Source organism: Canis lupus, chromosome 6 (assembly GCF_048164855.1).
Source record: "Canis lupus baileyi chromosome 6, mCanLup2.hap1, whole genome shotgun sequence".
Lineage (NCBI taxonomy): Eukaryota > Metazoa > Chordata > Mammalia > Carnivora > Canidae > Canis > Canis lupus.
Window position 1 is genome coordinate 75,523,240 of NC_132843.1, and position 140,823 is coordinate 75,664,062.

General features: G+C 50.9%; 3 protein-coding genes and 2 long non-coding RNA genes across 12 annotated transcripts; 2 read left to right on the forward strand and 3 right to left on the reverse strand.

Moving 5' to 3' along the window:
• Positions 1 to 4,877: 4,877 nt before the first annotated feature.
• LOC140635940 (uncharacterized) lies at positions 4,878 to 19,306 on the reverse strand. The gene is made up of 4 exons (XR_012033289.1): positions 18,613 to 19,306; positions 18,006 to 18,430; positions 10,419 to 10,702; positions 4,878 to 6,371 (listed from the first exon to the last, which is right to left on the reverse strand). It is a non-coding gene; the product is annotated as an uncharacterized lncRNA (long non-coding RNA).
• Positions 15,712 to 21,568, forward strand: IL10 (interleukin 10). Its single transcript, XM_072831270.1, has 5 exons — positions 15,712 to 17,453; positions 18,284 to 18,343; positions 18,607 to 18,759; positions 19,689 to 19,754; positions 20,763 to 21,568. The coding sequence occupies exons 1-5, from the start codon at positions 17,286 to 17,288 to the stop codon at positions 20,853 to 20,855; spliced, it is 540 nt and encodes a 179-aa protein (XP_072687371.1). The 5' UTR covers positions 15,712 to 17,285; the 3' UTR covers positions 20,856 to 21,568.
• Positions 21,569 to 50,808: 29,240 nt separating this feature from the next.
• Positions 50,809 to 96,280, reverse strand: MAPKAPK2 (MAPK activated protein kinase 2). 2 transcript variants are annotated; one of them, XM_072831271.1, is made up of 10 exons: positions 95,607 to 96,280; positions 55,934 to 56,073; positions 55,779 to 55,843; positions 55,527 to 55,606; positions 54,929 to 55,055; positions 54,227 to 54,302; positions 53,699 to 53,823; positions 53,252 to 53,337; positions 53,018 to 53,098; positions 50,809 to 52,458 (listed from the first exon to the last, which is right to left on the reverse strand). In XM_072831271.1, the coding sequence occupies exons 1-10, from the start codon at positions 95,943 to 95,945 to the stop codon at positions 52,315 to 52,317; spliced, it is 1,263 nt and encodes a 420-aa protein (XP_072687372.1). In that variant the 5' UTR covers positions 95,946 to 96,280; the 3' UTR covers positions 50,809 to 52,314. The 2 variants fall into 2 exon arrangements, with proteins under 2 accessions (XP_072687372.1, XP_072687373.1); XM_072831272.1 differs by lacking the exon at positions 95,607 to 96,280 and adding an exon at positions 80,542 to 80,655.
• On the forward strand, positions 80,678 to 108,102 carry LOC140635942 (uncharacterized). 4 transcript variants are annotated; one of them, XR_012033294.1, is made up of 5 exons: positions 80,678 to 81,218; positions 81,457 to 87,343; positions 88,203 to 88,393; positions 89,007 to 89,140; positions 107,462 to 108,102. It is a non-coding gene; the product is annotated as an uncharacterized lncRNA (long non-coding RNA). The 4 variants fall into 4 exon arrangements; XR_012033292.1 differs by lacking the exon at positions 107,462 to 108,102 and adding an exon at positions 89,830 to 92,480; XR_012033293.1 differs by lacking the exon at positions 107,462 to 108,102 and adding an exon at positions 90,561 to 92,480.
• Positions 108,103 to 127,579: 19,477 nt separating this feature from the next.
• Positions 127,580 to 136,863, reverse strand: DYRK3 (dual specificity tyrosine phosphorylation regulated kinase 3). Of its 4 annotated transcripts, none has more exons than XM_072831277.1 (4): positions 136,410 to 136,514; positions 134,960 to 135,039; positions 134,564 to 134,675; positions 127,580 to 129,390 (listed from the first exon to the last, which is right to left on the reverse strand). In XM_072831277.1, exons 3-4 carry the CDS (start codon positions 134,645 to 134,647, stop codon positions 127,816 to 127,818), a joined length of 1,659 nt encoding a protein of 552 aa, XP_072687378.1. In that variant the 5' UTR covers positions 134,648 to 134,675; positions 134,960 to 135,039; positions 136,410 to 136,514; the 3' UTR covers positions 127,580 to 127,815. The 4 variants fall into 4 exon arrangements, with proteins under 4 accessions (XP_072687378.1, XP_072687376.1, XP_072687374.1 ...); XM_072831275.1 differs by having other exon boundaries at positions 134,921 to 135,039; XM_072831273.1 differs by lacking the exons at positions 134,960 to 135,039; positions 136,410 to 136,514 and adding an exon at positions 136,705 to 136,863.
• Positions 136,864 to 140,823: the final 3,960 nt, after the last annotated feature.

Sequence of the window (140,823 nt, forward strand, 5' to 3'; positions counted from 1 at the left end):
AGTCTGGGGAGGCCCAGGGCCTGCCCCGACCCTGCCCTCGAGTGCACGCATGTACGCGCATGCAGGCAGGAGGGGAAGCAGCAATGCTCTGGTTTATGGAGACACCCTATCTGCAGCATTACCAGTGAAAACTCGAGACGCTTTCTTGAGAGGGTGGGAAATTGCAGTTATGACCTACTTTTGAGTATTCAGTTGGCCAATTGCCTTTAAGAAAGTGGTGTTTTCCAGGGGGTGGGGAAGAGAGCACCTGGTAAGGGTGAAGCTGTTGGTGAAGGAAACCACACTGAAGCTTTAAGAGCCAAACAGCTGATAACGGGGCCCTGGAGGACGGATCAACGGGTACAGGAAGAGATGGGGCTGGGCACGGTGTGCAGAGAGCCAGACTCAAATCCTTGGGGTCCCTCTGGGCTCAGCCAGGAGCAAGGCCTCTGGAACCTGTCCCAGCCTCATAATGTATGGATTGTGTTCACCGACTAGTTCTCTCTATCCAGTCCTACAGCCATCCCTGGAAACAACGTCCTTCCCGAAGAGGTCACCCTGGCCCTCTGATTGGAATCTGATTATTAGCGGATGTGACAGGCAGGCATCGTTCGTAGATGAGACCGTAGGTCCGACCAGCCCTGGGAAAGCCCTGCTGTCCACAAAACTCTCACCCACACATGAGCTGTATGAGAGAGAGCAGTTTAACAAGAAGGAATGAAGGAAGAACATATCAAATGTCATCTAGCAAGTCATCCTAAACTTTCTGGAATTTGTTCTGAGAAAAACCCCTATAAAATCCAAGTGCTTGCCTTGTGTCCTGCCTGCTTTCCCTTCAGGCTGCAGCGTGTGCTAAGGGGATTCTGAGGAGGGCAAACCCTAACTCCCTACCCACTCCTCCAACTGCTTCTGCCCAAGTTGGTCTGGTCATCTCAGGAGGGGAAGGGAGGGATGGGGGGCGAGGAGATGAGGTGTCAGAGGCCAGCGATGGGCTCGTAAACCCCCAGACACCTGCCAGAGCCATCAACCTGCGTCAGAGTCTGCACAATCAAAAGGAAAGAAAGCAAGTGTGCCACAACCAAATCATAGTAGCCAGAGTGGAAAATATAGCTCTGACACAGGCTCTGGGGAAATTTTTGCCAATGAACCATATTGAGAGTCAATATTGTTTATCTTCTATGATTTCCAGGCTTGGGGGGGGTGGTTCTCCTCTTTTTTTATCTGGGAAGTGACAGTATTTTCCTCTCTTTGCACGCCCTTGGGAAGGCTACAGGCAGGAAAAGGGGCTCAGTGTCTGCAATGATGGCATCTCAGGGGCCTCGGGTTTTCTTCTGGGACACTAAGAGGATGAGGGGAGGACCACAGCCTTGCAGTGCCTTTCTTTAAAATTGAGCTATAATTGACATATCACATTATAATTGACATGTTACATTTGATTGAGATACCATTGAGGTGTAACGCCACGTTTTGACGTCTTAAAAATTATCGAAGTCCCGTCGTTCGTCTTGGTATGGTGATACAGGTAAAGCGATGAACTGATTAGCGGGAGACCGAAGTTCTAACTCCTACTCTGACGCTCAGGCAAGTTCTTGAAAGGCTCAGGACTTTAGTCTCCTCGTGGGAAAAAAGGGAGGGTTAATATGGAAATTACCTGGGGAAAAAAATCCCTCCCAAATCCCTCCCAGCTCCAATGGCTGTAAGCACTTGGGGTTCACGTCTCACCCCACGCATCGCGGCCACTTGACTTTGGGCAGGTTGGCTAACCTCTCTCAGTTCCGTTTCTTCATCTGCAAAACCACAGTGAGGTGGACCCTGCTTACCTCCCAGGATGACTGGGAGAAGAACGACATGGTGTGCATCAGGGCTCCGGGTAAACCTTGACGCGCCAGACACGCGGAAACTATTTGTATAATTTCCCTTTACTGCCAAATGGTAATGGAAGAAGGTTTTGACCATCTGGAACTCTGGGTGCTCCCCGGAGCCAATAGAAGAATTAGAATAAAGCAGGACGGGGCTTTTGTTGAAGAAAACTTTGTGACCTGCCAAATCATTAGACGTCAGGGCCTTTTCTGAAAAGGCTTCAGGACAAAGCTTGGCGCCAGATGGTGTGGTCATGTCTGGAAAGCAAGGAAGGGAACCACGTTACTCCAACTTCTCTTCTAGGTTAGAAAGAAGTCTTTTAGGTCTCCCATGGAAGAGCTAGACTGGCAAGATGATCTGCATGGACGACAGCCCTTTGGATTTAGACTGGACCATTTCTGATCTCTAAGGCTTTCTGGAACCTGAGGGTGGCTTCTTGGAAGATGCTTGTAGAGGGTGAGTGCATGGCTCTGTGCTCCGAAGCACTGGATTGGAAGGATGGGTGGAATTTGAGTAAATGAAATGTAGAAGAATATTGAGGAATAGCTTAGTAGTTTCCAGGAAGGAAAGTCTGGTGAACAGGTATGGCTACTTTAGAAAAGTCTCGCGCTTATAGGAAGCTACATGGCATAGTCTTTTGAAGTGGTTAAGGTCGGAGGTTCAATGTGCCACATAATGAGAAATCAAAGGGGTGCCTGGATGGCTCAGCCAGTTGAAGTCTGCCTTCTGCTCAGGTCGTGATCCCGGGGTTCTGGGATAGAGCCTAGAGTTTGGTTCCCTGCCCGCCGCCCTTGCTCACCTTCTCTGTCTCTGTCTCTTGCTCAAATAAAGAAATAAGACCTTAAAAAAGAAATCAAAGAGTGATCGAAGTAAACCACCTAAGCCAACTAGCTGTCTAATGCGGGCATCAGCAAGGGTCTGTGGGCTCTCAGCCTTGGGCCAAGCTGTGTCGAGTCCACGGCACGCAGCAGGCACATGCCACGTGGTAGCAGACAGACAGCCTCAGTGACTCGAAGAAGAGCTTTAGGAGCTGCAGAGTCACATACCGTCGCGCGCACACAAGCACACCCTCACACACCAGAGCTGATTGCTTAAGCTCGCCAGCTCTGGATTGAGGGGATGTGTGTTTCCCCAGACATGTCACAGGAAGGAAGGTCTGCAGGCTCCCTGTGAACCCAGGGCAGAAGGGGATTTTAGAAGGAAGCTTTCTGAAAAGTTCAGATTCCCACGGCCGTAATACGGTTGGCAGGAAGAAAGGTGAGGCCCGCAGACTGGACCCCATGGAGCAGGGGAGGGGGGGAGGATGAGCCTAGGGAACGCTCCCGTGCCTCGGTGGTTCATGGCGTGGCGAGGCACGAGAAATTCCTAGAGCATCCTCCTGTGGTGGTTCTGGGAAAAACCACGAAGGCCTTCCTCCATGAGTCAAGGATAAGACCACAAGCGAGCTCTTTTATGTCCTTAGCGATTCTGGGGCCTCAAAGCGTTTCAACCTATTCGCAAGCCTCTAGGATCCTCTCCAAGGGAGGAAAAGCATTGAGGAGTCTCCCCCATTTCACAGAGACAGAAACCAGGGTTCACCGAAGTCGGCGGGCATCTCCACAGCCACACGGAAGAGAGACAAAACCACCACACGTGTCCTCTTCGGGGGGCATAGGCCTTTGCCATTTAAGGCTCTTGACCCCATCTAGTAGCCAAAATGAGCATGTTCACATTGGGCTACCTTGTGTCTCCTCCATCCCTGGCATACGTGGAGCATGGGCCCAGGTTCTGAAGACAAAATGCACACATGCACACATGGATGACGTGTGCGTGCGCACACATGTGGACAAACACAGAGGATGCCTCACAGCCCTGGGTGGTGTGCACCAAGTACTTAGGGCCATGTAGGGTCACAAGCGCTGGAACGTTTTGGAAAAAGCAAGAAAGCTCTGTGGGATGAGCTTGGTGAAGAAAGGCTCCCGGAGGTGGTGACACTGAAGGACTCTGCTGGATGGAAGGTGGGGGGTACGGCCACTGCGGGTCCCTAAACCATGAGCTACTGAGGCAAAGTTGTTGTGAGAGAACAGGTTGTGTTCTGAGCACAGGGGAGAGCCCTCTTGTTCAGGCCAAGACCCGGGGCCGAAAATCTGGGGGCCAGAAGGCTGCAAAGACATTCGGGAGTGTGCATACTGAGCTCGGATGGCTGGATTCTGCTCTGGACATTCGTACAAGTAGGAGTTGGGTGTTGACATGGCTGCACTAGGAAGATGGGCCTATGGTCTGGAAAAATCCAAAACGAATTAAGGAATGCAGTCTGTTCTCTGGTGGGCGGGGGTCCGAGGGAACAATGCTCATAAAGAGTTAACCTTGTTGTCTTTAGAAAAGTAATGACAGGAACCGGCAGCTCTAGCTGAACCTTCACGTGCCCTTTAGCTTGGCTGGAGGGGAAGTACAGGGGACCAAGGGTGGGGTCGACGCGAAGAACTCAGCCCCCCTCACACCATTTCTGCAACCCCAGATCTCAGCCGCACTGCCCCAGCACCTCAACCTCAACTTCCCCGCCACTGTGGCCAAGATAGGAGCAACCTTTTGGCCTATGTGGCCTCCAAGGTGCAACCCAGGCCCTCCCCCTCTCCTCCAGTTTTCTCAAAAGCCCTCTGATTTTACATGAAATGAAACAGAAGCCCCAGCTGTGGTTAGAGTGACCAGAAGCCCCTGTGCCCTGCTCCCCCCCATCTGCCTCCTCGGGGTCCCTGCCTCTTTCGTACCCTGCAGCCCCCTCCCATCCCCTGCAAGGTGCAGGATGGGCTCAGAGAGGAGACCAACTCTTCCTCCACTCGCACCATCCTTTGGGTGTTCAAAGTCATTGCAGGGGCCCCAGGAGGGAAAAGGAGATTGCAGTGGCATCAACAGTCAGAGCTGTGCTGACAACAGTGGCCCTGGTGGTTGTAGTAACTGTAGCGTAGTGACACAGTAGTTCCACTGGAAGCCACGGATGGCCAGGTAAGAGTCACTGCGTCCTCACGATGTGCCAGGCACTGAGACAAGCATTCAGCCTATTTTCTTTTCATATCCAGGAGGTGGCTATTATTTTTATTTTTATTAATAATAATATTATTATCTATGATAGGGTTCCCTTGGTGGAAGCATAGGTGGGGTCCTGGATGCCAATGACAGAGCTATGTCAAAGCCAGCTGGCCGGTGACATCCCACTAAGGATGTCCTGTTCTCCTCCTTCTTCCCCATCCCCAGGCCCAAGCCCCGTCAGCACCTCTCCCCAACACACAGGAGGACCTTGCAGCTCCCTTGACTGGGTACATGTTTGCTCACCTCAGTGCAGGCAGCTTTCGGCTTATATACAGATGCTTGAGTCATTTTTCGGAACCTGGAACAATGTCTTCCTAGATACTCATTTTATAAATGCGGCTTTGTTGGTAGCCTATGATGCAACTGGGGTATTCTATATAAATAGCACCAACTTCAGTTCAGGTTTTTGGGAGCTGGGGTCTACAAGATGTATCAACGATAGTTTCTTTTTTTCTTTTCTTTTTTTAGTTTCTTCTTTGTTAATCGAAACATAATTACATACAATATTATGTTAATTTCAAGTCTATTAACATGGGGAATCAACATTTGTATATGCTGAGAAATGGTCACCACAATAAACCTAATTACCATCTGTGACCATAAACGTTAATACAATATTAGTCACCATATGCCCCATGCTGTGTATTATGTGTGTGTGTGTGTGATTTATTTATTTTATAACTGGAAGCTTGTACATTTTGACTCCCTTCACCCATTTCACCTGCCTCCCCACCCCCCCATAATTGGCAATCACCAATCTGTTTTCTGTATCTACGAGCTTGGGTTTGGGGGGGCGGGTTGGTTTTGTTTTTATTCCACATATAAGTGAGATTGTAAGGTATTGGCTTTCTTTTCTTTTTCTCTTTCTTTTTCCTTTTTCTTTTTCTTTTTTTTGGTATTGGCTTTCTGTCTGACTTATTGCACTTAGCATAATGTCCCGAGAGTCCACCCATGTCGTCACAAATGGCGAGATTTCATTTTTTTAAGGCCTGAATAATACATATATAGCACCTTTTCTTTATCCGTTCAACGGACACTGGACACTTGGGTAGTTTCTGTATCTTGGCTCTTGCAAATAATGCTGCACTGAACATGGGGTGCACAGATCTTTTCAAGTTAGTTCTGTTTTCTTCAGATAAATACCCAGAAACAGGATCGCTGGATCATATGCTAGTCCTATTTTTAGTTTTTTGAGGAACTTCCACACTGCCTTCTATCGTGGCGGCACCCGTTTTGCATTCCCAGCAGCAGCGCACGGAGGGTCCTTTCTCTCCCCGGCCTCGCCAACCCTGGTTATTTCTTGTCTTTTCAGTACTAGCCGTGCTGACCGGTGTGAGGTGCTAGCTCGGGGTGGGTTTGATTTGCGTTTCCCTGATGATGATGCTCCCCGAATCTTCCTGTGCTTGTTGGCCGTCTAAGGAGGGTTCGGCTCTCTCGCTGCGCAGTTGACCAGCTTTGGGCAACATCTGAAATAGAGAAAGCGATCTCGGGTCACCCTCTATCGCCCGGTACTCCCTCTCCCTGGGATCTCTCTCAGGGAGGTGTCTGTCCACCTTCCCCTGCAAGGGGACCCTCGCCTGACACCCCAAATCGAAGCCCCTCTATTGAAACCTTCTGCCCAGCTTGGCCGAGAGCTCCCGATGACCCATGCACCTTCCTCCCTGCGCCAGGTCACCCCCGGCCCCATGCAGAACTCAGCCTCTGGGGTCAGCACACCTAAGGGATCCCAGCTTTTCTTAGATAGCTTCCTCCCGGCTTCTCTAAATCTGACCCCCCTCCTTGCTTGTCCCCTGTGAGACCCAGCCGAGGGCTGGAGGGCCTCGGCTCTTTGTCTCCAGGCCTGTGGTGGCTGAGCAGCACTGGGCCCACCGGCCCCGCCGGCCCCACTGTGCCTGGCCCGGCCTCAGCCCCAGGGTCACCTCCCCAGGTCCAGGAGCCAAGGTTCCCCCCCACACCCCGGGCAGGGGACAAGGATTGACAAGGATGGAGCATTCCCTCCCTCCTAGCGCCACCTGCCTCACAGCAGGTACCCAAATGGCACAGACATTTTAGTGCCGGGGAACGTGCAGGCCCTTCTGAAAGACCTGTGAAGTGACCTCGAGGGCTTTCCAGTAATATTCTTTCCTCCCAGACACAGTCAATGTGAAAATGCGCTTCCTGAAGGTGATCACCTCCCTCCCACGCCCCCGACGTCCCCCCGCCAACCGCGCTCTTGAGGAAAAGGCAGCATCACGTCCTCCCCGCCAGGCAGAGGCCCCTCGGCTTTCCACTGCTCTCAGCAGCCCTGACTCACAATGAAACTGCAACCTCAAGAAGGCTGGGGCCAGGATTGCGAGAAGGAAATACAGGTGAACACACACAGAGCCGCCCGGGGAAAGGGCTCGGGCTCTCTTACCGAAGGGCGCTCCCAGGCCTGCCTAGAGCTCGGACCCAGAGCCAGGGCCTGGCGCCCGCTGGCTCCCTCCAGGAAGGATGGGGGGGAGCACCACCCAAGTCTCCCACCGCCCAAGTCTCCTAGGAAAGCATCCTAGGAAAAGAACTCTGGGGCCCCTGGTGGGGGGCTCTGTCGGTTAAGTGTCTGCTTTGGGCTCAGGGCATGATCCTGGGGCCCTGGGATCGAGCCCCACGTCGGGTTCCCTGCTCAGCACTCCCTCTCCCTCTGCCCCTCCACCTGCTTGTTCTCTCTCTCTCTCTCATTCTGAAATAAATAAATAAATAAATAACCTTTAAAAGGAAAAATAGTTCTGTCTACCCCCCCCCCCCCACTTATGGATGCAGAAAGCAAGGCCAAAGGATGGAAGGGGACAGGTCCAGGATCTCACAGTGGAGGCCCAGGGCTGGTAGCCTTTCTCCTGGACACCGGAGCCAGAGCTCTTTCTACTTGGATTGACATTTCTGTACCATCCCCGGAATACTGGGACAGAGAACCTAGTCCTGTTCTGAGGCGCCAGGTCCCTGAAGAGATATCCCTGGCCCTAGCAGCTGAGCACGCCCACGGAAGAGCAGCAACAACCGCAACTCAGATGCACTGACTACTCGTTACATGCCAGGCACTCATGATGCCCTTGTGTACATGCACCATTTCATTCAACCCTTATGACAACCCTGCAGTGCCAGTTACCATCTCCAGCTGTGGATGCTGCGGCACGAGAGGTGCCATGGACAGGAAGGGGCAGAGCTGGGTGGCACCTCTAGTCTGACCTGGGACCCACACACTCAACCGATCACACCCCACTGCAAAGACCAGCCCAAAAGGCAGGGTGCATCGTGTCGTTTCCAGGAACCCACCACTTGGACCCACGGGTGTGGGGTGTGGCGAAGTGGGGAAGACGTGTGTTTTGCTGACAAAGACCCAACCTTTGCTGTATGAGGAAGTATGTGACAGCATGTACCGTGTAAGAGAAGCGTGAGTGCACAATCCCTGGCCAATCGGGGAACCCTGAAACCCATCAATCAACCACTTGATCCCGATTTATATCTAATCTCCTGCTTGAGACTCCTGACCTTACTCCCAGGAACAGTCTGAGATCACCCAAAAGCCAAGGCATAAACAGGTTCTCCTTAATTTTTTGAAAGAACAATATATATATATTTTTAAAGTGTTGATAGAATTGCAAAAGCATTGATACATCAAAAGTATCAGAACCTTGTAGGGCTTTCTTAAATACATTTTACAGTTCAGTGATATGTTATTTTAAAACTATTTTTGAAGGTTGAAGCATCTGAGAGGGCCTTGGGAGTTCTTAGTCTAGCTCTGTGAAAAAGAGAAATTCTTCTTCCACTCATTCTATAAAGAGTCTCCCACAGTCAGATGGGCGGCTAGTCATCGCGCTTTGATTTGAACCCACAACGTCTGACCCAGTTCCTAAGAGGGTGCCCACCTTGCTAAAGTGATTTCTAAATTAGCCAGATCAGAGAAAGCCCACTGATCATAGATGCCGCTCAACCCTGCAGGGAGTGAGAAGAGACTGGAAAGTAAAATCTATTGTTTTGATTGGATAAATCCCGACCAGCAGACTGGAAAACATCTGATGTTATTTTCAGTTGGTTCTGAAAACTGAGAAAGCACAAGCTAACCAAAGAGAAAGCAGAGAGAGGCAGAAAGAGAGAGAAGAACTAAAAGTGGAAGTGGAAAGTCGAACCCCAAATAAGCCCACAGTGGAGTCCCTCTACTAGCCCCGTGCCCCCTGACTGCACCCAGCCCCTATGAGCTGGTCCTAGACCTGGGGCCCCTTGGAGAAGGGGATTTACGGTAATCAGTAGGGCACTGCAGATCAGCCCCAAAACTCCCGTGAGTTCTGACTTGAAACCACAAACACTGCGTGTGAGGCACTTCAGCTTCCATGACATACATTGATGTTCACAGGAGCTGCTGCACTGGAGGACCACACTGGCTATTCGGAAACTCTGAATAAGAAAGACAACTATGAAGCAGTGGGCTTCTCCTTTCTCCGACCAGGGCAGGTGACCTGTTGGTATCCCCCACATCTTCCTCTGAGGCCAAACTTTGATCACCCTCCTCCCACTCATCCTCACCCAGAGATTTTAGTTAAAACACTTAAGCCAGTGATTCTCAAAAGGTGGTCCAAGGACCCCCTCAAGTACAAGGTACAAGAGGCTGGATTTTCTTCATACACTTCCAACTAAACAGCAGATTGCCACGGATTGAGTGTAGAAACAGTTGTAAGAAGACAAACTCTTCTTTTAAACCAGATATTTGAAAATATTTGGAACAAATGTCAAACGATGTCGCTCTTCTCACCAAATGCGTTCTGATTTGGAAAACATAGCTTTTTCTCACAGAATATGTTATTTATGTTAACATGTAGTCTTTATTATTACTTTAAAAGTCATAAATAGATATTTTTAATTTCTCCTTTGTCGTTACTAATACAAGAAATATCGATAGACGGAATCCACATAAGTAAAAGCTCTTTGGGATCTTCAACAATTTTGAAGAATGTTAAGGGGTCTTGAATCCAAACAGCTTGAGAACAGGGGACTTAGTGAAACTAGACCACACTGGACACGGTGGCACCCTCCTGCTCCCTTCCCCAAAGAGTTTATTACCTAAGGATTCATGTAAATGGCATAGTCACCGCAGAAGTGGCATGGAACCAGGATGGAGAAAGCATCTGGCTCTTCACACATGTGATACAGATGTGCATCTAAAGCACACATCAAAAATATGTGGAATGGGGCTGAGGCTTTAGAGTCAGGGACTTGTTTTGGAGATAAAAAAAAATCAGAGCCAGCAAGATGAAGGGAAATACTCAATTCTCTGCTCTCTTGAATCAGGTTTCTGGAGAGAGATGGTATTTGAGGGGTTCCTTGGTGGGAAGGAATGCCAAACTATGCCTTTGAACACTACTGCAGTCCCGTCTCAGAGGTAAAATACCATAGAAACCCTTTTCTGTCTGCAAATATTCTAAAGCTTCCAGTATTTCCCTGGGACAAAAGTACCTAAGCAACCCTTCTCCCCATCGCCACTTCGCCAGTGCAGGGCTACATACCTCACAGGCACGTAATAGATTCACGATAGCTTTGTAAATGGAAACTCATTTCCATGACTTTTGACTTCTCACCATTGCAACTCCACACAGGGCTCACGTCTTAGCGCCCTCTAGTCGTTGGTGCTGGCCCTGAGAGTTGAGAGTTATTAATGCTCATCTGAGTCAAGGAATTAGGTGCTGATTGGAGAAGAACAACCAGAAGAGAATTGACATCAGATTCCACCTTTGCCATTACTATTTCTTGTCCCTAGGAAAGTCTCTTCTTTGGTCCTCGGTTTGTGCATCTGTAAAATGAGAGAGACGGATTACGTGCTGGTTAAGGTTCTTCTTCTGACACCCTATGACAGAGGATATTTTAAACACTCCGGAACCGCGAGGGATTTGGTTAACACTTGCCTGGAAGAGTGTTGATTAGTGGCGAGATTGATTTTTCAAAACTGTAACAGCCAAATGGGAACAGGCATAATAGTTTGTGAGGGTAGTTGCTTCCCCAAGTGAATTCATCCTCTACTTCTATGAGATGGAAGACAAATGCAGCCAGTTATAGCTACCAAAAGTTTAGGAAGCACATACTCAGTCACTCAGTCCACAGATGTTTAGCATGGACCTTGGATGTGCCCAGAATTGTGCCAAGCACTAGGCAAATAATGATAACCAAAAACAGAGAGGGCCCTGCCCTGGGGAGGACAGTGTGATGGCAAGGATGGAGCTCAGTCAAATGGTCACAAAGCCACGTATAACTATAAACTGGTGTGAGTACTGTAAAGGAAAGGAGCAAGGTGTTATGAGAAGATATACCCAGAAAATCCAACTGGAAATAAAGAAGAACTCATTTGAGGAAGTAACATCTGAGCTGAGAACTGAAGGATAAAGAAAAGGGGAAGAACAATCCAGAAAGGGGGAACTATATGTGCAAAGGCTCTGTAGTAAGAGAGAAAGCATGGATTATTTGAAAATAAAAAAAAAAAAAGAGGAAAGCCAATGAGGCTAGAGGGCAGAGGGAAGTGAGGAGCGCTGAAATTTGAGGCAGAAGAAGGGTCAGATGATAAAGGAGTCGTAGACAGTGTGAATAATGTGAGTATTTTACCAAGAAAGAAAATGGGAAGCCAAAGAAGGGTTTAAATAGGAGAGTCATGATCAGATTGTTGCTTGCAAATAATCACTCTACCTACCAAGTAGAGAGCAATTTGGAAAATGGATATTAGAATATCAATTAGGCCTTTATTTTAAAGCCCAGGAGAGATTAGATTAGATTTGAATCAGACAGTTGTTGCTGCTGCTGATGGAATTGGAAAAAAGTCAGCAGATTAGGAAGATGTTTGTGAAGAAAAATCCGGAGCACCCAGGGGTGCCTGGGAGCTCAGATGGTTAAGCATTTGCCTTCGGCTCAGGTTGTGATCCCAGAGTCCCAGGATTGAACCCCATGTCGGGCTCCCTGCTCATCAGGGAGTCTGCTTCTTCCTCTCCCTCTGCTCCTCACCACCCACTTCACTGTCTCAAATAAATAAATAAAATCTGAGAAGAAGGAAGGAAGGGAGGAAGGAAGGAAGGAAGGAAGGAAGGAAGGAAGGAAGGAAGGAGAAGAAGAAGAAGAAGAAGAAGAAGAAGAAGAAGAAGAAGAAGAAGAAGAAGAAGAAGAAGAAGAAGAAAGAAAGAAAGAAAGAAAGAAAGAAAGAAAGAAAGAAGAAAGAAAGAAAGAAAGAAAGAAAGAAAGAAAGAAAGAAAGAAAGAAAGAAAGAAAGAAAGAAAGAAAGTCAGGAGCGCCTTCTAATACATTGGTCATGATTGGCAAGGGAGAGGAGGGAACCAGCAAGTTATTTCTAGGTTTCTAGCTTGTACGTTGGGTTAGATGGTGATGTCATCTACTACATTAGGGAACACAAGGTGAAGGTGAGACCAGGGAATGGACATGATTTCAGCCTCCTCTACAGAACCAGCTATATAAATTGGGGGCCACTCGTTCAACAATTACTAAGAATCTCAAGGCAGGAACAGCTGAGTAAGAGCCCTTCTAAGAATGGGACCCTGTGCGCCTGCACAGCTCTTCCACACTAGTAGTGATAATAACTACACTAGGACTCTAGTACCTACACTAGTTATCCCCGGTAGTCATGCAGACAGAGCAAAAACAGCTGTGTCCTCCGGGTGGCAAAGGCTCCAACACCTGGTGTCCTGGCCCCCGTACGCCAAATTTCTCATATGAGAAGTCACAGATCACAGTGTCTGTCCCCTAAGGAAAATCCGAATTGCTTGATTTGGTGCCCCAGTTGCACAAAGGGGAATTCCACGTTGGCTGTCCAAAGATCAGCCCTTCCGCTGTGGTTTGCAGTGTCTGCCGGCCACGATCCTAGGACAGGCGCCCAATCCAGTTTGCATAACCCTTGCTTGATTTGCCCTAGGGGTGGCCCCTACTTGGGCTCTTTGAAACTTCTAATCCACCTGGCTCATATTCTGAAGCACTCCAGCCACAAGGCCAAAGTCAGAGAAGCCCAGAGGAGGACAGTGCCACAGAGCCCTGTCACCCAAGACCCCTTGCCCAGCCACACTTGGGGTTTTGCTGTCAGCCTCTGTGCTGTTGAACAGGCCTATTGCGGCATAGTGGCTGAGGAAGTTTCTGTCCAGGATGCTAAGGAAGGTTATTCAAGGGAATACTAGAAATTTCGAGCTGAGAAAACCATTGTACATACTAGATGTCCCAAATGGGAAGAAAAGAAACTCCCATTATCAGCCCTAACCTAAGAACTATGAATGAGTGAGTAGAAGCCAAGTCCCAAGAAGACTCTTCATCAGGACCATTTGCCTATCCTGGGTGGGGGCCATCCCATCTTCTCTGCCTGTATCACCAACCCGTTGCTCCCTCCCGAGTGGCCCTGTTGCCAGGCAAGCTAGTTGAACCCTGGGTCTGGCAAGCCCCCATTCCTTAGCCTTCCATTTGTGGCTCCAGTGGACCCCCAGAGAGCAGCTCCTTCCTCATGGGTCTGAGCTGTAGAAGTTCAGCAACGTGCAGAGCAATGATGCCAGGAAGCCTGCCATTTTGCTGAGCACAGGGGTAGCTGGGAGAAGATTCCTTATGAGTTCTTGTGCCCTTAGATAGGACTCTCACAATGTATTTACACAGTGCACACACACACACACACACACACACACACACACATGCTTATAGTGCTCATCTGCCTGGACCCCTCTGCAGCTAAACTAGTGAAACTCACTGAGGAGAGTCTATTCTGGAAAGACTGTTAGGATCTCCTGGGTTGACATGCCTTAAGACTTTACCTACGTCCCTTCTCCCTGACATCTTGCAACAACAGAGAGGAGAGCAGGAAGACAAGAAAAAGCAGGTTCTAGATGACGAGTGCTCTACCGGCCTCAGACTGCCTGCCTCTGACTTCATGTTAAGTGAGGCCAAAAAATAATACCCTTTTCTTTTTTAAGCCACGATTAATCAGATTTTCTTTCATTTGCAGTTGAATGCAGAAATTCGGGAATATTCTGGAGCAGGGGTGGAAAGGCAAATTGATTTCCTATCCCACAACCTTCCTCTGATTCCCCAGAGATTCCTCACTGGAGAAAGTCATTTAAATTCAATTTCGTGATCATCTCATAGATCCCTGCTAAGCATCTGGACTTGAGGGAAGACTAGACTCAGGCCATTTACCCCCATGGAGCTCACAGTGATCAGCGGCAGTCGAGTCCTCTGGAAATCCACAGAACAAAATGGTGCCCAGACCGACACTCTACCATCCGTAGGTGCCCGGTCTCTCACTTCCTCCCCTACAAGGGCTCTTCCCTTGTACTAAAACCCAAACTCAAACTTCCTATGCCGGGCAGACTGCTGACATTTACGTCTCAGATGTGACTATGAGTTTGAGACTTTTCCTGATGGATCCTATGACCAGACTTTTCAAATGAATGAATATCGTCACAGCCTTGAGATATAGAATGATGCCCACGTTTACTATTCTCATGGTTTTGTCAATATAAAAGCAGAGGCTCTTAACTTTCCTCAAAATGTTCATCCCTGTTTTCTTCTATCAGCCTGATGTCAACCCTCTGTGCTGGTAGGAAAGATATTGGTATCTCCATTTGTTATGTAAGGAATTGCGTCAAAAAATTTGCCGTGGTTACCTTTGATCATTTAGATTCTGAAATTTTGAGATGGGAGAGGACCATGACTTCAAATCAGCGGGGGAAAGATCAACTATTCAACAAATGGTTTGAAGTAATTGGCTACATGCTCCTGTACCTCACCCTACCTAATGGCTTATGCATTAAAGAAAGGCAGAAATGGTTTTGGCCCGCCTCCCTTCCTCCTGCCATCTTGCACATGTGCATATTTGTGTGTGTGCATTTACACACTTATCTCAAGTTATAAGAAGACAGTGGAAAAGATGCTGGCCTGGCTCCCTGAGCTGCTTCCCTATCTATCCGAGTGCCTGCCTGTGCCCAGACCAGCCTCCTTCATGTTACTTCCTCCAGCCTGTACAGGCTCATCATGTACTCTGCTATGCTGTAGAGCAAAAAGAAAAGAGAAAGCTGTAGAGCTAGCACCTTCCTCCATCGACCAGACCCTATGCTTGGTATCAGGTACACAGAATAATAAAACAACATCCTACTTCAGGGAGCTCACAGCTGACTGGGGGGAGGCAAGGTGGGCACATAAGGTGACAGCAATGTCAGATGGTAGGTTTAGCAGTGGAGGCAAGAACAGGGCGTGGTGGCAGAGAAAGATAGGAGGGGTCTGTGCTGCATGGGTCAGGGAGAAGGGCCTCAGATCCTTGCCTGGGGTTTGATGCCTCTGGCCTGACTCCCTCCGTGCTAAGTCTGCACCCAGAACACCCAACTCAGAAAGGCAGTCAGCCCGATGGGCGAAAGCAGGCACAGCCCAGGAAACCCAGAAGACAAGAGGGAAGTACAAGGGTAGAGGGGTGAAAACTCAGCTCCTCACCTCTTTTCTCTGCATCCTGGCAGTAATATTCAATAAGCCCAGGGTAAATCAGCAAGAGCAAAAATTCCTGTGTTAGCTTCACTCTTGTTTCTAAAAGGTTCTTTTCTCCCTTCACAATTCTTAGGTTTTTGCACTGACATTCCCCAAAGTATTGGAAGGGGAGGCCATGGCCCCCCTGATCCTGACCCACAAGGTGTACCCACAGGTTGGAGCTGGACCCTGTCATTTCTTCCCCCAGGCCCATTCCAGGTTGGCCTGGCCCCAGTACGTCTGCCCCATTTGCTCTGGCACAGTGAGAGCAATGGGGCAGGCTCAGGATGCAGTACCATCTGAGGTGTCCTAGGGCTGACACAGGAGGGCAACGAAATAACAGAAACACTGGTGACAACCCTGTATCTGAGTCCACTTGTCACTTTCCCGAGCCCCTCCCCTGTGAAGCCCAAAGGACCCTGGCAGGCAGGAGGGCAGGTACTCTGTTGCCCTCTTGGGACAGATGGAAAGTCAAGCGACTTTCCCTGAGGTTTAAAGACTGACAGAGTCAGGACAGAGACCAGGTCAGTGCTCTTCCTAGTTACTGTCTTCACTGGGGAGGTAGGAAAAGCTCCTGTAGAAGGAGAAGGTCAAGGTACATCAAGGGACCCCCAGAGACTTTCCAGATATCTGAAGAGGGGGTGTCACTCCCCCTCTCCTTTCCTTATTAGAGGTAAAGCAACTTTCCTCACTGCACCTGCCTACCGTACCTGCCCACCCTCAAACACACACACATCACATGTGCAAATCCAAGACCAGATGGCTAAGACTTCTTCAGAAGGAGGGAAGGGACAGGTAAGAGAAAAAAAAAGCGGGGGGGTGGGGGGCCTGCAGTCCAGTCTTCATGGAATCCTGACTTAACTTCCTTATTATTCCTGTTTCCCTCACCCCCCATCTTTCAAGCTTAAGTGTCCAACCACAGAAGCTCACAACTAAAAGAAACCATGAGGACTCTTCAATCTAAACCTTATCATTCTACACCCTGGGGACCGTGTAGACAGAGTAAGGAGCATGGCCCTACTGTCAGGCAGGCCTGGGTGCAAAGTCTGACCCTCTCACTCAGCACCCATGTAACCTTGTGCAGGTTACTTAGCATCTCTGTACCTCAGTTTGCTCACTGTAAAATGGAGATGATAAGGGTCACAGTGACCGGCAGGTGCCAAGCTATCAAGAAGTATGGACCACTCTCACGAACTTTCCCAAAGTACTGGGACAGCCAGTGGGAAGCTGGCCTCTGCAAGGGACCACCTTGGAACATAAAATGCAAGAACCAGAGGGATCTATGAGGATATTTAACTCACCCCGGTTCTCACTTGGGGAAACTGAGGCTCTTCCCAGTTCAGCAAGGAAAAGCCTTGGGTATTCAATCCAGGTTGGGGAGGGGATCCAATTATTTCTCAATCTCAGTGCATTCTGGAACGGCCAATTTGTCCACGTCACTGTGACCTAGGAACACGCGCATAGAACCCACAACTGCTGGCCTCTATGCACAGAACAGCTGTTCACCCCAGGAAATCAACTTTTTTTTTTTTTTTTTTTTTGTTAAGAAAAGCTGGAAAGTTATTTTAAAACAGAGAGAGAGGTAGCTCATCCTAAAATAGCTGTAATGCAAAAGTTCATTGTTCAACAATCCCTTTTGCTTACAGTGCAAAAAAGCGAAGAACCTTAAAAAGTTAAATAATGCAAAGTTTGAGAAGGGAGGGGTTTAATGAGAAGAAAACAAGAAAACGTTTGCCAGGAAATTTGTGACTCTGTGGCTTTTTATGAATGGGGAGGCCTCACCGCACCCACACTATAAAAGGGGGACACAGTAGGTGAAGGTCTACACATCAGGGGCTTGCTCTTGCAAAACCAAACCACAAGGCCGACTCTTCAGAAGGCAGAGCTTCGCCATGCCCAGCCCAGCACTGCTCTGTTGCTGCCTGGTCCTCCTGGCCGGGGTGGGAGCCAGCCGACACCAGAGCACCCTACCTGAGGACGACTGCACCCACTTCCCAGCCAGCCTGCCCCACATGCTCCGAGAGCTCCGAGCTGCCTTCGGGAGGGTGAAGACTTTCTTTGTGAGTATGATGCCTTCCTGTCCTTCCTTCCTTGCTGGCACTGCCTCCACCAGGCATCCTGCTAGAGCTCTAAGAATCTTCCTTCTTGTCCACCTCCCTCTCCAGCATTCACTTCCTTCAAACTTAAATTCTTAAAAGAGTCCCAGGTCAAGCCATAGGTTCAGTGAGTTAAGCTAAGCCCGGGTGATGCAGCAAATGTGCAGAAAATGCCACCTCCCGGGGAGATGCACTAGGACTCCTATGCTTAGCAACTTTTTTTAAGATTTCTCTGGAGCTCAGTTGGCTGGGAGAAGTCATGAAGGGTCTGCCTGAAGGTGACAATGCACTCCCCATCCCTTGTGGCGGGGAAAACATATAGGGTCTCCAGGGAGTGCATTTCCAGAACCTGGAAGCCTGCTGGTTTGGGAAAGCGCCTTGCAGGGGGGAAGCCTGCATTAGGAGATGCTTCCCACCTCCAGACAGCTTTCAAAGCTGCAGCTGGGGGTCTGCAGCAGGGAGAAAGAAAAGCCAGGACCACTGAGGGGTGGGTGGGCCCGGGTGGACCCTTCCAACCTGATCGGGCTCTGCAGAGAGGACACCGGCACCCAGGCAAGCTTCTCGTGGTTCCAACGCCCGGCAGCCTTTTTTAAAAAAACAACTGGATCCTCGGGGAAATGACCCGATTGAACTAAGGGTTCCAGCGCTATTGAATGTCCTGTGTTGAAAATCTCCTTTCCATTTTTTGGGGCCAGGCTGCGCTGATGAAACATCAGAAGCTCTATAAATAAGAGGGCATCGGAAAAGACATTTCCTCCGTCCTCCGGCTCATTCTCCTTTTGTTCTTCTTGCAGCAAATGAAGGACAAGCTGGACAACATACTGCTGACTGGGTCCCTGCTGGAGGACTTTAAGGTGAGAGCCCGGCTGGGTGTGCGGGAGGGGAGGCAGCAGCGTGACTCAGAGCAGGGAGGCCGCTGGGAGCTGGGTCCGCTTCCTTTGCTTTGAAAAGGAGAAGTGGAAAGATCTTAACTCAGCACACAGCCAAAGGGCTGTCCTGGGGGGAGGTGGCTGGTTAAGAAAGGTCCCTGGGGACAAAGCTGTCCTCTCAAGCTAGGGCAGCAGCTCTTCCGCCCAGTCACCCCCCCTTCCCCCCCCCCCAACGCTCTTGCCTTTAGAGTTACCTGGGTTGCCAAGCCCTGTCGGAGATGATCCAGTTTTACTTGGAGGAGGTGATGCCCCGGGCTGAGAACCACGACCCAGACATCAAGAACCACGTGAACTCCCTGGGAGAGAAGCTCAAGACCCTCAGGCTGAGGCTGCGACGCTGTGTGAGTGCAGAGTTCTTCCCCTGCGGCTGGTGGCTCCCGGGCCTTCCAGAACCTCCGCTCAGGGCCAGGGCAGGCCGGCAGCGGCTGCAGCTCCATCGCTTGCTCATCGCTCTCTCTAAGCGAGGAGTGGGGGAGGCGGCGAGGCATTTACATGTTTGCAAACAGCTTTCCTGTTATTTGTGAGTCATTTGTGGGTTATTAGCTACTCCCCTCTCCCTCGGTGAAAGGGGCCCCACTCTTCATTCCCGGGGTTCCTCTGTCCCCTGTGGACCCTGCAAAAGGGGCCGCTGGCAGGCAGGGTCCCGTGGAGAAGAAACCCCACTTCCCCCTCGGCCTCCACCTTTTGAAGGCAGAGCTCTGGAGCGGGGCATTGTAGGGCCAGGGGGCCCCTCGCCCCCGGACTGCAGTGGGGTCTGCAAAGGATTCCCCACTGGACGAACCCCGGCCGCTCCCCCGCCTTCTCCAAGGGGGGAAGGAGCTGGTCTGGTTTTAGGACGGGCCCACCAAAGGCCTTGGTCTGCATGCCCACGCTGCACCTCTAGCGCTCAGGGACCCACAAAGGGTGCTGGTGGCTGGAGCCCACGAGGAGGAGGGACTGGAAAGCGGGAGGGGACAGCGCGCTGGCTCAGCACTTGTCACTGGGGAGGAGGCTCCAAGCTCCAGCTCCTGGGCTTTCATGCAAGCTTTGCAGAGCTCGCAGAGTGGCTTCTGGAGAAGCACTTGTCACCTCCCTGGGCTATTTCTTCTCTGTCTAGTGGGCAAGGGTGACACAGGGCTCAGGGCTCCCGAAGTTGCTGCCGGGGGGCCTGGGGAGGGTTAGGTATCCAAGATGAGTCTGGGCCCTTTTTCAGGTCCCCAGCTGTCCCCCAAGTGCCAGGGACACGGGAGCTGGGAGCCGTGGCATTAACACTTTCCCTTTCTCCCCACAGCACCGATTTCTGCCCTGTGAGAATAAGAGCAAGGCGGTGGAGCAGGTGAAGAGCGCATTTAGTAAGGTGAGTGGCCGCCCCAGGGACTGGCGCCGCCTTGTCCCGGCCCGGGCGCAGGTGCCCAGGGACGCTGTCCTCCCCCCAGGGGCTGTGGGAACCGGCGGCCGGTGTGAGCGAGGAGCTGCTGCCTCGCTTCTATTTGTTTTCTGTGAAGTGTCTTTGGGGCTTTCGAAATGACTGTTCCCCGCTTTGCAGGCCTGTGGGCTGAGCCAGATGCTGGCGAGAGTGACAAAGGAAACAGAAAGGAGCCTGTTGGGAATCTAGGCTAGAGCCACACGTGCCGGAAGGCAGCACGCAAGCGTGCACACACACCCAGGGCTTCGGCCTGGGCACCCCAAAACTCTGAGCAGGAGGCAGCCCCCCCGGCGATCGGGCTCGGGCCCTACTCCCTTTCCAGCTGCCGTTCACACCTGCCGGGCTGCCTCCGAACGTGGGCTCTCAGATCAAGTGGGGTTTCACGCGTCCCACTGTCCGCAACCCCCCGCACCCTCTTCCCAGAACAGGCGGCCTCCGCCCTCTGCGGGGCTGAGCCCCGGCTGCAGGCCTGGGCCCCGGGCAGGGCCTGCTCCCCCCGCCGATGGATGAGCATAACCATCAAAGGGTCCTTTCCTCCCCTCACTGTCCCACTTTCAACGTGGTTCCTCTACTGTCTTTTCTCCAAATTCTGAATAAGCGTCATGTGAGCACACGACCTTTAAAACTGTTAAGGCATCAATTTTAAATTGCTAAGGACTGCGCTCTACAAAGTGACGGTTCCTCTTGCCACTCGCTAGCCACGCTTTTTAGGCCAACCCCGCGTCGCCTCTCCCAAGGCGCTGGGTGCACCCTCGGGTTGCCTGGGTCCATCCTTCACCTCCCCATACACGAGAGCCAGTGTGGCGCCCGGGGCGCCGGGATCACACCCACCCAAGTCAGGGACCCATCTGGGCCCCAGGGTCACACCCACCCAAGCCAGGGACCCGTCTACTCACTCAGATGGGGCTTTCACGTCACGTTTCCTATCTCCCTACACAGCTCCAGGAGAAAGGTGTCTACAAAGCCATGAGTGAGTTTGACATCTTCATCAACTACATAGAAACCTACATGACAATGAGGATGAAAATCTGAAACGTGCTGGAGAACAAAACACCCAGGATGGCAACTCTTCTCGACTCTAGGACATGAATTGGAGATCTGCAAAATACCATCCCGGGATGTAGGAGAGCCGACCAACTGCTTGGAGAACCCCGTCATACCTCTCTCTTAGAATATTTATTACTCTGATACCTCAACTCCCATTTGTATTTATTTACTGAGCTTCTCTGTGAACTACTTAGAAAGAAGCCCAATATTATAATTTTTTTTTCAGTATTTATTTTTTTCACCTGAGTGTAAGCTGTTCTCATAGGGTGATACCCTATGGTATTTGAGTATTTTAAGAGAAATTATAAGAAAAAAAAGTGTTTCTTGGGGAGCCTACCGAAGCTTCCATTCCAAGCCTGACCATACTGTATAGCTGTGGAGCTATTTTCCCTGACCTCCCTATAATTTCTCTTGTCCCAGGGTCTGGGGCTCCTAGATTGTTATAAAGACTCTTATCCTCTCAGGAAGGGTAAGATAATTAATATTCCAGTGGCTCAGAGGGATTCCCTTGACCTCATTCCCCAACCACTTCATTCTTGAAAGCTGTGGCCTGCTTGTTATTTATAACAACTTAAAGTTGGTTCTAATAGAACTCAGTTTTAACTAGAAGCAATTTAATTCCTCTGGGAATGTTACATTGTTTGTCTGTTTTCATAGCAGATTTTAATTTTTAATAAATAAGTGAATCATTAAAATCATGTTATGGTGTCAGTTGACTTCTGTGTGACTAAAATTGCTCCATCAACATTTCCAAGATAGAAGAAAGCAGATAAATGAATTCTGCATTCCAGAGAAAGAAAGCCAGCTACCCTCTCCCCAAGAAGAGGTAAGCTCCAAATCTGATCAGAGGCAAAAACTGTATTTTCACTTCAAAAGCCTATAGTACAGACGCCATAGTCTTCCTATAAACTCAGTCCTTTAAGACATTATCCTTAAACTCTAAAAGATCATGCTGGTTTTCAAGACTAAGGTTGAGTTTCTTCGGATACCAGCATTAGAAAGACCGGGAGACGACTTTTCTAGTGTTTCTTGGTCTTTGTTTCTTTGAGGGTATGGCCTGGGTTTTAGGTGAATACTAATTTACCTGGGTTGTTGTGAAAATTCAGATGAGGAGCTAACATGGAGATGGTCCCTAGAAGTGTTTGGTGGTTATTGATACGCACACCCCAAAACTCCTACCAAATTCTCCTGGAGCTGAGATCAGAGGCCCACTCAATAGAGTAGAACACAAACAGATGAGCCCACTTGATAGAACACCCAAGGATCCAAGTGCTGTCATGCCCTCTGCTCCCTCCTTCAGCCACCAGACCAATACGAGATTGGCTTCTGACTGCGGTCTGTTGGGAGGGGCATAGTGGCTGGGGAAGCCCTACTCAGGGCCCCGTGACTTGGAGGAGAGAGAGGGAAACTGGTCTGAGTAAACACAGATCACCCTCACACTCTGCTCAGGCAGCCCTGGTCTGGGGGAGGCTGGGGGCTAACAGGCTGTGGTCAGTTTTTCAGTAAAACCTGACTCACTTCAGTTAAAGTAACCCTAGGAAGGAAGTGGGAAGCATCAAAGCTGAAATTCTGAGATGAAAGGTTAAGGTTAAGAAAGGAGGCAAGCAGAAGATCTGAGGCTCTCTACGCCAAGGCTGTCTATACTGGAGAAGCTGTGAGGTTTGAGGCCGTTAGGGTTCTCTGTTGGGCAATGCGTACTAACCTAAGGTTGAGGTTGGCACCTCAGGTAAAGGAAGTGGGCATCTGAAACCAAGACACAGAAGCTCACCTAGAGAAGCCACACAGCCGATGAGATGTTGACAACAGTCACAGTTTACTGAGCACTTATTTTGAGCCAGCCAGTGCTAGTTCTGTACATGTCAGCCATAGGGTATGGGATTATTATTGTGGTCTCCCGTAAGAGGCAGCAGATGCTCAGACATGAGGGTATGGCCTGGCCCCGTGGGTGGTAGGGAGAATGGAGAACTGAGAAAACTATAAAATGCCTCTCCTTTTTCCCCTCGGTATTAATTATCTGGTGATGTCCCCCAAGTTTAGCAGCTTAAAGCAACACACGTTCTTGTCTTCTTCTGTGGGTCAGGAATCAGAGTGACAACTGTGGGTTCTGGTTCAGGGTCTCTAATGAGGTTGCAGGCAAAATGACAGCCAGGGCTGCAGTCATCCGAAGCTTGGCTGGGGCTGGACAAGTCTCATCCAATATGGCACACCTACGTGGCTGTTGGCAAGATGCCTTGGCTTCTTGCTGCATGGGCCTTTCTGTAGGGCTTCTTGAATGTCTTCGCCACACAGCAGCTGTCTTCCCCAGGGCCAATGATCTGAGAGAGAGCAAGGAGGAAGTCACGGTATCTTTTTGACTTAATCTCAGAAATCTCACACTTCTGGCACATTCTGTTTGTTAGAAGAGAGTTGGCAAGTATAGCCCATATTGAAGGGGAGATAAAGTAGAATCCACCTTTTGAAGGGAGGAGTCTCAAAGAGTCGGTGGACATATTTTTTCAACTACTACACCCTTCTAAGAACTTAGAATAAAGAGCTCTGTGCTCAAATGGCACATGAGGCTCTTGGGCTGGTGGGGGTAAGGAAGAGTCAGGTAAGCATCAGGATGCATGGAGAAGCCATCATCGTGGACACTACCCTCCTCCAGTCCTCTCTCCTGTGGACTCAGACTAATATATGTACCTCTCTGAGCTTCAGTTTCTCATCTGGAAAATTATCAAAACATTTTTACCCAGGTGTTATCTACTAAATGCTTGTGTTCCCTCAAAATTCATATGTTGAGGCCCTAACCCTCACTCTGATGATATTTGGAGATGGGGCCTTTGGGAGATAATTTGGGTTGGATGAAGCCATGAGAGTGGGGCCATCATGATGGGATTAGTGCCTTTAGATGAAGAGACACCAAAGAGCTCTCTCTCTCTCTTTTTCCACATGTGCACAATAAAAAGATCCTTGTGATGCCTAGGTTGCTCAGTGATGGAGCATCTGCCTTCAACTCAGGGCGTGATCGTGGGGTCCTGAGATCGAGTCCTGCATCAGGCTCTGCAGAGGGAGCCTGCTTCTGCCTGTGTCTCTGCCTCTCTGTCTGTGTCTCTCATGAATAGATTAATAAAATCTATCAATAAATAAATAAATAAATAAATAAAATCCTTACTGAGCATGCATAGAAAGATGGCAGTCACTACAAGCCAAGAAAAGAGGCCTCAGAATGGCCTGTTGGCCATTGGCACCTTGATCTTGGACTTCTAGCTTCTAAACTAAGAAATAAATTTCTTTTGTTCAAGCCATGCAATTTACATATTTTATTATAGCAGCCTGAGCTGACTAATAGATCACACTTGATATAAAGGTCAAATAGAATGTCAGGTATGAAGATATATATGTGTTTTGGATTGGAAATATAGAGATAAGGTTTAGATGGGGATTTTTTTCTTTTCTTTTTTTTTTTTTTTTTTGGCAACAAGCCTTTATTCTCTAAGTAGAACAACCACCTTATCTCCTATGTCCCTCTTCTCCTCACACCAGAATTTGGATAGCAGTGGAGAATGAGAATCTCTGCTTGTGGTCCCAGCTGCTGAGGTGAGGAGGGTGGGACCAGTGAAAGAAGCTCCCAAAATCTGTGATGACAGTGTGGTTACCCTACCTAGCCACTGACGGAAATCAGACAGATCAAAAGGTTCTGGAAGGCACAATCTGGAAGGAAGGGGATGATATCAGAGGTATAAAGAAAGAGGAAAGAGAATTGCTTGATGCCAGAAGCTACCCTCTCTATGGCATCTTGACCCCTCCAAGCACTTGTAGGAATGGATTTAATTGTGAAACATAAGGACCAGCTTTAGGCCTCGAGTGATTTAGGGAGAAGCAGGAATAACACTCTAAGGAAATAGGAGCTGGATCATAAGAACAAACATGCGGAATTTAAAATGGCAGGAAGATCTTTGAACTTTCAGAAGTTACAGAACTGGCTACAGAATGAACCAGTCAACTCCACCTTTGATTGGTTAGTGGGTCCCAGGTGACATACGTGTTCCATTATTTAATTCTTCTTCTACACACTGACTCACTTGGTGACTTTGGAAATTTTGCTTTCCCTGTCTGGGGCTCAGTTTCCTCAATGATAAAACAAAGAAATAAGTCTGGACCAATGATTTCCAACTGGGACCACTAGACACAGGTACATTCCTGAAAGTACTCATGGTGGAGAGACTGTCTTTGAACAATTTCCAAAACTTGAAAAAGTCTAATGAAATTGTACGTTTGCCATTTCCACCTCCCCTAAGTCTGCACAGGCTCATTAAAAAGCACTTCTATGTGGTTGGCTAGAGTAATAGCCACTTTGTATGGAAAGATAAGTCACCTTATGCTGGCCAGAAGCTCTGTTTGCTAGTCACCTATTATATCTTTGATTAATAAAAACAGAGAATTGAATTATTTCTTTGAATTTTTTTAACCAGCCAAAATATTTTATTTATTTTTATTTTTTTTTGTAAATTTATTTTTTATTGGTGTTCAATTTGCCAACATATAGAATAACACCCAGTGCTCATCCCATCAAGTGCCCCCCTCAGTGCCCGTCACCCAGTCACACCCCCCCCCACTTCCCCTTCCCCCACCCCTAGTTTGTTTCCCAGAGTTAGGAGTCTCTCATGTTTTGTCTCCCTTTCTGATATTTCCCACTCATTTTTTCTCCTTTCCCCTTTATTCCCTGTCACTACAGCCAAAATATTTTAAAATAGAGAGTCTCTGAGGAAAATTAATATCAGCAGTCCTTTGTGGTCAAAAGCTTCCAAACCACTAAATTTGATGACCTCTAAATGCCCTTTGAGCCCAGAGCTCCTAATTCTAGCATCCAATTCCTTCAGCCAGCCAGGCCTATTCCCACTTAAGCCCTCTTCTGGGACACATTCCTATCCACAGAGTCTGCACTGGTAATTTTCCAGTTGTTAGGAACTACCAACAACCACCATCTCCCAGCAGGGTTGAGCAGTCACAGAGCCCTGAGCTTCCAGAAGCCTCCTTGACACTCTGTCTGGAGAGGATATGAAAGAGATAAAAGACCCAAGGAAAAGTAACGCAGCTTATTTCTTACTCCACAGTGCAGGGATGATGTGCACGGCCTCCGGAGTCTGCCAAACCTTGACTCCAAGCTGCATGACCTGGAGACAATACCCACCACAGTATCCTCCCCTGTAACATGGAGAGAATAATTGTCCCTTCACGGTGTTGTTGTCAGAAGAAATAAAGGCATGGATACGTGGAAAGCACAGAGGAAATGCTTAGTAAAAGCAGCTCTTTCCTTCAACACTTGGAAAATGCTCACCTGAGACCAGATGTTAAGATCAGTGCTAACACCATAAAAAAAACAGCTGGACATACTTAGTGATGTGCTCATCACTAAATCTGGACTTTTCGTTATACTATTTTCTTCCTTTCCACCTACCATTTCTGGATGGAAAGAGAAAATCGATAATCCCTATGCTTGGGAAAGACAGAAAGGAAATGATATTTTTTTGAGTGCCTGAGGAAATACTTGGCTATATTATAGCCACTAGAGTTGCATTAGTTCAGTGGACAGAGGCTAAACAGAGGTGCTTGACTATCATCCAGGGCAATAATAGTTACAAACACCATACATAAATACTAGGTTAACTGTGTTGGAAGTTTTTATTGATTACAACACTGAGCTCTGTTCATATGTGCTCGCTCACTGTCTGTCATTGTTACTTACCTATTAGCAACCTAAAAAATGAGACAGTCTACCACAGTGCTTCTTCCTTTACGTTATTCAAGAAAAACAACTTGAAGAAGTCATTATATAACAAAGCCTATAGTTCATCCAATATGCAACCCAGAATTTCATGTCTGTTTGAAGAAGTCTTTCTGGATTATTTACAAGAAGCAGATGTTATTTCCCCAGCTGAACCCTATCATACCTCTACCAGAGCCAAATCAGTAACTGTGGCTAGTATGCAGCATAAATAATTAACATGCCTCGTCACGGAAATCTCTACATTCATATCTAACAAGGACGAGACTCAAATCAAAACAGAGGCAAATCGGCTGCTCCCTGATCTCTGTCCCAAATTGGAGTTTTTATGAGATGCATGGTTATTCACTCAGAATCTATCATGCTCTAGGTACTACGTTGGGTGCTGGGGAGAAAACAGTGAATAAAGCAGACATAGTGCCTGCCTTCATGGATTTAACAACTAAATCCATCTGGGCAGAAAAAAGACATTACAAACTTAACTACACAATATTACTCTAATTATGAAACTACTAAATTAGAAGTGGGAAGTTTTAATGGAGCAACTAACCTAGACTCTGGGCGTTGGGGCTAGAGGGACTTCCACAAGAAGGTGACATTCAGTTGGGCATGAAGGATGAGTGGGAGTTGGCCAAATGAAGAAGAAGGTGATGAGAACCTCAAGCAGAAAGAGCCACATATTTAAAGACCTCTTAGAATGGCAAAGAACGAGAGGAGGGGATGTCTCTGAAGCAAGGGTAGATTTGTACTGCTGCTCAACATAGCTGTGCTCTGGGCCCTCTTCAGGGCCCCCTGGCTTCTCCATGTCCTCTCATATCCCAGTATCTGAAATAAGAAGGGACTTAAACTGTTAAAGGAACTAAAAGATGACACACAATAAATGAGGCATATTATACATAAGGGAGAGAGGTTGAACATAAACTGGGAGAAATGGGCAGAGGCAAAATGTTTAGACTTTCAAGGCTAAGAGAAGCCATTGAAAGGCTATTAAGTAGAAAGGAGAATATACATCTTCTGAATGAGACACTCTAGGGTCCATTTGCTTCCAATTCAGATAAGAGGAAATTGTAGTATGGACTAAGGTGGTAATAAATAGGAATTGAAAGAAGTGCAAGCTTTCAAATATTCAGCAACTACTTAGATGAGAATGGTGACAGTAGGTGATGGCCAAAAAGCCGTCTGATCTGGCCTGAACAACTGGGTAAACAAAAAGATGGTTTAGAGGAGAAGGTGATACATTCTCCCTTGGCCCCACTGAGTTGGAGGTGCCTCTGAAATTGGAGTGAGTTTTTCTAGAATGGCCAGTTGGACACAGAGATATAATCTGAAATAAAGATATAGGTGCCATTGCTGTAGATCTGGTGAGTGAAACCATGGGAGTGAAGAAAATCACCAAGGGTAAGAGTGTTGAATGAGAAAAGAGCCGAGAACCAAGCCCTGGCGAACCAAGGTGTTTATAAGTCAGAATAAGAGAGCCTGACAAAGGAACTTGTAAAGAATGTCCTGAGTGGTAAAAAGAAATACAAGGAGAGAGTGGTGTCCCCGAGAACAGGGAAAGCAACCATTTCAGGAAGGAGGGAATGGCCAACTAAATCAAACACTACTAGGAGGTCAAGTGAGATCAAGACAAAAGAGCTTCCACGGGATATAGCAAGTGGGAGCACTGGTGACTTAAAGGAGAAGAGTGCAGGGGGGAGAAGGAAGAGTGCAGGGGAATGGCAAGGGATGGGAGATTGATGGGATTGCATGGTAAATGGGAAGCGAAAAAGTGGATGACAAGTGTGGACGACAGGACCCTGGGTCCATAGAGGAGACAAAGAATTTGAAAATAGATGAATGAGATAGAACTGATGTCCTCAGAAGGCGGGAGGGGGTAAGATGCAGGATGACCTTTGAGATGAGAAGGAACACCTTCATTGAGTAGTAACAGGAAGGAAGGAAGGACAGTGGGTACAAAAGCAAGTTGGTTTGAAGATTTGTTGGCAGGAAGTTGAGGTTGTTTCATCAGATGGTTTCTATTTTCTCTGAAAAGAGTGAATAAGAAAGAGAGAATGCAAGAAGGTTTGAGGAGAGGAACAAAGATTTGAAATGATGCTTGCAGATATATGGAAAGCAAAAGACTCTAAAGAAACATAGCAGACTTCCAAGCCGTGTTGAGCCCAGTTGAGGTAGGTAATCACGAATTGAAGTCCGCCAGGTTGCACACTTTTTCTCAGGATTCTCCTGGCAGCCTGAAGTGAACATACAGTAGGTAGAATTGTTTTTGCCCCATGAATATGACAAAAGGACAAGGGGGAGAGGAAGTTGGAGTCTAAGTCAGAGCCTGACTAGAAAGATGGACCCAGGATTCAAAGTTGAATAATGAAGGAAGAGCAGACAAGAGAGAGCTGATGAAAAAGGGCAGTGAAGATAAGCCAACGGACTGACGGTCCTGATGCAGTCAAGGAACAGTTGTGGTGGCAAGAGCTGAATCACCAAGGAGAGGAGGTGGTGGCCAGGCAGGGAGAAGGCGGAATGAAGAGATTCTGGAGGTGAGCAGTTTTGAGGGACAATGCGTTCCAGGCTACAACCATCGGAGTAGATGGCTGAGTAAAGACAGAGGGAAAAGCCCTCAGCAGGGAGGTCATGGAATTGAAGAGCCACGTTTTGGAGAAGTCACCCACAAGGGCAGTGAAGTCCCTCGGGCTTGCGGCGGGAGAAGGAGGGCCCGTGGAAGGCAGCGCAAAAGAAGAGTATGACGTAGGTGCTCACATCATTTGTGAATGAAAGGCAGAGGTCGATGTTTGAGCATCCTGGAGCTTCTGCTGGATTCTAATTCCCACATATGGAGAGCTCTAGAAGTTTCATATACTTGACAGATTACCATTTTTAAGTTTCCTAAATCTTAGAGGAGTGCAGATCTGGATTTCTTAGAAGACTCCCTAATATAGACTGTTGGGAATTTCATAACAAATAGAGGGACCCATAGAGTCGTAAATATAACTTAGCAGATTGAAGTCATTTTTACGTCAGAAAACAACAAATGTCCAGGCATTAACCACATGCAACCCGAGTCACTCAAATCAAGACGTTTATAATTTTTGCCAAGATGATTCATCATCCAATGACACATCCCATTGGTAACCTCTAGCAAATGAACGAGCAGATCTTTCGGGGACGTGCAGGTTCTCTATCCCGAGCCTCTTCTATTCCACCCACAGCGGTTCCCTCTCATCCGCCCTTGGGCCCTCCCCGGCTGCAGTTGTGAACGGCCCACCTTGGCCTAGGAGTAGGTGATCCTCCTTCTGACACGCAGCAGCCCAGCGCACAGCAGTCACCTGCCTGTGTCATTCCTCTCGCTTCACCTCATCATGTAGGCATTTCATCATCTCACACCATCCCAAGAAGAACGGTACCGTAAGATATTTTGAGAAAGGCCGCATTCGTGTAACTTTTATCACAGCACATTGTTACAATTATTCTATTTTAGTATCAGTTACTGTGGTTAATCTTTTGCTCTGCCGAAGTTACAAATTACATTTCTTAGGATGCATGGGTGGCTCAGTCGGTTAAGGGTCCAACTCTTGATTTCAGCTCAGATCACGGTCTCGGGGTCCCTGGGATCGAGCCCCATGTCACACTGCACACTCAGCAGGGAGTCTGCTTGAGGATTCTCTCCCTCTCTCTCCACCCCTCGCCCTGCTCGCACACTCTCTTTCTTTCTCAAATAAGCACATAAATAATTTTTTTTAAATTGTGCTTTTTCATAGGTATGGATTTATAGGAGAAAGCATAGCATACATGGGGCTCAGTGTTAGAGTTTCAGGCACTCACTGGAGGTCTTGGAATGTAACCCCTGTAGGTAAGGGGTGACTACTGCATTACTGTTGTCCTCAATCCTTTTCTTACAAAGTGGGAGGAGAGAACATTACCATCAAGAGAGTATAAGAGACATCTGCTGATGACAATTAAAGTCCCCAAGGAAACAGCAGTGCCACCTAACCTTCTCCTGTGATAGCTGCCTCAATAATTATAATGAATAATTCTCTCCCCCTCCTCTCAGCTGAGCTATCCAAGCACCAAGTGTCCTGAATTATGGTCTAGGGAAGGGGATGGAGACAGAAAATCATCTAAATCAGTGCCACTCAGTGCAGCCTCAAGACCAGCCTAAAGACTGTTCTCAGTCTGTGGCAGGGGCAGCACAGGAACGAAGTTTAAAAAAACTTTACAGCAATTTGATAGAGTATTTTGTTGTTGTTGTTGTTAGATTGAATCATTGAAGACAAGGGGTTGTGTTCTGTATATTTTTCCTTTTTTAAAATTTTATTTGCCTAAAATTTTATTTCCTTATTTTATTTTTATTATATTTTATGAAAATGCTAATCCACAATGGATTGGATCTTTTTTTTTTTTTTTTTAAATCTGGTTCTTCACTAAAGATAGTTTGAAAAACACAGGTTTAAATCACACTGCCAGGCTTTATTCCCAGACTCACGTAAACCCTAAGCTGGAAGAAAGAGGTAATGAGATACCATTGGTAGAGACACGTAACCTTAGACTCACCTGATTTCAAACCCTCCCTCTACCTCTTACGATTAACCTTCGGTAACTTACTTAATTTGAATTCCTCATACGAAGATAGAAATAATAGTCCTGCGGTTGTAGGTTTGAGAGGAGGAGGACAGGAGACCCCATGCTACTGGCCCAGCACAGTATCAGGCCCATGAAGACTGTGAGTTGTGTTTAAAGACCATCTGGTTGAACCCACAACCTAGTGTTTCGGTGAGAATCTCAGGCCCCACCGAAGGACTAACCACAGCTACCCTAGCACAAGCCATGCATCCTGACAAGGACCCCAGCTCAGGCAGGGCAGGTGGGATGGGCCAGGTCATCTCTCCCCTGTCTCTATCATACTTACAGAATTTAGGATCCTCCCCAGGAAGGAAATGTTGCAACCACTTTTGGCTGTCATTCTCTCACAACAAAGAACCCTGATTTTCTTCAAGTATCCCGCATCTATGCACTTCAGGGGAGCTGGACCCTTCTCAAGGTAATCACATTTCCCCTGTCTAGCGACTAGTTTAGGAATGGGTTCACCATGTCACCTGGACAGTGGGATGCGAGGAGAGGTTGGCTGATGGGGGCTACCCAAGTAGTCTTTTTATTCTTAAAAGCAAGGAAACTGGGCTCTTCTTCTGCCTCTGGATGTTCTCCACGCTTGAAGCCTGGCATTACTGAAGCCTCCTTGAGACCATGAAGGGACTCGGCCGGAGAGGATAAATCAACAAATGGAAAATAGCAAGCAGAGTCATGGAGAGAAGAAAGTCCTTGATAACCTTGCCAAATCCATGCGTTAACCACTCCTAGAGGAGGACTATTTCAGAATCTCCAATATAAAAGATAATAATTTTCCTTTTGACTAAGTCACTGTTGATTGTGTTTCAGGTTCCTCGCAGCCAAAAGCATGCACAAAAAAATCTACCTGAGCCCTTGAGCCATAAATGGTTAAACAACTTCAATCCTGGGGCTTCCCCTACTCCCTTCCTCCTTCCGAGTGCCTGAGTCACTTCTGACTCATCCACTGAACCCCAAATATTTGAGGGAGCTCCGGATAGTCAAGGAGTTCACATCCCTTCACCACAGGACGTGACTCCACGAGTTTCAGCCAATTCTCAGGCCAGCCCCCATCCCGTCTTCCTCTTTGGTTTCATCTAAGGAAACCAGAGCTCTGTAGAGCTGCGTGCAAACTGATGTGCTGAATGAAATGTGTGAGGAACACTTGCTTATGCATCCAGCCCACATGTGCCTTCCTCACAGGGCTTACCTTCTCACCCCCTTCTCCTGAGGTGGACTTTCCTTTGCCTCTTCTACTTCCCTTTTCAAATGCCTCTTTTCCTACAAAGCCTTCCACCACAGTGGGAGACCAGTTATCTCCACTCAGTGACCAAACCCCGGGCCATGAATTTAGACAATTGATGATATTCTGGAAAGTTCTACCTTTTAATCATTTCCTATGAGTTGGACATTGCCCCTCGGACTGGAATGCATCCCTGAGCACAGGGAGGTGCCTTGCTGTCAAGTACAGAGAAGGCATACATAAATGCTTGAGTTCAATTAAAAAGAAAACTTTCCGGGACCCCTGAGTGGCTCAGTGGTTGAGCATCTGCCTTTAGCTCAGGTCATGATCCCGAGGTCTGGGGATAGAGTCCTGCATTGGGCTTCCTATGAGGAGCCTACTTCTCTCTCTGCCTATGTCTCTGCCTCTCTGTGTGCGTGTGTCTCTCATGAATAAATAAATAAAATCTTAAAAAAAGAAAAGAAAAGAAAACTTTCCTGGGACACCTGGGTAGCTTGGTCAGTTAAATGTCTGTCTTCTGTTCAGGTTATGATCTCAGAGTCCTGGGATCAAGCCTGCACTGGGCTCTCCACTCAGTAGGGAGTCTGCTTCTCCCTCTCCCTCTCCCTCTCCCTCTACACTCTCTCTCTGAAATAAACAAAACTCTTTAAAAGAAAAAGAAAAAAAACTTTCCTTATAGTTATAAAATCAGACACTTTGAGTCTGACACTCAACGGCTCTCTTATCCACATGCCATCTGCAATCATTCTAACAGATGGACAAGAACAGTGATGCTTACACTTCAATATTTGCAGTGAAACAGAACTCTACACGATGTGCCATCCGTTTCATTTCTGGATAGCTCTCATGATTGGAAAGTTCTTTTGATTTTCTTATCAGGCCCAAATTTTCTTTGCTTTCACTTGCCTTCAGTTCTTTTAGTTACTCTCTGGGACAAAATAGAATCACTATATTCCATTTTCATATAGATAGCCTTTCAAACACTGAAGGCAGCTATTATATCTATTCTAAGCCTTAATTTCTGCAAGCCAGCTACCTTCAGTTACTCAAATTATCATTTAAAATGTATGGTTTCCATAATCTTTTCCACTCCTGCATTTTTTTTTCTTGTATGTGCTTGCTAAGAGAGTCCTTTCTCTCTTAAACTTCACTTATTAATTTAATACTGATTGAGTCCCTACTGTGTTCCAGGTGTACAGCAGAGCATCAGCTGTGGCACTTGCAGCCCCAGAAAGGAAGACAATTAAACCAATGACAGTGAGGAACGAAGGGTGCCTGGTTACTGCATTGCACAATTTCAAGGGTACTATTCACACTCAATATGATACAAATGTCACCCCTTGGAGTTGCACAACAGGGTAAACCAGTAACTGATGGGAGCAAGAAAACTGGGTCAGGAGAGGCCTCTCTAGAAGAAAAGAACATTTAAACTGAGACCTAAAATATGAATATTCATAAATTAGGCAATGAGAGAAAGGAAGAGTGTGCTGGGCTGAGGGAACTGCAGGCCTAAAGATGCAGAGGAAAAGGGGGAAGGTATGAGAATAAGATGGAAGAGAGAGAATGAGACTTGAGAAGTAAGCAGAGGTCAGGTCATCCAGTTTCTATTAGCCATGTTAGGGAGGTTGACTCATATCCTAAAGAGGGTGGGAATCCATCGAAGGGTTTTAAACAGGGAAATAACATGATTATATTTGCGTTCTGGCTGCCACGTGAAAAGTGGATTAACGGAGAAGACCAGAGACTGGAAGACCAAGTCAGAAGCTGTTACAGTCATCCAGGCAAAAATAAAATAAAATAATCAAATAAAATGGAAATCAGAGAGTGGCCTGCACAAGGGTAGCAGCAGTGGAAATAAAAAGAAAACTATATAGATCTATTTGTGCAGTAGTTCACATGTCATGTCAAGTAGATGTGATGGCTGCCTAGACAAGGAGAGCGAGGCAAGGGAGAAATCAAGGATGTTAGATAAGAGAGCAGATGGTGGTGCGATGGACTGAGACTGGACCCTGGACGAGGCCCAGGTTTTAACAAAGGAGGAAGATGAAGAGCCCAATGTTGGAAGTATTCAGTGGAGATGTCTAATTAGATTTCAGGAGATGCCTCCGCCAGATTCTGGAGTCTTCTGTATATAAATGATAACTGAAGTCGTGAGGAAGGACACCAACTCACTCCGAAGAAGATATGGAGAAGAGAAAGTTTAAAGCACTGAGGAATACAATCATTTAATGGGTGAGGTATCCACAATGGAGAGCAAGGAGAAACTGCCAGAAAAAAAATAAAAGGGAAAATAGTGCGATGCAAGGAAGACCAGGGGAGCTAGGAGGAGCCAGGTACTGCTGAGAGTCCACTTGATGAGTCTCCCTGGGCAGGTTAGTACTTCTGCCCCTTTGCCCCGGATCATTCATCATGATGCAGCCCCACCACCGTCATGCAGATCCTTCACCACCAGCCATACCACACGCTGCTGGCCATACTAGGTGTTGCATGTGGAATTGTGTCTCTCAAAAAGCTACGTTCAAGTCTTAACCCTCTAGTACCTGTGAACGTGATCTTATTTGGAAAGAGAGTCTTTGCCAATGTAATCAGGTCAAGGTAAGGTTATATGGGAGTAGGGTAGGCCCTAAACCTGTGACAGGTGTCCTTATAAAAGAAGGGAAATTTGGATATAAGAACATAGACACACAGGGCAGATGGCCGTGTGAGCACAGAGGCAGAGTTGTAGCTACGCTGCCACCATCCAACGAACACCACAGACTGTTTACAACCACAGAAACTTGGAAAGGTGGGCGCCTGGGTGGCTCAGTGCTTGAGCGTCCGCCTTTGGCTCACGGCGTGATTCCGGAGTCCTGGGATCGTGTCCCACGCCAGGCTCCCTGCAGGGGCCTGCTTCTCCTCCCTCTGCCTATGTCTCTGCCTCTCTTTCTGGGTCTCTCATGAATAAATAAATAAAATCTTAAAAAAGAAAGAAAGAAAGAAAAAGAAACTTGGAAAAGCAAAGCGGGTTTTTTCCCTAGAGCCTTTGGAATGAGCATGACACTACTGATACCTTGATTTTGGATTTCAGAGAATACATTTCCATTGTTTCAAGTCCCCTAGTTTGGGGTAGTTTTTTACAGCAGTCGTAGGAAATTAAATACCCAGGGGTCAGCTACAATTCCAAGTCTTTTTTATTTTACTAATGATCCATTACTTCATTCTCACTCCGGGTTGTACATTGAAGTTTTTGTGTTTTGTTTGTTTGTTTTTACATTGAAGTTTTTGAAATTCAATGTATGACTCATGCTTATCTCTGTCTGCTTTACTTTTAGATATTTGGGGCAGTTGATCTAGCTTTCGATAAACTTCACTTCTTTATCTTTGTCCAAGATGATGGAATATTAAATACGGTGGGTCAAGGCCATAGCACCATAGATATCAGTCAAGGTCCTTCTCCTAGCTAGAAACAATGGATGGACAGCTATATCTTTTTTTTTTAAGGTTTTATTTATTTATTCATGAAAGACACACACACACACAGAGAGAGAGAGAGAGAGAGAGAGAGGCAGAGACACAGGCAGAGGGAGAAGCAAGCTCCATGCAAGGAGGCCGACGCGGGACTCGATCGCGGAACTCCAGGATCACACCCCGGGCCGAAGGCAGGTGCTAAACCGCTGAGCCACCCAGGGATCCCCTAGACAGCTATATCTTATCCACAGATCGATCACATAAGACTTTCTCAGATGCCTCAGGGAAATCCAGAACACACCAAGGCTACCAGATGTCCGAAGCCACCAGTGCAGCAACTGTACAAAACAAGCAGCTTGTCTAGATTAGAGCCACCTCTCCACTCAAGACAGGCGCCGTGTAAAAACTTTGGTTAATTCTTTTGAGTAAGTTGAATTCTCCAGCATCAGCGATCTGACCTACTGACTCTATGCTACTTGTTCTGTTCTGGCCTCGGCCTTCAGATTCAAGGCACTTTGTCTCCCAGGCATGACTTGGAGAGTCCCCTCAAATCTGACTCTGCACCCGCACCCACAGACTCTTCCTGACTCAAGTGTCTCCTTAAGCTCAATCCCGACAAGTGGCTTCCAGAGCCTCGTAGGTGGGACCTGAACACCTGGATCCTGGCAGCTGTTATTTTCTTTTCTACTTGTTCACACACCATAGGTTTCGTAATCTGCCATTCTTTCCACTCCTAAGGTGAAGAGAAGCAGTGGGGAGGCTCTCACAGAGAAACTGAGAATGAGAAAACAACTGAGAAAGCTCACGTGTTACAGGGTCCGCATGTGTCACAGAGGCTGAAGCTTGGTAAATAGGAGGCAAGACAAATGCAACTCCATGTTTATTGCCAGAAACCAAAGGCTTGGGTGAAATCTTGAATGCCTAGAAAGGGAAGAGGGTGGGGAAGTTCCCAACCTGCATCTCCCTTGAACTTTGGCAACCCCATGACTGGAATCATTTATTTGATGGTTGATTTTGCTGTACTAGGTTCTTTCCTCCCCTTCTCCTTTTGTTTCATAACACATGATAACACTCTCCTCCCTCCCCTCTTTTTTCTATGGAAAAATACTAAAGATGAATAAAGTCATATTAACATTATGAAATAAATAATCCATCATTCTAAAATCATAACATCTTTATCTTTATCCCTATACTCTGAATCAAATGGCCTTGTCACCCACAGGCTCTTTGCTAGATAAAGACTTGGCATCTTCTGTTTAGCCAGAAAGGAAAATAATCAGTCTTTTTTTTTTTTCTTTTTTTCTTTTTTTTAGCAGGGGGTGGGAAAATGAGAGGGGCAGAGGGAGAGGGTCCACGCCCAGCATAGAGCCCAATGCAGGCTCACTCTCACGGCCCTGTGATTATGACCCCAAATCAACAGTCAGATGCTTAACCGACTGAGACACCCAGGCACCCCGTCTTTTTATTTTTTAGATTTCCCCAAATCTACTTAGGATATTGGGATTAATTAGAATTATTGGAACTAGACAGCTTTATCCTTGGGTATATTAGTTAAGATACACTAGTTGCTGTAACAGATAAGTCCTGAAATCTCAGCGACTTAGAAGTTTATTCCTCACCCATGGAAAAATGTGTATGGAGAGACAGCAGTGAGAGACTACAGGCAAGAAGTCTGTTTTACAGCCATTGGTGCTGATGGAGGTTCTGTGTTCTAGTCCTGAGACAGGACGGATTCCCCTCACAAAAAAAAAAAAAAAAAAAAAATGTGGTTTGGATGTCAAGACTGATGACACCACGTGTACACACACCCACCAGGAAGGCATGGAGGAGGTTTATTACTCTCATAATGAGGCTTTCTTGGAAGGAAGAGGACTGGTTCCAAAAATGGCTTGAGAGAAAGCAGGGAGTGGTTACTGGCTTTGAGTCGGTGATAGGTAGGTGGTGGAGCTTGGGTAAGGATTCCCAGGCCCCGGCTGAGACTCTCATGGTTTGAACTTCCAGCCAGGGCCAAAGGAGGGAGGACTCAAGCTTTCCTGTCAGTTCTGAGGGGCAGAAAGGGAAAGGGCTTGAAAACTGTGAGCAAACATCAAAGGTGGAGCCAAACTCTTAATTACACTTTCCTGCCCTCCACACATGGCTTCTGTTGTCCTGGGTGCAGCCAGAAGGCAAGGGAAGGGGAAAAGGATTGTAGGTTTTAACAGGTTTTTATAGGTTTTAGCATGTTTAAAAGGTTTTAGGAGGTCGGGTCATATCCCTCCAGCCACAATCCACTGATTAGAACCAAGTGACCGAAGAACTGGAAGTGTTAGTCCCTGGCTGGTAGCCACTTCCCAGCAACAATGACGGAAGGTGCAAGAAACTCTACTGAATGGGGATCCCTGGGTGGCTCAGCGGTTTAGCACCTGCCTTCAGCCCAGGGCATGATGCTGGAGTCCCGGGATCAAGTCCCATGTCGGGTTCCCTGCATGGAGCCTGCTTCTCCCTCTGCCTGTGTCTCTGTCTCTCATCTCTCATGAATAAATAAAATAAAATCTTTAAAAAATATATAAAAAAATAAAAAGAACCTCTACGGAAGGTGCAAGCACCTCTAGCATAGAGCTTGCCTTTTCTGCCACGGTGGAACACAAGCAGCCATGGATCTAGGTGTGTGGGGCCCACAGCTTGAATAACTTAGAGGCTTTCAGAAAAGATAAATTAGAGCTTACAGACCCCAAATTAGAAAAGCAGTGCATGCAATCAGGACGCGGAGGCTGAAGCTTCACTAGCTTCACTATGTACAGGTCTCTCTTGCAAGTCATTCTGGTGCAGTTGTAGGGAGGCCCTCCAGGATCAGCTGGGACAAGCCAAAGGAAGGGGTGTAGTTTCTGGTGCACGGGGGCTGTGGTCACAGTGTCACACAGCTATGGAACTGCTTCCTGGGAGGGAGCACCTCCCTGGACTGGTGCCTTCAGCCACAGAGTTCATAGAACTCCAGTCCCTAGCGGGTGGAAACAAGGCACACGTGCTGTGAGAACCAGGGAAGAGCTTAATGTTATAAATTTGCAGTTAGTGAAAATGGGTAAAGTGTTACCCCTTTGGGACTGCGATACCTTAAGAAATTCCATCCCCTTGGGTTTTGCTCTATATGTAGCTATTAGGCGGTTTGGAGCAAGAATACTTTTTTAAAAAATGTTTTAAAAAATGTTTAAAAAAATTAAAAATTATTTATTTATTTATTTGAGAGACAGCGAGCACCAGCAGGGGGAGAGGATCTTAAGCAGGCTCTACCCCCAGCATGGAGCCAATGTGGGGCTGGATCTCACGACCCTGGGACCTGACCTGAGCTAAAATCAGGAGTCGGTCGTGCAACGGACTGAGCTGGCCAGGCCCCCCCGGGGCAGGCATAGTTTCAAAGCAAAACATTTATGGAGGTGAAACAGGAAAACTATAATTTGGTGTTCCCTGGGATTCCTGGGTGGCTCAGCAGTTTGGCGCCTGCCTTTGGCCCAGGGCATGATCCTGGAGACCCGGGATCAAGTCCCACATCAGGCTCCCTGAGTGGAGTTCGCTTCTCCCTCTGCTTCTGTCTCTCTCTCTCTCTCTCTCTGTGTGTCTCTCATGAATAAATAAATAAAATCTTTAAAAAAAAAATGTGGTGTTCCCTGATTCAGCAGGGTTGAGGAACAGCAGTATCCCTTTGCAGGCCTCCAGCCTGGAGATTCCACCTGAGGGATGCCGCCCAAACGTCCCTCACGCAGCCTGCTTTCTGGTTTGCCTGGGAGAGGGCCCGGGATATAAACCAGGGAAGAGCTAGGCCCCCCCAAATCATGACCCGTCCCTCCCCCTGGAGGCCCCATGCCTGTGAGAAGCCTGTGGCCCTGGGTGTCAGCTCCACTCGGGGCCACCGGGTAGGAGCCCGGGGGGCATCCACTCCTCTCCCTACTTTCTCATCTTTCTTTTCTCCTTTCTTTGATTTTCTCCCCGGGCCCGGGCCTGAGGTCGGAGGGGTCGGGGGTCGGGCGGCCGCGCAGGAGGCCACGGCTGAGGCGCCCGGGGGCATCGGGGGCATCAGGCGCAGAAGGAAGCCGCCCCCTTGTCAGGGAGGGGGAGAGTGTCGGCGGCAGGAGAGGCCACAGGAGTGGCCGTCCCCCCCCCTCCAGAGACCTTGCCCCCCAACCAGGCCTTCCTGGGCCTCAGCTCCTGGGGCTGCTCGGCTGCACCTGCCGCACCTGCCGCGGCCTCTGCTCTGCCTCCTCGGCACCCGCGGGGCTCCGCACCCCCACCGTCGGGGCACCGCTGGGTCTGCACATCCTCCTCGCCGGTGGGGAGCCCTGGGTGCTGCTGGGTCCCTGGGTGCTGCTGGGTCCCTGGGTGTCATGCACTGGCAGGGGGGGGGGCCCTGGGTGCTGCTGAGTCCCTGGGTGCCAGGCACAGGGAGGGGAGGAGCACTGGGTGCTGCTGGGTCCCTGGGTGCCAGGCACGGGGGGGTGCCCTGGGTGCTGCTGGGCCCCTGGGTGCCAGGCATGGGGGGGGCCCTGGGTGCTGCTGGGTCCCTGGGTGCCAGGCACGGGGTGGGGGGTGGGGTGGAGCCATAACAGAGCAGCCGCAAATGCCTGCCCTGGTGGAGTTTGTATCCCACTGGTGATCGGCTCGGTATCTAGATCTGTAGAAGGTGATCAGATCTTGGGGGAAAACATGAAGTCGGGTAGCTCTGCGGAGGGACATTGTATTTCAGTAAAAAAGGATGTTTAGAAATAAAGCCTTGGGGGCCACGTGGGGGGCTCAGCGGTCAAGCATCTGCCCTTGGCTCAGGGCGTGACCCCGAGGTCCCGGGATCGCGTCCCACGTCGGGCTCCCTGCATGGAGCCTGCTTCTCCCTCTGCCTGGGTCCCTGCCTCTCTCTCTGCGTCTCCCATGAATAAAGAAATAAAATCGTTTTATAAATAGATAAATAAATAAAATGAAAAATAAATAAAAATAAAGCCGTGGAAGGGAGTGGAGAGTGCCCAGAGGGAGGAGTCGGGGTGGGAGGCGGGGAGACTGCAGTTTTAATTGGAGCAGCGTAGGCTTGGCAGACGCGCAACACCCCGACAAAGGGGAGATGAGCTTAGCTGGTAGCTGCAGGAGCAGCGTTTCACCCGGGAGGGGGGCACTGGGCGGGGGGAGGAGACAGCCCATGCTGGGCCCTCCAGCCCTTCAGGTCCGTGAAGGCCGAGGCCTCTAATTTGGCCTGGGTGGCTTCCACTGCCCCCCCCTTTGCTCCAGGGGGACGTGTCCCGAAAGGCTATATCCGGGCCCTGTTCCACGAGACACTGTTCTCTAGGTGCCTAAGCTGAGCCTCAGTTTATCGATCTATAAAATGGGGATAACAATACGTCTACCTTACAGGGCTGCGGGAGGCCCGAATTCAAAAGAAAAGAGAAGGGATGATCCCAAAGGGGACCAGGCTCCCGGAACAGGGTTGGGCAGGAACGGGGCTGAGGGTGTACACAGGTTGGCTGTTTAATTCTCCCCAAAACGCTGCAGTGAAGATGCTCTCCTGTCACCGCTCACGAGGGGCAGATGGAGGCTTCGAGAAGTCCGAGGCCCCCAGGCGGCTCGCGCCAGAGGCAGAGGCGGGATAGACCTGCGGAGGCCAGGCCGGAGCCCGTCTTCTCTGCAGGTGCGAGCAGGTGGGTTCTGGAACCCACGCCGGAGACCAGAGCAGCTCTCACGTTTCCTCCCCATCAGCCCTGATCTCTGCGGCCGCCCGTGCGGGGATATAACCCAGTTTTCGTTGCCAAATTCTTCTAAGAGAAGAGAGCGATACTGCTGAAATCAGGGGCCTGATTAATTCTGACAGCTGTGGGAGGGGAGGCAAGAGACGCATTCTTAGAACCAAGGCGGGCCCCACGCTCAGCACATTCTAGATGCCATGGGCTTGGGGGTTTCGAGAGAAACCCTGTGACTCACCCTCGCTTCCCATGGCCCCTGTTTCACATGAAGGCACACAGTCTTCCCATCATTCTCCCCTGGCCCCCACTCTGCCGGGCACTGACACCCACCCCACCCCACCCCACCCCGCCCCACTTGCCCCCAGGAGGCACCCAGCTGCCCCCGCCCCGTCCCCACGTGAGTGGGGGTCCTCTCTGCTGGGCTACAGAGCCACCAGCCCAGGCCCAGGACACCCCTGCAGCAGACGCGCAGCGGCCTCCTCTCTCACCCAAAGCTATGCAGGGTTAACCCCCTTTCCTCTCCTTTTTCCTGGAATCGGTTTGCTCGCACAGCTGCAGTCGGGCTGCTGTGATACGTGGCGATGAGGAGTGCTGCCTGCGTGCCGGGCCTCATGCTCCAGCTTTACCTTGTGCGTGTGCCTCGCCAGCAAGCCCGTAGGGGAAGCCGTGTCATCATCGTGCAGCTGGGCCTTCTGAGAAGCAGATGCCGAAACGCAGTGGACAGGCAAGGGGCTTATTGAGGGGAAAGGTCTTTCCAGAGAGAAGGAAGGAGGCCCGTCAAGCCGGGGGGAGCCATCAGACTGTGGGGGCCCACCGAGGGGCACAGGCGAGAGGGTCGGGTGTGAGCGTGTCCTGCACTACTGTATGGTCTAAAGGAGCTTCTGCACAGTGGCCAGGGAATCCTCAAACCCAAATCAGCCGTCACTAGAGGCCTGGGCCCCCAGGAACTGGCTGGGGGCAGATGGAGGAAATGTGGGCCCGACGCAGATGCAGCAGTACGTTTGAGAGCACAGCGGTTGGGGTCCTAGCTGTGATTGCAGGTCTCTGCAGCACATTCCATAATTAATACTTATAATCCTAAATATTATTAGCAATTTTTGCATGTGTTGTGGGGATGCCTGGGTGGCTCAGTCAGTTGAGCCTCCAAGTCTTGATTTGGGCTCAGGCCAGGCTCTCTGGGTCCGGGGATGGAGCCCCATATCAGGCTCCCTGAAGTCTGCTTGTGTCACCCTTCATGTGCCCCTCTCCCTGCTTACATTCTTTCTCTCTCTCTGAAATAAATCAATCCTAAAAACATTTTGTGTGTGTGGAGTGCCACAATTATTCTCACTGAACTGGCTGATAAACCGAGGCTCCGTGAAGTCACCTGCACACACTTTGAACCCAGTTTACTATGTGACTCCAAGGCTTTCTCCGGGGCAGTGTGCATCTGAGCTATCGACCACCACACCTCAAGCCTGATTCCTCAGACTCCGTAATCAGCAGAGGGCTGGGCACACATTCAGTGTCCCATAAGGTGGTAGGGGTTGGGACCCCTGGGGGGCTCAGTGGGTGAGCATTGGCTTGGGGATTGAGTCCCACATTGGGCTCCCTGCATGGAGCCTGCTTCTCCCCCTGCCTGTGTCTCTGCCTCTCTCTGTGTGTCTGCCATGGATAAATAAATAAAATCTTTAAAAAAAAGGGGGGCGGGGTTGTAGGGGTTAGTGTGGCTGAGCTCCTGTACAATGAGAAAAAATGCTTGCAAGTCTCCTGTGTCGCCGGTAACGCCTAGAACCCCGAGGCAGAGTCAAGTCCTTCAGCACGAGCCTTCCTTTCAGGATCGCCCTAACCAGAGGGGAGCCCCTTTCTCAGCTCCCGTGGCCCTCTGGGCCTCTCTTCCAACACCTGCCAGTCTGCCTTATGTCAAAGTCCTTTGCACAACTGTCATCTCCCACGAGGCGCTTTGCAGTCCAGGAAGCCGATCAATAACATGCTCAAGACCAAATGCCAGCAGGAGGCTGAACAAGGCTGGAGCTCAGATTAGTCTTTGAGCCCTTCTGCATACACGCCCCAAAGATATGCAAATAACTGTAATTGAGTGAGCAGGGCCACCGACTCCGAGGGGAGGCTCAAGGAATCCCCCTTGCCCCTCCACATCTGATTCTTCCAGTCTCCCACTAGGCAACCAAGGGTACACATCTATGTTTTGGGAAGTGCTTCAAATGTCCTTTTATTCTCAGCTGACTTCGTCTATCCCCAGATTGCCCCACTGCTGACAGCGAATCCATTCATGGACCTGTCATTCAGAAAGCAATATGCAAAATGCATTCATTCATAAATCGATACTGTCTTCCTGGGAGTGCCGCCCAGAACATGAAATGCACGTGCCCCTTAATCTTACTTCCACTTCTAGGAACCTAGGCTACAGAAATCCGTACACATGTGCACAGAGATGTTGTACAAGATGTTTACATCATTGCAACATTAATACTAATATTTAAAAAAAAGGAGGAAATAAAACATCCATCAAAAGCAAATAATTAAATAAATTAGGGCTCATCTATGTTACAGAATTCTTGGCAGCTATTAAGAATATCATAGTTTTGGTGCACCCGGCAGGCTCAGTCAGTAGAGCCTATGCCTCTTGATCACGGAGTCGTGAGTTTGAGCCCCTCGCTGGGTGCAGAGATTACTAAAAACAACAACAACAAAACAAACAAACAAAAACAAAAATAAAACAAAAACAACTTTAAAATACGGTGCGGGGGGAATTTGATAATTCTGAGTTCAGTCATGGACACACACTAAGATAGGCTGAGTTAAACAAAAAAAGAAAGGCTGGGTTGTTTGTTTTTTTAAAAAGGCTGAGTTTAAAGAGCAAGCTGCACACTGATTGATGGGTATGGAAAAGTTCTGGAGAGGGGTTGTACGACTATGTGAAGATACTTCACACTATTTAACTCTGCACTTCAGAATTGTTAGGATGGGAAATTTTACGTACGGATGTTCGGCCACAATTTCTTTTAAGGAACAAGTTGTAGAACCATATGCCCAGTGATCCCATTAGTACCGGTTATTACCCTCAAAGAAATTTCTCACCTGTGTTTTAAGCATATATGTGTGTAGATACAGTAATAGAAATTTTTGTAGGGCTGGGTACTATCAAATTCACACCCGAGTGTTATGCAAAATTACTTGTGGAGAGGGGGGCTGGCATGGTTGGGTGAGGAGGAAGAGGTTGTGAAGAACTTGCCCATTTCATTCTGTGTGTATACACAAGTGTGCGTTTCTTTGCTGTTTGAATTACTAAAATTGCTTGTGTTAATTATCCTTGCGCTGCGCTCATCCATCCGACAGGTCCTCAGCAGCTACGCCGGCTCAGCTGCCCTTTTCAGAGCTTGGAATAAGCCTGATCAGCCTGGATTTCTCATCTCTTTCTCTTTCTTGCAGACTGGCTCAGGGGACGGCCTGCCCCTGTCCCCTTCCCTCCCGCCTTCTTCCCCGCTGCAGGGGGTGGGGGTGGGTGCGGTGAGTTGGGTCAGAGTCTCGCTATGAGGACCGTTACTTAGAACAGGCTTCTGACCAGAAAAGGAGACGGCCGAGTGCCAGAAAACCATCGGCCCTTCTAGGTCTTCCTGCAAATACCGGGGCTCCCTGGACCGCAGGCTCTAGGCACAGCTAACCGAGGTCTGGGGTTCAGACTTAGATGTGATCGTGGTTTCTTTGAAAAGTAAACCTCTGACTGGTGAATTTGGAACCACAGGTCTCCAAATCAGAGGGTAAGGCCTGGGAGCACTCCGCTCATTGTGAAACTCGAGGCCCCTGAGCCCCGGGAGGCTCTGCTTTTTGAGGAACAAGATGCCACGGCTGCCTGGACTGCCAGAGGGACTTTGGTCACGTTTCCCTTGGGCTCAGGCAGCAGCGGCCTGCGCGAGCCACCGGTTTGGACTGGGCCCAGGGACTCATTTGCATAGCCTTTGTAGGTCCTTGGCCTCTCAGGGCCCCAGCAACCGATCAGAAAGGTTAGGACCAGCACTTGGTCACACTGGGCCTGAGGGACAGAAACAAAACCCAGGGGGAGGGGAATGGCAAAGGGGGAAGGACAGTCCTGATATTTCACTTGCAAATCCTGCTGGCAGTGTCCCATGGAGTAGGAAACTTCGCTGTCCCATAGAGCAAGAAAGTTATGCAAACGAATGCATTTGCATGGCAGCCCTGGCCCCTAAAAATGACTTTACCACACACAGGTTCGTGCCTCTGCCTCTCGGCAGCTGCCGCTCAAGTCCCCCCCACCCCACATCTCGCCGCCTGCAAGCCACAGACGAGACTTCCTGGCCAGAGGCTCTGGGTAGTAATTTCCCCGCCACAGCAATAAGTATGCACCACCCCTCACCCGGGGTGGATGTCCATTCCGGTGTAACCCTAGGTTTGAGATGTTGGTTGGTTTGTGAAAAATAAAACAGGTGGAAGGTGAAGCATGTTAGAATTTGTATCTGCTCTGGGGCAGCTGTCAGGGGCCCTTGTCCCGGTGCCCGACGTGCGGTGTGAGGCCCACGAGGCTCCTGCAGAGAGGCCGGGCCTCTGGGTGGCCCTCGGAGGGGAGCAGGGCAGCCTTGTGACAGCCGTTCGGCCCACTGCTCCAGAGGAGCCCCCAGCTACAGGTAACGTTATCCTTTCTCGCCCTGACTTGTCAAATGTGTAACGAAAACTGACCTAAGTGGAAGGCGTCTTTCAAAATTGATGAACTGAAGTCGAGAGGGGAAATCCCTGTCAGGCTCTGTTCCCAAATCTCGGTATAGATGGGGGGCGGGGGGTGCAGGCCTCGTGAATGAGAGGAATCCAGGTGGGAGTGGCTGGAAAGACAGAGTGGAGAAGGGGGGCCCTCCTGCACTGGCCCAGCCGCTCTGGGAACCAGGGTGGAGGCTCCTCGAGGAGTCAGAAATCGAGCTACCCTAGGACCCAGCAATCGCACTACTGGGGATTTACCCCGAAGAGACAGATGTAGTGAAACGCCTGGGACCCCTGCACCCCGATGTTCACAGCAGCAATGTCCACGAGAGGCAAACTGTGGAAGGAGCCTCGATGTCCTTCGGCAGATGAATGGATGAAGAGGACGTGGCCTACAGATACGTGGAAGATTCCCCAGCCATCAGAAAGGACGATCCCCACCACCGACACTGACGTGGATGGACTGGAGGGTCTGATGCGGAGTGGAGCTGGTCCCCCGAGAGGGACGATCATCACAGGGTCTCACGCATACGGGGAATATAAGAAACCGTGAAGGGGATAAGGGAAAGGAGGGGAGCTGAATGGGGAAAATCAGAGAGGGAGACACACCTAACTCCTAACTGGGAACCGAACAAGGGGTGCTGGAAGGGGAGGAGGCGGGGGGGCGGGGGACTGGGTGATGGGGGGGCATGTGATGGGAGGAGCCCTGGGGGTTATGCTGCATGTTGGCAAATCGATAACAATAAAATAAATAAAAACAAAGGTAAGAAAAAAAGAAAGTGGGCAGAAACACACCCAGGACGCCCTCTTAGGGCGGTAAATCAGATTTCCCTCGGAGGACCTGCTGGGGGTCAAAGGTCAAGCTGAAGGGAGGGCGGAGGGGGCACGGACAGCAGTTCAGACAGAAAGACAGAAGGGGGAGCCTGTGCCCCAAGGGAGGAAGGGCTCTGCAGGGACAGGCGTGGAAGCTCGCCTGCGCCCTCCCCTCGTCGTCTCCGTCCAGACTGCCCGCGCAGGGGGCGCCCCGGGGTCCCAGCTCGCCTGCCCCTGGGGCCCGAGCACCGGGTGCCGCGGAGGAGCTGAACCTGAACGAGCCACTTCAACCTCTGCGGGCTCATCTCGGCCGGTGAGTCAAGGAGGCCGAAGCACTGACCCCCTCACGGGGTGGGGGCCTGCAGCTTGGGGGGGGAAGCGCCCCTTAGGCCCTGGACCGTGCCCCCTGCTTCTCAGAGTCCTGGTGAGGCCGCCTGGGGCGTAGAACTGGTATGAGCCCCAGAAAGGCAAGCATGTGAGGGCTTCGTCCAGAAGGATCCAGGCTGTGCAGCTCTGGACCCCACTCATCCCTCCGACGTCTAAGCTCCCTGGTCCCCAAAGGCAGCTCAGTAAGCGCCCGGGTGTCCCGTGATGTAGGATGCGGGGCGTCTCCTCACACCTGTCCCACAGCACAGGGAGGGGACAGCTGGGTGACTGGGTGAACTTGCCAAAAGGACTCTCGGAGCTGCAGCTTGGTGTCCCTTTCAAAGAGAAGCTACCTCCACACCTGCCCCCCCCCCCCCCAGGCTGACGGAGCACTTCCAAGAGCCGGGCAGAGGCTGCCCTCCGGGCCCCACTCAGGCCCCACCGGTTTGTTTACATCCCCGGGTGGCTAGGACACCCACTTTCCCCGGCCGCACCAGCGCCTTCCTCCTCCCTTGAATAACTGAATTTCCTTCACACCCCAGCAGGCACTACCCACTGTACCCACTCGTCACTCACAGCCCCCCACAGGCACTTCCTGTCTCCGACCAAGGCAAGGAAACCCCCAAATTTACTGTTATTGTTTATCTAACCAACGCCTCCCCAACCCAAAGCACAGACAGGCCCTCCAACTGAGGGCGAGACTGATCCGCCTAGGCCGCTGCCCCACTCCAATCCTAGGGCTCCCTGTGCCCTCTGGGCCGTGGGGCTCGCCACGGCACAAGGCCACCTGGCACCTTCCGGAGCAGGGACATTCATGAGCTCATGGAGCTCCTCACAGTAGCCACGGGGTGCAGGAATGTCACCCCCACTTCAGAGAAAAGGAAACAACTGCACTCAGTGGAGAGGAATCCATTCTGTCTCACCTTGGGTGCCCCTCGGCCCACTTCCTTATCTAGAAGACGTTAGCGATTTTTTGTGTTTTTTTTATTTCAAGAAACTCTATCAACTTGGAAGCTGGAGCTCCAGGCGAGATTCACCTCTGCTTAGTTGTGAGACCTTGAGAGAGTCGTTTTACCTCTGTGAGGCTGTGTTTCCTGTTAGGGGAATTGGAGACTAGTCCTCCAGCCCTCTTGACACCTTACACCACTTTGGCATGTTCCGGAATCACACCCCGTTGCCTCCTGCCCCAGCCTTTGCCTTTAGGTCCAAGTTCTTTCTCATCCTGTCTGGGAATTTAGCAGGAGGAAGTTCAGTAACAGGGAATCACGGAGCCCCTCGTGCGTGGGTCAGGGGCACGAGGAGGAGCACAAAGGGAGGGCAAGATCCCATGGGCCAAGCAGGGCCCCTCCTGGCCCTTCCCCCCAGCCATCCTCCCTGAACACCACATCCAGGCGGGATCGTCCCTGGGCACAAGTGTGCTGAGCCGAGCTGACCCAGCAGACACAAGGGTCAACATGTGGGGCAGGAGGCTGAGAAGGCTGAGCCAGGCCTCTGCGCAGAGCGAGCACCCCGCAGATGCCCACGTCCTGATCCCCGGACATAGGCACATGGTTCCTTACACGGCAAAAGGAACTGCAGGGGGATTAAGGTTAAGAGCCTGGTGATGGGGGAGATTATCCTGGATCATCTGAGGAGGCTCAGTCTAATCCCACAAGTCCTTAACCGTGGAGACCGCGCTCCCGGCTAGGTCAGAGATGGGACCACAGAAGCGTCAGAGGGTGCGACGCTGCTGGCTTCAAGGATGGACGAAGAGGGGCGCCTGGGTGGCCCAGTCGGTTAAGCATCTGCCTTCAGCTCAGGTCAGGATTCCGGGGTTCTGGGGTCTGCTCAGCAGGGAGTCTGCTTCTCCCTCTGCCCCTCCCTCCCACTTATACTCTCTCTCTCTCAAGTAAGTAAATAAAATCTTAAAAAAGAAAAAAAAAAGGAGGGAGGTAAAAGGTCATGAGCTAAGGAATGCAGGAGCCTTTTGAAGCTGGAAAAGGCAAGGCAATGGAATCTTCTAGAGCCTCCAGAAAGGACCGCAGCTCTGCGGAGACTTTGGTTCTAGCCCAGTGAGACCCCATCAGACCTCTGACCTGTGGAACTCCACTACATTTGCGCTGTTTTAGGCCAGAAATGGAAAATGGATGTGGCCTCCAAAGACGGCAGAGCACGGGCGCCGCCCCCGGGCACGCGCACCCTGGCTCCCCTCCTCCCAGCCCTCGTTCCCTCTTCCTCCATGTTCTCGGCACTTCTGACACCTGTCTCGGTGCAGCCAACACAACTGGACTTCCCGGGGAGCAAAACCGCCCGTGGGCTTATCCGAGCCGTGGTTTCTACACGGGTGAGTGGTCTCACGCTGGGCCCCGAGCCTGCCAATCCACCCAGGAGCCATAAAGGGGGGTCGGGGGCCACGAGGGGCCGCCCTGCCTGTGCCCACAAGCCCGAGCCGTGGAGCCGTGATCCTGCCAACGACTGAGGGGCACGAGCAGGCCTCTCCTGTGGGCAGAAGGCCAGGTGTGAGGATGGAGAACACCCCAGGCCTCTGGATCCTGAGTTCTAGTCCAAACCAGGCTGCTATGTGACCTGCAGCACATTCACGTGCCCTCAGTCAGCTCCCTGACTCATGCAGCCTGGGGAACCACCCTGCCTTGCCCTTCTCCCCAGTCAGCCCCGGGGACCACGTGAGAAAATGTGAACTAGGGTGCATCGCTGTTCCATCTGACTGCAGGGAAGAGCAGTGGGGCCAGCAGACCGATTTCCACCTTAGACCCCACCGCAAACTGGTCCACTGTGTGATCCCAAACGTCCCACCTCTGGGCCTTGCTCTTCCCATCTGTGCAGTGGGGGGAACAGGTCAGGTGACCATGGCAGGGCTCTTTCAGGTCAGTGTAGACTCTTTCAGTGTAAGCTTAACCCCTATTGCCCCCTCCTGGAACTTTCGGGAATGACACCACCCTGCTCCCTTGGTCTCTCCCAGGATTTGAACCCAGAAACACACCCCACCGCGGGCTGAGGCGTCCAGCACCTGGCTGTGGCTAAACAGGTCAAAGGATCATGTGCTGAGAAGCCAGCGGGCTCCCGATTCGGTATTTGACGAGAGAGCAAGGGCTCTCCACCCCATGCTGCCCCCCGACCCTGCTCCAGAGAAGAAAGAGCAGCATTCGTGCCCCTACAGCAGACACAGCCCGGCCAGCCCGCGGCCAGGCCAGGTGCTCCCGCACCCACACCCAGGGAGCCCTCCCAGCATATACCAGCACTCTCCACTGGGGTGCAAAGAGGAGAAGTGGGGGGTGGACAGGCTGCGTCCCACGAAGGAAGAGCAAGAAAACCTTTCAACTATTAAATCCGTTTAGTAAAGACAGTTTCGCTCATACAAAACAACAGTTTACAACAATCTGAGTGCTGGCCACGCCGTCAGGGACCGGGAGGCACTGGGGGCCCTCAGAGCCCTTGCCCACATCCGGAGAAGATCTGGGGTGCTCCTCCAGCAACTCGGCCCCGAGGGAGACGAGAGCTGGAGAATCAGTGCCCACCCCTGGCCCAGAGACCTCCCCCCACGCTGCTCACTAGTACCGGGGGGAGGGCCCTTCCCGCCCCCCCCCCCACTGGCCTGGACACACAAGGCTGAGTTGCTTGGGGGTCAAGGTGAAGTGGCTAACGGAGGCGGGGGCAGAGTCGGGACATCTTTGGTGTGAAGACTCCCCCACCCACCCACGGGGCCACCCAAGGGGTGCCGCCTCTGCCCTCGAGGGGGAGCCGGCCGGTACCCCCAGGGGCCCAGGAGAGGCGGCAAAATGCAAAAGCTCCAAGTCACTTCTAAACAGCCCAGGCTCCCCCCATGGGAGCAGAGAAGAGGCCCATTGAGAAGTGGCTCAAAATATAGGAAAAATCATCAAGAACGGGTTAATCATGGCAGGAAGGGGGAGAGAGGCTACTGGGTAGGGAAGCGCCTCAGAAGACTAGGACCAGCACTGCACGGGCGCCCACGGGTGGGGGTGAGGGTGGTCCAGCCTTCCCGACCGCTGGGCCGGAGCCCAGGTGGCTCCTCTCTGCCTCCCAGAACCACCGGGCAGGCTGCGGGGCCGGGCTGAGTCGGGGCAGGCTTCTCAGGCACTTTGGCAGACCTGACGCAGGCACGGCAGGCCCAAGGAGGGGTGAGGTTCTTGAGCCACAGCAGGGGCCCTCCCTCTGCAGCCCTGCCTGCCCCTGGCCCCATGAACATGCACAGTCCCAGACACAGATCCGGGCACGTGCGCACACACACACACACACAATCACACTCGCCTCTGTCTGTCTGGCACATCGGTGAGGTCTGAGGGCTCCCGCAGAGGCGGGTGGCATCCTGGCCCCGGCCCCGCAGGGCCCCGAGCTCCCAGAATGCCTCAGTCGCAGGGGCCCCCGGCCGGGATGGGGCAGGAGAGGCCAGGTGGACGCAGGGACGCTCCCTCGGACAGTTGCCACAAACACCCCTGAACCAACCCCGAGCCCTTACACATCCAGAGAGGAAGGGGTCTGGGCAAGAGGAGGCCGAGTGGGGGAAAGAACAATAAAAGAAGTTTCATAAAAATTCCAAGTCAAATTACTGATAAAATTGCAAAATGAGCACAGGTTCCAGAGCGTCTTGCTCTTTTCTCTCCGCACCGCCCGCAGCCTCCCAGCCTCTCCCTCTCCGAGGTGGTGGGAACCACAGGCGGGATGCGGCCTCGGACGGGCTCTGGGCTCCACGCTGCCGAGGAGGGAGGTGAAGCGGGCAGTCCTGGGTCTCTTCGTTTAAAAAATATATTCAGGTCGAGAGTTATTGCTTGTCCGCCAGTGGAGCGGGACGGGCTCAGCAGCTCAGTGAGCGAGGGCCGCGGCCTCCAGGGCCCGAGCTTTCTTCCGCCTCTTCAGAAGGAGAGGGTTGGACGCATCTTCGATCTTTTTTATCTTGATCTGCTCGTAGTCGACACGCATTGTGGCCAAGGCACTGGTCATCTCCTCCTGGGGAGGGGGCAGGGTGACCCCACAGGGCGACAGGGGAGATAAGAGACACAGGGAAGGGCAGGGTGAGGGCGACAGGGGGTGGGAGCAGAGAAAGGACAGGCTGGTCAGTGGGTCCGAGGCTGACAGTAGCCTCAACCCCCGCCGGGGTCACCAGAGCCTGCTCACAACCGTAGGGTGTGTTCCCAGAGCCCCCAGCGACCCCACTGGAAGCAGAAAGAGCACTGGACTAGGAGTCAGGGGACCTGGGCTCTGGTCCACCCCAGCCCATCGCTAGCTGTGTGACCTTGAGCAGGTCACTCTCCCTCTCTGGACCTCGGGCTCCTCATCTGCAAAACGAGGAGACGGTACCAGATAGCCTTTCGGGTTCCTTATAGGGAACCACCGCAGGCCCAGCCTGGCCAGGGAAGGGGCTCAGAGTCACTGCTCTCGCTGTGACAGAAATCCCTGGGGTGAGCGAATGCAGACTCACACCCCCCCACCCCACCGGCCAGCACCGCCCCTCACCCCCGGGCACCCACCCCCACCCCGGGCCCCTCGCAGCCAGCGGTCCCCTCACCTTGACATCCTCCCACCGCTCCTTGTCCTCCTTCAGGACCCGGCTGGTGTGCAGTGGGGTTTGAGGGACCTTTGTTGATTGCTGTGGGGGAGAAAAGGAGTTCAAGGGAAAGCCTGGCGGGGAGCAGAGTGGTGGCTGAGCCCTTGCCCGAGCCCTCGCCCTCGCCCTCGCCCTCGCCCTCGCCCTGAGGGTCGGTTTCCACTGACCCGGGTCCCTCTGGCCCACCAGGCTTACCATGATCCAGGGGTGGTTCATGAATTCCGTGATGGTCATCCTCTGAGTGGGCTCTGTTTTCAGCAGGTTCCGGATGAGCATCTTCACTGTGGGGTGGGGCAGGGGACAGAGACAGCTCAGGGGCCACCCTCTCTCTTCTGCTTCTTCCCAAAGTTTTCAGGGAGAAACCAGACTTAGGGGCACAGGGGGGTGGGGGTGGAGGGTTGCCTGGAGGCAGACTGCCCACAGAGCCGGTCCCGAGGGGCATTATGGTTACACCTCTTGATAGGTTACATGCAGCCCCACGCCCGTGGCCCAGGATGGGTCCCTCACGCAGACAGGACATGCCCAGCAGGTGTGAGCACAGGGATGGACCCACTGCCACACCACTCCTGGGGGCCGGATCCTGCAGGTACCACGTGTGCGCACGCATGTGCACGTGCACAGGGTGGGGGAGGGGGTCCTTACCTTCCTCTGATACCTCCGACCACTCTGGGTTGGGAAATTCATACTGGCCCATTCGGATGCGAGTCTTCATGCCCGGAGAGATGGCGAGACCATGGTTGGAGTAGAAGGGGGGATACCCACACAGCCTGAATCAAGAAGCAGGAAGAGAGGGGGACAGTGCGGGTGTTATTCGGGGGACTTGCACCAGGAACAGAGTGAGGAACAGGCTTCTTAGAAAGGTCACAGAGAAATGCACTCATGGATTTCAGGCACAATATACGAAATCAAGAACAGGCCCCAGAAATCCAACACACCCAGCATCTAAACCACACATTTTCCTGCCTGTGAGCTAGTTTATACCTGCCGCTTAGCTATCAGAATCCAATAAGCATGGAGACAAGGGGACATGCAGGGGATTCCCAGGGAATCCCCCATCCAGAAGGGGATGTGGACCTCTGCTCCTTCCTCTTGTCCCAGAGAGGTACAGGCCTCCTACTCCCAGCCCAGCCCAGCCCAGCCTCCTCCGCACACCCTCCCTGGCACACTCACAGGATGTACATGATGACACCCAAGGACCACATGTCACAGGACTTGTCATACTTCTCGGGGCCCAGCACTTCTGGAGCTGCAAACCAAAGGTCAGTGTGGGTGGATCCGGCCCCTGGAACACTGATATACCCCAGCTTCTCTGCGGATCATGCTCCCTATCCCAACCCTTCAGCCCATCGTGATGATACTGTGGCCGGGGGTGGGAGGGGGAACAGTCATAACCCCATGCTGAGGCTGCGTGGGGGAGAGCAGAAGAGCCTCCTCCAAGAGGAACCCCGGGGCTAGAATCTTAAGATGAGACGATTCCTGGACTGAAGAGCCTTCCCGACCCATGCTGCCCACTTAATTTGACAAACATGAGTTTATTCTGGATAAACGTGAGTTCACTTGGCTGGAGCTGCGGAACCCAATCTGTGTCCCGGGCTCTGCTGGGCATCTGATGGCAATGGCTGCTCTTCTGGGGGAAGCGCACCTGCGTGCACCAGATCCTGCCTATACTCCCAGACGGATCCATCTCCCATAACGTCTCAATTCCAGATTAACTCGCTCAAGCCCTACTTCTGGGCAGGTCACAGCAGAACCAGCTCCGGGAAGGTTCAAAGGACACGACCCCCCCAGGACCAGTGGCCCCTGAGAGCTATAGAGAGCACCTGACAACAGCTCTGGGGAAAGACCAGCTCCCCGGGCCCCCTCTGGACTTACCTACATAGTACGGCGTGTAACAGGGAGTGGTCAGAGAGTTGTGGCTGGTGGTTTCCTTGGCAAAGCCAAAATCTGTGAGTTTCAGGATGGCATTGGGCCTTTTGGAGGTGTACAGGAGATTCTCAGGCTACAGAGAAGGAGACAGACGGACAGACAGCAACGCTGCTGAGCCTGTGAGGAGGGTAGCGATTCCTGCCTCCCCTCACCCTTTCAACAACCATCTGTCGCCCTCGATCGGCACGCCATCAGGAGCATCCGTTGCGCGTGGCCAGGTGCCTGCCTTTGGGAGCTTACAGGGTACTTGGAGACAAGAGACGAGCCCAGAGAACCGCCAACAAACACCACGGGGACACAGAAACCAAAGGTGTGACTGTGTGGCGCTGACTAAGGAGGACCACAGGGCTGGGCGTAGCCACAGAAGGCTTCGCTACTGGGCTGGGGCTTGGCCCAGAGAGGGCGGCCCCGGGGGGCAGAGAACGGCCCCTGCCCTGCTCTGCCGCAGGAGGCGCAGCAGGGCGCAGGGCAAGCCCGGCCACCTCCCAAGGGTCACCGTGGCCCCCCGGGCCGTGGCTCCCACACGGCAGCGGACAGCGGGCACCTTGACATCCCGGTGAGCGATGTTGATCGAGTGCAGGTACTGGATGGCCTCGCCGATGCTCTTCATGATTTCTGACGCCTCTGTGGCAGGGGGGTGGGCGATAGGAAGCAGAGTCGCAAGATGTGGCAGGAGGGTTGAGGACCCAGTTAGCCCCCTCCCACCCCCCACCCACCCGAGGAGTGGCCCCGGTGTCCCCCCCGCCCCCCCCGACGGCCCTGCCCGCCCAGGCCTGTCCCAGCAGACCCTTCCTACCTCTTTCCGTGAACGCTTGGTCTCCTCGGTCCTGGATCCGGCTGAAGAGTTCTCCACCATCCAGACTGAAACAGAGCCACGGTGAGAGGGGCGGGCCCGGCCCAGCAGCCCTCTCCGTGCCCCCTGGCCCTCGGGAGCCGTCCGGCCTGGCTTACCACTCCATGACAATGAGCAGGCACTTCCTCCCCGCGTACAGGTTCTCGTAGACATCCACGATGCGCACGATGTGGGGGCACTGGGAGGCCCGCCAGTGCAGCTCCACCTCCCGGCGGGCCTTGGGGCAGTCCTGAAGCATCTGCAAGCCCAGAGGCCTCCTGCGTGACTGCGCCGTCCCCGCAGGCGGGCAGCTGGCGGCCACCCGGCACGACCCGGCGGGAGTCTGTTCCGGGGCGCCCGGGCTCTCCCCACCGGCAGACCTGCTCCTGCTGGTCCCCTACTAGCCCCCCCACCCCACCCCCCGGCATTTTCTCTGGCCTCTCCTCCTAAATCCTGACTTAAGAGTTTTGCAGCTCCCTTATCTGCTCTAAAGGGAACCTTCAAGACGACCCCACGACCCCACGGGGCCTCGGCCCAGGCTGAAATCAGCCCCGGGGCCACTCGGTCTAGCCGGGCCTGCAGGCTACCCTGGAGGGCGGCAGAACTGGGCCCTGGGGCACAGGGGCTGAAGGAGGCCTGAGGAGCACAGTCTGAGGAGAAGGCACACAATCACGGAAAGGAGCCGAGAGGAAGGAGAGACTCCAGAACCAGTAGGAAAAGGAACTTCCAAGACCCCTCAAGGTCCAGCACACCAAATCCAGAGCAACGCGCTTTCTCAGTCTTGCGCTTTACTTCATTCAACCCCCCATGGCCTCGGGAGTCGGCCGATGTGGCCGGGACGCCGCTTCTCACCAGGTGTGCAACCTCGGCAGGTTCCTTGACTCATGAGCCTCAGTCCTGCACCTTGTCCCACGGGCCAGGTGGCCAGGGGCCCTAATGCCCTCACCTGGATCCCTCGCCAGCCTCAGGGGCTGAATCTTGACTAATCCCAGCCAGTCGCATGAATTTCTTTACCAGTGACGAGCTTGGGAACAAGCCTAAGACCCAACGGTGGCCAAGAAGAACTTGGTCACGAGTCTGCTAGCGGCCTCCTAAAGGAAGCACCACCTTTCCCGCACGCGGCACCTGGCGCAGCACCTGGCGGGAGGACGCATCAGCACACCGAGGAAGGCGGGGAGGAGGCGTGGCAGTCACCTGGGGCCTGGCTGACACTGAGCAGCCCTCAGGACTTGTGCTTGGTACCATAATAATCTTTCCTTGCTCTACAGACTGCTTTTATTTTTATTTTTATTATTATTATTTTTTTACAAACTGCTTTTAGTAGAATTTTTTTGCTCAGAGCCAAAGGCATCATGGTCTATCCCCCTATAAAATGGGGGGTAGATCTGTCGCAAGGATTAAACGAAGCAATTCTGCAAAGCGCCCAGCAGAGCCCCTGGCAGATGCCCAACAAGCAGAGCTGTCACTTTTGTCACGGACTGTTGGCTAAATGCACAGCACTGATGCCAAAATAACCAAGACGCCGCCCCTGACAGACTTCCCATCTCTGTGGGCCACCAAGATGAGCCCTACGCAGTCCCCATCAGAGGGCCGAGGCCGAGAGGGACACGGTGAGGCAGAGGGAAGGCAGGGGGATGGGGCCCTGCTAGGGGGGAGCGGGGATGGGGCAGGTGGGGGATGCAGCAGCTGAGGCTCAGAGACCCGCTGGAAAGTGCAGGAAGCTTGGTCAGAAAGCTGGGATGGCCAGGTCGGAGCCAGGTGACCAAGGGCAGCGACAGGCAAATACGGGAACTCCCAGCCCTGAGGACAGACCTCGTCACGCTGCAGGCCACGACATACTAGGCCTTTTCTGACTGTGCAACTGCCATGTTACGGGATGAGGAAATCGAAGCTCAGGGAAACAGTGTGTCCAGGGCTAAGTCCCTAGAGAAAGGCAGGGCCAGGGTTGGACCCCAAAGCCCAGGCCTTTTCCATGTCACCACAAAGCTTCCCCAGGAGGGGTGAAGGCCCAGACGGGTCAGGTCCAGACAGACACCTGCAGGCTGACCTCGCAGCACAATCTCTAAACAAGTGGGGCAAGCTGCCCACGGGGTCACACTGCCACCTCGTGGCCATCTGGGGACACCGCACAGGTTCGAGCTCGGCCACCCACCTTACCATGGCCCAGGAAAAAAAGTTTATTTTCCTCTCCCCCGCTCTAAGCAACGCAGGAGAAGGCACAGGCCAACTTCATTTGCAACTTCATTTGTGGAGCGCACTTCCACTCCACGGGCATTTACTGGGTCCCGCGTTGTGCAGGGCGCCAAGAGGAACAGAGCAGTCCCAGTCTGAAAGAACTCAGGCTGGCGGGGGTCAGGGTACTTACTACGGGAGGCCGACACAGGAAATATTTATAACCCAGTGAGCCAATGTGCTATACAACTGGCAGGTTCAAAGGGTTCAGAGGCAAGAGTCCTCAGAGCAGCCGAGTAAGAAAGATCTCTCTCGCCCCCTGCAGGTACCCTGATCACTAGGAGGCCAGAGAAGAAGCACAGTTGGCGGATTTACTCAGAGGCAACCTGAGGTCCGGGATTTACCATCCGTCCAGGGGCGGGGTCTCGAATTGGTCAGTATCTCCAATGACCTTGAAGGCGTCATTACCTTTCTAAGCCTGTTTTGCATCTATCCGTGAGGGGGGCCCCCTTCCTTACAGAGCCATTCTAAGCATCTAATGAAAGAACACCCCTTAAAAAGGCTTTGTCCTCAGAGGGGCAGTTATCACTGGAAACCAGCAGCACAACTGCCACAGCAGAGGCACCCTCTCCATCACCTCGAGTTGAGGCTGGGGCCCACTGAGGAAGCCGGTCCAAGTCACCAGCAAGACTCCAGGCTGGGTTTACGGGCAGCCCAGTGACCACAGTCTGGGAACCAGCTCCATGCCCTGCCCAACCAGAGCTGTGCTGAGTGATGACACGTCAAAGCCCAAACCCAAGTGCCCCTTTGTCCCTCCTGAACTCAGAGCTCCCACTCCAAATGCTGCTCTTTCTGCCTTGGACAGGTTAGACCGTGTGGCAAAGGAGAATTTGTGGGCAGGAGGCATGGGTTCCCATCCCACCTCCGGGCCTACACGCAATTCTTCACCTGGTAGGTGAGCCAGATGGACCCAGTACAATACACTTGGCCTTGGGAACGGTGTACAACTCATACCCCAGCTCTGCACTTCCTAGCTTGGGTCAGGTAAGCCAACCTACCCTCTGACAAAAGGATTTCCTCATTTGCAAAACAATTAATTTAGTGAAATAAGTAAACTGGAAAGGGTAGTATTTTTTAATTCTAAAAGGAACATAAGAATTTCCCATGAAGACTGGAGACTGGCATCCAGGTACGTGTTATGAGAAATCTCTGAATGGATATGAAGACCAACTCCAGCAACAAAAGTTAAGACCTTCAACTGAGTCAGGCAGGCAGGCTGGCTGATGTCATGGGGGAAGAGCCTAAAGAGCCAAAGAGGCTTTGTGGACAGCTGTGGGGTGCAGAGAGCCTGGAGGGAGGACAGCAAGAATGTGCTAATCTGGAGTACAGAGCTAAGTAAAGAACGGGAGGGGTGGGGGGGGGGGGCTGAGCTCCAAGCCAGAGGAAAGAGGGAATGAAACAGGATTCCTGGGGTCCTGCCAGGAGCCACCAGCAGGTTCAACCAGAAGCCAATAGAGTCACCTAGGAGAGGTAGGAAAGGCTCACCTCTCTGGCATGGACAAAGACAAGGGCCCAGGTCTATAGATCTCAGGGACCCAGACTGGAGAGAGGGAGACGGGGAGGGTCTTCTCACTAAGAAGCCACAGGCCCTTAGACATTAAGAGCCTGGAAGGGTTTATGAAATATTTTAAGCCCACGCAAAGCACGGAGCAGATACTGTGAGTTGTCTCCACCCCCTATAGTTCGCGTCTGAAATTCTCTTGCACTGTAGAAAAGGTTAATTGTTGCATGTGCTAGATTGCAATGCAATAGGCCAGGCCACCCTACCAACTGTGGCAAGGGCCTGGGAAACTCTAGGATGACAGCGGCGATGAGGGAGACGCAGGAGCTCTCCCCAAATGCTGTTTTCTGTCTCAGTTTGCTGGAGCCCGAAGGCAAGAGGACCAGGGCCCCCAATTCTGGTTGCCTGTGGCCCCATTACCTCCCATCCTCCCAACCAAGTCTTCTATCATGAGGCCACAGGGAAGGACTCAGGAGCAGTCAGCATCCTAAACTGAGCTGAGCCAGAGAGATGGGAAGAAACAAAGCCCAGGGCCTGGAGCCCGGCTCGCCAGCAATGGGGACATGAGGACTGACGGGAAGGAGCCAGTCCCAGGCCCCAAGGGATCACGCCCTTCACAAGCTCTAACAGCTGCCAGGTGTGTGAACTTGTGGACGTCTTTAACCCCTCCATGCCTCAGTTTCCTATCGGTTAAAGCAGACTAGTAAGAGTCCTCAGCTATATTAAATGAGCTACTAGACTCCCCCTGTAACCTACTGTAAGCAGCACACGCGTGTGTTAGCACTCTGCTCTCACTTCCCGGCCACGCTGTCGCAGTGCCACGGGGTGGGCAGCTGGGCTCCCGCTCACGCCCCCCTCGGTCAAGGGGGTATTAGTAGTCCCGAGGGGCCCCAGAATACCGGCGGGGAGGCGGTCTGGGCATCCTGAGCACCCCTGGCCTCCCTCCACTGCCTCAACCGGACAGCTGGGGGCGGGGTGCACTGTAAGGAGAGAAGGAAGCCACCCCTTTCCTTCCCAGGCCTGACAGGGAGCCAAGAGTGATGCAAAAACCTGAGTCAGGCACTGGCTGTGCTGCCCGTGTGTGGTGTGTGTGTGGTGTGTCGTTAAACCAGACGTCCTCGGTCATAGCAGGTCAGCCCCAAGGCCCCGTGTGTCATGCACCAGCCACCCACCCCCTCCCCACCCCCCACTACAGGATGGGGTGGTGCTGGGTGCTGGGTGCTCTGCGGGCTAAAGAGAAGGATGTGGGCAGGAGGGCTGCTGCTGTGAGTCCCCCCCACACACAGTGCAGGACCCCCGGGAGCAGGGGAAGGGGGACCCTGCCCTCCTGCGTGCTCTGTGCTAAGTGGGTGCTAACTACTCTGAATGGGGACCCCTCATCCACCCCAGAGGAAGTACCTAACTTTTTTTTTTTTTAAGATTTTATTTATTCATTCATGAGAGACACAGAGAGAGAGAGAGGCAGAGACACAGGCAGAGGGAGAAGCAGGCTCCATGCAGGGAGCCCGATGTGGGACTCCATCCCGGGTCTCCAGGATCAGGCCCTGGGCTGAAGGTGGCGCTAAACCACTGAGCCACCCGGGCTGCCCTCATCCAACTTTATATAAACGAGAAGACTTGGGCTCAGAGAAACTAAGCAATTAGCTCCAAGCCTTCCCGCAGTGGCCCGTGGCAGGGCTGGGATTTGATGTGGGGCCCCACTGCTCCTGACGCTCCTTTTCCACCGCCCCATGGGGGAAGGCAAAGGCACAGAATCCTCCAGAACCATCCATGACATCAATGCCAAAAATGGGGGCGGAAAACATAGACATGCCTGAAAGTACAAACGCTTTGATCCCGAAATCCTGCTTTTAAAATTTTACCCTAAGCTACTACCCTGGATGGAACCTGAATGTATGTACATCCCAATCCCGAGTCCATTATGCCAACCAGAAGCCAGCGGCCCAGCAACCAGCAATTGAGATTGCTTTTTTTAAAAGTGCACTTAGCTATATAATCTATAATCACGAATGTGATGTCTGAAGTGAACATTTAATGCAGAACGGAGTCCCGAGTCTGTTAGGTCCTCCATCACCGTGAGTGGGGGCACTTACCCTGGCTCTTTCTTTGCAGCACAAATCCCAATCTTAGTTTCCCTACACTTACTCATCAGAAAGTATATGATAGTAGGTGAAAAAACCCAGTTTCAAAGGCTTATTATGGCTAGTGCAGTTCTATATTTTTATTTATACGGGGGGGGGGGGTGTAAGAGGAAGAGTATTCATACTCAGTAAAATGCTAATTGTAATTCCATCTGAAAAGCAGGATTACAGGGCCTTATTTTTTTCTTCTTCAGATCTTTATTTTCTAGGTGATTTACAATTAGCATTTGTACTTTTAAAGAGGCCAAGAAAGCAGCTTAGCTCTCCAAATGTAAATGGGAGGTTGTCATCCACACCCCCAGGCCAGCCAGGGAGCAGAGAGGCTCAGGCTCTCAGGCAGCTCAGCCTCCCCAGGTCCACAGCAGGGGGCTGCCACCTTGGAGTCTGGAGCAGGAAGGCAGCCCGCTGCAGCATGTGCAGGCTGCAGTCAGGGGAGGGGGGGGGGGTGGTGGGGGGGGCGGTGGTGAGCAGACACTGGGAACCACAGCACAAGGGGTTCCATCATCCTGCGTCCTCTCCAGCTCCACTCCGCTCTGACCCAGCCCTCCCACTCCCCAGCCAGCCGTCCTCTGTGTCGGCTCAGCCATGGTCACACCTCTCCTTCCAGCCTGGCTGGGGAACTGGACCCCACAGCCCTGTGCTAGCGAGAAAGGGAGGTGTGAGGAGGTCACGGGGACACAGGCCCAGGACACGCTGTCCTTACATCATGTGATCTCTGTCTGGGCCCTTCAAAGCCTCCATCTCTGGGTCCGGAGCCAGGGAGGGAAACAGGTTGGAGACACACAGCACGCACGGTCCAGCACGTGAGCTCACCCTCCCGAAATGCCATCACTCAGCAAACATCCGGAGTACCCAGTACACGCCACACACTGTTCTGGAGAGTGCTGGGATCTAACAGAGAACTGAGCAAGTAAGGCCTGTGCCCCATGGGACTTCCGTGTGCATGCAGGAGGTACACGGTGAGAAAGCGGTTTTAATTCGATCTTGTGATTTGTGCATAAAGAAACTAAACAGGGTGCTGCCAGAAACCAGCAGTGGCGGTGAGGGAGACTCTCCCTCAGCCCCCCTCAAATTAGGGAGAGCTGCTTACAGCCTGGAGACGTGGTCACGTCTCTACCTCTAGCCGAGCTCAGAAACATAAGAGATGACAGATGGGTCTTGGTTGAAGTGGTTTTCCTCTACATCTATGGGGGGGGTGGGGCTGGGGTAAGGAGTATGTCCCCTTCTAGAGTTTCTGCAAAGCTCAGCGAGGAGCTACTGTTGGTCTTCCCCTAGAAGTGATCTAAGCAGAAATCTCAACAGGGTTCGCAAGTCTTAAGAAGGTTACTGAAGTAGAAGATACACAGAAGTGCTGCATCAGGGTCCCTGGCTGGTGCATACATTCCCAGATATTTGGCTGGGAGGTAAAAGTAGTACTCTCTATTTGCTACTGGCTTTCGTTATTGTGATAGGGAAACATCTCCACCCAGAACAAAGCCACACTGAACAATGAGGAATCCAAGACTAAAAGCTTTGCAACAACCACACCACACTGCCCAGAAGATGAGCTGGACCTTCTTGTGGTTCCCACCTTCTCTCTCCAGGGCCTTCCTGGGGCAGCCATAAAAGACCAAGGTTCAACAAAAAGGCAAGGAGCTTAAAAGTCACACCATAAATGACAATTTAAAAAAATATATATTTGCAACACATAATGGATAAAAGGCTAACTGGGAAATCAATTGTAAAAGATTAACAACCCAATATAAAAATGGCCAAAGAATAAGAACAGGCAGTTCAAAGAGAAAGGAACACAGACGGCCAAATGATTCTTGATGCAACTCATTAAGAGAGAAATGCTTATAAAAACAACGACAGCAATTTCACCCGAATGGCAAACATGTTTTCATGTTGGACCAAAACCAAAGCAAAATAAAACTCTTGGGTCTATGCCAACATTTGAGAGGAAAGGGCACTCTCTCATACACTCAGTAGGGATATAGATCTTGTTTGAGGAGTCTGGCCGGATCTCTCAAGACTGTAAATGTTCAAACCTTGCACGAAGTCACTGCCCACCTAGGAAACCATCCTAATAAATAGGTTCCTAGAGCATTTTAGTGGCCTCAAACTGGTAACAACCTACGTCCACCGCTGTGGAGCTAGTCAGAGAAGTGGCCGGGCGCCCATACAACAGAGGATTTAGGGCCCGGGCCCGGGCAGGAGAGAGGCAAGGCCACACATCCACGCGGTGGTGAGAAGAGAGTGCCCACCCACGGGCGAGCAAAGGACAGGACGACACTCTGGCTTTATCGTTACCATCCCAGCTTGTTTAGTGGACCTGCACCGGCATCGCTTAAGTAACTTTTAAGGTATATTCATAAAAGCAAGCAAGCAAGCACATCAAAGGTTAATTAATGGTTTGCTGTACATGGTGGTAATGTTTTCTTCTTTTGTGTGTTTTTTAAATTCCGAAAAAAAAAATTTTTTTAAGTCCTGAACAGAACAGAAACATAGAATACCATTTGGGTGGTTTTGTTTCTTAAGGCAGAGAGGAGAACATATATGGGCTTGCACTTTTCTGGATGTCTTTACCCTCCCCCACAAAAATGTCAGCCACCAGCTGAACCACCAGTTAAGAGTAGGTTCCAGCAAGAAATGTGCATTTTTCTTGTTTTCCCCCTTCTCCTTTCTGCTTTATATCTTTCTGTTATATTTGGATCTTACCATCTGCATGTATTTCTTTTTAAAAATCAAGCCGAGGGGGTTCGATTCCAGGAGGCAGTACATCTCAGTTCTTACTTGACCCCTGGCCTGGGAAAGTGGCACAGCTGTACATGCCCCATAGCAACCTGGCCCTCCTGCGGGCGAGGGAAGTGGACAGAGACAGGGGATCCCACGCGGACCAGGGGAGGGATGAGGACCTAGCGTAACTCCAGGTATGAGGGCTACCCAGCTGATGCAAAGGCCTGGTGTCTTCCTGGAGAATATTACCAAGTTAATAAAGAACGGGCCGAGGCCCCAAACCACCAGTGATAACCACTTCTGGCTTCTATGGGCATGAATGCTGCACACGGCGGGGAGAGGCAAGCCCTCTGGAGTCTTAGGGAGGAAACTGAACGACTGAGGGACACAGATATTTCTCTTTCTTCTAGCAGGTGACTATGACTTTGAAAGAGAAAGAGGAATTTTCATGTATAACCACACCATCCATGTGTCAGGTGCACTCTATATTTAGAACATACGTTATACATAAGCCTCCTAACCGCCCTGTGGAAGAGTCAATTGCTGATCCCATTTACAGGTGTGGCAGCCAAGGCCCGAGGGAAGCACCCTTCCTGAGGACACACGGCGAGTCACTGCCAGGGCCAAGACGCACACCAGTTCATGCTCCACGTTCCAGACTCTTGTTTTACGGCAAATGAGGTTTTGACAAGCAAATCCTGAGCTGCTAATAGTAGTTGATTGTTGCCCTGGCTGCCTTCCCTGCCCCATTCACAGGCCTGCCCCCATTTATCTCTGCATCTGTCTGGCCCCGCATCCACTCAATGCTGAAGAGATATAATGTATATGTGTACGATCGGAACCACTTCACTGCCCATGGAGTACAACAGGATACAAGGCATCTTCCCCGAGGACACAAGGTAGACAGTGGTAGGAAGGAAACACACTCAACTCTCCCAGCTGGATTTAAGATAAAATCTGAGTGGAAGGATGAAAACATGCCATTTTCTTCATAATATCTAGGTATGGATTTTAAAAATCCTGAGATGGACAAATTATCAAGAGAAATTAAGATCAGGGCGCCTGGGTGGTTCAGTTGGTTGAGCGTCCAACTCAACTTCGGCTCAGGTCATGCATGATCTCAGGGTCGAGAGAGGCCCAGTGGGCTCCGCCCTTGGCAGAGTCTCCTTGAGACTCTCTCCCTCTGCCACTCTGCTGGCTCTCGTGCGTACGTGTGCAAACTCTCCCTCTCTCTAAAATAAGTGAATAGGGGCACCTGGGTGGCTCAGTCAGTTAAGCATCTGCCTTCAGCTCAGGTCACGATCCCAGGACCATGAGATGGAGCCCCACATCGGGCTCCCTACTCAGCAGAAAGCTTGCTTCTCCCTTTCCCTCTGCTGCTTTCCCTGCTTGTGCTGTCAAATAAATAAAATCTTTTTTAAAAATGAAATAAAAATTAGTAAATAGATCTTTAAAAAAGAAAAAAAAGAGGGGCGCCTGGGTGGCTCAGTTGGTTAAGCATCTGCCTTCAGCTCAGATCATGATCTTGGGGCCCTGGGATTGAGCCCCGTTTTGGGCTCCCTGCTCAGCCTTCTCCCTCTGCCCCTCTCCCTCCACACCACCCACCCCCAAGCCCTCCCTCTCTCTCTCAAATAAATAAAATCTTGTTTAAAAAAAAAAAAGAAGGAAATAAAGACGGAGGGAGGTCAGCAACACTGGTTCTGGCCAGTGCTGCCTCCAGCAACTTGACCCTGTACAGGTGACAAAGCAGATTCAAATTCTTAATTAGAAGTGATAAATGCCATGTCATCATCATCATCACTCCACTTCAGTGGAATGAGATTCATGGCATGTACACCTTCATCAACAGATTTAATGGGACGTAGAGAGAGTAGAGCGAGAGAAAGTGGAAGAAGAGAGGGTCCTACAAAAGAGGGCAACACCCCACCCCTGACAACAATTCCACAATTCCACATGCCCAAGACAGGAGGACAGCAGGGTGCAGAGAGAAGGTAAAGGAGTCAGAAGTAGTTCTTGGGGAAACCTTGGAGAAACTAGAAACTAGATGGCGGAAAATAGGAGCCCCTCTTCCCTAGTTAGCAGATGTGGTCCAGATGCAACACAGAGCTCGCATCAGCTGACACGGACACGAGGACATCTGATGGAGAGAGACAGGCAAGGTGGGTTTTTTGGTTTTTTGTGTTTTTTTTTTCCTGCTGAGAGCAGGGCACTTGATAAATTCTTGCCGTGCCTTTCTAAAGGGTTTACCTGTCACAAAGCCGGAGGTGCAAGGAAGGGAAATGCTCTTTGGACTCAATGCTAACCAGGAAGCAAAGTCTAGTAAACTGCGTAGGAAAACAAAACACCGTAGTTAGCAGTAACAATAACAACAAGAATACCGCACTGGGAGGAAGTAACCTTGTCATTTTAGAGTTCAAAGGAGGGGAAGAAAAAACCAGGGGACAAAAACAATTGTTTAGCCTAGACCCGCAGAAAACCAGTATTTAGATGTTGACAACGGAACAGTATGAGCAGAGATCCCACGGGGGGGGAGGGGGGGAGGCATTTTGCAATATAAGGTCTGGTCTCCCCCAAGCAGACTCTGAGCATGTAAATCACAAGAGTCCCCAATTTTCCCGGAACAGGAAGGCGGGAGGACAGAAGCAGTCACAGATGACCAAGTCCACCACACAGGGAGCCACGGAAGACAGGACCGACCCCAGGAGGGTGGCGTGGAGAGTGAGCAGGGCTGGTGGCAACGTGAGAACCACTCGGGGTGTCGTCACCCTACGTGCAAAGCCAGAGAAAAACCAGGGAGCGCGAGGGCCCGTCGTGGGGGCTGAGGCTCTAGGCTACAGGAACGCTGGACGACGCGGGAATGCTCGTCTCCGATGTGTCCCATCCTTTCTGTCCAGAAGGACGTTCTTCCGATGGAACAAGCGAACCGTCTGCACTGAACCGTCTGCACCTCCGATGGGCGCTGGACCAAGAACCAGCTCACGAGCACCGAGGAGGACACAAGTACAAGATGTCAACCTCACCAGACTCGCGTGCCAGGATGTGCAGACGCCTGCAGGGGTGAGGCCAGAACCGGCGGCGGCGATCGCGCGGGGGGCACGGGGAGGGGGAGATGACGGCAGGAGCCCGCTTCTCAGCAGCATCACCCTCGGCACCCCCGGGCCCCAGGCACCAGGCTAAACACGTGGGGATTTAAGGAGCTCGCAGACGAGTCAAGGAAACAGATTGGAGGAAACAGAAACGCTCTGCACCAGGGGGTCCCTAAGGGCTGCTTAGCTCCACGTCGGTCTCGGACAAAGCTTCGAACGGATTCTGACTTGGACCATCTCGGCCTGGCCTGGGCTCCCGGAGAAGCCCCAGCAGACCCAAGCTCGATTCCTTTATCAGCAGGGTTACTGAATTAGAGACCACGGGGGGCCAGGGGCCAGAGCCCGTGGATGGCCCCGCACCTGAGCACCTCGGACCTCGCAGAGGAGGAAAGGGCGACACGGCGAAGCGCTGCCACAGTACGTGCGGCTGTTGTACGTGACGATGATAACGGGTTAGCCACGGATCTGGGGCCGGGCCGAACTCCACGCTCCCTCGGCCTTGCTCCTCGGCCTCGGTGACAATGCTGTCACCTCTGGCCAGGCCCCCAGATAGCCCTCGAAGTCGTCATCCTCACCCTCTCACCCTCTCACCCACAGAACCAATCTGATTTTGTCTTTGGAAAGATCTCCAAAACATTCCATCTTCCTTCTTCCAGTCTTGTTCCCACTTGCTTGGTTCCCTCCTGTCTTCCGTGCCTTCTAATCGGTTTCTAGATGGTAGCCTTAGCCTGTTCCAATACATCCCGTGTCAGGCCCTGAAAGGCAAATGTGAGCAGGACGTGGTCTTCCTTGAACCTGTTCCCTGGCTAACAGGACAAAACCTAAACCCCCAGCCTGGTCTTTCCTGGCTCCTACCTACAAGATCTCTGCCCTCCCCTCCCAACACATTCTCTCGACTTGACCTCCCCTGAACTTCCCCGTTCTCGAACAAGTCATGCCTCTATGTCCACATCCTTTAAGCACCAACGCAGCGTCGCCTCCTCTGCAAAGCCTCGCTGGTGACCACCAGTCAAGCCCCTTTTCCCTCTCTGCTCTCCCAAGACTCTTGTTAAACTCCTACTTCTACACTCATTGGCATTATTTATAAGACCATTTCTCTGCCCCTGCTGGGTAGACCCTGTGCCTCTCAGAGGCTGGAACTGTATCTTATTGGTTTTTTTTGGTTTTGTTTTGTTTTGTTTTTTGAGGTATAGTTGACACTTGATGTTCCCTTAGATCTTGTTCACCTTTGATGTCAAACCGTAGGCCGGATACATGGCAGTATGGCCCTACTCAATAAATACCTGCTTGTTCACTAAACCCAGGGAACAGCTCCAGGGACAAACCAAGAAATGCCTTCTGTGGCTTGGCCTAGTATTTTACCAACAGACTGGCTGAAGACAAAGACTAGACAGCAAGCTCATCAAACCTGCAGGGAACCAAAAACTGGAGGTGTCCTGAGTAACTATCTCTAAAAGATTACAGTAGGTGGAAATACGAGCCAAAACAAAGCCACACATCCAAAAAAAGGCCTCTAATAGCACATGATAAAAGAGCCCTTTCTCCAATCTGACCCGTGTAACACGAGGAGGGAGAGCAAAGGCTGTGAAGCCAGGCTGCCCGAGGACGGAGGAGTCTCGGTTCCTGCACTGACCAAGCTGTGGCCCTGAGAGTCTCCTAACTCCTGTCAGCGTCCTTCAGTGTAACACAGAGATGACACCAGCATCTACCTCGTAGGGATATTGGTTAGGTGACAGGAATAATGAAGCATTTGCAAATAGAATCGTGCCCCACTCAGTAAACTCTATGCGTTGGTGCTGCTGCTGCTGCTGCTGTGGTTGGTAAAAGCTACTTCTAAGAAAAGAGAAGAGAAGCTATAAAGCACTGTGGTTAAAAGCGAGGACCTGGAACTGGATGGTCCTAAGTTCAAATGTCAGCTCTAAGCTTAGTAGCTACCTGAACTCAGGCAGTCACTTTACTTTCTTTTCTGTTGGTTTTTTTTTTTTTCAAGATTATATTTTTAAGAAATCTCTACCCCCAGCATGCAGCTCGAACTCATAACCCCGAGATGAAGAGTCACACACTCTTCTGACTGAGCCAGCCAGGTGCTCTGGTTCTTTCCTTTCTAATCTCCACTGTCTTCATCCATTCAGTGAGGCTTAGTGATGGAATCTGCCAGAGACATCCACTTCAGGGTTCTTTCACGTGGAGAAAAAAGACAACTAGAGAGAAACGAAATGTCCACGAACAGAAAAGTTGTCAAATAAATTACAGTACATCCATAACGATAGGCAAAATGAGATACAATTATCACAAGGAATGAGGTGGATCTAGACATACTGAGATCCAAAGTTCTTCAAAAAAAGGTGCCCTGCAGTGAAAAAAGTAAACTGCAAATTGATACATTCTATTTTTGTAAAATATTTTGAAAAAAAAAAACAAGAGGAAAAGCAAAAGAAATGTTGTATATGTGCATTTACCTACACTTCTCTAAATATAGACTGACTTGCTTTGCACACTAATATAGAACCACACACATGACCGTGCAAAGCAATCTTAATCATCAATGGAAAAAATGAAGATTGTTCCATGACCTTTAGAAATTTTCGTCAAAACATTAAAAACTCTCTGTCGGGTATAAATGAATAGAGAAATGGAAAAAATAGTAAAACTTGTGTTTAGTACACTGTAATAAAAAATACTAGACATTGAGAATGAGTGTGTCATTTCTTTGTGAAGAACTTATCCAGAGTAGCTGGGAGAGTGCTTGTCTTCTCGTCGTTGGACACACAATCCACCTCATCTCCGCCTCTGCAACCTGCCATACTCTGTCCCAAGTCTGGGTCACTTTCCCACATTCCATCCTTTGTGCTTTCGATGTTGCAAGACACCTCCAAGAGTGTGAGGGGTTTTTCACTTCCTCTGGAACTTCTTCATGCTTCCATCACGATCACTCATGTCAATGAGTTTGCCTTCCAGAGTTCCTCTGGCTTCATCTGTAGAGTCATGGAATGTGGAGCGGTGGAAGTGTCGACATTCCCACAGCCAGCTAGTAATTCCATGTAAGCTCCGTTTACGTTCAGCTCCAGTTTCACTTCCAGCATTACCACTTTCCGAATCTTTGTGAAAATGCATCTTTGTTGGTCAACTCCCTCTTTTGATTATCCATGTTTGCAAACGGTCACAGGAGGTTATCACTAGGGGACACAGAGGTAACACAAGTGCACACTTTCCTCTGTGTGTGAACCCGACAACAGATGGGCAGCAAGTGACCACCACTGACAGACTCTGAAGGAAGGGAAGTGATTGGGCGCTGATCATAAAAAACATCTGTTATGTACATAGTGATCTGTGGATTGCGGAGCGCGCAGCAAAGTTTAGACTGTGCAATTACTCAGAGTTAATACACCACAGCAAGTGAGGTACTGGGGGCCTGGGGTTACTTAGCTAGGCTGTGCTAACTGAAATCCATGCATACTGGGAACTGCGAAAAGCAAGGATGGTCCTCCATAAAGGACATAATATGGAAATACATATACATATATATATAATATATAATTTATATTTATATATAAATATAAATATAAAAATAACATATAATATATATAATACATATATAAGAAGAACACTGGTTACCCTTCAGGAAGAGCTTTATTTTTACTATCTAAAATTTTTTCAGTGACTAAGTTCTATGCCTTAAGAATGGTCTCAACCTGAAATGATTTTCCCCTTCAGGGGACACATGAAAATACCTGGAGACATTTCTGATTGTTGCAGCTTGAGGGGCCAGGGAGTGGGCATGGACAGGATCGCAAGTGGGTAGAAGCCAGGGGAGTTGCTAATTCCTGGGAAGCACAGGACAATCCCCCACCACAAAGAAATACCTGGTCCAAAACGTCAACAGTGCCAAAGTTGACAAACTCTGTTTTAAACCAAAAAGTTTTTATTAAGTTCATTTTAGTGGTGCCTTTCTCAGAAGGTGGTAGCAAAGGATAGAGTGGTGGTGAGTAGAAAGTACAGAGTGAATGCCATTAATACCAGAGGCTCTAGATGACTTCAAATGGACAACCTCAAAATCGCCTGAGATTTGTGGTAATTTTTTTTTTTCACAAGCATTAGCTCATCTGCCTCCAATGCCACGATGTGGCTGCTAAGAAGTGAATATCACCTTCAGTTCATGGGTGGATCTAGTCCTAGATCAAGACAGGAGTCCAGGCCCAACCACATCCAGAATCCAGCACTCACCTCTGAGCAACACATTTGAAAAAGAGCATTTAACTTCCAGAGGGTGATGACCAGGACATTAAAGGTCTGAGAAAATGTCAGCTGAGGAACATTTGGACCAATAGGGACAATTAGCTTGAAGAGAATCCCTGAAGGAATGGCTGAGGGACGAGATGGGGCAGAGGTCCTGAAATTCTATAGGGCTCTCGCACGGAAGAGGCAGAAATCAATAAGGAGCTGCCTCATAAGAGAAGAGGTCAGTCAGGTAATAAGCTCCCCATCCTTGGATACATTCAAGCAGATGCTGTCAGGTGGGCTCTCGGGGGATTCCTATACTGAGTAAGAGAATAATCTAGGTGAGCAAGAAGGCACTTTCCACTACTCCCAAACTTGAGTGCAGAACACAATGAGAGGGCAGGGCGGAGTCCAGAACAAGTAACAACAGCCTCCTTTGACCCAGCAATCCCACTCCTAGGTATTGACCCAAGAGAAATAAAAACATTATGTCCACAAAAAGAAGTATGCAAGAATGTTCATAAGCTTTATTCATCATAGTCCAAAACTGGAGACACTTCAAATGTCTATCAACAGGAGAATGGATAGGCAAAAACATGATATCCATACAATGGAATACTACTCAGTATAAAAAAGGAACAGACTCCCAATGAGGTAACCATGTGGATGAACCTTACATAAATAAGTTCATGCCGATGGTTTCATTTCTATGGTGTTTCCACAACAGGCAAAACTTATCTATGGTGAAGAAACACCAGAACTGTGATCGTTTAGAAAGGATCATGAGGGAACTTAACTAAACATTTTTAGATGTTTGTTCTAGGTCTTTTCTTTTTTTTTAAATTTTTAAAAAAATTTTATTATTTTTTAAAAAGATTTTATTTATTTATTAATGAGAGAGAGAGAGAGAGAAAGAGAGAGAGAAACAGAGACACAGGCAGAGGGAGGAGCAGGCTCCATGCAGGGAGCCTGACGTGGGACTCGATCCCAGGTCTCTAGGACCACGCCCTGGGCTGAAGGCGGCGCTAAACCACTGAGCCACCCTGGCTGCCCTCTTTTTTTTTTTTTTTTTAGAGAGATGCGGGGAGGGACAGAGGAGGAGAGAATGTTAAACAGGCTCCAGGCTGGGCAGGGCTCAAACCCTGAGCTGAAATTAAGAACTGGTCACTTAACTAACTGAGCCACTCAGGAGCCCCATGTTGACTCTGTATCTTGACAGACGTTTGGAATTCAAAGACGGAACATTTATCAAAACTCATCAAGCGATACATTTAAATTTTGAGCATGTCACAGTTACATAAATTTTACCACCAAAACCCAAAAAAGTAAAGGCACGAACAAATGCCAAACTGTAATTAATACTTCCGTATGTGGAAATGTTGAGGGGAAGCACACTGATGCCTGCAACTTACTATAAAAGGCACCCCCGAGGGTCACCTGGGTGGCTCAGTGGTTGAGCATCTGCCTTTGGTGCAGGTCGTGATCCTGGGGTCCTGGGATTGGGTCCTTGTACTGGGCTCCCTGGGGGGCGGGGAGGGAAGGCTGCTTCTTTCTCTGCCTCTCTCTGTATCTCTCATGAATAAATAAATAATTAAAAGGCACTCCTGAAAGAAGGCCGATGAATGGATGAGAGAGGGAAAGATAGAGAAAGATAGGAGAAAGCGGGCAGAGTGAAATGTCAATGGTAGAGCCACCTAGGTGGCTGGGCAGATGGGCAGTCCCCAGAGAATTCTTTCAAGGTGGTTGCATGTCTCAAGTATTTCATAACAAAAAAGGAGAGGAAGACGGAAGGAAGTAACAGCCAGTAAGGATCACAAGGGGAAAAGAGGTGTCTGGAGGGTCACAGGAAGAAGGTGGCAAGGGAACGAAGAGGAACGGTTTCGGCCAACATCAGGACCTCTCAAGGGCAGAACTGCAAAAGGTCAGGCCGACCTGGGGACAGGCAATCATGGCCAAGAGGGAACGCATGTGAGCTTGGTGCTCAGACCTCTGCGGTCCTAAGTCCTTGTTCCCACGAGACCAGCTCCATGACCGTCAGACAAGTCCTTGCCCCTTGCTGGCCACAGTACTGCCCCCGGAAACTCAAGGGACCAGTTTAGAGGATCCCTCGCGTGCCTTCCAGCTCTGACAGTCTACTGTTCATTGTGTCTGCGCAAACCATGTTTCTAGACAGGTGCCGGAGGACGCAGAGACCCGGTAGCTTCGGCATGCCCTGGCCATCGTACCCATGTGTCCCCGAAGAATGGGATTGGGCGTGACCAGCTCTCTCCTGTCTGCACGTGGACCCTCCCCTCTAGGGTCTAGGGTCTAGGGTCTGTAGGTTAGCCACAGCCAACACCGAATCAATGACCAGGAGCACGCCGCCCCCCCAACACACAGCAGGTTTCTGGGACACAGGGCATCATAGAAACCCCAGAGAATTATGGGGATACATTTGGTAGAGGCAAAACAAATCAGTAATAGTTTGCAAATCCAATTTTAATAATTTTAAGATTATCTACTCTACTATCCTCCTCCTAACTCCCAATGGCCTGGATAATTTATACCCGATCGCACACAAACTGCCAGGTTTTCTGTGTCATGTTTTCTCCACTCTGTGGCTCTCTACCCCAAGGACACACAGCCCGGAGTTTGCCAAGGGATAGAAGCATCTGCCAGAAAGCTGACTGACCTGGTTCTAGTCCCAGTTCTACAATTAACTGCTGAGTACCTACCTGTAGACAAGTCACTTTTACTCTCTCTCCTCTCCTGTAAGATCTAAGCTACACCAAGCCTACCTGAGGTCTCTAACTCTCTGTTCTTTGACATGATTCTCCAATCTTCCTAGGTAAGTAATACTATCTTAAAATTTGTTCAATTTGTATATATTCCGAAGCCCTTCTGTGTATAACGTCACCTTTAAATCCATAATCCAGGTGGAGCCGGTGTGATCCTCATTTTAGGCACATGGAAACTAGGGTGCTGAGGGTTTGAGATATTTGCCAAGGTTCCCCTGCGTTTGGTGACGCAGGGGAGGGATACAACCCAGGGCCCTGAGTGGACTATGCAGATCCACCCCCGGCCGCCCCCCGAAAGGCACAGGGGGCCCTGGGAGCCCCTTCCCCCATTTCTGTACCTATAACCAGCCCCCGTCTCGCTGCCTTGCCCACCCAGGTTTCCATGGAAACCAGAATCTAGTGCTTCTGGCCTCAGATCTTAAAGGGGAGGGTACATGTGTGTTTCTCAATCCAAAGACCGTTACCTCACAAACCAGAAAACAACTTCTGGCTGGACTTCCTTCCCGCCTTTCTCCTTAGGGCAGGGGGTGGGGGTGGGGGAGGAATGGGAGAGCACACTGCGCAGAGATCAGGACTCGGAAATGGGAGCCAGGAGCCTGGAGGAAGTCTCTAGAGTGCCTGGGGGTGGGGGAAATCCCACTCCTCCCTTGGAATCACTGTGGCACATCACCTAGGGGAAGTCTGGGATGCTCATTATGCAGGACAACCGGACACCCTGCATAGGCCCAGATGTGCCACAGCTGGGGGTGGGGGTGACAGGAGTGGAGACCCAGCCAGGCTAGGGCCTGTGGGGGAAAGGAAGGCCAGGCATGCGGGGTGCCAGCCTCTCCCCCGAGTCCATGCCCACTGCTCACCAGGCTACGGCCACTGATGACACAAGAAGGGGGAACAGGGACAGAGGGCAGGAATGGGGGCTCAGACAGTGCCCTGCCCTGTAGCCTTGAGGGGACAGCAGGTAAATGGCTTGGTCCCTTAAGGCCCGGACATCTAAAGACTCTTCTGAAAAAGTAAAGCCCCACCCTGGGGTAAGAAAGAATTTCCATAATGACCACTTGGTCTATCAGTGGCCTGAATGCATTCCCAGCAGTGGTGATGCATCCCCAGCCGGTGGGGGAAGGAGGGAGTCATCCCCTACTCTTCTCCTGCCGGGCAGTCCTCCGGGCAGTCCTCGGCCACCCTTACACAACACCCACCTCCAGTTAGCTCAGAGGTTCCTGGCAAGGGCTCCCTCCCCAGGGACCGGAGCGAGCCCACGAGGGTCAGAGCTGCTGGTCCCTCCGGAGACACTGGAGCCTGGGAGTCTGCAAACACAACCCCAGTTGGCAGCAGCCTCTAACGCTCCTGTTTCCCAAACCAAAACCTGGCCCACCCAGACTTCCTGTGCAGGGGCAACGGACGGGAGCATCTGCCCTCTCTCCACTAACAAGGGCAACAATCAGAGGGACTGGGGGTGTTCCCCCCGCTCAGTGACTCTGGGCCTCGGGGGCTGTGACCCAGGGAAGGCGAGAGAAGGCCAGAGGAGCTGGGAGGTAAGGGACACCTCACCCCACTTCCTAAGAACAGACAAACCCCTCCCCCTGTGGGAGAAGGTCAAAAGAGGAAAAGCAGCATAAAAAAATATATTAACACATACATCCATACAAACAGGGAAATCCTGAGCCCGCCTTAATTATACAGAGGTCTTCCCACACGGGCCATGTACAACCTCCACGAAGTGACTGGTTCCTACTCACGGTCCCATTTTTTTCCCAGTGGCCAATTTCCTTAGAAATCCTTTGCATTCTAGCAAAGCGGCACAGGGAGGGTACTGAGTCTGCACAAGCCTCGGGAATTCCCTGGAACTGGCTCTGTTCCCGGTGAAGAACCCAGGAAGGGCCCCCCCAGACCTTTCTTAAGGAGCCGGCCACTCACACCCGTCTCCTGTCACCAACTGTCTGAAAGCAATTCTAGCCAGGACTCTCGAATTTTAAAACATCACAAACTTGATGAACCCCACCTCACAATTCTGATTTCTTCCTTAAACTTAAACCAAAATGGCTTCATCTCTGCCCCTCCCTCCCCCCCTCCCCGCCTTGGGTAATGGAGAGCTAAGTGTCTTCCACCCTCCAGATGCCTTGTGGCTGGTGAAGGGGAGAAAATATCCTGCCCACCTGCTTCTTCCCAGCTACCAGCTCGGGGTTCAACACAATCTTCCCCCATCGGACAAGGAGAATGCAGAGATAAGGGAGCTAAATCTCGCTCCCCTCCACTCCAGGATTAGCAAGCAGCTGCCTCTGGATCACCAGCCCCTCCCTTCGATATGGAGAGACTCTCAGCAGCCGGGGCCTCAAGCAGGGGTGTCTGTTCACTGCTTGCTCACCCCCCACGCTGCAAACTGCCGCTTCCCAGGCATGACAGATGTAGCTGCTATTCAGCATGTTCAAGCCAGGACAAAAGCCTTCTCCAGAAGCACAAAGCCAGCAGGGATGCAGACAGGGCCAACTTCAATAGAAGCCACCTGCCAGGGGCCCTTCTCTGCCACACCCCCCAGCACACACGCACACACACACATATGTACACACACACCTTTTAAAAATCTCTCCAACTTGGGCTGACCTAGAGTCAGGTGAATTCTTCTCGAATCACTGGCAGCTCGCCCAGAGCAGGGAGGTGTACTGCCATTTCCCTAACAGTAGACTAACAGTAGACTCTAAGGATGCTAATAATTAATAGGTTAAAAAAAAAAAGGGATTCCATAAATGTCAGGAGCACTAGGTTACAAAGTCAAATGGATTCTTTTGCTACAGAACTTCTCAGAGCCTTTAAAATGTTAATGTGAAAAAATAAATAAAAAATAAATAAAATAAAATGTTAATGTGCATGCAGAGCATTTCCCAGATTTATCTCATCAGAGCATCTTGGGACCGGCATTCCACCAACACATTCCAAGACCGTCTGGTGCCTGGAGAGATGGGTAACTCTCTCCTCCACCCTGACCCCTGACCATAGCTCTCCTACTATTGGGAGTATATAAGAAAAACATGTTTTCCCTTCGATAACCTGCCAGTGAACAGACAGGTGAACAGGTTAATGAGCGCACGCAGGCTTGGGGCATCTTCACCCTCAGTTCAACTAGTGAAGTTTCCGAAGGACCGTTACAACTTCAGCAGAGAGACTGAGCCTCTGCACACACCCGAGCCAACGTCGGCTGTGAATCACCTAAGCCTATGTCACCAAGGACAAGGGCTCAACCCCAGGCCAGCCACTGGGTTTTCTTCCTGTATCAAGTCTCCTCCTAACTACCCCAATTGTTTTGCATTTGCCTATATGGGTAACCGGGTCATGCACGCAGCGTACACACCTGCGGTCAGTGAGGGGTCACCACCAAGTGTCACATGGTCTGGGTGAGCTCAGCCACCGATGCCACTAATCCCCACAGAGAAACTGAAGAGGATGGCAGGCAAGGGTTGTCACCCGGGCTTCTTCCCGCCACGGGCCAGATACCAATGGAGAGGTCACAATGAGTGACAGACGCTCAGACGGGACACGGATGATGTTAACGTTTCCAGAAAGTCCAGTGTTTTTGTATTCAAACTATATATCTACATCTCGGGTTGTCTCCAGAGGAGCGGACAATAGTCTTCCCCCACCTGCTCCCTGAAAAAAATTGTTTATCAGACACCCTGATTTCGGCCACATGCTCCTTCGGGAGGCTCTCTGGTTTCCCGGGGTGGGCTCTCTGCTGCGTTCCCGATAAAGCAGGCTCCGGACAGGCACCTCCCACTGACCTCTGCGGCTGAGCACAGAGGCAGGTGTCCTGGTGACAGGCTGCAGGGTCCTCTCAATGCCCCCCCCCCCCCGCCCCGACACACACAGGAAGCCTCTGCCTCTCGAGCAGTTGCCCCTGTTCGGAAGCCACGGGCTGTTCCTGGTACGCGAGTTTCTTAGAACAGTGGAGCTGGAGATTGCGGTTAGTATCTGGGCAGCAACCAGAGGCCGGGGAATTCCTCCCGCCGGTTCTGACCTAGGGAGGGAGGAGGCCGAACGTCAGCTCTCGCCTCTCCACGCCGGCGGCAGCGGCACAAAACAAGAGGAGACACAGAGAGGCAGCAAGGAGGGGACCGTCTCTATTTAGCCCTGGATGCAAAAGTGTGCTTCAGCACCTCGGAAAAAGCCCCCCCGTTTATTCCTAGTATGTTTCCCCAAATTTCTCTTCTTGTCCACTGGGCAAAATGAGCCTAATCCATACAGGCTGGGGGTAAAAGGGAAGCCCGGCAGCCGTTCCCAAAGAAGCCTCCTGCCCTCCCCAGGCAGCCCCAGGTCCCGGCAGAGCAGCGACAGGAAATACCCTTTCCGGACACCCGGCCAGGCCGCCTGCCCCGGGGCCCCCGCAGGGCCAGAGAGAGCCCCTGGCTCCGCTCATTATTCCATTTATCGGAGCCGGGCAGCTTCTGTTTGGATGTAGCTGCTTCTGAAGCAGACACTTTAATTCTTGATTTCAAAAACTTTATTGTTTAAATACCAGTTTTGCCTCTGAGGCAGCCAAGGCTCCAGGCCCTGCGTGCTAATTATCAGCTGCTAAACAGCACTTTTCTCTGAGGAGCTGCTGGGGCCCGAGGCCACTGGGGAGAGAAGGCTGCCCTGGGAGACGGGTTCCTGCTCCCCAAGGCGGGCTCATCGGAATCCCGAGGCCACACGGGCAGGAAGACTACCCCACTTCTGGGGGCACACGCGACACCTCGGCTAAATACCTGGTGCTACGCTTTGCACTGGGGGATTCCGAACAAATGGACACAGTCCTTGTCCTCAAGGAGCTCAGAGTCCAGGGCAGAAGGACACAAGAGTGACTGTGATTCAAATTCAGAGCAGATTTACCACTAGTATGAACTACCTACTAGCATAAGGAAAGGAGCTCATCTACCTGGGGTGGGGGGTGGGCAGCAGGTGAAATCTAAGCTTCGAAGGAGAGCTCGAACCCTACCAGGACATGAGATGATGAACAAATGGGAGGCCCAGCAGAAGATCTGGGAGCCTAAGCAAGTACTCAGAGTGGGGAGTAGTGGTCTCTGAAAGGGGAGTGTATGTGTGTGAGGGGTGGGGGTGGAAGGAAGGTCAAAGCCAGCTTGTCTGAAGGCCATGTTAGGAGTCTCCATGCATCACGCTGGAGGCCAGGGGAGGGTGCTACTGAAGGTCTCTAAGCAGAGTGATGTTTATGGTCCTACCTGATGGGCAAAGGATGGCTGAGTCTCCCAATGCCTCTGAAGGCAAACAGATCAGTGCTCCCAAAAAGCAAGCGTTAACCATGCAGAGAGAAACAGGGACTCTTTCCTACGCAACGGTGTGCAGAGAGGGGGAGGGTACACATGGTCCACACCGGCTGCACAACCTCTAGGAGCCTCCACTGACAGGGTCCACCGCGACACGGACCTTTCCTCAATCTCTCAGCAAGGCCCGATAATTGGAAGGATCAGGGCAATGATGTCTCATCTCTGCATCTCCCTTGAGCCCTTGGCAGGCTGAGTACTCTGAAAATGAGCCATGACGTCAGGTCACAGGCTGTGTTCAAATATCTGCAGAAGACGGAGTACAGGAGACGGAACTGAAGCACTCTGTGAGGCTCCAGAAAACGCAACTAGCACTAAGGAATATTACAAGTTCAGGGAACAAATTTTGAACTCAGTAAACAGAGAACTTTAACAACAGCAGCTTTTTGTTTGTTTGATTTTTTTTTGTTTTGTTTTTTTAATGGTAAGGTTTTCTTGAAAAGGGGTAAGCTCCCCCCATCACTGGAGGAATTTAAGCTCAGGATCAATAGATCAGTGGTAGCCAAACCCAGATAATGATCAGATGAGAACACACATACCTGAATGCCACCTCTGTGGTCTCAGACTCAAAAAGATATGGAGAGTGAGGCCCAGGCATCTGTATTTTCAAATGTTACCCACAGGTGACAACTGACTTAGTGCGGGAGCCATGGGGCTACCTGACCATCTACTGGGATGTAGTCCTAAACAAGACAAACTAAATACTATCTGAGGTCCATTTTTAAATGATTACCACCTCTTTACCCCTTACCTGGGCCTTAAAACCTCTCCGTGTGCTCTTCCACAAATCCCCTTCCACCTCGGATAATTCTCTACCAGGGTGCAGAATGATGACCTTAGAGTCCAGCATTGTCTAAGAGAATGTTCTGAGATGATAGAATGTTCTCTAGCTGTGCTGCCCAGTACAGTGGCCACTAGCTACATGAGACCACTGAGCACTTGCAACGTGGCTACTGCTACAGAGGAACTAATGTTTCGTTTTATTTATTTAATTTAAATAGCCACATGTGGCTAGGGCTACGCTACTGACCAGTGCAGCATCCTGTGAAAGAGGGCTGATGTGTTCACTGTGGGATCCAGGTAAACAAGCAAACTCCATCCACCACCACCTCTCAGAGCTCATGTCCAGCCTGAAGGGCACTAGACAGGGAGATTAAATTCAAAGAAAACCGCAGGAAAAGAGGAGCTCTATGTCAGCTGTACCAAAGACAACAGGTACAGAAAACAGCCCAAACTAAAACTCTCACCCCTACGGACTTTGCCCTCCTCTGCTGGAGAAAGCAATTAACGACAGCAGCACTAGAAGTGCCAGCAGCCACCACGCACCCCAGGCAGTGGGGCATTTCCCAGCTTCCTCAGAGCAAGCAGGCCTCACTCTCAGGGATGACCTAAAACACCCCTTGGTTGACTAAAGCCAGGGTCGCAAAGGTTTGTAGAGAACGTTTTGGCCACGGAAATTTGGGGGGCACAGAAATCCAAGAAAGGGGAGGGGAGGGGAGGGGAGGGGAGGGGAGGGGAGGGGAGGGGAGAGGAGAGGAGAGGAGAGGAGAGGAGAGGAGAGGAGAGGAGAGGAGAGGAGAGGAGAGGAGAGGAGAGGAGAGGAGAGGAGAGGAGAGGAGAGGAGAGGAGAAGAAGAAACACAACCCCAAACCCACTACTTTTCCAGACCTCAAAATTTCCCATCAGGAAAATAAATCATCTGCATGCTTTCAAACATAACTGGATTCCTGCCCAGGTACAGTACAAAGGCCAAATTCAAACCTGACCAAGAACTCCAGATTAACGTGTGTGGTCTTCCAGCCTTGATTCCCGCCTCCCACACGTCAAGCCCCTCTGCCCAGCACCTGCCTAGGCACATGCTCTGAATCTACCACCGAGTGTGATTACCTGAGCCGAGAAGTATTGCCTCGGCCTTCTAGAATACCCAATGAACACAGCCGGATGCGGGAGCAGGAGAGGCCAGGTGGGTGTCAGGAACCACCTGTCCTCCCTCACCAGCTCCCACTGTAAAGGAGAGGCCGCTGGGCAGCCCACCAGGCAGCCGGCCTGCTGCAGGGCCATGGCCCTGGAGGAGAGGGACGGGGGAGGAAAGAAAGATCTCTACCAAGAGCACGGGGGGCAGGGGGGCGGCCAGTGCCCTCCATCAAAGACTAGAGGCTGTAACTGAAGTTTGAAGTTTACTGGAAGATGGTTTTCCCCTTCTATAAAAAGAGAAAAAAAAAAAAAAGAAAAGAAAGGAAAAGAAAAGATCGTGTTGCAACTTCCTTCACCACAACACTCGCTCAGGAAAAAACCCAGGCCTTGCTTCACTTTCCCAGCTGTGCTAACGGTTGGCTCCGACCTGAGCCCGGACTCCGGAGGCCCCGAGAGACAGGAGCCTAAGGTGGCCGGAGCCCGGGCCCGAGAGCCGCCCCGGCACCCTGCACGCCGCCTGCCCCCCACCCCCCCACCTCAGGCGCGCAGCTCGGCGTGGCCCCTCGGAGCCGGACAGGAGTCCCGTGAGGGCCCAGCGGCCCATAAAAGTCAGCTCTGCCACGGGGTCAGCCCGGCCAACTCCTCATGACTCCTTTCCTCCCCGGCTCTACTGGACGGCCGGCCGCCAACACCCCACCCCAAGCATTTCCTATTACCACGGAGATCCCTGGGAGGAGGTCAGCCTTGCCCCCCTGGGCCGAACGGAAGGTGGGAGTACCCAGCGTCATTCTTCACATTATTCCTCAAGATCCCTCCCACGGGCCACACTTTTATCTGCCCCCCACCTTGTGTGTCACAGGTGTGATTCCATGATGTGTCCTCTGCCCACTCCGGGCAGAGCTGACCCCCTCCCAGGTGTCCCTGGCCACACAGCCCCGACTCCACCACTTACCCACCGCCACCTCCCCGAGCCTCTTTCTTTGTATTAAACCCAGACATCAGACGTCCTGGCCTGCCTGTGTCAGAGACCGTCAAATGAGAGTATGTGTGAGAGGGCACAATCCGGATCGCAGGGCTCATGGGGGGGGGGGGGTCTTTTTCATCTTTTTCACTCCTTTTATACTCACACGGGTGTTCACTCCCCGTCTGGATCATCAGTTCCCAAAGGCAGGGCCCATACCCTATCAGTGTAGCGATGTGCACAAAATAAGCATTCCATAAATATTTGATGATACAACCTAAACTGCTAGGGCAACTAAGTACTAAGTTACAACGGATTCGTAGAGGAACTATATAGAGAGGCAGTATGGCAAGCCAGAGGGAGCGCAGGCTGAGTCCGACCCTCCCAGCACCGGCAGCCTCATGGCTCTGTACCTGATGGCTCCCCTCCCAGGACTCCCAAGTGCAATCCCAGTGCACCTTCCCTGAGCCACACACACGCCCAGCAGTCCAGGGCCTCCTTTCTTTTTGCCACCATGTTTTTTGTTTTTTTTTTTTTTAAATATTTTATTTATTTATTTGTGAGAGAGACACAGAGAGAGAGGCAGAGACACAGGCAGAGGGAGGAGCAGGCTCCTTGCGGGTAGCCCGATGCGGGACTCCATCCCGGGGCTCTAGGATCACGCCTTGGGCACTCAACCACGGAGCCACCCAGGCGTCCCTTTTTGCCACCATCTGACAAGCTGTATCATTTAATTGATTATGTCTTGTCAGTCTCCCATTGCTAGAATGCAAGCTCCATGCAGACAAGATTTTTTTTTTTTGGTCTGGTTTGTGCACTTAACAGATCCCCCCAGGGCCGAAAATAATTGACGGCGCTTAGCAGGTGCTCAGTAAATCGTTGCTAGCAAATGCACTGTTCTGAACGTGTCTGACCACTTTCCCCTTCTGTAAAGTCTAAGTGTTCTGTAAAGACTTCGACCTTGCAGTATTATTTAAGGGATTACCAAGAATGTAAGTAAAACACCTCACACAATGCCTGACACAAAGTATCTGCTCAATAAAGACTTGTTATTAATCTGGGAAACCTTCACAGTATTGCTAAACGGTTAACAGTGATCTGAATGAGGCAGGAGACGGAGGACTGTTATATGCATCAGGGTCCCTGTGCCGCTCTGATCTATCCTCAGGGAGGCTGCAGAAGTCATCCTCAGCACTGCTAATTAATTTTCTCGAGTAGTAAGTTGCTTCGGATCACAGAGGGATAGAAGGCACCCTAAGGCAAATCCTGCTTAGAAAGGCAGGAGTCTAGTCTAAGCTGCTAGAAAGAATCAGCCCTCATTGTTCCAAATTCCTCTCATCTCATATAGCAGAGGTATTAAAGGGGTCTAAACCCAAGGGGATGACCCTGACTGTCTCCCATTCGAGGCTAATCCTGCCATCTGGGCGTCCTGATGGCCAGGCAGCAGGGAAGGCAGGAGGCAAGCATGGAGGAGAATAAATGTTTATAAACACTGGCTGAACGGCTGAATGAATAAAAATACTACAGCCCTGGGAAAGGTGACGGAACACTGGCCTGCAGAAGGTGAGGGTAGAGAGGAACGGTCCCTGCTGCCCGGAACCTGGGCTGCCCACCTTCTTCCCAGCATAGGGTTGTTTTCCCAGCAGTGCGGGAACAGTAATACAGAAAACCCTTCATTCAGGCAGGAGTCCTCTACAATCAAGTCTGAGATCAAGCCCGAGCCCTGTGATTCACAAATGAGGAAACTGAGTGAGGCCCAGACAGGTTCTCGGACCTGCTGAGGACCACACAAGCCAGGGCGCTCGGATACCAGTCCCAATCTGTTTCTCCTACAAATCTGTGGCATGGAATTAAGTGGCCCCATGGAAATTCAAACCTCTGACCTCAGACCTGGCAACTTGGGGCTCAATACGCGTCTCCTTGTGACACGCAGGAGCGAGGCCAGCCGTCACATCACCCTGGACCGCATCTGTGTGTCTCTGCTTTGTCTGGAGCTAACTAGAAGATGCCAAGAGCTGGAGGAGAGCTGGCTAGTTCTACATCCGTCCCGCTCTCAGTTAAAATTCTCTGAGAGACAGAAGGATCATCTCCGTAGTGGAACAGGAAAAGGAGGGGCTCTGGAGCAGGGAGGAGAAAGAGAAGAGGCATCAATGGGAAACTGTGGTCAGGGCCCTTACAAGAACGAGAAATCCGTTAGTAGAAACAGAAGGTGCCAGCTTGAGTCAGCAGATCCGAATGTGTGGAGGGAAGAAATGCCCAGAAGACTGTTCTGCTATGAATGGTTTCTTAGCAGATAAGAGGAAGAACAGGTTCGGACACGGTCGGGGGGTGGGGGGCGGGGGGCTTTACTAGGCCCCTGGCTCAATCTCAGAGAGCCTAGCCCAATATTGCTCCACGCCCTGATTGGCTCCTCTTGTCCCCCCTCCACCTGAGGATCACTATCAGGACCTTACGTTCATGCAGGTAGCGCCCACTATTACTCAGCGATCACACCTTTATTAGGCAGCTAGGTATGATGCACGATGCCAAAATACTCCATGATCTTTTTTTTAAAGAGGGTATATAGTCACATGGAAATAAGAGGATATATAAATATCGAAGATGTGAATCTTCGGGGACTTACAATCCAGTATCTAGAAGAGCCCCCTTGAACGTGGAGACAGACTGAAACAGGGGAAGAGTGTCTTGGCAAGCTTGACAGGGAAGGTGGGGGAGAGCCACTTCTAGCGTGAAGGCTTTCGTGAAAGTGGCAGCATTTGTACAGGGTGGAGTAGCTAGATACAGAGAGGGGTGGGGCAGGGAGGCAAAGATGATACAGGTGGACAGATGGCATACATCCCGTGAGCAAAGGTGATGGGGGTGGGGAATGAGAGGGAGGCAGGGCCCTACTAAGGAAACAGCAAAGGTAAGGCACTTCAGCTGAAACACAGCAGGTATTCAGAAAATAAACAGCAACAACAACAACAACAACAACAAAAAAAAAAAACCCACAAAAAAACAGATTGGGTCACATCAGGGAAGGATCCGGAAATGTCCTGTATTTTACAGGCAGAGTGAACCCACTGAAGGGTTTAAGCGGGGAAGCTGCATGATCAGAGCTGGCTTTAGGCAGAGTAATCCCCCAAGGAACAGAGGGGGCAAGACCTCCCTTCCCCAGCTGAGGTTCTCAGAGGCAGCCACGCGTTTCTCTGGCCTGGCCCTACCCCACCCCACCCACCCCACCCACCTCCGGCTCTCCCTTCCTTCTTGCTCTCATTACACCTCAAACCCCAGTCTCTGTTCCTTTTAAAAATCTAAGGCAAGGTAACCAAAACAAGTCCATGAAATCAGAAGGGTCCAGATGCGGGCCGAGGGTCACTGGTACCCCTCCTCCTCCCCGCAGGGAGCCCAGGTGACCAGCACCCTGCCAGGCGAGGGGGGACATTGGGGGTCACATGACTGTATGAAGTCCCTGAGGATCCCACACCAGCTCCAGTGGAAAGGATGTGACACTCAGGAGCCCGGCGGTTGGAGGGAATAATTAAACTTCAGTGTTTCTGTAAACACAGGCATTTCCAAAGCAGGCTACTATATGCACTGGCTCTGTCCCCGATTCCTTCTCCCCTTCAGAGCTCCGGGTGCCTATGAGGACAGAGGCACCTGAAGGACGCAAGATGACCCCTGCTACCTTCGCCTTTGCTGGCATTTGCTGGCGAGTCGGTCCAAGGCCCCTATGGCCTCTACACCAGTCCACCTGCATTCCTAGGATGCTCTAAGTTCCACACTTGTGGCCTCCAATGCCCAGGGCTCCCCCTCCACCTCCCTGCCCCTCCCCCCAGGGTCCTCTGAGCTCTACAGAAGTCTGGCCTGTCCAGCAACTGGCAGATCCTCCACTTGGAGAGGCTTCACTGCCCCAGCTCCCCTGAAGCCTGGCCTTTAGAATCTGCAAGCTTTCCTCTAAGAATTTCAGAAGCCAGAGGAGGAGGCCCGGGACAGAGAAGAGGGAGGGTATGGTTACTCCAAGGACAGGGGCTCCTTCTGTCAGAGTTAAAAATAAACTCTTAGCAATTTACACCCAACTCCTCCCTTCAGAAGCCAATGGGCCTTGGCAGATAAATCTCTCCCCGCAGAGAAAATGAGGCCCCAGGGGGACAGACAGGAGAAAGCAGTCCACAGAGACACAGTCCAGTATGTAACTCGAGCTGAAGCCAGAGGGCCCCCCAAGACCTACCTCAGCTCCTATTACCCTCCCTCACACACCTCTTCTCCCAAACAAACCTCAGTCTCAGAAAAAAAGATGCAGAACCCTTGTTTGCATGGTTAGTACCAACACCTGTCCAAGGATTAGGAAAATCAGAAAGAATGTCAAAGTCAAGGTAAAAGAAATGGTCCACCCAGTATCTATCATGCTGTCACCTAGCATCTCTGTTCTGCTTCCTCGCCTGCCCAGGATCCCCAGGCAGGAAGGGAAGAGGCCACCCCACTGGGCTTCGATGAACATGGATCAGCAACAACCCTGCCCCCACAGTCAGGAGACAGAAGAGACCGGTGTTCTCTGTGATATCCTGCAGGTGGCAAAGCTGAAAAGGCTGGAGGAGCCATGCCTGACTCGGGAAGGAGGGCCCAAGAGCCAGGGCCCAGTAACCAGGGCCCAGTTACGCTTGGAGGCCGACAGTATGAGGTCACATCTCTGAGCGTGGTAACCCGAAGCCCCACACAGCAGGGGGGAAGATTATAACTGAGCAACGGGACAGGGACAGGAGTCCTAGGGCAGGTAGCAGGCGGTCACGGGGCAGTCGGGGGAGGGCCCGGGACAGCCCCACGTAGGGGCAGGGCCTCCTAACTCAGCCATACACCTTGCGGCAGGGAGTGTACCTTGCCAGTGTACCTTGCAGGCAGCCAGGGCAGGAGGCAAGCACGGGGAAAGTCTCATGGACTCTGATGAGCTTCCACACCCTCCCCCTAGCCCTCCCCCCGATGGAGAAGCAGGGCAGCTCCCCGGGCCCTTGTACCCCTTGTACAGCGGCGGCCCCCTGCCCTTGCAGCCTGAGCTCGGCAGGTGGTTGGGGGCAATCACTTTTATCACTCTTCCGAGTGCCAGGAGTGAGATCCGCCACCTGGAGCAGCCCCAGCCATGCCTCCCTCCCAGGGCTCGGGAAAGGCAGTTGGCCCCAACCACCCACCAAGCTCAGGCTGCAAGAGAAGGGGCCGCAGGGGGAGATATCGAGCTAGAAGAGAGACTCCGTCTTCTGCAGTGTGGCAGGGACAGGAAGGCTGGGGCGGACAGCAGGGCCCGGCTGCGAGGGGAGACTGCACCAGTGGCAGGTCTATTTTTAGCTGTTGGGACAGAGGGGCTGAGTAACAATTCTAGGCCCTGGGCGGGAGGCCAGGTTGCAAATGTCCCGTGTGTAGGCTGGGAGCCTAGTGACAATATGGATCATCACAATGGCAGGGAGGTGATTGACGCCATCACCTGCCACGGAGGGGTGGAAGGCAGAGGTTTGTCAGTAGGTCCCCAGCAGGGGCTCATCAGTAGGTCCCCCTCACCTTTGCTCTAGGTTCAAAAGAATCAGTGGGGCCGAGTCACGCAGAGAGAAGGCCCCCTTTGTTCCCCTCATCTGCTAGGAGACAGGAAAGCCTTGGAATGGTGGCCACCCAGCGTCTGCCTTGGGCCACCACCCCTCACCTTCCAGATGAGCGCTAGATGGCCGCTGGCCACAGAGATGCCTGGAACGTCCGTCCCTTCAGAGTAAGATGCCCTTTCACATGACCCTTCTGGGCAGCTCAGGTTCCTAGCAGAATAAACACAGAGCCTGGCCGGTGCTGGAGGGGAACACGACTAACAGATAGGGTTTGACCTTGGGGCCTCGTCCCAGCCTCTCCCACCCACCAGCTCGCACCCAGAGATGTTTACTAGGTCGGAGAACCAGGAGCCCAAGGCTGCACTCCCAGGGGCTGAGCACAACCTCATCCCCTTCTGCCCTGGGTGTCTCATTCCTCCAACCACGCAGGGTGGCCTGGCCCACGGGACCCCACAGCCAAAGCTTCTGGGCTGAAACCACGGCTTTGGCACCAAGTGAGCCGGAAGAGAAGGAAAGAGGCATCCCCAGGCATCTGTCTTTCCTCTTGCTTCTCCGGACTTCTGGTCTCTAGTCTTACATAACCTTGGGGAGGGGGGGAGTGCTATCTGGATGTACATCCCGATTTCCTCATGGGCTTTGGGAACAGCCCCCAGCCCCCACCATATCTCTGGGTGACTTAGAAGGAGGCATCCACTGGGACGAGCCCCACCCCAAGGCAACACGAAGCCAGACTAGTGGACAGCAGGTCAGACTACAGCCCTCACCCCCGCCCCCTTGCAGGGCGCAGCCTGCACAGCCAATCCCCGCAGCCTTGTTTGGACCCACACCTCAAATGGGAACAAAGTTCCAGAACACGAAGAGTTCTTGCTCTCCACCCTGAGACCCCACGACACTAGGATTCTTCTGCCCTCAAGGTAAGAGGAGACCCCCACCCCGCCCCGAGTTACACAGCCCATGCTCTCCGCCGAGGCGCCCGCTGGAACGCTTGCCAACGCTTGCCAAGTCTTCCCACGAGAGAAGGAGCAGCTGGTCGGCGATGAGTATTAATTAACTGGACGCAGCTACCGTGGAGCCCAGCATCAAGCCTATCATAGGGGCATCCCCGCTGGCCCCGGCACTGCTGATGGTCCGACAGGGAGCAGGTTGGGCACAGCCTTCCACCCCGTACCCCCCCACCCCACCCCACCCATGCCAGTGCTCAGGAGCAATTGGGAGCCTGACCTCAGACACAGGCACCAAAGCCTGGGAAATTTAACTGACCTGTTCAAGGTCACATGACCAGTTAGCAGGGCACATACACTGGACATCATCTTTTCCTTTCTTAGCTAGTACATGACCAGTAATAACAGACTCATCTTCATAAATCTGTACCCATATATATCCTAAAATGCAAAATATCAGTATCCAGCTAATGATGAGAAAAGGTACCAAATCTGATTTAGGTTTTACCCCTGGTGTACGGTAAGCTGCCCAGGGGCATGGCCCCTTCTCTCCACCAATGTCCCCATCATTAAGGTGACCTATGTAGAAAAAGCCCAGGGAGCAGTTAGTTCAGCTCAGTTTTGCCCTGCAAGGGCCACAGTCCCAATACTACTACCTGTAGCAACCAAAACATCACGGGAACCGAGACTGAGGGAAGATCCCAGGGAACTGCATCCCTGATGAAGACCAAGGGTAAGACCTGGGAACCCTTCCTGCCTGGCCTCACCTCCCACTCTGGTGAGATGGAAGGAGTCAAGAAAGATGCCCAGGGAGTGTCATCAGCTCTAAGGTGCAATGAGGTATGGGACTCTTCCGCACGGGCCTTAAATCATTACCAAGAGCAGCTGCGGCCCCTTGGAACACAAAGAACAACTCTGCCCTGCCCGCCCCTCCCTCCTGGAACACGGAAGCATCTGCAAGGATGTAGTCCGGGAAAGACAGGGAAAAAGAGACCCTATGTGGCCCTTGGAAGGGCCCAAAGTGGAAGAGAGGAAGCAAGACCTCCAACCACCAGGGAGAGTTCTGAATCAGAGCCCTGAGGGCCTCCTGGTAAGGACTCCAATGCAGACACCAGTGCCCTGTCCTTCCCCACTGTGGCTGACATTCCTCCTGGGATTTGCAGGTGACAGAAGCTTTGGCCTCTCCTCCAACCCAGGAGCTGGCCAGGGATTAAATCTGCAGTCCCAAAGCTTGGCCCCTCCAGACCTCTCCCTGAATCCCTGCACCTGCTTCTTAGGGAGAATCGTCAACTGATGATGAGTCGACTCCTCTGGTCCCAAGCAGTCAAAACATGTTAATCGTGGGCCCCAATACCGTCATGCCCCCCTGAAAAGGAGCCTCTTCATTTCCCAGGCACCCACCAACATCTGGTCCCGAGGCCTGGGGCTGCTTTTCTCCCCCTTTCCATCAGCCACTGATCCCAGATCTTAGCTGGAAACTATTTTCAAGCTCCATCAAAGCCCAGAATTCACAAGTGAAAAAGGACCCTACGTTGATCCACCTTTGATCCTGCCTCAGCGGGCGCCAAGGCCCCACGAGAGGGAGGGGGTCTCTGAAACCAGAAACTAGACCTCCCTGGTCTGAACCTCTGTGATCTGTCACCCTTCTTTACAACAGCCTGTTAGTTTACTTCATGCCCCACAAATACTGTAAAGCCTGCTTTTAATACAAAGCTAGGTTCGCCTCATTTCTGGGCCAGCAGCCCTACACGCTCCCTGCCCACCTGGTCTCCTGTTCTCCCCTCAGGGCCAGGGTCACCAGCCCCTCCTACAAATCTGCTTAAACTTCAGAGGCCCAGCAATGAGCCCTCCGTGGCTCCTAGGCTCCTCACAGATTTCCCTTCCAAAACTCTTCTATCCCCAACCACACAGTTTCACCTCTAGATCAGCACAGTCCAGTAGAACCTTCTACGAGGATGAATCTATTCTTCCAAGCTATCCCGTTCAGTAGCCAGCAGCCGTGCGTAGCTTCTCAACACTTGAAAGCTGGCTGGCTGATTTTTTATTTAATTTATATTAATTAATTTTAGCTTAAATAACTGTGCGTGGGTATTGGCAACCATACTGGACAATGCAGAATCCATCTGTTAATCCTGCCTTCTCCAAATCGGTTTCTTGACCCCCTAAATTTTAAGGCATTTTTTACGTCTGTATCTCTGTATCCTCTACACCACCAAGCATATGGTAGGATGCTCAGCGAAATGTCAACAACCTATAACCACAGTGGATTTAAAAGAGACTGATTTGGGTGTCGGTCAGTTAAGTGTCTGACTTGATTTCAGCTCAGGTCATGATCTCAGGGTCACGAGATCGATCCCCTCCTTGGGATCCACACTGGGCCTGGAGCCTGTTTGAGGCTCTCTCTCCCCCACCTCTCTTTCTTTAAAAGAAAAGAGGCCAATTTAGTCAATGAAACTGTCCCCCCATGTAATTCCAACCAGCAAAGACAATTTGGGGACACTGCCCCTCACACAGCCAGGCTACCCATCCTGCTCCCCAGGAGGTGCTCAGCATGAGGTGTGCTGAGCAGGATGCAGCCTGTACTTCGGGGCCGTGGGAGCGCCTGTGTTCCCCTCTGCATCCAGAACAACCACGGGAGGTTCCGATTATCTCCCCTTCAGAACACCATAGGAAGCCACACCACAGTGACACAAAGTGACCTAGGGAGGGAGAACCATAGGAGAAAGGAAAGGAGACGACATCACAGGACCTTGTTTTCTCTAATCCACGCAATGGAAAGATAAACAGAGATAAGGTATGATAACAGTCTATATTTTGTATGGCAATAATATGCTTCAACTAATCAGAGTCACACAGCAGAGAGGGACAACGGTGCCAGCTTTAATTAAATTTGTTCAGCTAATACCCAAGAGTCACCATGACACAGAGCAGCAGGAAGCAGCTGAGGAACCCCCCGGAGAGTACAACCAATTATTACACAAGTGGATTGAGACTAGGTGTCCTTACCAAAGAAAGAGTTAGGAGAATTCCCACATTCTTATACAAAAAAATAATAAGTACGATTTCTATCAAACGCTCCCTCCAAGGGGTGGAGGTGGTGTAAAAAAAAAATTTTTTTTAAAAGTTCATTACCCAATTTAAAATTCATGAACCGGGATCCCTGGGTGGCGCAGCGGTTTGGCGCCTGCCTTTGGCCCAGGGCGCGATCCTGGAGACCCAGGATCGAATCCCACGTCGGGCTCCCGGTGCATGGAGCCTGCTTCTCCCTCTGCCTGTGTCTCTGCCTCTCTCTCTCTGTGTGTGTGTGTGTGTGTGTGACTATCATAAATAAATAAAAATTTTTTAAAAAATAAATAAAATAAAATAAAATTCATGAACCTGCTGAGTTGGTATATAAGCTGCCACCCCCCCACCCCCCCGCCACCCCAACTCTGGAGTTATTGCTGGAGAGGCAATAAATACCCACCGGGCATCCCCTCACCAAGAGCCACGAGGGTAAGAGGGCAGCTCCTCGGGCTTAGGGAGCTCTGGAGCAGCAGCCAACCCCAGGTCCGAGCCTGCGGACGTCACTGCAGTTATGAAGTGGGAAGAGGTCTGAGATGGGGAGTCAGGCGCCCCAGGTTCTAATCCTGCCTCTGCCAAGTGCATGGCTCTATGACCTCAAGTAAGTTTTTGCTCTGGGCCTTGGTTTTCTCCTCTGCAAGAAGAGGGGGTTTAGAGGAGATGACCTCTGAAGTCCCTTTCGACTCTGACAAAGTATGAGTATGACTCAGAACTTAGCAAGAGCAGCCAGGAGAGATGGTGAGGTGAGGTCACAGCACCCACTAAAAGCCCTGAAATGCTAGCTCTCTGAGGTGGAGGTAGAGAAGCAGCAGGGTTAAGTGGGGACTTTTTTTTTTTAAAAGCACTGATTTCACTTAAGAGGACTAAGAGGTCATCAGACCACAGAAGGAGCAGGGCATCCGGGGCAGCCATCACCTCCCATCCACTCTCAGAGCTGTGAGACAGCAGAGATCAGAAGCCCCATCCGAGGCCCAGCTCCAGCCCTATAGCTCCTGCCCTAAATCCTCAGGAACGGCCTGACACTGGATGTAGAGTAGAGGTCTGGTCCCTTTTTCCTCAGGCACCTTCCAGGTGGGGTAATCCGTCCTCGCCTGCAACATCCGCCTCCCTCGTTTTATAATCAAAGAACTCCTGGTTCTGAAAATCGTTTCACTACTCAGCATATGAGGTTAAGTTCATCAAGATTCAAGATCTAGAAATCTCTTTGGTGTATGTCTCAAATAGGGTTCTTTGGCCCAGATTCCCCCCACAAGCTGTAATTATGTCTTAGCCAATATTTGGATATGGAAGTACTGTTGACACTGCTGTCACTCTCTGAATGCCTCATACCTTCTTTCTTCCTCTATTATTAAGTTTTTACACAAAGATGTGTGGGAATCTACAATTTAACAGTTGAGTCAACTTATAATATCTGGGAGCAGACTGCCTGTCAAAACAGACTGACTTCTAACCTGAGCAGGATGAATTATGAGTGTTACTTAGACTGCTGCTGGATTTTTCCTTTCAGAACGATTTACAGGAGGGAAACGTCCAAATCTCTCTATTAATTACAATAATAGAAACCTGAATTACGACAGAGATCTGAGTCGCCAACCTAAAACATTTTAGCCTATGGTTTTACGTGTCATGAAATAGAATAAAGGAAGAAGTTGTGAGTTTCTGTTCTGAAGTCTTTATGCAATGTTCCAACTATCCAAGGAGATGAACAGCCATCGTCCCCAAACTGCCAACGGGTGAGGGCAGATGGCCTCTCAGAGGGAATAGAAAACTCTCCCAGAAACAACGTCTGTCACTTCCTCACCGGTACAGGTTAACTGTGGTCAAACAGCATCCACTCACCTCCGCTCCTCAAGGTCAGAGCCACAGGTAAACCACCACTCTTCCCACCTGTCCCCACTTGTGAGTATGGAAAAGAGTGGTCTAAGGCACAACAACCGAAAGCCCACGGCAAGAGCTTGGAGTCGAAACCTAAATTCTGACAACGCTGAGACTAGCTGAAAGCCCTCCCCCAGAAAAGGAGGATGCGAGCAGCAAGAAAATCACCGTAGAGGCCTTAAAATCTGGACACTGGATGTGCTTGCCCTCTGCAACTGCAAAGTGCCAGAGTTTTATTACATCTAATTATATATTCCAACAGTTCCACCCATCACACCTATCTGAGTTTTGTATTAAGAACTTAAACACAGCTAGCTGGGGGGGGGGGGGGGGGTAGGTGGAAGAGAAAAATATAACACAGGAAGTATTTTTCTACTCCTCCAATCATTTAAGACGCCCCAGGGGAAACAGGCCTGATGTGTCACCTTTAGAGATGTGGTTTGATCTGAAACCTGTCGGAGGGGAAAACCTTCTTAGTGACCCCGAACCCTGGCTCACACTGCACGGGGGACCCACCCGTGGCATCAAGACCTCCAAGTCCATTCTGTTTAACTCCTGAAGCGGGTATTCTCACTTAAATCCTTATCCCCACCCCAACCACCACACCCCCTTAGAAAAAAAAAAAAAAAAAAAGAGGTTGGGTTTCCCCAGCTCGAGGATAACGTCCACCAATCCCGTGTCCGGGGCTCCGGCGCCCTCTCCGATTTGCGGAATCAGCACGGCCCAGGCGCGGTGCAGCCCCGGGAGCGGCGGGCGCAGGTCGGAGCGGCTGCTCGGGGTCGCCCCCCCCGCGGCCCCGCGGAATCCCCGGCCCGCACCCCCCCCGCCCGCGCGCCCCACGGCGGCTCGGCCGCGCTCCGGAGGCCCAGGGAAGTGAAATCACACATTCCGGCTCCCAAATAAGGAGCGAGGCTAAAGCAACCCCTGATCCGACTTCTCCAAACTCCGCGACCAACCGGCTCAATGAGTAATGGGGCCTTTTGTGCCCGCGGAGGGAAAGAAAGGAGGCAGGAGAGGATGGGGAACCACAGCCCCCGAAAGTCACTTCCTCGGGCCGGCGTGAAGCTGGCAGAAGTGGGGTCCCCGAGCCAACCGGCCTGCGCCCCGGCTGGGGCCCGCTGCAACCCCACCACGGCAGGGACCTCCCGGGTCCCTCCCGGTCCCGCCACCCACACCCGGAGGTGACCGGAAGCCCGGTCGGCGGCGTGGCGGGCGCGGACCTGACCCCCCCGCCCCCCGCGGGCGCCCCGACTCCCCCCGCCCCCCGCGAGCGCCCCGACACCCCCGCCCCCCACGATCGCCCCGATCCCCCCGCCCCCCACGATCGCCCCGACCCCCCGCACCCCGCGGGCGCCCCGACCCCCCGCCCCCCCCGACCCGCCGGCCGACGCCGTGTCCCGCGGGGCTCGGTGCGCTCCGGCCGCTCCGGAGCCGGGGGTCCCCGGGAGCCCCTCGGAGCCCGCCCCGCCCCGCCCCGCCCCGCCGCGGCCCGCGGACCCACCTTGAGGGCGAATTTCTCCTGGGTCCTCTTGTTGAAGATCTGCAGAACTTTGCCGTTGATGCCCAGCCCCAGGACCTGGGTGGTGACCTTGTAGTCGTCGATGATGGCGTTCTTCTTGATCTGCAGGCTCGACTTGACGTGGAACTGCGGGAACTGCGGCGGGGCCGGGGCCGGGGCCGGGGCGGGGGCCGGGGCGGGGGCCGGGGCGGGGGCGGGCGCCGGGGCGGGCGCGGGGGGCTGCGGCGCGGCGGGCGGGCCGGGCGCGGGGGGCTGCGGCGGGGCGGGCGGCGGGCCGGGGAGCGGCGCGGGCGGGCTGTGGCCCTGCGAGCCGGACAGCATGGTGCCCGGGGGCGGGGGCGCGGGCGCGGGCGCGGGGGCGCGGGGCCCGGCGGCCGCCCCCCCCTCGGGCTCGGGACCGGGTCCCCGCCGCCCCCCGCCCGGCGGCCAAGTTTGCTCGGGGCTGGAGGCGGCTGCCCCGGCCCGGCCCGGCTCCAGGCTCGGCGGGCCGCGGGGCTCCGTGGGTCCCGCCGCGCGCCGCTGGCGCCCGCCGGGCCTGCTGCCTCCCTCGCAGCCTCCCCCCGGGGGCCTGGCGCTCGGCGGCCGCGGGACGGCGGGGCCCGGCCGGGGGGAAGCGGCCGCGCGACGATGCTCCCAGCCCGGGGGCCGGCGGCCGCGTCACAGCCTCGTCTGCGTCCGGGGCCGGCCTTAAAGGGGAGGGTCGGAGGGGCCGGGCCGGGGGGGCGGGGCGGGGCCGGGGGCGGGGGCGGGGCGGGGGGCGGGGCCGGCCTTAAAGGGGAGGACGCGAGGTGCCGCGGGGCGCCGGGGCGCGGGGCCCGAGACCGCGGTTGGCCGCCCGCCGGAGCCGCGCGGAAGGCAGGCAGGCGTGTGCGAGGAGCGGCGCCCCGGAGCCCCGAGACCCCCTCTGCTCTGCCCCGTCCGTCCGTCTCTCTGGGAAGCAGCAGCCACGGGGGAGGACGGGCGGGCGGCCGGCGGGCAGCAGCCGCGGGAGACCCGGGCGCGGGCGGGGCGGCGGCGGACAAGCCCGGGGTCCCGGGGACCGGGTGAGCGCGCGGGCAATCGCTTCGCGACGTTCATTCGCCTCTGAGTCTTGCATTTCTCTTCCCATCAGTGTATCGCTCTGCCCTTAAAAGGTGGATCGTGGGGTAACCGCCAACAATGTAGCAATGGTAACTTTGAACTTCTTTTATGTAAATGAGCTACAAAAAAAAAAAAAAAAAAAAAAAAGGGAAACTGAATGGGAACAGGAGAGACTGACCTTCAGCCTTCCCGGAGGGCCCGAGCAAGCCACCTGCTCCTCTAACCCAGCGGAAAGGATAGCAGCACCTTTGGGGGGGGCGGGGGAGACTCAGAGAGGACTCTGTGGCCCAAAGGGAGGTCTGGGGACTAGGTTCTGATCCCCGGCAGGGAAGAGTTAGTCGCTGAACCTACACCATTAGGAGAAGCGGGTATTTTTCAGAAGTCGGGTTGGAATCCAGATTGGCGCCGGATCTCTGGGAAAGATCCCGAGGACCTAGCTGGGCCTGCAGTAGCCCGGGTCAGGGCAGGTGGCTGGGGAGGCCCTAAGCATACGCCGCCCCAGGGCCTCTGCACGTGCTGAGGGTGTGGGGGATGATACCAAATACACCCCCTGCCGACCCGCTCCTGCTCTGACTAGTGGGACAGTTGAGAAATAAAACAAAGGAACCGGACAGGTGAAGACAAAGCCTCAGCTTGATTACTGATAAGGCAAAATTAAAAATAGGGCTTGGGCTGTGGCCACACGTGGCCCCTAATGTGTCCTCCCTCAACACTCCAGAGCTCCCTCTTCCAGGGAGATCCAGCTCAGGGAGAAAAGAAGGGAATAGCCTGAGGGTAGGGGCCCCCTGAGGACTGACCCCAGGCTGGGACGGAGCAAGAGGTGGAGCAGAAGGCTAGCCTTCTGGGAGGGCCTCCCGGAGTGGACCGCAGAGTCCACCGCGTGGGGCTGGGAAGAAAACAGTTCCCCTAACATAAATATTAGCTCTTTCGAAGCAGCGTTAATTTTTTTTAAGATTTTTATTTATTTACTTATTTAAGAGAGAGAGAGAGCACACGGGGCAGGGGGCAGGGGGAGAGGCAGAGGGGAAGCAGACTGCCCGCTGAGCAGGGAGCTCAATAAGGGACTCGATCCCAGGACCCTGGGATCATGACCCGAGCCAAGGGCAGATGCTTAACCTTTGGAGCCACCCAGGTGCCCCAAAGCAGGGCTTATTCAGTGTACAACTTGACTGTGTACAAGGTTCCATGCTCAGCCTCTCAGTGGCAGGTAGTGTTAATGTGTGGGGAAGAAAACAGAAGGGTGCAAGGGAATGGCGTGGCCAAAGTGGTGCAGACCCAGGTCTGGGAGCTGGAGGGGGAGGGATTCACCTCCAGCTGCAGTAGTTGAGCGTGGATGTGGTTAGAGTTCCCCGCCCTGCCACCCCTCACTCTTCAAAGACACTGAGACTGCCTAAGGCCACAGAGATTGGAAACCACCTTCCCCTCTCCAGTGCTGCAGTGGGGCTCTCACCTCCCCCAAGGCACACAGGGGAGATGCCCAGGGACAGAGAAGGAAGGAGGCAGGGATGGGGAGGTGGAAAGCTCCAACTGCTCAGTCTCTCTCTCTGCTGACTGAAGGTCCCTGTCTGGTCTGGGGCTGCTCCACGCTCTGAGTTGGTCTTTTTCTGCCCACAGAGAGTGTCACTGGGGGCTTCCTACTGCTTGGCATTGAGCTTTCACCTGGCTTCTCTCCACATGGCTGGAAAGAAGATTAGCTCTCTGCCTTTTCAGAGATAGGAAAGCACAGAGTTTAGAGACAAATGACCTGAGCTCAAGTCCATCCTCTAGTGGAGGTACCCTCAGCAAGCCATCTATCCTCTCTTTGTATCTGAGTAAATGACAAAAATAATGACATTTACTTTTGGGGCAGAGTGAGAATTTAATGAAGTCGTATTTATGAGAACTCTTCATAAATTATAAATTATCAGGAAATATTATTATTATTTTTGAAGCATGGCTGGCTGGTTCCTCTGCCCCGTGCCCCCCTGCCTGGGGATCTGTCCCTGATATCAAAACTACCTTCCTAACTAGCTGGGGCTCTGGAGAGATGCTGAAGCCCAGTGAGCTAGGAATAATAAGACAACTGAAACCCCAGCTGGGGATTCCTCTAGGAGTTACATGGACCACTTAGGCTTGGGGCACACAAGGACTCCTAGGGCATGGCCGTGTGCGTGTGCACAGAGACTACATAAACCACACAGCCTCCAGAAAACACACACCTACGTGAACACAAACACATCAGCACAATGTGCCTGGCATATGGCACGGAATAAATGCCTAATGGAGGCATTATAACTGGGAGTGAGCTGGGATAAAGGGAGAAGCACTGGGCAAGAGATCCAGTCTTAAGTTCCTTTGCAGACCAACTAGTCATAACCTCACTGAAGTCTCTTGCCCTCTCAGTTCCTTCTTTCTCATCTATGACAAGTGATAACACATTTGTCTTGCTGACCTCATAGAGCTACCGTAAGAAAAAAAGAAACTATTTTCCCTTAGGACACAGAAGTCCATAGTCCTATTTGTACAATGCCACGTTCTCAATGATGTGTAATAAACTTCTTAAGCAGTTTTTATTGATGTGTAGAAGCACTTCGAAAGTGAAAAGTCTATGCAGATAGAAAGTACTATTTTTGCCTATCATTGACCTGCAGGGACATAAGCCACACAATGCCGTGCCCGCAAAGACAATTTAAAGACCTTATATGCGTAGAGTCAGATTGATTAGAATCCTTGATCATGATACAGCCTCATCGTGGCTCCAGGTACCTCCACTTTTAGTTGGTTATCAGTTATTTTTAATAATGCAAGAGGCACCCGTGAATCCCCTACCCAAAATAAAATAAAGACTAGGGCTTTGACAATGAAATGACTAGGTGGTTCCTCCATCCCCACCCCAACCACCTCTGTTTCCCCAGCCAAAGACAACCATTATCTTGAATCCTGTGTTCGCTGTTCCCTTGCTTTCCTTTTACATCGTTTTATTTCATAAGGTATAGGTGTCTGACCTTCAAAAAAGATAAAGCTGATAGTGTCTGAGAAGGGAGGTCGGTAAGAGTGACATTATTAATAAGATGAGGTTAAAATAAAGAAACAGCTGGGGATAGTTTCAAAGTATTCCCCACTTTCTCGTGAGGATGATGATGACGATGATTGGGTGCTTACGTTGTGCTCAGCCCTCCATCTGCATCATCTCATTTAAGTCTCATAAAGATCTGTGGCAGATTGCTAGTTTTTTTGGGCCAGTACCCATTTCCCCGTCTTTGATAGTAAAGAACTTCCAATATTTAGCTAAGCACATGACTTCTCAGAGTAAAAATTGGATTTCCCAGCCTCCATTAAAGCTGGTTGTATTCATGAGATTTAGTTCTAGCCAATGACTTATAAATAGAAGGGGTTGAGGGGAAGTGGTAGGTCCTCTTCCTTCTCCTCCTCTTTTCTCTTCCATGATGGCTGGAATGAAAATTTAATGGCTGGAGCCTGAAGAGCCATCTTGGATCATGAAGTATAGGCCATGGGTTGAGGATGATAGAACAAAGTGATAAGAGCAGCCTATGTCCTGGTGAGCATACATCTGTCATATCAGCCCTAGACCACTTATCCAGACTTTTCTATAGAAGAGTAGTAAATGTCCTTCTTATTATAGTAACTGATATACCAGGTTTTCTATCATTCACAACTAACCTTAACTATTAGTTATCCCAACTATTATACAGCCCTATGGGGTGTGGACTGTTATTCTCATTTATTTGTTTTTTTAAGGGAGGAAACTGAATCCTAGAGAAATTAAATAGCTTTCCTAGGGTCACAGAGTTTGCAAAGAACAGAACCCAGGTTTTTCTGACCTGAAGTCCACGGTCATATCTCCCAGTCTAAACCCTGAGCAAATGTATACCCACACATCCTTCTTGTTTTCAGAAATACAGTGTCCGCCATTTCTGGACAGGAATGGCCCAAAGAGTTATGAGCTATACTTTCCATTTTTGATAAACTTTAAGTCTCCCACATCTCAGTTTCCGTCAATCTTCTAGTTTAGGTCTATGTTAACTTGCATAGCTGGGTTATATTATGGGATAAATCATGGCTCCATGGCAATCTCTCTTCTCCGAGCTTCCCCTTCCCTGCCTTCACATCATCAGGGAGTAAAGATCTCCTATTTTACTATGATGTGATATTACAAATGGATGAAGGTGGGTAGGACTCTATAGAGGTGGATTTCTTGGAACTTTTCAGATAGCATGCTCTTGATGAGATAGGATCATCCATAGGCTGCTAGATATGCATATGCACACAGATAAACTAGATTTGGTATCTAATGCTAGTATGGCAAAAAGCAGAATATTGCAAAAAGGATTCACAGGAAAAGATCTGTCCACTGAAAATTCACCCTTTGGAAGAAAAATTATTTGGGGCCTACAGAGATAGTAGGCTGATAATAATTATCATAGGGTGAGAATTCTTTGATAAAATGAAAGAATCTTCAATGTGAGGATGACATATAAGAATCATTCGTCACAAAAATTTCTGAAATCTTTAAAAGTGCTAAGAGCTAATCCATGGAAAAAAAATTCTACCCAAAGCAAGTGCCTCCAAGAATGCCCTATTGAGGGCAGTCCCGGTGGCTCAGTGGTTTAGCGCTGCCTTCAGCCCAGGGTGTGATCCTGGAGACCTCTGATCGAGTCCAACGTCAGGTTCCCTGCATGGAGCCTGCTCCTCCCTCTGCCTATGTCTCTGCCTCTCTCTCTCTCTGTCTCTCATGAATAAATAAATAAATAAAATCTTAAAAATTTTAAAAAGAATGCCCTATTGAGGGTTTCCCAGAGGGGAAGAAATTATCTGCTCCCCCATCCCCCCATACCCTGTCTGTACCCCAACCTTTGACAGTTAAGTGCTACAGTAGGGAGCAGCTACAGTGGAGGGGAAGAATGGGAATGGAAAGAGAAAGAAGGAAGTACCCAAAGGGGAATGGAAACTTAGCCTCTGCACATCAACAGATATAACATCGTCCAAAGGGACTACAAATGGGGCCAATTAGGACTAGAAGATGCCTAATTATAATTCTGCAGCTTACTATGGGAAGTGGAGGGGAAAGAAGTACATAATCTACCACATTCAAGGCAGCCTCAAGCTGTTGTCTCTGTATTAAAAGCTTTGTCCCTTGGGCAGCCCAGGTGGCTCAGTGGTTTAGCGCTGGCTTCAGCCCAGGGTGTGATCCTGGAGACCCAGGATCGAGTCTCACGTCGGGCTCCCTGCATGGAGCCTGCTTGTGTCTCTGCCTCTCTCTGTGTGTGTCTCTTGTGAATAAACAAATATTTTTTTTTAAACAAAAGCTTTGTCCCTCCAGTCTAACCTATATTGGGCACATCCATTGCAACTCAGATGCTCATTTGGCCTGGAGAATGAATTGAGGAAGAGAGAAAAGAAAAGGGGATTTGTCATCCAGGAACACAACCAGAGTGTGTCAACTCAAAAGGTCATTTCATCTTTGCCTGGTGATCTTGTGTCCCCTGGATTTTTTTTCCTCCCTCCCTCACTTAAGTAAATGGAAATGGGAGGATAAGAGAGGTGAAGAAGAAGTACATGAGCGTGTGTGTGCACGTGTGGAATGGTTAGTGATATGAGGGTATAATGGGTATAATGATACTAGCTTCACATGAGAACATAATTCTTAGGCAGCAGAGCATCATGGAATCAAATTCTGAGCCCAAATCCCACCTCTACCACTTCCCATTTACCACATTAACTAAACCTCAGCACTCATTTCTATAATGAAAGGGGGTGATAGATAATTCCTTAAGTATTCCCTAAATACTATGCAGTATTTTAAACTGTTACTGGCACGTAGGAATTGGCCTCTATAAATGTGAGCTGTGATGCTGCAATAGAGATCCTAATGCCAAGGATCTCCTTCAATCTTCTCAGCAAGGCTGCAAGTAGCATTATTTCTGCTATTTTGATCATTAGAAACATGACGCTCAGAAGGTTAAGTTACCGGCCGGAGTCACCACACTAGAGTGGAAAGAACCAGACCTCAGACTCATGCTGTTCCCACATATGTCAGAGTCTGTGTTCCTAAATGCTCTTGTACGTGGTCCAGCTACCTGACACCTGCCAGGCCACTCTGGGGAAGCCATCCCAGCCTGTGCGCATGGCTCAGGAGAAGCAAACACGCTCTGCAACCTGCAATTTACTCTTATTCCCAAAGACTCTCCCTCTAAGCGAGGTAAAGGCAATGAATAAAGTCAGTGAGACACTCATGAGTTTGGGATCCTAGCATGTATAAGCTGTTGGGGAAGAACCTAAATATAGGAGGCACATGTGGCATTTATACTATATTTTGTTTGGTTTTTGCTCACTTCATGACAGAGGTCAGAGCTAATTTCTTTTTTCCCACATATCTTGTTAGGTTATGAAGGCTGTAGTATTGTAGAGATGAAAAGGACCTAAGGCAATCACCTAATCTGTCTCCTTCCTCCAACAACCACAACTCATAGCATCATAGAGATAGGTAGGTGTGTGACCCTAAAAACTTTATACTCTCAGAACTTCCGGTGCCTCATTATAACACTGAAAGTAAGTTTTTCCTTTTGTGTGACCTATATAGCACATGTTACAGGCAAGTCCCTGTCATTCGGCTCACTCACTGATGCTGGCAAGGGATCTCCCCAAGGGCGCTGGGTAGAGAGCTAGAGCAGCAGGTGCAAGGGAAACCTGGATATGCTGGAAGAGATGAGTTGGCATGTGGGCCAGCCTGAGAGCTGCCTGCAGATGCTCCCCCACCATCAACCTTGTGCCCCTCTCATATCAGTAAACATGGACTGGGCACAAATTAGTGCCAAAGCCTGTGCTGGGCATGGGAATGCCTAGAGGCCCCTGCCCGACATTGAGTGCCTTGAGGAGTTTTATATGTCTATACAAATATGGTGATGGTTATTTATGCCCATAACATAAAATTTATAACTTTAACCATTCTTCAGTGGACAGTTCAGTGGCGTTAAGTACATTCACATTGTGCAACCATCACCACCATGCATTTCCAGAACTTTTCATCTTCCCGAACTGATACTCTATACCCATCAAACATTGATTCCCAACTCCCACCCTCCTCTCAGCCTCTAGCACCCACCATCCTACTTTCTATCTTTGTAAACTTGACTACTCTAGGAAACTCATACAAGTGGAATAATACAGTATTTGTTCTTTTGTGACTGGCTTATTTCCCTGAGCACGACATCTTCGAGGGTCATCCACGTGATAGCCTGTGGGAGGATTTCCTTCTTTGTTTAAGGCTCTTGTGTATGCATGCACCATCGTGTGTACTCACCACCTTCTGTTTCTCCATTCCTCCCTCAGTAGACACTTGTTTGCTTCCACACTTGGGCCGTTGTGAATAATGCTGCTGTGAACATGCGTGTGCTAATATCTGCTGGAGCCTCTGCTTTCCATTCTCCGGGGTCTATGCCCAGAAGTGAAATTGCTGAATCATATAATGATTCCGTTTAATTCTTTTTGAGACCTGCCTTCTGTGCTGTTTCCATAGCAGCTGTGTCCTTCCACATCCACACCAGCAGATGCCAAGGGTTCTTATTTCTCTCCATGTAACTAATTGCTCGTTACTTTCCAGGGTTTTTTGGTTTGGTTTGGGTGTTGGTGATAGCCATCCTAACAGGTGTACCCTTGAGATGGTTTAAGCATGGTGCTCCTGAGCTCATGAACAGGACAGATTCACCCAAAAGTCCTCACTGGAGATGTGACATTTGACTCAGGCATCTAAAGATGGGCAAGAAATCTCTAGGCAGAGGAAGAAAGCCACACTGGAGAAAGAGGTGCCACTGAAGGACAGAATGGAAAGAAACAAGAAATCGCATGGCCCATTTAGAAGCAACAGGTAGTTGGGGTGCCTGGGTCGCTTAGTTGGTTAAGTGTCTGTCTCTTGATCTCAGCTCAGGTCTTGATCTCAGGGTCTTGAGTTCACACTGGGCATTTCTTACTACAAGAAGAAAAAGAAGAAAGAAGAAAGAAAGGAAAGAAAAGAAAGAAAGAAGAAAGAAAGGAAGAAAGAAAGAATTAAGTATGGGCCAGAATATAGGATTCTGTGAGGTGGGAGGCAGAAACAAAGGCTAGAAATTCCACTAAGGCTTTGAACTAGGGGCACTAGGGAGCCATTGGTAATGTTTGTGAAAGTGCTATGCACATTTCAAATATTATATGAATGTAAGGATGAGGAACAAAAAGGAGAGAAACGTTTTTAAAGAAACAATGTACTAAGACAAATACACAATACCTGGAAAATGGAAGTGGCTTCTGGCATCTGCCAGAGAAGACACTGGTCCTCAGGGTGCTGGCACTGGCCCATCCCCTCCCCGTGAGCTCCCAGGTACCAAGGTAACAGAGCAGGACAAATAGCCTGCCCCATTGACTTCCCTGGGTGGAGGAGGCCTCCTGCTGTCCACCAGATGGGAGAGTCATGGCCTTCCAGGCCTGGAGGGATCAAAGGGGGGCAACAGGTACGTCCTTGCTCCTGGACCAGCACACTCAACAATGCCTCTCCTTCACCGTAACATTCCAAGTCATTCAGACACTCAAAATCTCAAACCTGAGTAGCCACCTGCCTGTGACAGCCCCTTCTAAGCCTGAAGTCGGATCCAAACCAAGTGTCCCTGATGCAGTTGTGTGTCTCACCATCCCTTCTGCCATGAGGAGAGGACCAAGGGACTCCTCTAATACCTAACATACAGGAAGTTAACAAACTTACAGAATTCTTTTTTAAGTGTTGGAATCTTTAATACATTCACATGGAATGAAATGCAAAAGCTCAGAAAGACTTACAGTCAAATGCTCCCTCCCATCCTCAGCCCTCCTAAGCTGTCTCAGCTCTAGGGTAGCCTTCTCATGGTATTGAAGCCAGTCCAGCCTTCTACCTAGGAACTAGCAGGGATGGTGTTTGGCCTCAATCCTGGCCCAGCAGATCCTAAATTCCAAAGTCAACACTGTTCAAAGGAAAGCCCTGGATCAGCCATGCCGCCTGAAGTCAGAAGGCCCGGGCAGCTAGTGGGCCAGCTCACCTCATGGCAACCTTCTTTCTTGGGTTCCTGGGATCAAGCCGTCCTCCCTGGAGTGTGAGGCTTCTCCTGGCATCAGGGAGGAAGAGTACAATCCCTCATACAAGGGTCAGGGGGTGGGGGATGACTACCAAGGGCAGGAGTTCATGGGTCAGGAGTAGGGAAAGAGGATGGGACAAATCCTGACAAAGGGGAGACAGGGCCAGATGCTCCCTGGATGTGAGTGTGAGCCAGGATGCCAGAACCTGAGTCTGCAGAGCCATTCAGTGTGAAGGCCCCTGTAACTCAGGGTATGCCTGCTAAGTGCGGGGGTGTGCAGCCTTTCCCTGGGCCTTCCACAGACAGGTCAGGGCCAAGTAAAGGTGTTTCTTCAAGTCCCTTGCTCCCTTGCACACAGCTCCCTTGCTTGGCCACAGGGCTCCCGCCCGCGTCACTCCCCAGGAATCTGGTTCTTGTTTACCATGAAGACGTGTGGTTATTACAGAGCCTAGTAGCCCTCCTCCAGCTTCCCCAGAGAGTGTGTGGAGGAGCCCAGGCCTGGGAAGAGAGAACTGCTGAGTAGAAAGAGCAGCAAGCTTCCTGTGCCCTGCCCCTCCCAGGCCTCCCTCACCAGGACAAGTCAGAGAGAGCCTGGCAGGACTCCGGGGGCCTTCCTTGGCTGAGATACCTGGGACCTATCCTACGAAGTTGGGAAGAGAAAGATCAGGGGAGCAGAAGAAGTAAACGAAGGCAAACAGGCAAGGAACAGGGTCAAGGTCAAGGAACCAGGAAGAATGGGAGCCAATATGATACCACCTATTGCGTGCTCTTCACTGTGTTAAGAAATAACAGAATCCTGGGGAGACAGTAAAGCCATGGAGGAGACTTATGTTCTGCAAACTTTCCATCCCTAGTGACTTGCCTCATGCATGTCACAGAATATGACGTTTATATTTTTGCTGGGTGGATGGAATGGAGGATGGCAGATGGCGCACAGAGACCCATCATGATAATAGCTCCCATTTGCTGAATGCCTAGAATGTTCCTGGTGGGGTTCTAAGTGCTCTCCATGTGTTGATTCAATCAACTCCCACAATAAGCTGATAAATCAGGTGCTATTAATATCCTTCCAGGGACCCAGATGAGGAAACTGGGGCCCAGTGAATTTTAGTGACCTGAAGAATGGTCTGGAATGGGGGTTTGAACACAGGAAGCTGGGACCCAACACTGTCTTCTCAAGTACCACAGTCTCCTGAACAGGGAGCAGGGCCAGCTGGGAAGTGAGCCCCCCAGAGATAGAGCTTGGGGTACAGGGCTCTATCCTAGAGTTTTCTTCTACTATCAGTTACCCGGCTGTGACCTCATTGGCAACCCCTGGCTGGGCTCCACTGGGCCCTTATTAAATATTAACGAGACTTAGATGGTTGTGGTTTTCCCAAACCAATACGCTACTAATTTGGCTCAAGATCTTGGTACAAAAGCCGTAAAAGGACATGGGCCCAGCGCTAGCACAAGAGCCCAGCATCCGGCTCGCTCTGTTTCTGTTTTTGCTCCCTCTCCCTGATGCATTTTCCTCATCTGTTCCCTCTGGCCGTCTCCAGAACGTTGTCCAAATGAGAAGGTATTTCTGAAACACCAGCTTGGTTCGTCTCCTCCCCACGTCGCCGTCTGCTCTTTTCTCCCTGGGAAGTTGAGCTAACAAGGTAGTATGAAAATCGGGTCATTTTCACTCTTTTTCAGAATTTCCAGAGACCACAGTGCTGCAAATGGAAATGTCATCGTGGGATAATGACATTGGCCCTGACGCCGTGTTTCCTGACTACCATTTATTCACAATCGATTACCGAAAAAGACAAAGGATGTGAATAATCGGCCAAGCAGATGGAGTGTCAGATGGCCAGGCCAGGAGAGAAAACAGGGCTCCCCTAAAGGGTGAGGGAAGAAGGGCCTCTGGCCCCGGGAGCATCTCTGCCATGGGGACAAAACAGGCTGCAGAGAAAGGTGTCGGGCTCCGACCTGGCCTCAGCTGGCAAGGTGTGTACAGAGGCACCCATTAATCACAGGACTTGTTCTTTAACATCTTCTGACAGCCATGGGAAGCTCTCTCTAGGAAATGAGGAAGGAGGTAGTAAGAAAGGCCCCTGAGGACATCTACAAGAAGGAGGAAGCTTGGGCATCAGAATAAGGTTGAAAGATCACAAGTCCTGGAAACTAGTTATTTAGAGAAGATCCTTGTAAGACACACACACACACACACACACACACATACATGCTGGAGGTTGACAGAGCCTATGGCCAGCCCACAGTGTTCCTTGGCTGGCTTCTTCTGTGCCTGTGGGGTGGCTGCAGAGACAGGGCCAGGCGGTTCTCATTGGACATTTTAGTCAGTTTCACTTCCTGTTTCTCATACTGAAAGCATAATAATCATCATAATGATAATAATAATAATTCTGCACACTTGCCTCTGCCTATTTATCTAGGGCCTGCCAGAAGTGTGTGTGTCTGAGTGGGAGAGGGGGAGTACGGCTTATCGGCTCCGTCAATCCACAGCTGGGAGTGGAGGCAGGCGTGGGGGTGGGGGTGGGGGACAGTAATTAGCAATGGAAATTATTAAGCTCATTCTTTTTTTTTTTCCAGAAGGAGGAATCTAAGTGGGTTGGTAGCTCCCCAAATGGCTATTCTTCCCCGTTCTCCACTCTGCCCCAGTTAAGGAAAGCCTTGTGAACTGAGGCCCAGAGAGTTTAGGCCGACCTCCTGGAGACACACAGCGAGCAGGTCAGCAGGAAGGATGGGACCGGGCCAGGCTGCTTCTGCATCCATCAAGAGCTGTAATCAAGAAGGGAATTTCCAGCTCTACAGGGAACTTGCAAAGTTGTTGGGAAAAACCACAAGTATTTCAGCTAAGGAAAAAATGTGCAGTCCCCGCAGGCTTGAAACCCTAGGACTATAAGAGAGTGTCCTCTTAACTGAGAACAGCGTTAGGAACATCTCAGATTGGGAGGGGGAGGAGGAACAGCTTCCAGACTTTGGTCAGGAAAAGCGTGCGTGGAATACAGGTGTTGGGCCAGTGTTTCAATTTTTTACCTCCAGTCAAGAGCTGTGCTCTAAGGACAAAGGTTGAACACGTTACAGGCTCTCAAGACTCAGATGGGAGTGGAGGGAAGTGCCAGATTATGATCTTGATGACAAGAGTGTCATACTCTTCCTTTAGATCCTGCCCTCCCCTTGGGGATCTGAAGAGAAAGGGAGGGAGGCCGGAAGCAAGTGGTTCAAGAGTCATTTTTGTAAGAACAAAAAAGGCAGGTAAAGGGAAAAAGAACAAGGGAACCTCTAATTAATTAAAGTTCAAAAATCACCTTCTGGGGCGTCTAGGTGCCTTAGTCAGGTAAGCAGTTAAGCGTCTGCCTTGGTCTTAGCCCGAGACTTCAGGGTCCTGGGGTGCAGCCCCGAGGCCCCACGCAGAGTCTGCTTCTCCCTCCCCCTCCCTCTGCATCCCCACCCTGCGCTCTCTCTCTCTCTCTCTCAATCTCTCTCAAATAAATGAATAAAATCTTTTTAAAAAACTACATCCCTCTCAGACACCAACAAAGACACACACAAACACCACACAGACACTTTGAAGCACTAGTTACACTAGGGTAAGAGGGGGTGATGTCGGGGCGCCTGGGTGGCTCAGTCGGTTAAGGGTCTGCCTTGGGCACAGGTCCCGATCCCAGGGTCCTGCTCAGTCGGGAGTCTGTTCCTCCCTCTCCTCCCTGCTTGTGCTCTCTCTCTCACTCTCTCTGTCTCAAATAAATACATAAAATCTTAAAAAAAAAAAAAAAAAAGATGAGGGGTGCCCGGGTGGCTCAGCAGTTGAGCATCTGCTTTTGGCTCAGGTCATGACCCTGGGGTCCTGGGATGGAGTCCCGCATCGGGCTCCCCACAGGGAGCCTGCTTCTCCCTCTGCCTGTGTCTCTGCTTCTCTCTGTGTCACTCATGAATAAATAGACAAAATCTTAAAAAAAAAAAAAAAAACTTACTGAAAATTTCAAAAAAGCAGCAGCAGAGCGTTAAGCCAAGCACCAGGTCCTGGGTGCCCAGATCTCCCGGTGACTATGGGTCGCACTCCCACAAAGCTGGCCCTGCGTAGAACCTCCCAGAATCCCGGCGCACAGCTAGCTCTGGTGCTGTCTTCTGTTATCCTACCCTGGTGTGGGCCCAGCTCCCAAAAGAAGCAGAGGGGAAGGGGAAAACACAGCTGACCCCCAAATACCTTGGGTGTCTGGGTGTGGCTTTCTTGAGGAAGGTACCCCACAGTGAAAAGAAAGGCTGGTCTCATAAATAAATAAAATCTTAAAAAAAAAAAAAAAAAAGGCTAGTTTTCACTCCGGATCCGGGGGGATTTCTGGGATCTCTCCTGGCACTGGGCTAGATTTGTCCTCGTGTTCATCCCTCACAGCCTGCGTCTCACAGGTTGGCAGTCTACAGTGATCCCATCCCAGCAAGGCCTCCTGGATCCTGCCCTCTCTGCCTTCTCCCCAGCTACTGGCCTGGTTTCCATTCACCTAGAATATTCCCGGACCTGCTGACTGCACCCCTTCCACTTCAACCCCTATTGTTTCCAATCCTCTGCTTCTTACCCTTAGGTCTTTATTGGTTACACTTCAGGGTCTTCCCTCTTGCAGGCTATACATTTCTCCAGGGTGGGCACCCCATTCCCAGACAGCTGCACCTCCCTCAGGAGCCCTGAGAAAAGCAGTTTGGGCCTTGTGGGTATTTCCTCCCCTGCCTCCTTTGTTTGCACATCTCTCCTTTTCTGTCAGGCCCATGGTCTGGAACCCGGCCCTGACTCTCCAGCCCCTGGTCCAGAGAGCACAGCTCCTCCGCCTACATCCCCAGAGGGAAGCACCACATCCAAAGTCCTATCTTCTCTTACGGTCACAATGTGGCCCAATTAAAAGGATTAGGGGAGATGCGCCTCCCAGTTGGATCACTAAGGAGCGGGAACAATGAGGAGAAGCCACGGAGGGGACTAATGGGTGTTTTTTGCTTGAAAGGGTGCACGGAGGCTTGTTTGACCTGCTTTCAACCAGAAAGACAGACTTGATGTCCTTAATGTCATTACCCCTCCCAGAGGAACCGCAGCTCAGGATTGTTTTAAAGAGGGATGGCTTTGAACTGCTGCCTTAGACAAGAAGCTCTAGTCGGAGATGCTTGACTTCGCTATTTTAAAAAGTGTTACCGGTACCTTGATTTCATTTAAAGACCAATGCAGGGCTCCCAGGTGGCTCAGTGGTTAAGGATCTTCCTTTGGCCCAGGGCGTGACCCCAGGTCCCGGGATCGAGTCCCGCATCAGGCTCCCCACAGGGAACCTGCTTCTCCCTCTGCCTGTGTCTCGACCTCTCTGGGTGCCTCTCATGAATAAATGAATAAAATTTTTAAAAAAGAAAAAGAAAAAAGAAAACCCTGAAGATGAACAAAGTTTTGATCCTCCCTAATAGGGATTCCAGGCCCTAAACATCGGACTCCCCGCAGAGAGCCTGCTTCTCCCTCTGCCTGTGTCTCTGCCTCTCTCTCTCTGTGTGTGTCTCTCATGAATAAATCAATAAAATCTTAAAAAAACAAATAAATAAAAATTTATATAAATTTTTATATAAATTATCTCAGGATCAGAACAAGACAACTGCCTCTGCAGTGGGGACGCATCCAGCTGCGCAGGTTACCAGTGATGGCTTCGTCCGTAATGAAGCCAATCGTTTCTCAATAGGACTGAAGGGAAGGGCTTCCAGGGTGCTCGGTACCTCAGCAATACCACCAAGGATCCCGGTCCTCCCGTGCTCCTGCCCTGCTGTCCTCAGCGACTGTCCCGCGGCCTTGCCCAGGAACGCTTGCAAGGCATCCCCATCCCCTGGCCACAGAGCAAGGGAAGAGGCAGGGGGGACATGAAGAGTCCCAACACATTTTAAAGGGATCCCCCCTCCTGGGACTATGGTACCCATCAAGGGAAAGCATAGCTCCCAGAGAACCTCAGCCGACTTCCCCTCACGTCTTGAGAACCAGAAGTAGATCACACACCCATCTTGAGCCAACCATGGACCAAGGGCCCTGGAATTCCCAGGGTGGGAAGGCGCCTATCCCACCCCCCCACCCCCGCCCCCCAAGAGAGGGATGGTTTTTGAGCAGGTAACTTGACACCAGTGGCCTCCCTCCTTCCCCCATCCTGTACCCTGTGGAAGTTCCTGGCCCTGGGTTCTGGCCCAGCCTACCCTTGCCCCCTATCTCTGCATCCCCCCTTCCCTATCCTAGCAGGCTCATGGGGTGGGGAGGCACGGAGCTGCAGGGCCTGTGGCCACTCCATCCCCTGTCTCCTCAACTCTCCCCAGGTCATGCCAGTGTCCCTGCCACCCTGTGTCTCCTTCTCACCCTCACTTTGATCTCCTGGCTGGATTTGATGTTCCGAGCCATCCCTTCTTCCCCAGCCTCTGTCCTGCCTTCCTTCTCGGGACATGGCACTGACCTCTATATCCCTGGTCACTTGTCAGTTGCCCTCAATGGCTCTTCTCCCCTGCCCGTCCCTGAGGGGTCTGTGTTCTCTAGGGCTCCTCCTGTGACTGTTTCCCAATCATTCCCTACTACTTTTCCACTAAACCTGTTCCCAGGCCCCCTAAATCTACAAATCCAGCCCAAATATTTCCCTTGAATCCAAACCCATGGTGGACTTTCATTACTAGGTATTCCCAGACACCTTAAATTCATCATCTACGTCACTGATTTCATTACACACATGCACATGCACACACACAGCTTCATTCTGCTGCTCAGAGAAGGCATCACAATCCAGAGTTGCCAAAAGCAGAAGCTGGTGGTCCTCGTTGTCTCTCATCCCTGACACTCAGTGACCACTTCCTGCTCTGCCCACCTCCTCTCCACCAGTTGCCTTCCTCTCTGCTTCCATGACACTTCCCTACCTTGGGCCTTCACCATCTTCTATCTGGATTATGGCACGTACCACCTTCCTCACTGGTTTCTGGTTTTCTCTTTCCAATCTTTTCTTTCAACATTGCCCCACTAATTTTTATTTTTAAGATTTTATTTATTTATTCATGAGAGACAGAGAGAGAGAGAGAGAGAGAGAGGCAGAGACCCAGGCAGAGGGAGAAGCAGGCTCCATGCAGAAGCCTGACGTGGGACTCGATCCCGGGACCCCAGGATCACACCCTGGGCCGAAGGCAGGCACTAAACCGCTGAGCCACCCAGGGATCCCCTAATTTTTTTTTAATTATTAAAGCTGGTCACATTATTCTAAAGCTTCCAAAATCTCTCAATAGCTCCCCAGATCCTAGAGAAATGGACCAAACTCCCTAGTGCAGTAGTAGATAGGGATCTTCTGAGGCTTGGCCACAAAGTCACAAGCACCATTTTTAGACGTTTCATCTGCAGGTGTTGTGTCAAAGAGAGCAATGACAGAAATGAGGGTAGAGGCTATTCTGAAATACTGTTTTAAAATCTCTGTTATCTAAATAAATAAATAAATAAAATAAAAATAAAATCTCTGTTATCAGGTTTGCAGATTTTGTCTGTCCATGCGACTCCCAGAATCATTGAGTAAACACAATGCCCCATGAATATCAATTTTAAAAGGAAGTGTATTCCTTTCCTTTGGGTTTTAACTTTTCCAACTACTTCATAGGATAGACAGAGTCATACAGCCTATAGATTTTAGCTGGATCACTTAATTTCCACAAATTACTTACTCTGTGGCCTCATCTTAGAATTTGGAGGTGGGGGGCAGCCCTGGTGGCTCAGTGGTTTAGGGCTGCCTTCAGCCCAGGGCCCGATCCTGGAGACCCGGGATCAAGTCCCACATTGGGCTCCCTGCATGGAGCCTGCTTCTCCCTCTGCCTGTGTCTCTGCCTCTCTCTCTCTCTCTCTCTGTCTCTCATGAATAAATAAATAAAATCTTTAAAAATAAAAGAATTTGGAGGTGAGAATAAAGACACCAAGTAATTGGAATGAAGGGATGGATGAAAAGAAGGATTTTGGAGAATGAGTGCCAGGACCCAGTTACTGTTAAAACCTGGGTGCCCGTAGTAAGTGCTGTCCTTTGTCCCAGGGGAACATAGTCAAGTTCTTAGAGATTCGGAAATAGTAAAAGACATGATAGTTTAGCGTAGAGGATGAGAGGAGTTTCCTGTGTGAGTAATTGTTGATGGGGGCCGAGGGGAGGGAAGAGAACACGTAACATCAATAAACCACAACCTCGTCCAATAACATAGAAATTGGGAGGCTCAGTTTCAGGTTAAAGCAACTAAGACTCCCCTTTCACATCTTCTAAGTACTAGAACCCCAGCTCTAAAAGGCAAAAGGTCAGAGCTCAGACAACGGGGAAGCTTCTCTCTCTTAGGATCTGACCAAAAAAAAGCCAGTAAGAAATGGAACTGGAGTTGAGAAAGAAGTCCTTTCTGGAGATGCACCTGTGAGATTCCCTAGTCGGTGGAAGAGAGACAACTAGCAGAATTGTGTTTCTGCCTCCTCAAGCCTCATCCCATAAGGTAAGAATGGCTATTTCTATTTGCGGCTTAACAGAGGAAAATCTAGCCACATCCTTAGGAAGGGACAAAGATCTTTCTGACCCCAAAGGACATGCCTTGTCATCTTCCTATGACCATGAGCAACCATCTAGAAAGTGTCCTTTCCCAGGATAGTGGTTATCTTCCCAGAGTCATTCATTCATTAAACAAGTCTTAGCTGAGTGACCAGGCACAGAGGTAGGCAATGGAGTAGCTGTGGTTCTGCTCTGGGGAAGGGGTATTCAAGGGATCCCCTAGAGGTCCCTTCTGGCTAGAAAGTCCAACAGCTGTAGGAAACTGAGGCAGCCACAGCCCCCTTCTCTGCTGTTCTCAGTATCAAAGTGATTCCCACCTCCACCCACCCCCACCCCCAGGGAAAGGGCCCAGACTACTGGTCTGGCCAGGCTAGGGAGAGCAGAGGAAGGGGAAGACACTGGGAAGTCTGAGGGTCAAAGACAGGCCCGGGACAGAGTTTCAGCTTGAGATGGTGAAATAGCTTTGGAGATGGACGGTGGTCATGGTCGCACAACGATGCAAAAGCGCTTTGATGGCAGGTGAACGATGCGCTTAAAAATGGTTCACATGGTCCATTTTGTATTGCATGCAGCTTACCACGATAAAAAAAAAAAAGTCTAAAGGTACAGTTAGCAAAATAAACTCTTGAAAACAAATTTTTTTAAGATCTTATTTTTAAGTCATCTCTCCACCCAACATGGGGCTTGAACTCACAACCGTGAGATCAAGTCCACAGGCTGAGCCGGCCAGGTGCCCCTTGAGAACAATTTTGAAGCACAGTATGCAACATAGCTCCTCAATGTGTCCCTATCCAAGCACTGGCCGTGCAGACGACCATTCACCCCACTCCTTTTGTGTTTTAGTTTTACACTATCGGTACAAAGAAGGATGGAGGGAAGGAAGGAGAGGGAAGGAAGGAAGGAAGCAAGCTATAGCAAAAGCGCTAATTTACCTGTGGAAACAGCCCCAAACCATAGTCAAATTGTTTCCCTAAAGGCAACAATGGTCCTGGTTTGCTGCCCCCCCCCCGCCCCCAGCCTCCAGCATCTGATACCTGAAGCGTCACAGTGCACATAAAAGGAATGTTCAAGTAAGGTGCCTAAAAATAAATATAAATCCTAAAGCCTGTTAAGTAACGATAACAAAGGCAAAACAGGCTTAGGACCAAGTCTTTCCAGCCCGAGTGCCACTGTCACCAGGTCACCCTGACCCTCCCTGGCCAGCAGCCCTGGGCGGCTGGAAAAGGTGACTTCCCCACAATGGTGGAAGGAGCCCGGCAGCCGCGAGGGGCTGAGCCCCGAGGGGTGTCTCAGGTCCAGGCCCAGGGGACAGTGCGGGCAGCTGCCGACAGGGGACAGCACCCACTGCCCAGCCACACGACGCCGGGCAGGCAGCGGCCTTCCCCGGGGAAGGAAAGGCCATGCTTCTAGCAGCTCCGGGTCGCAGGTATGGAAAGGGCTAGGTCTGAACGAAGAGATGCAAACAGGTAGTTTCTTTTCCTCCAAGGAGCAAAAAAGGAAAAGTGACTCACTCCAGGCTCTCGTTGGAAGGAGCTCCGGTGCTTTTTCCACCGGAACGTGTCAGTCCAGAAGGTTCGAGGAAGCTCTGGCTCAGGACCATAGCAGCAGTCAGGAGAAAGACCGGGAAGCTAGAGGGACTCGAGCCTGGACTTGCAGTCCATCCTTTCTTTCTTTCTTTCTTTTTTTCTTTTTTTCTTTCTTTCTTTCTTTCTTTCTTTCTTTCTTTCTTTCTTTCTTCTTTCCTCCTTTCTCTCTCCTTCCTTCCTTCTTTTCTTTCCCTCTTCCTTTCTTTCTCTCTCTCTTTCTCTCTCTCTTTCTTTCTCTTCTTTTTTTCTTTTCTTTCTCTTTTCTTTCTCTCTTCTCTTCTCTTCTCTTCTCTTCTCTTCTCTTCTCTTCTCTTCTCTTCTCTTCTCTTCTCTTCTCTTCTCTTCTCTTCTCTTCTCTCTCTTCTCTTCTCTTCTTTTCTTTTCTTTTCTTTTTTTTCTCCCAAGTTTTGGGAGAGAAATTGCTAGAGACTGAAGGCGCCAGGGGACAGTGCGGCCTCTGGGTAGCTTTATACCATGCTCACCACTAGAGGGGGCGGTTGCTCCACCTGGGGTGGTCTCTGCCCAGTGGAGAGGCGCCTCCCAAGGCAGGGACCTCCTAAGGCCCTCAGGGGCATTTGGGCCCTCCCCTGGGCCAGCTTGGCCTGCATTCACTTAGCAAACATCACTCCGTTTTAGATAAGGGAGGCGTGCAGGGTCATCTTGTCCCTGGCATCCGCCTGTTTCCCCCACCCTGAAAGAACTCCAGATAGACTCCGGCACCTGGCTTGGCGGCTGTTGGCTGCTGGATCCCCAGCATCCCTGAGACAGGAGCCACCTGAGGGCAGATAGCCCCCCTCAGGGGTGACCGTGTTTTGGCCCCTACCAAGGGAGCAGGGGCTCCTCTCTCCTGCCCAGCAGACCCAGGCACCTGCTGCCGCCCTCAGGGCCACTTCCCAGGCAGGGCCTGAGAGCAACACTTAGACCCCTGGCCTACGAGTCCACATCCTAGGGCCCCCTAGCCCGCCTCTGAGCTCCTCATTCTAGAAGCACCCTTTGTGGGGGTGAATTTGGGCTCATGAGAAACCCCATTTAGCATCTACTCCCAATCCTCCTTGCCCCCAATGCATCTGTCTTCGCTTCATTCCATCTGCTGTCCTCAGAGAAATGGCTAATTAAATTGAAAAGAACTGGCCTATTTTTGGTGTTTTTCAGCTAAGACCTGAAGGAATAGCCACAAAGTTTGGAAAGAACCCCAGGGAGCCTGAAAAGCCCTGAGTTGGCTGGTTATTCTAAGACTGGCAGGTCCTAAGTCCCAGAGGCCATCTGCTCCAGTTAGGGTTCCATGCCAGTCTCTGGGTCATCAAAGGTGAGGATGGGGTAAAACCAGGAGGGATGGGAAACATCCTCCTGGGGGTTCTTGTTCCACGCATCCTGGAGGAGACCAGCTCGTCTATTTCGCCTTGTTTTTTGTTTGTTTGTTTGTTTGTTTTGCTGCCAAGTCAGAAGGGTGACTGCAAAGCAATTTTAAGGAATAAAATTCTGGAGAGAGACGACAGGAGTTCGGATGAAGGGGTGAGATGTGGAGAGGAGGCAGGAGTGGAGCAGAGGTCCAGATCCCTGGGCTCAGTTTCCTTTACTTGCATTTGCACAAATGTTGTGTCCTCCCAGAAAACTACTTTCTCCCCAAGAAGAAAACTCACCATGTTTTTCCCCTACCCTACACGAAAACTCCTTTCAGTTTCTTATTTATCTGCTAAACTAATAAACTCCACAACTGGATCCCTAACTTTCCTTTAAATCAGCCCGGACTTTTCTCACCAGATTCAGTTCCTGCCACCCTGTGTTGTAGCCACACTGGGTGTTTCCCGACGCTTTCCCACCTCTTGCTGTTGCCACATGTTTCAAGTCCTCCACCAGGAATTCCCTTCTCTGCCTAGCAAAGTTGACTCCCGGATGGACTGCAGTGTTTTACCTCTTCGATGCCTTTTTTTGCTTTTTCCTTTTTTTAAAAACACTCCTCGGAATCAGTCACAGTCTCTGCTGTGAGGCTCTAGAACTTAGAAAATACCTTCATCATTCCTCTGACCAAATTCTAGTGATTTCTTTTCTTTTCTTTTCTTTTTTTCTTTTCTTTTTCCTTTCCTTTCACACGTCTCTGTAAAATATTTGCTCCTTGAGAGCAAGGAGTGTGTTTTACCCATCCAGGTGGGAGATCCCTGCATGGAGCCCAGCGAATTTTTACTGGTGATCTGCTTGCTGGGTTAGGACATCACCGGTGGAGGTGGAGGGAATCTGCCCTTGCGACAATGCAGCGGGAAAGAGGGTTCAGAAAGTTCAGGCAGGCACGGAAAACCATCCTTCCCACGTGAGGGGAGAAGTAACGTGTGGAGTGAGACAGCCCCAGCCAGGCGGTGTTTTTGCCCCCAGGCTCTTACATCAAACCTCTGCCCTGGAAGATCTGAAACTTGACGCTGGGCGGACACAGTTACCAAGGGCCATTCTGCTACCTTGAAAGCAAGTGCTCCTGGCCCTGTGCTCACCTGACCTCTGAGCCCCATCTCAGGTTCCCAGGTCCTCCAGGAAGGCTTCCCGGAGCACTCCTGCTCCCAGCTTCCCAGCTAGAACACCAGTCCTTGAGGTTTTATCCTCAGTGGGCAGCATAATGCTGGTGCACGTTTTGTGCCTCCAGATTGTTTTTTGATGCTGATGGAGTGGCCCTCTGAGGATCCTTGAGACTGCGCTGCGCATGCCCTGTCCCTCTGGCTCCACTTCCCACCCTTCTCCACTGGGCCCCGGGCCCTGGGTCTGGCCTTTGAGGAGCACACCAACCAGTGTCTTCTACTCTGGCTCTGAGCTAGGCTTGGCCAGCAGGACAGTGGGAGTCAGCGGAGAGGGCAGCGGGCTCATCCCCTCGCCTCTTCCCGCCTGGCCTGCCTTCCTCTCCCCAAGGCCCTCTGCGGAGCGGCCGCCTCCTGCCGATCCCTTCCCTTGGCCAATGTGGCCATCCCTTGGGTGCTTCCCCGTCCCTTCCTAGTTTCCTGGAACCCTGCCCCAGTTTTGGAAATAGCCTCTTCACCGGACTCTCCCAATTACTCCTCCTGGAGTGGGGCTTAGACCCGGTGTCCTGTCTACCCCGTGGCCTAGCCAGATCCTCTGCGGGCGCGTCCTCCAGGTGGCTGCTCCGCACTGGTGCTTGGGCCCTACCTTGGCTCAGAATCAAATATATTGATCACCTCCCCGGAACTTACATGCTTCTGCATACGTCCCACACCCCCCAAGCGTCTTCAGTTTTCCAGCCAGAGAAAGTGAACGTTTGTCCCCGACCTTCGGAGTAACCTTCTTGGGGTTTGGAATCCAAACCCCAAACTGGAATCTAGTTCAGGCTCCTTGGGGACTCGCTGCTGTCTGGGTCTCCCCATTCCTCAGCACCGTGGCAGCCTTCAGGGAGCAAGTTTTCTGGCTCCCTGTGACCCCCAGCCGGCCATCAGACCCCCACTGCAGCGCACAGGTGCACCATGATACACGGGGGCACTTTTCTCACCGGCAGGACCTGAGTGAACGGGTCTCCTGGCTCAGGGGTCCCCAGCTTCTCGGCTGGGAGCTTAGATCAGAACGAGGAGGGCTTTAGCTGGACGAATCGTTTCACCTAGTTCCCCGACTTCAGGAAAAATTCTCCTCCTGGGAGCCTCTCTCTGCGTGCTGCCCTAGATTGCCAGGGGGCCCTGAGAGCCAGATCCAAAACCAGCCGCTGAAAGGGAAACTGAGTCCTAGACCGGAGAAGCAGCCGCTGCCCTGTGTTCCCTCCCGAGTCGCGGGGGGGGGGGGGGGGGCAGTCAGGTGTACCCCTGAAGGTCATCGAATGCAGGCGGTCTGAACCGAGAGAGGGCTGGAGCCGGGGCGGGAATGCACGCAGGTGGACACAACTGGGCGACGGCAAAGACGCGAGGGGGGTGAGTGTGCGCGTGTGCACGTGTGCGAGCGCACCTAGGCCTCCTGGAAACAACAGCTTTGGCCAGATTAAGCCTTGTGTGTGTCTTCTGCTCCGCTCCACCCCTCTGCCCCCCTGGGGTTGTCGCCCTCTCCCGGGGCCAGGACGCGGGGCCCCATGGTACCCCCCTGGGGGGGGGTGGCGGGGTGGGGGGAGGTCCGGGGGCCGCTTCCCTCGGGCCTGAGCCGCCCCTCCCCGCCTCTCCCCGCCCCGCGCGGGATTGAGACGCTGGAGCTGCAGGTGCCCCAGGCTCTCCCTGCAAGCGGCTCGGGCTCCTGCGACCCTCGGGGGTCCAGGCGGGGGATGCGGGCCCCCCCGACCCCCCCGCGGCAGAGCTGGCGGGCGGGGCTTCCCCTGCACCCAAGTCTCAGCGGTCGCCGCGCGGCCCCCCCAGCCCTGCAGGTGGAAGTACCCCCACCCCCTGGCCCCTGGGGAGCTGGGTGGGCGGAGGGAGGGTCGCGAAGGCCGCGTGAGCAGCGCACGGGGCGCGGATGCAGTGTGGCTCCGGACCGCGGCTCCGGACAGGTGTGTTTGGAGTCTCCGGGGGGGGCCCTCCGCCCCCCTTTCCCTCTTCCGGAGAGAGAGCCGGGCACCCTCATTCGGGCTCCCTGAGGCGGGCGGCGGGCAGGGGTGATGGGGGGTGATGGCGAGGGGCCCCCAGGTCTTGTTAACCTCCACTCCCCCGCGCCTGCTGCAATGTTTCTCTTGCTCCTCGGGCACCAGCGCGTGTCAACGCCGCACCCCCGGGAATCCCAGCTCGCTGGCGGGGGGGTGGGGTGGGGGGAGGATGGAGGGGGGAGGAGGGGAAGGGAGGGGGAGGGAGGGGGAGGGAGGGGGAGAGAGGGGGGAGGGAGGGGGCCCCGGCCGCGCACCTGGCCTAGGTGAGGGGGGCGCTCCCAGCGCTCCCAGGGCCGCGGGGGCGCCCTCCCGGGTTTCTTTTTTTTCTTTCTTTCTTTCTTCTTTCTTTCTAAAGATTTTATTCATTCATGAGAGACACAGAGAGAGAGAGAGGCAGAGACACAGGCAGAGGGAGAAGCAGGCTCCATGCAGGGAGCCCGACGTGGGACTCGATCCCAAGTCTCCAGGGTCACACCCTGGGCTGAAGGCGGCGCTAACCGCTGAGCTACCCGGGCCGCCCCTTCCCGGGTCGGGGGAACCCCACCTCCCCCCTCCCACGGCCCCAGCTCCGCCCCGGCTTCCCCGGCAGGTGCTGCACCTTCCTGGGCGGAGATGGGGCGGGGGGGGGGGGGGCGCGGAGAAGGCGCGGAGGGATTACTGTCCCTTTGAAATGCAGCTGCCCCGGGGCCAGGTTGGGCTGGGAGAGGTAGGCGGGGTGGCGAGTGCGACACCGCAGGTGGGAAACAGTTGTCCCCGCAGGAAGACCGGAGCTGCTGACCCCGGTCACGGCGGCAGGAGGGAGGGGAAGCACCTGTGCCCCGGGCCCCCAAGTCGGAAGCCCCACCCCACCCCCACCCCCACCCCAGTGCCCCTAGGTCCGGGCGGTGCCTCCAGCATTCGGAAGCAGGGAGCGGATCCGAGGAGGAGAAAGGGGCTCTTGGATGAAGAAGGTTGCCCGGGACGCGGCTGGAACCAGGACAATGTGGGACAGAGAGCTGCTCAATAACCTGCAGAGCGTGATCTCAGTCAGGGAGGAAGCGTCTGGATCCCTCCGGGTGGTCCCCTCGGTCTCAGGCCCTGACCGGGTTTGCAGATGGGACAGAAATAAACGAGGTCGGTATAGCAACCGCAGAAAACAGCAGAGCTAGCCGGCAAGTTGCGTAGGAGGTAGGGAGCTAGGGAGCTAGGGAGGCTGCTAGGGCCCCCTGGTGCCTGTGGGATAGTTAATTTGGGTTAGAACTGATGTTTGAGGAGGGAGTACCAGGAGGGAAACCCCAGGGGTGACCCCAATCTCATCGTCAAGGTCGGAAACAGAGCGAGAGCCACGTGGGATAGTGGCCCTTTCGCCCCCCACCCACCTGCCCCAGCTTTCTCTTCTATCAGCCTCACACTCTCCGCAGAGATTCAACATCCTCTTGTGAATCCATCTCGCCTTCCTGCCCCATTCGCTCAGAGATCTGCACAAGTTTAAGACCAGAACAGAGCGTGGGTAACTTGGGCATTTTCTCTAAACCCCATCGCCTGGCTTTTGTTAAATAAAACCTGTGAGCAAGTGGTCCGCAATGCTGTCTGTGCATGCTCCCAACCCTGACAAAGGCCACTAGAGTGCTCCCCTGCCCTCCCCCCCAGCCCCCCGTTTCCCACCCAGCAGTTGCTCAATAAATAAGTCACTGTTGAAAGAATAAACGTACTAACAAAGGCCTGTATGGACGTGCTTCAGAAGGGCAGAGATGTTTGGGCCAGGGCTCCACCTGGGAATGATTAAGGACTCTGCAGTGGTTCAAATTGGGTATCCCGGGTAGGCTCCTGCACCGGGAGCCTGGCAGCAGCTAGATGCAAAGGCAGGGCTGGGCAGCCTTTGCAAAACAAGGCCGAACTGTGGCCAGGCTCACACTATAGAAAGATCAGGATCAGACCTCAGCATTGTCACAGTCAATCCGCAGTCACTTAGGGTTGCTGCCTCTGGACTGAAATGCCTTCCCGCATAATGAAGAGCAACGGACAACCCCAGGCATCCTCAGTGCCAGTTCTTTGCCTTCTCTAAGCTCTAAGTTCTGAGAGTTTTGGCCTGATGATGGTGCAAAAAGCCCGAGGCTGGCTTGGGCTCGGGGCATACCGGGTGGTGGGGAAGTCGGACTCGCCTGCGCAAGGCTGACAGACTGCCTGGCTTTCCTGGGAGCACGTAGGCCAGGCTCCCAGGAGGTGAAAACCTGTTCAAGAATCCAGGGGATGATTCAAGGGTGGCAGAAAGCGGTCCTTGAGTTGCGTCCCCTGAGCTCCTGTGGCCAGGGCAGTAATGGTGTAGGGCCAGATCAGAAGCAGGCAGGGGCCAAGTTGCCCAAGGGCCGCTAAGAAGTCTGTTTCCTTTCCTTCCTTTTGCTTCGTCCCTCAGACTGTATTTAAGTTAACGAGTGGCACAAGGCCTGGGCCTAAGACCAACCCTGAGACTTCCCAAATAAACTGGACTTCTTGAAGCTGCTTCCGAGGATTCATCCTTAAGTTAAGCTTGGGGCCCTGAAGGCTAAATGTAAGAAATCTCGAGGGGAGAGCTGACACTCAGGGCCTCGGGGAAACGGCCATCCCTACACGGTTTCCCCCTACCCTTTTCCACAAAGCGGGGGTGTACGCCCCCAAGCTCTGGGGAACTACAAGAACAGGCCCAGTCTCCATAAGTCTGCCTCTCGTCCTACCCCTCTGTCCCTTTATTTCCTTTTTCGAGCATTTCTTTCTCTGTCATTGTCGGCACCAATACTGACTGGTACCCACTCACCACACTGGGAACGCGGGGCCAGCTGCGGACGTTCTCACCCTTGGTTCTGAAACAATCATGAGATGCTGAAAAATTGTCAAAGCATTTCATCTTTATTTTTTAAAAAACACCCCCCACCCCAAAACAAAACAAAAAACCCACTGACTCATCCATGCCAAACTATACTTTCCAGAGGAAGCGTGTCAGCAGATTCAAATGAACAATGATAGAGTCCCATGATACCAAAATGATTCAAACCTGATGCTTTAGAGGCTGACACCCTGAGCTGAAACAGTCATGGGTCACCATCTGCCCTGATTCGGGGCCCTTCGTTCTTTTTAGCTTTTTTTGTGCGGTGGCAGAGGAGGTGAGACTCTTTCTAGCCAACAGGCAGCCAGGCAGGCTTCTCCCGTTATAGAAAAATTATGACAGTCTAGGCACGACTTAGCGGTTGGTGAGCTATATTAAGAATCGTATTCTCTCCTTCAAAGTCTAGACGATGTATTTGTAGCTCTGGCTTATCTCAGGGGTTATGGATCTCGGGGACCAGAGCTTTCAGTCCTTACATGGATGGGTTCACTGTGACTCTTAAAACCTTGCCTCACTGAAATTAGTGGGCATAATTTAACAGACACTTGGAAAGGATTGCCCGAATCCCATTATGGTTGAAGGCCAGATATGGAAGTTAAATTCTTTTAAATTCCTGGGCTTTAGGAAGTACAGGTTGAAGATGAAAGTGGGACATGTTGAACTGAGGATGTTAAAAATACTACTTAAAACTGGAAGGCTGATGCTGGCAGAGAACAACTCTTGCCCGATGTGCCGGTCCCTTGTCTTGTCTCGTCTCTCTCCTTATTTGGAAGACTCCAGGTTGTTCCTAGCACGGATGCTGCGGTTGCTCTACGTACAGGAAGTTACAGTGCTCTACAGACCAGTTATCTCCAACACGACTGAAGACCTGGAGGAACACATGCGCGGTCCACCTGGTTCAAAGGTTAGGGACTTATCCTTAGTTCTCAAGAGCAGAAAAGAGCGTACAGAGGCAGCTCAGAACGATCATGGTTGCTTTTCCACCTTCCATGCTGAGGACATCAAACAACAGATGCCTGAGAAATAATTAAAAGTTTTCCACGGCTCACTAAAGCAGTAGGAGTATTCTGTGAGGAAAACTCAGAAGCATTTTATCAGCTGCTCCCTAAAATTTAGCATTTAACTTTAATTATGCCTACTTAGGAATTAGGGAAAACAGAAAGTGTTTCAAGGCGACCAGCTGCTACAGATTCAAACTGTCTCACAGTTGAACTTCTTATTTAGTCCTTTGTTCTGTTGTTTTTTGATCATGCAATAAACCCCCCTCTCAACAGATTAGGGGTCAAAAAAATTAGAGTATGATGACACTAGCCAGTTAACCCGTCTGTCGCAAACCCTCTTAAAACACCTAGGGCTCAGGGAGCCTGGGAAGCTCAGTGGGTTAAGTGGCAGACTCTTGATTTCAGGTCAGGATCTCAGGGTTGTGAGATCGAGCCCCGCGTCCGGCTCCAACTTGGGTGTGCAGCCTGTTTAAGATTCCCTCTGTCCCTCTGCCCCCTCCCTTTCTAAAAACAACAAAAAACAAACCCACATCCAAAACCAACCCCCTCCCCCCAAAAAAAAAACACCTCACCTAGGACTAAAGCATGCTACTATAGCCCTAAACCAATGTCTTGGGGCAAGAGCCAGGCTAGACCCTCTCCTCTTTCAGAGTCCCTGCAGGCTGGAAGCAGAGTCTTTAAGTCATAGTTAAGCTTATGGCTGCATTTTTCATGATCATCAAGGTGTCAAGTACCAGACCAAAAGGAGGTGTCCTCACGTAACCCTTCTCCGAGTCCCCTTTTTCAAAAAGAAGAAATTAGAGACTGGAGGTAGTGTGGGCCAGTTTAAAAGAAGACAGGAGTTGAGCACGTTCCTGGTACACGGAGGGAAACGAACCTCCATCAGCTGCACATGAATAGCATTACAATCGGTTAATTTAGAGCACCATGAAGACACGGGCCTGCCCATTTGAAGCTTACATTCCAGTAAAGGAGAAACCACGATAGCATGTGATGAACAGATGAATCACTGTGAAGACAGAAGGTAGGAGAGAGCCGGATACAAGGCGCAGGTAGGTATGAGCTGATCAGCCAATTGCCCATTGAAAGAAAAAAAAATGACTTCAGGAACGGAAACAAAAATTCCTACCCAACTCTTTTCACGGTGTCAATAGCAATTTGGAAACTCAGTTGATTCAGTCAATTTAAAAATCAGTAGTCAACCAACTTGACCTGTTTAATTGAAATGACCAGAAGAACAAGAACGTCTAAAGAACAATTCGGTAAGTGTCAGTTAGCCTCAATCTCTGCACTACCTCTTCCAATTTAGTCACTGCCTGCTATGGGGCAGGGATCCAAGTGAAAATTCCACGGTGGCTGATAAAAGCGGGCACTGGGTAACAACCTCTAAAAATGACAACTTGCCCCTAAACTTGAAACCCTAAACCTCCCCAGCTCCGTCTGGCACAGCCATCATGTTTTAAAGCAGCCCACCCTCCCCAACTTGACACGGCGACAGAAGACAGGCGTGCCAGCTTGGGTGACTCTGCTCTGTGTCACTCCCTAGGCTGCCAAACTTAGGCAGAAACACATCCATCCACCTTCCCAGAGCTTTCTAGAATTTGTCTCTGGTGTCACGGGTTGTCTATGGCCCGTCACTGGGCCTGGTTTCAGAAGCCTAGGTCCACTCAAGGCGCAGAAACAGACCCCCTGCCAACCTCATGCATAGGTTCCCTCCTCTCCCACCTCAGCACACGCTGACCTAGGAGACCACTCACTAAAAACACAAACATCGAATCCCGGCACGGCAGATGTGTTTGGGGCAGCAGTCTTTTTTAACAGTTTGCCTTCCACACTGATAGCAATGGGCAAAACAACCTCAACACATGCTCTGGCAAGATAACCAGGGGCTTCTTATGCAACGTCACCATCAGGCAGAGAGCTCAGCAGGAGGTGTGTTCTCTCGCCTTCTGGAAACCAAGAGTGAAGGGAGTGATTCAAGTTTTAAATAGTGCAGTTGCACAGTCACCAGAAGCACCAGGACATCCCCAGTTTCAAGAGGCCGAGGCCTCGATGTGAACTCCTGCTGGGGGCTCAGGCCACGCTCCGTGGACACCGGTTCATGCTCCATATTCAGAGCCTGGGCCGTGGCAATCGGGGCCCGGGGTAAGGCCGGAGTTCCTTCAATCGTGCGCCCAGGGCCTTTCTCTTCTTTTGGTTGTTTCCTGGGGATCTTAAGGTCTTCCCACCTTGTGGAGCTCGCAGAGACTCAACTCGACAGGAAAAAAGGAACTGGGTCCCCCTGAGATGGTGCTGCAGGAAGCAACGGTCTCCCTTAGAGGGCGCAGGGAGGCCTGCTTGCAGGTGCCCCCCGGGGGGCGGGGGGCAGAAGCAGAGGGCAAGACAGCAGTAGGGGCGGCTTGGTTCCTGTATCTTCCCCACGCTTCCAAGGAGGAAGTTCAGCTAGCAGTTAGCTTTACCGCCAGCCCTCACTGTTTGAATCTTGACGGAGAAAAAGGAAGGAGGCTCAAGGGATGGAAAAGGAAGTGGACGACTACTGGTGTCTGGATTTTCTTAGAACTGAAGTTCACTCGGAATCTCAGGAATAGTCTTGGGCTTAAAGGGACAGTGGGGAAGACTGAGGCACTTGGAGGAGCCAGGGCCGGGGGGGCGAGGAGGGCCTGTGTTTAGGTTTATCCGATAGTGAGGCTTTCATAAGGAAGAAGTCCATGGAAATGCAGTGAGGAGGCTGGTCCCCAGGGTTCCGAGATTCGGGATTCAGAACTGCAGTTTGCAAGCTGCTTTGTGTTCCCTGCAGAGAGGGGTGGGGCGGGGTGGTAAAGGACACACAGGGCTTAGTTTTAAAACCAGCGCTTGGTAAAGTGGCAGGACATCTGTAAAATGCTTTCCCCAGGAAACAAATCAGAAGCAAAATAATCATAAAAGTCATAAAGTTAACACAGCACACATTACAGGATTGAGAGAAAGAGAATGAGTCACCGAGAAGCAGTGATACCACTTCTTTAAGTGACTAAGAGCTTCCAGAACCTTCCCCTGCCCCATATTCTGCTGAGCCCTTTTCCCTGGAATGAGCTCATGGAATGGCCTGCTTGGGCAAGAAGGCTACTGGCTCCAGCTCTCATCCCGAACGAAGCAGGGCCGTGTCCCAAACTACCCCTCTGGAACAGACGTGGAGGGAGACGAGAAGTGACGAGTGCTCAGGATAGACTCCTCGGGTACCCTATATCTTGAGAGAAAGGGACTTAAAGCAGTGGGAGCATAAGGTGATGTACATCTGACGACAATAACGAAGATGCACTGACCTATAAAACGTCATTTAATGTACATTCCAGGATGGCCAACACAGGCTGGTTAGGTAATTAGCCCTTGGAGAGTTCTGTTACAGTCATATAAAAATGTTTTGCCTTGTTAAAAAAAAGAAATCTAGTGTAACAAAAACATATCCACCAATGGGCTTGTATTTTCTCCCCATGTTCAGGTTTGCAGGATAATTAAAAATACATACATATACATCTCTGAGCACAGCACTGTCCGTTAGCTAATGAGTTTTGGCAGTACACTGCACAGAGGTATACCACCGTTGGTTTCTGACATTAAATTAGCTTTGAGCTTATTGGCTATTCCGACAACTGGAGGCAGCTTGGAACCCAGTCCCTGGAAAGCATTTGCAGGATTTACCACCCGTTTGCCTGACACCTTTTCAATGGTAAGAGGTCTGGGCACAGACTTACTAATCCAAGGGTGTCTTAATGCTTGAGCTGGGGTCAAACGGGCAGAGGGGTCCCAGTGAAGACACCTTTTCAGAAACTCTATAAACAAGTAGTCATCACATCCCTTCAGTGCTGTCACCCAGTCTTTGCTACCTGGAGGGCCCCGCTTTTTACCCCTACGTGAGCGACCCCCCACAAGCACAACTCTCCCATCTGCCTGAGTAGTCACAGAACAGTAGCGAGGTAGGCCCTTAGAGTTAATGAAGTACTTGGCACGTTTGGATTGTTCCAGAAGTTTTGGTGGTGGCATCCCTAGCAGCTCCATCATACAGGCCAACTGGTCCCCTTCATCCTCTCCCGGGAAGAGAGGCTGTCCTGTTAAAAGTTCTGCAAGGATGCAGCCAAAACTCCATATGTCTATAGGTGTGCTGTAGCGGCTTCCTAGGATGATCTCCGGAGCTCTGTAGAACCGAGACTGGATATACGTGTAAAGCTTCTGGTATTCGAAGCAGCTGGACCCAAAGTCAATGACCTTGGTCGCGCTGCGCCCATGGTGTTTCAGGAGAATGTTTTCTGGCTTCAGGTCACAGTGAATGATCTTATTTTTGTGGAGAGCATCCAAGGATTGCAAGATGGATTGAGCAAACTTGCGAACTAACTGGACGCTAAAACCCTGAAACTTGTTTTTTTTAATTAGCTCGTAAAGGTCTATGCTCAGCAACTCGAAGGCCATGCAAACATGGTTCCGGAATGTGAAACTTTCCAGCATGTGGATGACGTTCATGCTACCGGTTTTGTCCTGCTTTTTAAGATGCTCCAAGATCCGGATCTCCTCAGCGGCTTGACGATGGAAGCGCTTTTCATTGCGCACCATCTTTAGGGCCACATACTGTCGAAGTTTGTGATCGTAGACCCGGGCCACCTGCCCAAAACTCCCCTTGCCAATAATCTTCAGCACCTCATATCGATAAGCTAGATGGTCGCGAGGTACGTGAATATAGGCCCCATCTGCATCATCATACCCCCCGTTATTGGGACCACCGATCACTCCATGTCTTTTTTTGGCATTTGGGCCCACAAAGTAGATTTCTGGATAATTGATGATTTCCAGCTTCTCATATGCGGTGAGGTGGTGTTTATATTGCTTCAGGGCTTGCTCTGGAGTCAGTGGCACCACTTTGGATGATTTGGCTGAATTGCTGGGTTTTACTGCATTCAAGCTATCTGAACTTTTACCCTGAGAGACGGTAGGAGAGCATTTTTCAGAGTCGTTGATGCCATCTGACTGAAGAGTATCGGATCTTCTGCTGCTAAATTCTTGAAACAGCTGTTCCACTTTCACCTCACCTCCATTCAGGAAGCGCTGAGTGTGATCTCTTGTTAACTGCTCAGCAGTGATCTATGGAAAGGAAAAATGAATGTGATGGTAAAGCCACTAAAAACAGTGGAAGGATAAAAGAATCCTTCCCCTGCCTGAACGACAACAAAACCGTCCAGTCACGTTAGGTTACAATGACCCAAAAGTGAGATAAGAAAAGCAGGAGTCTCTAGAGATTTGTGTTATATTCATCTTCAGGCCTGCCCAACACCGCCCGCCCCCAAGTATCATGCCCACTTCAACCCTCAATTTATGCCTTGCTTTGTTCAAGAGAGGATGGTCTTCTTCCCAAACCCTAAATGTGCTAGGTTCCTTCTAATAGGTATGTCTTTCTGCTGAGAATCTTTTTACCTGATCCCCTCTAATCCTACAGTATTTCAAGGCCCAATTCCAGTCCCCCACTTCCATCTAGAACTACTCCAAGCCCGTGCTGATTAACCTCTGCAGCTTTTCACACCTGTACCATGTAATCTGGCACTTGATTACATACATACTGCCTCTTATTTACTGTTTCAAGTACCTTCCCAATTTTTAAGGGCATATATCAGAATGAAAATATACATATTAAAGTGTTCTGTTAAAAAAGAGAGAGACAGAAGAAGTGTTCCATAAACGATAAAGCATCATTAAGGGACAGAAACAGGATCTGAACCCAGGTCTCCTGTCAGTCCAGCACCCTTCTCATGAACACAACTTGGCACCAGGTTCTCCTAGTACTTGTACTATTCTTTACTAGGGCTGAATGATGGCTATGGCCTGGAATCAAGCAAGAGTTCATTATCTAGTCCCAGGTCCCCTCCCTGCTGCCCCCAAATGACTGAATGCTTCTGGCTCAGCTCACTGAATCGTAAGAGTTCTAAGCCAGAGGGAACTCCGAAGGTCCACTGGGACAATTCTTTGCGTATCTGATGAGTAAGAGTGAGGATCCAAGGACCCAGGGGATGGGGCGGGAGAGGTTCTTGTAAAACTCTCCTGAGGAAATAGGGAGTCTCTCTCCTGTGTCTCTCACCCACACCTATCACCCACTCTTCCTCAGCAAGAGCCTGCGTGATAAAGGCATACTACTCTTTTTACTTGAGTTTGCTTAACATTCTCCTTCAAGAAACAGTAACTCACTGAAGAATGTTCTACTCATTCTTCTGAGATGAAATACAATTCTTTGAAATTAGATGGAGAAAAAGAAAAGCAAAAAAGAGAATTACAAAAAATTATACATATACACTAAGAAAAAATCAAGAAGATTCAAGATTCAAGAAAATCAAAAACCAAGAAGATTCTTTTCTTATTACCTGTGGAAAGGTAATGATCCAAAGTGGCCGAATCTTTAAAAGGTAGAATTTTGATATAACCTAAGAAAACAGCACAAGCCTATTGCCTAAAGAACAATATAAAAAAAGGATAAAATATAAACAGCAGCAAAAAAATGACGAAAAATTTTAGTGTTGGCAAATTTTACACACAACTGTAGTCATAAAAGCAGGACATTTGTTCCTGCCGGCTGCTCCTTTCATGTCATTTAATCAATTCTAACATTTATGGAGTCCTGTAGTTATAGAAACAGGGTACTACGCGGTTGCACACACAAGTGACGCGGCCAGTACGACTGTAGCCACACTTTGCAAGAAGTGTTTAAGAGCTGACATATGGTCCGAGAAAAAAATCTCTCTGATGCCAAAACAGAGAACTACCACTGGTCAAGAAAATAAAACAGGCCTGCAGACAACAAATACCTTGCTAAGATGTAAATATAATGCAACATTTTTCTTCACAGAAATTAAGTCAAATGACTATCCCTGTATTTAGGACTGAAAAAAACAGAAGAGGGTCCCATTCATCTATCCATCCAGCCACGTGAGGGTCACAGGGACCCCAACTGTTCACTATTAAGAGTGCTAAAGATAAAACCCCAGGTGTTCTCAAGAAATACAATCCAGGAGAAGACAGGTTAGGCTGAACGAGGGAATTTTAATTCTTTAATTAAATTTAATTCATAATTCATTGTTTGGTTTTAGATAGATTTACATAATAAAAGCGAAACTCTGCAGGCATCTCAGTTTCCCTTCACGTTTTTACTACCTAATGTCAATACATCTACATATTTACAGGGTGTTGGAGTCAAGTGCTGAAGAAAAGATATGTCAAATGGTTTGGGTTGGAGTCCTGCCTATCCTGCTTAAAAGCTGTAAGGTCCCTGGACAGGTCCCTTGACCTTTCGCCCAGTTTATTAGCCTTAGTTTCTTTATTTATAAAATGTGGATAATAATACCTCCTTGTAGGAGGCTGTGTGAACCAAATTATAATTAATAATATATGTGAAAGACCTTTACAAGTTATAAAACATTTTATAAACACTGGCTAATAATTAGGCAAAATTTTCAACATATTAAAGTTGAAACTCCTGTACGCCCTCTTTCCCTTCAGTTTCTCTCTTCTCTCCGTAGGCCCTCCTCCTCTATCTCCAGTCTCCCTCCACCAGACATCTGGCACTAGATATGTCTCCTGCAGTATGCCGGCCCCCACACTAGGCCTTCCTTTAGGACGCATGGAAATACCTCACCCACTTTCCCTCCAACATAAAACCTGCTTGCGACTTGCTATACAATTGAAGGTGTCACCTCTTCAAGATATTGGAACTTTAATGCAAAATGACTCTAGGAACCTCCAATCATGAGTGACAAGCTGGAAGGAAAAGGGTTTGTGGTCCAGGATCCATCCCTGTTTTTTTTTTTTTCTTTCTTTCTTTTTTCCACCTACTCTGCCTACATGTAAGGCTGTGCTGGCTCTGGACGTCTTCATTTCTGTTTGTGATAAAGAGAGGGTCTCAGGCACAGAACATTCATAAGGACGGATATAAAACAGACATTTAATTTTCACATCAACAATAAAATTAAGGATGTCATTTGGATTTCCTGACTGATGGTTTCTCCTTAAAGTGAGCCTAAATCTCCCTCCCTAAATAATGAGTCTCATTTTGCCCTCGGGAACTACATAGAAGTGGCCAAATGTCATGTAAACGTCCTTCAGATACCTAAGTGCAGCTGTCCTGCCCCCACCATTCTTCTCTGGGCTCATCATTACATTCCATCCTCTACCTCACATGGCTTGTGTCATGTTGCTTACTATCCTATTCACACTGTTGACTGTGTTGACACAGGCTGCACTTCACGTCTCTCTTGAAGTGTGGCCCCCCAGAACAGAACACCATGCTTCAGGTACAGTCCACTATGGATTATCAAGCTTTGAATCCCCAATGAATCTGAAGAATTCCAGGAAGGAATTTTTCCACACAGGGAGGGGTTCTCCTCTTAGGTTTCTTTCCTTTCCTGTAAATAACTCATATACTGGCCTGAATCAATTATGTATCAAGACGGTTGTGCTATAAATAAAATCTTCCTTCCATTGTTCTAGGGGAATCTACAATTTGCATGCATGTTAAAGTATAATAGTTATAAAATACCATATGTTTGTAGTCTGTAGTTAGAATCACAATAACTGAGCAATACAACTGACCGACTATATCAATTATTTTCTTCATTATGTAATTATACCACATGGACAGATAATGTCATATTAATCATGTTTTATTTAAGAATGCATCACATACACTGTTAATTTGGAGAGCTCTTGACATTTCAAATAGAATCTTCAACTATGTTAATCAAGTCTTGAAGGTCTTGTTGAGAAATTCTGAGAGGCACTATCCTTCTCATCCAGAATATGAAACACTACATACTCTTTTCCCTAGCTCTTGACCCTAAATCTGCAACACTAAGCTTAGCCCAATAAGAGTCTATAAGCAGACGATTTATAGTATACAATGAGAACCTAAGAACATCTTGAATAAACAATGAAGCTTAAAGGCTTTGTGAGTGAAAAGAGTAATAGGGTCTGGGGATGGAATTGTGTCATAATGAACTATAAATGTCAACAAGAGCTCAGAGCCTTTTTTCAGCAAAGTTTGCAAAGACACCATTAGGCTAGAATGGAAAATCCTAGGTTTCCCCAAAACTGTTATTCTGTGCGTTATACAGTAAGAAATTCATTGTGATCCTGAAATATACAATGTAATTGAACTACTGGGAGATGATTAGCATGGGCTAACTCTAAATTAAAGTTAAAGTGAACTTTTAAGTCACATGTTAATGTGCCAGCCCAATTGCAAAAAGTTTCCCACAGAGACATGCTAATTGGCAGCCAGTAACCAAGAAAACTGATAGTCAACCAGAGGAGTATGTGGTTCTGGAGCTCTTAGAGGTTTTTCACATATTAAAGAAATAGGCTTGCTGAGAATGGAAAGGAAACTTACTGTACTCCAGAGAACAGGTTAAAAATAGGGTGACCAGCCTTCCAAATATATTTAGCCAATACTTTGTAATATTATTAGCCTCAGAACTAGTGAAAAGATTGATTTTAATAGCAAAAGCAGACAAAAAGCTGGAGAGAGCTATGAAAAATACAAGTAACTTTTTTTTGGAATATAGAAACAATTTGAGGTCTTGAATGCAGAAATGTGAAGGAGAAATTACAAATTAGCATATTCAATTATTCAATTTGTTCATTAGGTGGTATCTGCAGCAAATGTTAAAGTCACAGGACAGCTTCTCCCTGTCATGGAACTCGTCCAAAGCCTGTTCTCCCCACTACTCTTGTGTATGCTGAGGGAATATAAATTAATCTTTTTTATTACCTTAAGTAGAACAGTGTCAAAAGCTCAATGTCTGCAAGCTCCAGAATGATTAAATGCATCAAAAGCCAAACTGTACCGCTCAAGTTTTATTTTCTGATCTATAAAGTGATTCTCTGTAGCATACTAATAAGCTAGGACTGCATTTCTATCTAGCAGGGAGAAAAAATTTGCATATCTACGAATTCAGGGGTATCTTCTGTTCCTGGTTTTGTTAAAATGAGCCTTCATAACATGCTGTCTATGTCATTCTAAAACAAAATAAATATTCCCTAGATAAAATGCCACATATTTACCCCCGTGATTGAAAGAAGTAAGGCTCCAAACCAAAATCATTCTGTAAAGCTAAACTTGGACTACGGCAACTGTTATTTCAAAGTCAAGAGAAACCAAAAGGAAACAAAAGAGTCTGGGTTGCCAGCGAGATGTTGTAACTGTACCTTGGGCATTAAGTAGCACTTCCTTCTTTCCAAGGCAACTAGAGAGCAAAGAACTACTTCATTTACTTACATTTAGTCTTCTGGGTAGAGGCGGTTCAGAAGGATTGCAGAGTACATTTGAACAGGGTGGGCATTTGGTTTCATCTATCATCATGAAGGTATCATAGACACCATCCCCCAATCTAGTTGAAAGGGTTACAGATAAAATCCATCAGTAACTTAAGCATATAAGCTTGTATATTCAAAACATTCAGTCTTTATTGCTTCACATCTGCCACAAATAACACAAATAAAGGTCTACACTGCATTTTGGCATCAAATACAAACAACGCGGGTATTTGGCAAAAGAATAGAGGAAACCTAACTTTTCTTTTTCTAAAAAGGAAAGCATTTCTAGGTTTTTATTTTGAAATAGAACAAGTCTTACTCTGTGAATGTTGCTAAAAAACAGGGACTATCGGGGTACCTGGCTGGCTCAGTTGGCAGAGCATGCGACTCTTGATCTTGCAGTTGTGGGTTCGAGCCCTATGCTGGGTGTAGAGATTACTAAAAAATAAAATATTTTTTTTAATTAAAAATAAAATAAAAATAGGGACTATCAAAAGGATCTCCTTTAAATTACTACCTGAAAATAAAGGCTAATTTGAATCTGAAGCCTGAAACCTAATCAAAACAGGGGAAAAAAAGAGAGAGAGAGAAAAAGGGGGAGGTAACTGCATTTTACAAGTCAGAGTCTTGGATTCTAATCTCAGCTCTACCACTAGCTGTACTACCTCCTTCTCTGTGCTTGTTTTCCACATGTTAAAACGGGAATAGTGCCAGGCTACATGCAGGAAAGGTCTTAGGGCTGTCTTCTTTTTATTATTTACTTACCTACTTAACACCTACCTAACTTGTAGAAACGTACAGCTGAATAAATACTACACCAAATACTAAAGGGATTCTCTACATTACAAAATGTACTGAATTTCACTTCTTTACCCACTTCATTTTCTGGGGGGTGGGGAAAGCTAAATGCTGAAGGACCAGGGACCACCTCTCTGTTCTTTAGCGCTGTGCCTCCACCACAAACGAGGGACAGGATTTCTTTAATCCACCAGAGGGTCCTATCCCAAATATTGTACTTCATCTACCACTAAGAACATGAATTTCCCAGTCATATACATAAGCCTTTCATTGTATCATCTTTCCATAATACATACAAATACAACGGTGGTGGTGACCGGATTGCCGGGGTGGGGAGAATTTTTAAAAATCTTTTAAAACATGCTGAACTATCTATTTCAGTTTTTAAGATTTCAATACTTAATGTTGCCTTTAGAAACCGTTTTTGTTAAAAACTGGTTCTAGGGCCTTCTTCATCGACGTCTTCTAGAAACTCAAAAGAATTTTAAAAAGCCCACTAATAAATAAATAAATAAATAGCCCACTAAGATATTTTTGGACTAGAGATAAGAGGAGATAAAAGAGAAATATGATCTTTTTGGACTATTCTTATTAAAAACTAGCTCACATCCTGATAGAAATTATTTGCATCTTTCACGAAAACTGCTTCTCTCTCTAAAAAAAAAAAAGAAAGAGAAAAGAAAACTGCTTCTCTGACAACCAAAAATTCTGCATGTGACCGACTCTTGGCCAACAGCACGGTTGTAATAAATGAAATGGGACAGGCGTCCACATTCATAGAGGAAAAAGACACTGAAGACCTGCAAGTAATCCTATAAATAGGCAGAGGAAATTACCCAAAGGAAGTCTGCATGCAAATGAAGCGGGGAGGGGAGGGGAGGGGAGGGGAGGGGGGGTGGGGGTGGTGGGGGTGGTGGTCCCTGGTCTCCTTTTAGGGGTAAAATACAATGCAAGGTGGAGCATCTCTCTCTATGGGATCCCCAGAGAGCCCGACTCGCAGGACCCTGCACCTGCACATCCCAAGGCGGACCGCACCCCTCGCGGAGACACCCCAAGAGTTCAGCCCTCGGGCAGCTGCTCCCAGAGCAACAGGGCTCCCGCGAAGGTCCCGCTGCCCGCCCGCCCGCCCGGACCGCGCCCCGCTCCGCCCCGGCTGCTCCCGACCGCGGGGGGCCGCGGGGGGCCGGGGGGGGGGGCGGCCGCCGGGTCCCCCGGGAGGGGTCGGAGCCCTGCCCCCGGCCGTCCCCGAGGGCCCCCGCAGCCTCCGCCCGGGCCTCGCCCGTTACCCCGCGGCGGCGCCGTTACCTCCGCTGCTGGGGCGGGAGCCCGGCTCCGGGCGGCCCCGCATCCTTCCGCCCGGGCCCGCGAGCCGTGCCTCCCATCCGCGAGCTCGGGAGCCCCGGGGGGGAGGGGCGGCGGTTGGAGGCCCCGGCGTGCACGGCCCACCTGCGCGGGCGGCGGCCTCCGGGGGGACCGGCGGGCGGACACTGCGGACCCGCGCGCCTCCGCTCGCGACTCGCCCGGCGGGGAGCGCCGACCGCGGCGGCAGGGGAGGGCGGGGGCGGGGCAGCGCGCGGTCGCCTAGCAACGGCGGCACGCCCCGGGGAACGCCTCGACGCAGCTGCGCCGGGACGCACGGGGCGGGGCCGGGGGCGGGGCCGGGGGCGGGGCCGGGGTCCCCGGGGCGGGCCGAGCACGTGCGGAAGCAGCGCCTGCCCCCCGGTTTCTGCTCCGCGGTGCTCGCGCCCCTCCCGGCCCGCCGCCCTTCGGCGCGTTGGCGCCTGCACTTCGGAAGCCTCCCTGGACTATGCATTTAATAATAAAAAATAAGTGCGATTCCCTCGAGGCTTTCCCACGGCGGGGGGGGCTCCCCACCCCCACCCCCACCCCCACCCCCACCCCCACCCCCCGCCGGAGGGTAATGGAAGCAATAAGAAGGCGGGACGCGGGAATGGTAGACTCACGTAGGGCCACTGTCCCGGCGCTTAGGAGCAGGGTGCTATTTATTTAATCGGCGGCCGGTCTGTGACGTGCCCTTCTTTGCAGACAGAGCGGGATGCAGCATTTAAGCTGATCATGGGGCAGCCCGGGGGGCTCAGCGCTCTAGCGCCGCCTTCAGCCCAGGGCGTGACCCTGGAGACCGGAGTTCGAGTCCCACGTCGGGCTCCTGCAGGGCGCCTGCTTCTCCCTCTGCCTGTGTCTCTGCCGCTCTCTCTCTCTCTCTCTCTCTCTCTCTCTCTCTCTCTCCCCCTCTCTGTGTGTGTCTGTCATGAATAAATAAAATCTTAAAAAAAAATAAGCTGACGTCGGTCTGGCTCCCCCGTGGGTGAGGGGCGGGCGCAAAGAGCCATTTCACGGATGAGTAAACTGAGGCCCGCGGAGCCGAGCTGCAGCGAGCGCAGCCCCCAGCCTTCCTTCGGCAGCACCAGCCCCCACCCCCCACCCCCGGAAAGCTCTTCCTGTGTGTGCTTTATTTTATCTTAGTTTCCACCCCCCTCCCCGGGAATATTTGGGGGATTTGTTTCTTCCTTTTTCTGAAAAGCGAGGAAACCTCAGTAACCCGAATGTTAGGCGGATTTCGAGCGTTGGAGCGAACGTGAGAAGGAAGGAGGTTAACGCCGAAGAACCAAGTGTGGTTTCCTTGAGCGAGCGCCGCGTCTCTAACTGGATTTCCGACACCTGCGAAGTCGGGGCCCCCAGGCCTCGGGGAGAGGGACCAGCGCTCTCTGGGTGCCGAGCAGGGGCGCCGCTGGTGGGGCGCGGGGACTCCTGGCCCCAAACCCGCACAGCACAGTCCGTACATCCGAGAATTTCCATCCGAGGCTCATGTCCGGGTGACCAAAAGTCGTATTCCCTGTTCTCAAGCCTCCAAGCCAAAATGTCCTCAAGGATCCAAAGGCTTTTCACTTGATAAATTAAGAATGTATCACTTGGGGGGAACTGTATTCTCTTTGACCAATGTTGCTTTAAATTCTCGATGGTAGAAATAAAACTTCTTCCAATGCTTAAAGTTATTCTAATTTTATGCATAAGCTCTTGTGGGGTTTTTGACCCTCCCTGCTGCACCCCCAGCAATCCTGCTGTCCTGCGGGTTTGTGTTAGGGCCCCTCTGCAAGCTTTTGTTTGAAGAGAGGGTTCCATGGCAACAAAAAAGTTTAGAGGAGATTGCTCCTGACTTCCCTTCCAGCTCTGTTTGCAAAACCCTACTAAATAATCTCCCTGTTCTCAATACTTAGGTGGACACCCTAGACCACTTCCCTGCCCTGAACATTGGAATGGGACTTGCTCCCACAAGTTTTCTTGCCTCATCCTGAATCACTGCTCTGAGAGGACCCCGTCTCCGGTTTCAGGTTTCAGACATACCTCCGGGAGCCAACCTGAAGCATTCCTCCTTCCCTTCCTGCTCCCGAGGTGGGAAACAGAAGCTTCTTTGATCTTTAGCCTGTTGTTCCCATGGCCAAGGAAGGAAGGATTTCTTGGAGGTGCTGGGGCTTCATGGATCTCTGACCTGAGTGCTCTAAATACTTAATATTTCTTCAAAGAGCCCCTGCTTCATAACAGTCTGGCTGGGTTCAGCATCGGGCTGGGTTAAAGTCCAGTGAAGGATCTAGCAGGAGCTTCCACACCCTCTCTGAGAGGTGTCTTGTGGCCTTTCGAGCGGTTGGAGCGGCTCCCACATGATTCATGTCCTTTTTTCCCCTCCAAAGCCCCACTCAAATGTAGTTCAAAATAGCCATTATCTTTCTCCACATAGCTAAAGCCAGATTTAGCCAACGTGGATTAGCCAAATATAAGATGCCCGCCTGACCTTTGAAGCCAGTTCTGATATATCCGCAACATCAGGAAACTTTAACAAATAAACAAATGGTGCTATTCCAGGGACTTCAGAAATCAATGAGACATTCAGACTGTGATCGCTGCAGGTGCAAATGAAGAGTAAGAAAATATCCCCGTGGCTGGATTCACCTCCAGTTTTGTGATGAGACAGCTGTTGGAGGGCTAAGTTTAAAATCATTTCATTGCTGTGGATTATTCTTTAGAGCATCCTATGCTGATATCTTATGAATCACAAAATCGGAATGCATTTTAAAAAAAATCATTTGGAGACAAACTGCGAAACTCTCCTTTTTTCCCCCCAACTGGATGGACCTCAAATTTGCCTGAGCTCCAGAAAAATATACCTGTAATTTTTTTTTCAGAAACCCAGAAATCTAGCTCCTTGAAACATTAAAACTATATCTTATTTATCTGGAACCTCACCCTCACCCCCCAGTCTGCCTGACCGGACCCTGGAAAGGCAGTCCAGTTTTTTCCAACTCTGCATTCAGAGGGAAATAAGCACACTTGCGGAGGTTAGGGCTTGGAATTGGGCAGACGCCTCGTACCCTTAACTACCCACTCCCATTACATAGCCACTCCTGACACCTGCCCTCGAACAGGTCTCTGGCTACCCTGACCTTCGAGGTCCGTGCATGCACAGTACACCCCATAAGCCGCCCTTGGGCAGCAGGGGCCTACAGGCCTATGGAGCAATGATCCATCCTCAATCATTGGCATTGCCTCAAGAGTAAGAGAAATTGACCTCTAAGCCCACCATGGACCCGCTGCCTATTAGGGTCCCCAGTTCCCTCTGTAATCAAGCCTTCTAAGTGTGTGTTCTTGGAGGATACTTTGGCCAAGCTGTCCAGCCCTGCCTTAGCAAAGCAGTCCATATTCCTACAGCTCTGCTGTGAGCAGGAATTTGCACACTGTGTAGGTCAAGGCTTGGAATTAGAGAATGCTAGATGTCCCTATTAGCCTACTCTTATGACCCAGCCTTGCCTGACATTGCCCCTTCCCTATTCCTCACTACCCTGACCTGTGCCACCAGGGCATATGTGGTCCACACGCATCAGTAGGCCTTTAGCTCTGGAAGCCTATGGAGCTCAGGTGAGATGCAAATGACCTGAATAGCCTCCAGGATGAGGGGAGGCCACCACTTGAAAATTGTTCTGATGTGGTAGCCCAAGCTGGCAAGTCAGTCACCTCATAGACTCACTCTCTGCTGGAGTCCTGTGCATCTTCTATAGTCACGGATCTCAGGTGTCCCGTTTGGACTAGCTGCCTGCTACGGTGCCTGCTGACAGTGTAGACTAAGCATGTGCAGGTGTACAGGGATCTGGAACAGGGCAAGTGTCCTGAGGGGCCTGATCACGAGAGTGGACTCTTGTGATTACAAGGTATCTGCCAAATTCCAAGCCCTAACTATTCCTCCTGAAAACAGAGCTGGACTGTCTTGCGTAGGATGGATACAGTAAGCTGGCTGGAATATCCTCCAATAACATACTCAGGAGCCCTGATTGCAGCAGAAGCCTGGAAAACCAGTGGAAAGTAAGTCCAGGTGAAGACTATTGCCCATCCCAGTGGCCACCTCAGAGCCATATT

Excerpts from the sequence above, each read along its gene's own strand:
- MAPKAPK2 (XM_072831271.1), bottom strand. The coding sequence starts at position 95,945 with ATGCTGTCCGGCTCGCAGGGCCACAGCCCGCCCGCGCCGCTCCCCGGC. Across the intron at positions 55,844-55,933 it reads CTGCTCATTGTCATGGAGTG|TCTGGATGGTGGAGAACTCT; the intron begins GTAAGCCAGGCC and ends GCTCTGTTTCAG. Across the intron at positions 53,338-53,698 it reads GTCGGAGGTATCAGAGGAAG|TGAAGATGCTCATCCGGAAC; the intron begins GTAAGGACCCCC and ends CCCACCCCACAG.
- IL10 (XM_072831270.1), top strand. The coding sequence starts at position 17,286 with ATGCCCAGCCCAGCACTGCTCTGTTGCTGCCTGGTCCTCCTGGCCGGG. Across the intron at positions 17,454-18,283 it reads GGAGGGTGAAGACTTTCTTT|CAAATGAAGGACAAGCTGGA; the intron begins GTGAGTATGATG and ends TTCTTCTTGCAG. Across the intron at positions 18,344-18,606 it reads CCCTGCTGGAGGACTTTAAG|AGTTACCTGGGTTGCCAAGC; the intron begins GTGAGAGCCCGG and ends TCTTGCCTTTAG.
- DYRK3 (XM_072831273.1), bottom strand. The coding sequence starts at position 136,781 with ATGGGAGGCACGGCTCGCGGGCCCGGGCGGAAGGATGCGGGGCCGCCC. Across the intron at positions 134,676-136,704 it reads CTCCCGCCCCAGCAGCGGAG|ATTGGGGGATGGTGTCTATG; the intron begins GTAACGGCGCCG and ends CCTTTCAACTAG. Across the intron at positions 129,391-134,563 it reads CTCTACCCAGAAGACTAAAT|ATCACTGCTGAGCAGTTAAC; the intron begins GTAAGTAAATGA and ends TCCTTTCCATAG.